The sequence below is a fragment of the Adiantum capillus-veneris genome, chromosome 12 (assembly GCF_014529385.1).
Source record: "Adiantum capillus-veneris isolate H3 chromosome 12, ASM1452938v2, whole genome shotgun sequence".
NCBI lineage: Eukaryota > Viridiplantae > Streptophyta > Polypodiopsida > Polypodiales > Pteridaceae > Adiantum > Adiantum capillus-veneris.
This window is the reverse complement of record NC_140942.1, coordinates 90,188,930-90,326,341: the sequence shown is the minus strand read 5'-3', so window position 1 is coordinate 90,326,341 and position 137,412 is coordinate 90,188,930. Positions and strand designations below refer to the sequence as shown.

Sequence of the window (137,412 nt, the reverse complement as noted above, 5' to 3'; positions counted from 1 at the left end):
ATATGCTTGGAGCCATTTGTGGCTCGCACGCAGTGTATCGGCAAGTTCCTTGCATTGACACATGCGACATACGCGCACATTTTTGGCGCCGTTGTCGGGGAATGCCATACACTAAGCTTGAATGGCACTCTGTGCTTCTTTAGTGGTGCAATTTCAATTGTAGGAAAGGTAAGGAAGGAGGGTGTGTGTGTTGAGAAGAAGGATTTTGTGTTATACTGTGTATTTTTTTGTTGATGGAGTTTTCAAAGGTACTGTGTTTATTCTCTGTGTATTAAGGTTGTTAGTTTTCTTTGTTAATGGAGTTTTCAAAGGTACTGGGTTTATTCTTTGTGTATTAAGGTTGTTAGTTTTCTGTGTACAGTAAGTAGGAAGTAGATCTGTGAGAGCTAATAGAGTGTGTTAGTGTGTAACAATAGGTGTATTAGTTAGAAGTAGGTAGATAGAGTGTGTGTGTGTGCTCTCGCCAAGGCTGCGGCGACCTTATCCTTATATATATATATATATATATAATTTATTTAAAAAAATAAAAGGTAGGACTGGGATCGGGAATATCTCCCAGACCCAAGCCCAAGCTCACGCTCAGGCATAGGCCTCAGTCGCCTTTTAAAAAAACAAATTTTAGCTTCACACGTAGCTAAAAATTGATTTTTTGAGGACCAACGGAACTTTAGATGCCTGAAAATTGTGTTGTAAAGCACACAGCGACCCTCTAAGTGATACACTTGTTTCGAGCTATCACACACTTTAATCAAAAAAATCAAACATTAAAAAACATTAAAAATGTAAAAAACACGAGTGAAAACGGACGCTTAAAAAAGATAAGCGGTTAACCTTCGAGGTTATTCGCCGACGCCTATAGGGTGCCAAAGGCACATGCATCTACGCTCTGGTCGTGTGCTAGAGATGGAGCAACTAGAGAGAATTTCGACATACGCGAGTTCTCAATATCCACCTACTTTAGGTTCTGGGCCCTCGGCGGGGACCCAAGGTAGTACAAACCAAGACCCGAACATAGCGGCTAGTGACTCTTCCTCTGACTACGACGTCATGGAGGGTTTCCCAATGCCTAATCCTGATAGCTCAAGCCAAGACATGCATGTCGTGGGCCCGTGGTCCGGGCCGAGCGTGCTTAGCCGCCTAAAGGAAACCTTTAGTAGAGCCACTCGCTCCGAACATGGAGCTAAAGATGTAAATGAGGAGGGTCGGAAAGTAAATTCTCCGTTCGTGACCAACGCAGACCCTATGCCCTTAGAGAATGTGCACGTGAATACTTCATTCACTGCACCTCATGACTCTTCAGAGTTATTTCCCTCCGAGGTCATATTACCCGATGATAGAAGCCTTGCCGAAGTGCAAGAGGTTGAGCGATATATCCTTGCAGCGAGGGAAAAGGAAGTCAAGAGCTTACGTTGTCAGGAGTTTTTTGGAGCAAGGGATTGCGCATATGTACATACACATGCATGGTGCATCAAATAAAGAATTTCCCATTTTCCAGAGCCAGGTGGTTACGTGGGGCCCACATGTGTACAGGTAGGGCAGCATGTACATAGTGCAACGATTTTCACTATTATCAGTACCAGTGTGTTTTTTCTACAATAAGTAGGAGTTAGTGGCGCGTAAAACTTCTCGAGGAAGCTATCCACAGGCCGACGACATGAGATAAGCAGGTGCGTCATATGGCATCTAGTGGCGTCAGGACGGCGAATGGGGTCAATACTTGCACGTGGAGAAGTACGGGCACACCGTGGATGTTTTCTTGTGATAATTATGCAGAAAGGTCATCATGAGGACCATCTTTTGGGGCCACTTCAAGTGGTTGCGGGACGCATTATTGGAAGAAGCTGAGTGCCAGGTGTGCGGATGATGCAAAAAGGTGACAACTATGCACTGCGAGGTTAGTTTTTGGCCTGTTCGGGGTCCGTTTAAGGTCATCTAAAAGGCCAAGGGTGTCCGACCAATAAAGCTAATTGTGGGAACTAAAAAAACAGAGAGAAGACCAGAAAAAACGTGGAGAAGAGAGGAGGAACAGCCGCAGGTGTGTTTTTGCTCATTTTGGAGCCTGTTTTGGCCCTAAACTGCTCATCCGAGGTCGGATTTGAGCACTTTGACATTGTAGACTGGGGTTTTGGGCCGTTCCGGACGCGATGGCGCTGTCCATTTTGCCAAATTCCTTAATCTTTTCCTGGTGTTTTTCTGTGTAATCTTCTTCGGTGAGTGAAGCCTCTGCTTAACTTTGTGATTGTATCTAGTATATTTTACCCATATTGTGTGAGTTGTTTGCCCCATTGGTGTTGGCCCAAGCTCATTTGTATCTAATTATCAGAAGTTATCCTCTTTTGAGCTGAGTTTTTTGGGTGTGTGTGTGTGTGTGTGTGTGTGTGTGTGTCTCTGTGTGGAGTGGGCAAGTGGATAGTCTCTCTCCTCTCACTCCATAGGTGTGTTCCCTGTCTCGGCCAGGTGTGTTGTGTAAGCCGAGTGGTGCCCCATAGTGTGTGTGTGTATCTTCCCGAGAGTGTGTGTCGGGTCGTTATAGAGGCGCTGTGTGTGTTTTCATCCCGCTCACATTCTTTTGGCGCCCCCACGGAGGATCTTCTTCGAGTACCTTCTGCTTCGAGCTTCAAGATTCGAGATTCGGGATTACAGGTTGCAGACTACAGGTTACAGGTTACAGGGACAAGGACAGGTACAGGTACAGGTGATTCACACAGGTACAGGTAGCTAGAGTACAGTGATATACTAGCATTGGTGTCACTTGCAGTTGTTGTGGATATGCATCACTTGGCGCCTATTTGAGTGCATTGTCTGTTGGATTGTACGTTACTTGTGGAAACTACCATTGTACGCATCTGTGGAGCCATACTTGGTTGTATTTGGCAGTCCCAGCCATTTTTGAGACTTGGTCTGGAAGATAGTCATTTCTGAGACTTGACTATACGCGATTTGCATTAGCCTTCGTGTGAGGGTCGATAGCGTGAGGTTTTTATTGAGCTGGGGGATTCTCAAATGTGGAGATCCTTTCGGTGATACAGGTAGCTGGAGCACCCTTTTCGTGACCTCGCCATAGGCTATGTACTAGTGAGTCCTATTTGATGCTCGGGTTCTATTGTTGTTGACAGTTTATGCATATATATACAGTCTATATTTTGGGTTCCTACTGCTCTACTTCTGGGGAAACTCTGTCAAAATTTTTCCACGTTATGATGGCTGGTTTCTTGGTGTTTTGAGCCATTTATGCTATTATGCTGCTGAAATTTTGGCAAAATCAGAGGTTAAGTCAGGTGTGCCTTCTTGGGAGCTTCATGGTTGGCTTTAATGGATGATCAAAATGGTCCTCAATTCACTCCTTTTCATTTAACTCAAAGAATCCAGATAAATGTTCATGTGTCCAGGAAGATTTTTTTCCAGCAGCGCATAGTCTTTATGTTCGGGCCAAGAAGATTATGAGAGATCCTCGAATGTCCTTTGCCTGTTGTCATTCCGATGATTAACTATGAAAACTCATTTGATGTGCATGTGTTTGTCCTTATCTAAAGTTGATCTCCATTGAAGTTTCTGGGGATTGGGTAGTGAGAAGTTTTGGGTTCTTGCACGTGTGTTCGAAGGGGTTCTCAAAGCATCGTAGCTTGGGTAGCCATGGCTTTCTCTTATCCGGAGTTTCATGGAAGAAGTGATGAAGATGTGGAAGACTTTTTGGAAAAGATGGAGGTTGCATGCATTAGCAACCAGATTCATGACCCTGCGCAGATGTTACGCCTTCTCCAAATTTGTTTGAAGAGTGATGCACGAGTTTGGTCTAAAGCATTTGAAGAGGAGTTGCATGTGGCTGATCCACCTGTAAGGTTGAGTTGGGACAATCTACGACATGGGTTGGAAGTGGAGTTTGTGAAGATAGAAGATCCTGACAAAGTGTGGCAAGAAGTACAGGCTTTGGTGCAAAAGGAAGGTGAGCCAGTAGATGCGTACATACGTAAGTTTTCATTGGCATGGGAGCGAATGTGCAAGGCTTTAGCACCACAGGTACCCCCGCCTGACATGATGAAGAAGGACAGGTTCTTGGCTGGTCTTTGGGAGAATATACGTTGGAGAGTGGAGCTAAAGAAGCCTAGGACATATGAGGATGCACTAGAGGTAGCAAGGAACAAAGAGTGGAAGCTGAGGAAAATGAGCCAGTTAGGGGTGGAGTCTTTGCCAATGAGGTCTGAATTTCAGCCTATAGAGTCTTTACAAGGGCGCATGTCAGGGGTTCATCATGAACCAGTAGTTCCTGTTACTACTCAGGTTATGCCAGCAGTGGTCACTACAGCAGTGCAAGATGATGGGCTAAGGCAAGAAATGAGGCAAATGGTAGATTTGATGAAGAATCTCAGCCTAAACATGCTAGGTCAAGTGGGAAATAATCGAGGTTGAGGGAGGTTTGAAAATCACCCAAGGGGTGAAGAAAGGCCTAGGAATGGTGTTGGACAAAGCAATGGTAGGTACTGGAGGCAGACGCCCACATGTTATAATTGTGGAGAGTTGGGTCACATCAGCCCGCAATGTGATAAGCCACCAAGGATGGGGGGAGACATGTATCCATTGCCAAGACAGGTGTTAACTAGGTCAAATGATTATGGCATCGAAATTAAGGGAGATGAAGGAACCAGTGGATTAACCCAAGAGGAAAAGGGAAAGACAAAAGTGCTAAGTGTAGTCACCTTGGAGAAGGCATCAAAGCTAGAGGATACATTAGTGATGCCTATTGGGAAGAGGACCACAGAGGATAAGGAAGGAAGAAGTGCCCCAGGTCCTAGTAAGAAGAAAGGAAAGAGCCATGAAGGCGAGGATGTCAAGGCCAAGAGGAAAAGGAGAGCTCGTCGAAAGTTTCATGTTTCAGATTTTCCACTAGGGGATGGGCAATTAAGCTATGACTTGAAGGAGGATCTGACGAGCAGGAAGGCAGATGTTACTTTTGGGCAGCTTATAGAGATGGTGCCTAAGCTAAAGCGACAGTGGAAGAGGATGGTTAACCCAATGGAGAAAGAGCCAGAGAGAGGTTCAGTAAAGGTGTTGGCAATGGATGAGCTACCAGACATTTGTCCAATAGTAGATGTGTGGCATAAAAGAAAAAATTTGGGACAAGGTTATGTGGATGGCGGAGCCCAAAGATGCGTCATAACACACTCATGTGTTGAGAAGATGGGTCTCACAGTGGCTGGGGTGTCAGGTTTTCGGATCAGATTGGCAAACCATCAAAAAGTAAAATGCTTGGGTGTTGTAAAGAGATTAGAAGTGGAGGCATATGATGCAAAGGCAGTGGTTGATTTTCATGTGATGCCAGCAGGGTTGGGAGCATATCCTATTATACTGGGCAGACCATGGTTACGTGCAGTGGGAGCTGTTCAAGATTGGCGACATGGTACGATTAGCCTCTATGGAAAGACAGGTACCAAGAAGCTTTATAATATGGACACAAGGAAACGATTAGAGGAGCTTTATGAAGATGAGGATGAGTCTAGTGATGAAGACTCTTCCACGGTGACAGATGAGGACAGTGATAGCACTACCAGCAGTGATGAGGATGCTGATGTTGCATTTCTTTTGATGGACAAAGAAATCCAGGAGTTTGGTTTAGTTGCATTTGCGAATGAGGTTGAAGATGAAAGTGAAGGGCCTTATGAAGTGATTGAAGGGCTGATGCAAACCAAGGTTGAGTTGTCAAAGAAGCAGGAATTGATGACACAAATGATCAGTGGAGACCTCTCAGCTATGGAGAAGGAGATATATTTGCACATGCTGGCTAGTTTTCCTTATTTGTTCATTACTTCATATGAAGAGATCAGAGGGTTCAAGGGCGAAGAGATGAATATAGAGCTGAAAGAAGGTGCTAAGCCAGTGCGGCAAAGGCTAAGAAGGATCGGTCAAGAGCAAATGGAAGCCTTGCGAGAATAGGTGGACAAGTTATTGAAGGCAAGGTTCATAGTCCCTGTGGAGACCACAGAATGGGTGAGTCCAGTTATAGTCAGTCCAAAGAAGGATGGGAAGTGGAGAATTTGTGTAGATTTTAAACCCTTAAACGCAGCCACTAAAAAGAACCCATATCCTCTTCCATTCATCGATCAGATCTTGGATTCGGTGGCAGGTTATGAGAGGTACAGTGTGTGTGATGGTTTTTCAGGCTATTTTCAATTGAAGATTGCTCTTAAAGACCGCACAAAGACCACTTTTATTACGCCATGGGGCTGATATTGCTACACAGTATTGCCATTTGGGTTGACAAATGGACCATCCTTTTATCAAGAGAGAGCAAATTGGGTATTGGCACCATTCATTGGTAGTTGTGTTAAAGCTTTTATGGATGACTTCTGTGTATACAGCAGTAGGGTTGAGCACCATGAGAAGCTGCAGATGGTATTGTCTCGATATGATGAATGTGGAGGACAACTAAATCCCAAGAAATGTCATCTAGCACAGCCAAGGGTGAAGTTATTGGGTCACATGGTGTCAGAAAATGGCATTGAGGCTGATCCAGACAAGGTTAAGTCTATTATTCTTCTTCCATCACCTACGAATACAAAGCAATTGGCAACCTTTATACACAAAGTGAAGTACATGGCACGGTTTATTCCATTGTCTTCGCAGCTTATTTATCCATTACAACAAGTGGCAAGCATGATCCATTGCAATGGGATGACAAGTGTGAAGAAGTGTTTCAAGAGGTGAAAGAGGTGTTAGGGGGGTTGTCAGCCATGCAGGCTCCTGATTGGGAGAAAGTTTTTTATGTAAATCCCTCAGTAGGGGATGATGCCATTGGATCCATGCTATTGCAAAAGGGGAAGGGCAGCCATTATATGAGGCCAGTGTATTGTGCAAGCCGAGTGAAGTTGGTAGCGGAGAGAAAGTTCTCGAAAGTAGAGCTAGTGATGGCTAGTGTAATATTTGCTTGTCGACGATTTCATCATTACTTGCTACCACGACCTTTTGTTTTCTTGACGAGTAATGCCTTTTTGCCACAGTTAATTAATGGCACTAACATGTCAAATGTGGTGAAGAAATGGGTAATTGAGCTGCAAGAGTTTGAGTTCTCTTTTCTAGTGGAAGATAGTACAAGGGCTACCCTAGCTGATTTGTTGACCTACAAGGAGAATCCCCTTATTGTTAAGGAAGAGGTGGTGAGAAAGGTAGTTTAAGAAGTGCCACAGATCAGCAATGCACATGTGTTGTTCTTTGATGGTTCATACAGAAAGAGCCATGATGCAGCTTCAGGGGGTATAGCACTTTATGATCCAGAGGGGAAGCTAGTATGCAAGAGAGGGTTCAAATTGGATGCTCATAGTAACAATGAGGCTGAATATGCTACTCTAGAAGCCGGATTACACATTTGTTTGAAGCAAGGGGTTCGAAGGTTGAGCATAAAAGGTGATGCCTCGTTAGTGGTGAAGCAAGTGCTGGGTGTGTGGAAGAGCAAGAACACCTCATTGAAGGAAATGTGCTTCAGAATTAAAGGCCTGCTAAAAAAGTTTGAAGCATGGAGCATCAGACACATTGAACGTGCTCTAAATGGAGAGGCACATGAAGCAGCTCAAGGCATGATTGGGGAGCTATTTGTGTTGAGGACCACTTTACCTCTTTATCATGGCCGGGAAAGTTTGGTTCAAGAAGAGGAGTTTTTGCTAACAGGAATCATTCCAAAGGAGATTCAGAAGTCTAAGAAGTATGGTTTTGTGCGTAGAGCATACAGGTACAAATTGATTGGTGATGTCTTATACATGAAAGGGGCTGATCTCGTGTTGAGACGTGTACCTTGGCAAGAGGAGCTTTATAGAGTGTTGGAAGAGAATCATGAAGGCGCATGTGGTGGCCATTTTGCTCTAAAGATCACCTTGCATAAGATTTTGCAAGAGGGGTATGTATGGCCTAGTTTGCACAAGGATGTTCACCATTGGTGTAGGTCTTGCAATAGGTGTCAAGCATTTGGGAAGAGAGTGTTGAAGCCAGAGCTACGAAAAACCATTATGGCGTTTGATGTGTTTGAAAACTGGGGGATTGATGCAATAGGCCCGTTACCTATCACAAGCAGGGGCAAAAGCTATATTTTGACTGCAGTGGACTATCTCTTTAGATGGGCAGAGGCTATAGCAGTAAAACAGATCACTGCAAAGGATGTGGAAAAATTTGTGTATGATGAAATATGTTGCAAGTTTGGGGTGCCACTGGATCTACTTTCAGATAAGGGGCCTGGCTTTAGAGCTAAACTGCTAGATTTTTTATATGCAAAGATGAAGATTAGGCACCAGCATACCACTCCTTATTACCCACAGTGTAATGGCTTAAATGAAAGATTCAATGGTGAGTTGGTACAAATTCTTTCGAAAGTGACAGAGCACCAAGGAAAGAATTGGGATTTGGAATTGCCTAGTGCATTATGGGCTTACCATACTTCGGTGAAGACAGGTACAGGGTTTACTCCATTTCATTTGGTGTATGGAAAAGAAGCACAATGGCCTGTGGAAGTAGAGTTGCCTGCGGTCAAGATGTTAGAGAAGTTGCTTGGGCCACCTAGTGATGCATTCGAAGAGAGGCTCTTACAGCTACAAGAGGTCCAGTTGGATAGGATGAGTGCATTGGAGCATTATGGGCAGATGCAGGATAAGGCTTTGGCAAAGATAAATGAAAAGGTCAAAAGTAAGGGTATCAATAAACATGACTTGGTTTTGCGCTACAACAGTAAGCTAGACAACACCTTCCAAAAGAAGTTTCAAATTAAGTGGGAAGGCCCTTTCAAGGTAGTGGAGTGTTTTCCAAATGGCACATATCAGCTGGCTAATCTGGATGGTGTTCTACATAAGTCAAGGATAAATGGATTGCGTCTTAAATTATATCATGCCAGGTTAATGATGGTGGAGCAAGATGAGCTGTCTGTGGAGCAAGCAATGTTGGTGAAGGATGAGGAGACCTGTGATGCGGCGAGTCTCATATCTCTCTTTGCTGCTGCTGATCATGAATGATCTAGCAGGCTAGGGGGTGGGCAAATTATGTCAGGAGTTTTTTGGAGCAAGGGATTGCGGATATGTACATACACATGCATGGTGCATCAAATAAAGAATTGCCCATTTTCCAGAGCCAGGTGGTTACGTGGGGCCCACATGTGTACAGGTAGGGCAGCATGTACATAGTGCAACGATTTTCACTATTATCAGTACGAGTGTGTTTTTTCTACAATAAGTAGGAGTTAGTGGCGCGTAAAACTTCTCGAGGAAGCTATCTGCGGGCCGACGACATGAGGTAAGCAGGTGCGTCATATGGCATCTAGTGGCGTCAGGAGGGCGAATGGGGTCAATACTTGCACGTGGAGAAGTACGGGCACACCGTGGATGTTTTCTTGTGATAATTATGCAAAAAAGTCATCATGAGGACCATCTTTTGGGGCCACTTCACGTGGTTGCGGGACACATTATTGGAAAAAGCTGAGTGCCAGGTGTGCGGATGATGCAAAAAGGTGACAACTATGCACTGCGAGGTTAGTTTTTGGCCTGTTCGGGGTCCGTTTAAGGTCATCTAAAAGGCCAAGGGTGTCCGACTAATAAATCTAAGTGTGGGAACTGAAAAAACAGAGAGAAGACCAGAAAAAACGTGGAGAAGAGAGGAGGAACAGCCGCAGGTGTGTTTTTGCTCATTTTGGAGCCTGTTTTGGCCCTAAACTGCTCATCCGAGGTTGGATTTAAGCACTTTGACATTGTAGACTGGGGTTTTGGGCCGTTCCGGACGCGATGGCGCTGTTCATTTTGCCAAATTCCTTACTCTTTTTCTGCTGTTTTTCTGTGTAATCTTCTCCGGTGAGTGAAGCCTCTGCTTAACTTTGTGATTGTATCTAGTATATTTTACCCATATTGTGTGAGCGGTTTGCCCCATTGGTGTTGGCCCAAGCTCATTTGTATCTAATTATCAGAAGCTCTCCTCTTTTAAGCTGAGTTTTTTTTGTGTGTGTGTGTGTGTGTGTGTGTGTGTCTGTGTCGAGTGGGCAAGTGGATAGTCTCTCTCCTCTCACTCCATAGGTGTGTTCCCTGTCTCGGCCAGGTGTGTTGTGTAAGCCGAGTGGTGCCCCATAGTGTGTGTGTGTGTGTGTATCTTCTCAAGAGTGTGTGTCGGGTCGTTATAGAGGCGCTTTGTGTGTTTTCATCCCGCTCACAACGTAAGGCGGAGCAACGAAGAGAGTTAAAAGCGAAAGCCCCTATGTCAATATCCTTGCTAAGAGAGCAATCCAATGCTCTTGACTTAGCAACCGCTAAGGGCCAACCCCTAGAAATCAACATTGCATCTTGCTCAAAGGACACCCCTAGCACCTCAATCCTAGATGGAGTGTTCCTAAATGAGAACTGGGAGTACGAACTACAAACGGAAACTCTGAGCGACCTATACATAGGTCACACCTATCACGAGGGTTGGTTAGATGTCCTACAATCCACAATGGGCGCTACTAGTGTGGAGGATCAACAACAAAGAGTTTGTGAGGTCATCCATAGGGTCATTGAGTTAGAGAGACAGAACAAGGGGATCAACATGCCTTCAACGGGTCTCATGAGATTCTTGGATACAGGAAAGGCTAAACAACCAACCTTATTGCAAATGGAGACTCCCTCGATAAGTCCAATGGATCCTCCATATGTTGTTTTGCCAGGGGTCTCAGTGCAATTTGAGCCCACCTTTCCAAGTTTAGCTCATCTTTCCCTTGATGACACCACGGCTACCATGCCTACCCCAATAATGGGCATGCCAAGAAACATGCCATGGACCTCATTTGTTAGTAAAGCACCGATACATGGTAGCTCAATGCCTGCAACAGTACCTACAAGTGTGTACCAATCGTATAAACCCATGGGTCCTCGTACTCATGTAGTCTCTGCCCCTCCCATTGTTTCAACTACCTATGCTCCACAACCACAACACCCAAGTTCTTATTTCCATGGGACCATACCGGCCACCCATATGAACTATGGACCACCACATGGCACAACATCGTACCCAACGTGGAACCCAAGGGCTTCCTATGCGCCAAGCCCAATGCCAATACCTACTCCACATGTAGTCTCTGGAGCGCCTCCACCCACGGTGCCTGCTCACTTAGGTGACTTGGCAACATTTTCTCAAGCTATCGGTCAATCTATTGTTGAGAATATGCGTAACACGCCTGATAGAGAGCCTAGAAGTAAGGCAGTACAGATAGCCAAGCTCACACAAAAATTTAGTGGAGACGAGGATGTGAGAAAGCATATCGAAGTGTTTGAACAAATATGCGATTCTCTAGGAGAACACAATGACCTACATAAGAGCAATGCTTTAAGCCTAACCTTAAGTGGAAAGGCTGGGGATTGGTATAGAACCCTAAGGGTGGAAGAAAAAACTATTTACCCTACTCTTAGGAGACTGTTCTTGAAAGAATACATACGAGAGGGACTACTTTGGGGTGTAACCTCTCAGCTCCAGAAATCCCAACAAGAGGAAGGAGAGTCGGTGAGAGACTTTATTAGTCGCTTGAAGCATTTGAATTCTCGATGTAATCCAAATGAGCGCTTCAACAATAACCGATTGCTTGATAGATTCGGTGTAGGGGATTACGACATGAGGATATCTACGATGGCTTAGTCATTAGAGGTATCACCACTTGGGAAGCAGTCACCACCAATGCGATCCAATTGGAGGATAATTTAATGATTCAAGGAGAAAGAGTGTATGTTGAGTCTAAATCTATTAGCTCACAAGCATCGGGGCATCAATCAATGACCCTAAAGCCTATTGCTAAGGAGCCAAAGATATCTGAGATGACTTTAGCAGATCTCACCAAGGCTATTCAAGAGAGTCTTAGAGACAATCGTGCTCCGCAAAACAATCACATGTATCCAAGAAGGGAGCAACAATGGTGCTCAGTATGCTATGGACCACATAGTACCAGTGAATGCCCTACTTTTAGAGTAAAATTCAATGGGAACTGCAATGCCTGTGGGAGGTATGGTCATCAAGCTAAGGATTGCATAATGTTTAAGCGCGCAATGGCTAATAGACCAACCTTAGCATGGACAGACACACCTCGAGTGCCTGCATTGATGCCGGCCCAACCTCTTGAACAAACATCACAACACATGGTCCCTAGGGCCCAAAATGTTGTTCAAACGACACCTTTACCACCTCCAGTGCTAGGACCGCAACCACCACATCCGAGAATCACTTCTGTGAATCAAGTGGGTTGTGAGTCATCTATTTCTTGTTTGGAAGGCTATGAGGAAGATATAGATCCTAATATTGCCTATGGGATGGATGTGCTTGAAGAAAGTCCACAATACTACATGGAGGACTATTGGGGACAAGTCAAACCTATATATCAAGTAGCTGCTCTTGCGGCAAGAGGCCAAAATATCAATTACACTACTAAGAGACCACCTCTTCAATGCTATGAGTGTGGAGGTCCACATCGTGTAGCCGGGTGTCCTATTAGGCTACAAAAGAACGCCACGCTACTGCAAACCAATCAAGCGAGCACGTCTACAATGCCGATACTCCTGTAATCGATGTGGCATAGATCATTTGATTGCCCAATGTCCAAATAATCCAAATGCACAGAAGATCACGCCATTAAACTTGATTGAAGTTATGGAGGAGCCATCACAAAGTACACATGTGGTACCAATAAACGTACTCACACGATCGATGCTCCAATAACAAAACTACATCCTTGAGGAAAGAGACACGCCATCAATTGCCCAATCTCAGAAAAAGAAGAAAACACGAAGAAAGAGATCGCAAAAAGCAGCGAAGTCGGACCCTAGTTCAAAGACCAACATAGGGACTGGTGACGACCCCGTATATATGAACGACACTGAAGAGGATTCTGATTCAGGAGAAACCATGGAGACCAAAACGACCACTAAGATAGAAACCAACAAGGAAGATCTTCATGAGCCACAATGGCCAGGATCCAAGAAGAAGATAGGAACTTATCCAAACCCTACAGAGGATATTGAGCGAGTTAAGCAATTAAGGAGTTTGGTAGAAGATACCCAAAGGGATCTAGAACCAGCACCTAGGAAGATCCAGATTACAGACACCGTGTTCCCTACGCAACAACAACCTCACCAAGACCATAGACCCTTAGCCATACCTAGTGTCATCCAAGAAGAAAGTGACTTAAAGTCATGGAAAAGTGGGCGTACTCACTTCTTGATGGAAATAATGTTTACAGAGGGACTACTTGATCCTATCGAAGAAATGGAGATCCCATCTTCCCCACGTCAAGGGACTGAAGCCCAAAAGGTGTCGTTAAACATTGCCAAATTGATGGATTTCATGTCTTCAGAAGTTAGAACCACCATCATGTCCAAACTATATAAAGATCCCGAGCTAGTCTCAGCTCTTTGAGCCTTCCTCAATGGAGAACTAAAGTTTGGGCTACCACAATTTGCACAGATGGATGGAGTTGGGGAGATGCCAACAGAGGAGGAACACTTAGATCCACAACCCAATCCAGATGAGAACCTTGTTATAGAAATACCTGTTAACAAGTTGGGACAATACTTTGAGGGTGATGAATCCAATGCGACCATACCAATCACTACTAAGGGATTAACTGTGAAGGGAATCCTTGATGGTGGCGCTAAGGTTAGCATTGTGACTAAAAATTGCTGGGAAACTATGGGAAGACCTCACCTTGCAACCACAACCATAGTAGTGAAGATGGCCAATGGGTCTATTGTTAAACCTATTGGGATGCTAGAAGATCTCAAGATCAAGGTCTTTGGACATAAAATAAGGATTACCTTCATTGTTATGGATTTCTCCAAACACACTATGGCATCGGAGATGATCTTAGGACGTCCTTTCATGAGGGAAGCAAAAATGGTGCATGACTGGTCTAGAAACCATGTCTACTTGCAGTTCCAAGATTCTGTCATTTCTCCAAACACACTATGGCATCGGAGATGATCTTAGGATGTCCTTTCATGAGGGAAGCAAAAATGGTGCATGATTGTTCTAGAAACCATGTCTACTTGCAGTTCCAAGATTCTGTCATTCGAGTGGATCTTGTAACTGGTCGAGCACATCCTCTAGGAAACAGGTTTATAATTGATCATAGATCTGACACCACATTTCACGCGGCCCCATTGCAGTATTGTTACACATGTAAAGTAGACACTGATGTTGGGGAAGATTCTCCTTATATGGATGTACTACCTGGAATGACTGAGTCTCACAATGTGGATTGGGTCCACCTAGCAGCAACCATAGACACTTGGGGAAATAGGGGGACGACTTGGGTAACACCTGAGGGGGATGAAATGCCCGTACCCTTAAATATGCTACAAGCAATGCATATAGATTTTGGCAAGACTCATCCTAATGTAATGAAGAAAACATACAAGTGGGTCCCTAAAGCATCTTTAGCGACCATAACTAGTGCTAAAAAACAGAAGCCTTGTAAGAAACGTCCCACTCGCTCCAAGAAATGTAAGAAAACATGGCATTGGATTCCTAAAAAACTATTGAAAGCCCAAGGCTACTATCAAGGAAATGATCAAATCTGGGTGCCAAAACGTAGATTGTGTTCTTACCTATCACCTGACCCATGTAAGCCCAATCCCGTAGCTCCAAAACAAATCGACAATCGCGGAAAGAAAAAAATCACAGAATGCTACACACTCGTTCCAGAGCTAGTTTGGGTACCGAAGAAAGAACGATTTGTTCCACCTAGCTCAGGAAGGGGGGAGTCCCATGAAGCTTCTAGCTCCTCATGTAATGCATCCATAGAGGTAAAAGCTTCTCCACAGTCTCCACCTACAATAGTGGACCTCCATAAAGCTACAAAGGAGTCCACACCTCCCAGTATTCAAGAATCACCTGATGAACCACTTCAAGTTCGATCCTGGGAGAGTACCTTACCACCCTTGCAACTCCACGAGGCACCTAAGGTAATAGAAAACTACTGGCAAAAATCCTCACCTATTACCAACTGGAACAATTGGTTTCAAAGGGTGACGAGCACATTTCAAACGGTATGATCTACCCAAGGAAGGGGGGAGTGTTTGCTGACAGTCATCATTCACTCACTCTCCTCTCAACCTTCCTCCCTGACCTCTCAATCTCCCAATCTTAGGGAATGTATATATAAAGCCTTATACTCACAGAAAACAAAAATAATAAAGAGCAAGAGCAATTAGCAAACGAGTGTGCACAATAAAAGTCAAAACATTGACCCATACCTACACATTCACATCCGGTACACTAAAACAGAAACCTATGTCATATAACACCTTTGATCCTCATCACTCGAGTGATGGAGGGTAGGTAGAATTAGTACAATAGGAGTGTTTCTGTTTTAGAGTTGAGTGATTAGCAAAGTTCCTTTTTTCCACTGATGTGCCTCCTAGAGGTATTCTTGTGTTTCATAGTGTGTACATGAACGTGTTGTTGTGGTTAGGATTTGGACCTTCATGGAATCTTTCTCTCATCCAATTTTCAAATCAAGCGCGATCATCAACACAGACATGTGTTTCTTGTCCATTAACATTGCCCCTTATCTTTTTTGCATCCATGTTTGTCTGCTTTGATTGTGATTGGTAACATAATATTCATCACATTTGCTTAGTATCAAACATTTAATTCAATGTAATTTTTTGTCATAATCACTTGTTTAGGTTTAAAAATTGAGCAGTCCGACTAAGCTAGTTTGACCAAGCTAGGCGTTAGAGATCTTCTCTTAATACCATGGGGAATGCCTTCCTAATAATCAATGGTTACTTAGGTTCTTAATCCGATTTAGGTAGAATTGTGTGAAATGTACTAGGGCTTTCTAGTGGGCTTAGTCCCTATTAACCTTTAGCTTAAGTATTATAAAGGGAGTTTACTAGTGTGATGAGCCTTGGGAGGTGTAACAGTGTCATCTGACCCCCCAAAGTTACAAAATTAAAATGCTGAAAACGAACAAACAAAAAATCAAAGTGCCACAATGTAAAATCTTAAACTGAAAGAGAAATCTCGGCTTGATTTGGTACTTCACTCACATGTATCGCCTATGGTACTAGAGCCCTAGAGGTTCCCAGTGTGGGCGCTTTTCCTTGAAAAGCAAAAAACCCAAGGCATACAAAATAAGCACACACATCAAAATTGAATCACTGTGAAAAGACTTTGGGGGGTCAAAGAAAAGGTAATCAGTCAGGCGATGATTTCATGAGAAATTCCTTTTATCGTAGATTAACTACAAAGTCTTCTAGGTATAGCCTCTAGTCAGTCCTCTAACATGAAATACTTGGCTCTCGCGAATTGACCAGAGAAAATTAAGAAGCTTACCCATGGTATTAATAGTCAATCTTTAGTGCCTTTCGATCGTTAAATTAGCGACCCCAGACTTGTTTAATTTTTTACCTTTACAGCTATTTATGCGTTTGATTATATTGCAATTTAATGTTTATTGTTGCTGACAAAAGGGTTAAAATTCTGTTACCAATCAAATTGTCTGCCTACAACTGCATATGCTGTTTAATTGCTTATGAGAATGCAACTACTGTGCCAATGTTGTTTGATTTTGCAGTGACTAAAGGAGGCTAAGGACATTCATCTTAGATGCTCTTCCACCTCGACGAACGAGCTTCAACTCAATAGGTTCCGAGGGCGGAATCTACATCAAGAAGGGGGGCATGTTAACCCTCATGGCTCACGGACACCCTATCACCTACGACGGACGTTGTATTATTTACTTGGTAGAGTCAGGTATCGGGCTTGTCGGTCCAATAGGAAAAGGGTAAGAGTGATTGCCGATGAGAGGCGCACTCTAACTGGAACATTCAAGGGATTAGTTGGCTAAGCATGGGCGCCCAAGTGTGAATGGGGAGAGCTCATATAAAATCCAACTAAACCTAAAATTCACTCATTCTCTCATTTGTGCAATTGAAGAGTTCTCTTGCTCCATCTCCATCTTCTTCTTCTTCATCTCCTTGTGTGTGTGTGTATGCGTGAGAGAGAGAGAGAGAGAGTGTGTGATCGAGCATTGCGGCGGCACGAGGGCGGCGAGGCAGTTGAGCGCGGCGTAGCAGCGTCTCCCTCTTCTTCGCGGCGAGGAATCCTCCACGAAGCAAGCGTAGAGCGGTGAGTGACACACCATCGTCATCTTTGAGCTTACTAGTTTAGGCTTGTTGTATGCTTGGAGCCATTTGTGGCTCGCACGCGGTGTATCGGCAAGTTCCTTGCATTGACACGTGCGACATACGCGCACACAAGTGAAATGATTCCTTGCACATAAGGAATGTAACCCTTAGAAAATGGGCTTTTGTCACATCAAATTGTTTTTTAAAGGTATAATACACCAATTAGTGTGTGTGTGTGTGTGTGTGTGAGAGAGAGAGAGAGAGAGAGAGAGAGAGAGAGAGAGAGAGAGAGAGAGAGAGAGAGATTAATTTGCCTTGACCTCATGATCCCAACTATGCATGAAAGTAGAGATCAAATAAGCCCTACTTTTACAATTGATTTATGAAAGGTACACTGATATGCAAGAGTAAGAAGATACAAGGAATATGAATTAGGTTGTAGCAGTTTCTTCCATGAGCTTGATGAGACTCTTGCACCCCAAGAAGCCCATCTTTAAACTATGGCCTACAATGTTTAGATGAGCTTGTAGCAGTAGAGACAAAAATTGGGGATGAGGATAGGTAATATTTGCACTTGATGGACTAGCCACTTGATTCAGATGCATAAGATCAACATCACAAGCAAATCTAGTTAGACATGTTTTTATTATGTTTTTTGGAGTAAACTAAGATTATACATTGACCATGTTCGCATTATGGTGATTTGAATGTGATTTTTTTTAATAAAGTTTTCTCTTTTTTAAGGGATCTCTTTGTAATTCAAGAAAGGGTAAATCTATGTTTTTTGAAGTGCACATGACATGACTTCATCACATATTTGAATGAAATGAGTATGTTTATAGACCATGGTGTTAGTCATGTGATCAAACTCCCCCTTTCTCCTAAGCAATGTATGTCTCTAAAACATGTGCTCTCTCAATCCACATTGTCCCTCTCTCATGTTATTTCTCTTTCTCTCTCTCTCTCTCTTAGACATAATGACTCATCTCTCAAGAATATAATGATGACTCGTGTGTGTGTGTGTGTGTGTAATTTTCCTTGCATGGGTCTATGTTAGCGAGCAAGCTGTTCAATTTTTGCCTCGCTCGAAAATATTAGCTCGCCATTTGGTAAGAGTCGTTATTGATGCATAGAAGAAATCTCCTAGGCTATTGTGGTTTCTCAGGTGAAATATTTGAAAAGGGCCCTCTTTGACTAGAAAACCATTTGATTAGAGGCATGTATTATTCCCAGCGCACCACAAGGACCATTCTAGCTCCAAGCCTTTGGAGGAGGGGTTTGGACTAAATAGTATCATTGGTGGGTGGCTAGACTTTTCCATCCTTTGAGGTATTGTATGTGGAACCTCTTCATTTTCTTGAAGAGAAGCAAGGCACTAACCAATGGTTTTGGGCAATAACATCGTTGGTATATACCTATTTTGAAACTGACATTAATACGGGCAGTCATTTTGACATTCTACTAGGGCAAAAGAATTTTGAAACCATGTTGTGAACTCATTTTGAGATTTTGGTGGCAAGAAGAAAAGACAAGAAGTGTGACTGTAGATCTACAACTAACCCTAGCAACAACCCCAAATCTTTCATCTTGAAAGTAGCATTCAAATCAGCCTTAAATTCAACAATATGTCTCTCATTTGGTCTAGTGATCGGCAAATCATCTACATAAAGAACCACAATGAAAAGTACATCACCCTCACGCTTTACATACAATGTGCTTTCTGTTGGACTGTTACGCAAGCATCGTTTGACCAAATGAGTGCTAGCCTTCTCATACCAAGCACGAGGAGATTGCTTCAACCCATACCTTTGTTACATTTGTACACCTTATCCTCTTGTCCTTTCTTGACAAAACCGCGAGGCTGCATTACATAAACTTCCTCAAATATGTCACCATTCAAGAAAGCAGTAACAATGTATGATTGATGTACATCCCAACCAAAATGAGCTGCCAATCCATGTAGAGAACGCACAGTAGTCATACGACAAGTGGGAGCAAAAGTCTCTTCATAATCTATGTCTTTTTGTTGTGCATAACCCTTTGCAACAAGTCGAGCCTTAAAAGCGATCAATCTCACCATCCAGCTTGCGTTTCAACTTGTAAACCCACTTCATACCAATGGCCTTTTTGCAAGGATCCAAATCACATAAAGTCCATGTGTCATTTCTATAAGTGCATCATATTTTGATTGCTTGGCAACCATCCAATTTTCTAAATTTTGTGCTTCATCAAAAGACAGAGGTTCCTCAACATCATGTAAGCTAGCCACAGTCAAAGCATAACAATCTGATGCATACGATGCATGTCGAGAGCCTGAACGAGTGTGACTAGACAAAGGTGCATCCACTTTACTATCACGCAATGTATGCACCAGCCATTTAGGCATACCTCTAGCCTGCTCATTTTCAGCGCTTTCCTCATCAAGTACATCATGTCCATCTACATCAGTAATAGGCTGATTTGTAACATTGGAATTTACATTCATTCTTCCACCACTGAAAAGAGGCAACAAAGTGTCATAAATGTCCTGTGAGCTTACATTACTGTCTCTAGTACAAGACAGACAGCAAGGGCTGAATAGAATCTTCCACAAACACAATATCCCATGAAACCATAATACGCTTTGTTTGTGGATGATACAACCTGTAACCTTTGCTTTCAGCACTATAACCAGCAAAAATACATTTGATAGCCTTATCATCCAATTTCTGCGTTGCGTTTGTGGCACCAAAGTATATGCCAAACAACAAAAAACACACATGTGCTCAATAGAAGGCTTTTTATCATGCCATGCATCATATGGAGGCATAGACTGCAAATCTTTAGTAGGACACCTATCAAGTACATAAGTGGCACACATGATGGCCTCAAGCCAAAAACAATGCAGCAAAGTTTGACTTTTGACCATACATCATGCCATTTTTGTAAGTGACCTATTTTCCTCTCAGTGACACCATTTTGTTGAGGCGTATAAGGCACTATACATTGGTATTTTATCCCACGACTAACCAAAAATGCATTAAATTCATGAGACATATACTCCCCCCCTCGTTCCGAACGGAGGGTGCCCATAGTACATTTTGAGACATTTTCAACCAGAGCCAGAAATTGTTTGAAGCACATAAATACTTCGGACTTCGCTTTAAGCGGAAACACCCATGCATGCATCAATGAAGGTCATGGAGTTTGCATGGGACCACAATGTCTGGAGTTTGCATGGGCCCACAAACATCACTATGCACAAGCTGTAACCTGCATGTGGCCCTTACTGAACCATCCTTTGGAAAATTAGAACGTTGCATCTTACCCAATATACAGCCTTCACAAACATGTTTGACAAGTGCTTCAAGAGGCGGCAAAGAAGCAACCATATCAGATTTTTACAAATGCAACAAATTAGCAAATTTCAAATGACCAAAACGTGCATGCCAAAGTTTTGCATCTGAGATATCCTTTGAATCCAAAACTGCATTTGCAAAATTTTGCCCACACTTGTCATATAAGGTGAGCTTATACAGCCCACGGCATAAAATGCCAGATGCAACAATTTCATCAACGAAACTAAGATCATGTACTGTACATCTATTATCGAGAAATTTGACTACAAGACCAAGTCTAGCAAGTGCAGATACAGACAACAGATTCTTCTTGATACCAGATACATAAAGTGCATCAACAAGTGTAAAAGAACTGACATTTGTAGCAGTAAGCACAATCTTTCCAACTCCATGAAGTGGATAAGAGGCATTGTTGGCATGAGTAATTGAATTTCCATGAGGGACAGACTCAAGAGAGGTGAACAAATCACAATGTGAGGTAATGTGCTTTGTAGCACCACTGTCAAAATACCACACATGTGAATCTGCAGCAAGCGACATGCATGCATCGTGGACAATAGGATTATAGGTACACTCTGCACTAAAAGCCCATTTTGCATCAACATGAGCATCACAGATGCCTTTCACAGAAGACTCAACAAAGCTGCATTTGTAGTGGAACCAACATTGCAGTGGAACCACCCTCTTTCTTCTTAGAATCTTTGGCCTTCAACTTAGGACACTGCTTGATCAAGTGATCATCAACTTTACAATAATGGGACGCATCTTATTTTTTACCTTATCACCAGAATTTCCATCAGAATTGCTGCCACAGAAGCATTAAGAACAGGTGATTTTCCACTCGCAGAAGAACCATAAGAAGTGGCTGCATTGCTGTTACCACGCTTTCTTTGAGCAGCAATAAAATCATGTTCAACTGCACGCTGTCTAGTCTTGTTTTTTATTTTTAGTGACTCTTGCAACATCAATGTGCATAATGCATCAAACTTGACAACTTCAGGATTTCCTTGGGTCATGAGTCTCCAAGTACTAGCAAAATTCTCGTAAGAGTCTGGCAAGGCATCAAGAACAGTTTGCACAAGGGAACTATAAAAAATGACTTCACCTGCAAAAATAAGTTTCTCATTGATATCCTTGACACTAGCAAGGAAAGTGTCCATATCATCTTCCTCATGCATAATCTTCGACTCCAACTCTTTACGCAGCAATGCAATTTTTGCCTTATTGCGGCTTGCATAAAGACCAGGCAGAATATCCCAAGCCTGTTTTGTAGATTTTGTTGAACAAATAGAGTAATGGTGTGATTCACAGACAACGCAATCAACGCATGAGCCTGCGCATCCTTTACATCCCAATGAGCTTGTTCTGTCGTAGGCAAAACAACTCTAACAACAGCAATCCTTGCAAGCAAGACCTGCAACATCCTCAACATTGCCTACATCCTCAGAACCAAGGTGTACATCAATACCCTGCACAATATTCCAGACGCCCTTTGATGCAAGAACATGTTGCATCATGTAAGACCACATAGAGTAATTGTCCCCATCCAACCTATCCTTAGCACAACAAACATCTTGAACACATATGTGTTGTTGTTAGCTATGTAAATGTTGCACCTAATGTGAAAATTGCCCAAAAAGAGCAGAAATGAACAGAGAACAACACGTGCTATATAGCACAAACCGTAGAAGAAAACGACACTGACAAAAATTCTACATAAAATGACAAAATAGCATGTGCAGTACTGCCTGTAGTAAAAACGGAGGCCGAAATGAGCTCGAATTAGAAATCTGAGTAGACTCAGCTCTACGAGCCAACCCGAAACTTTTGTCAACCTACGAAGGCTTACCAAAGCTCATAGAAATCAGAAAAAGTGAGCAGGCGTGTGCTGGAGCTGCTGGTGACTAAGCCCGGGAGGACGCAACCTGCTCTGGTACCAATTGTTGGAAGGCACACAGTTTGGAGAAGACGAAGGAAAATCAAGGCACACAACAGAGAGTATATTACTTAGTGTGCAATGGAAAGATGGATAGCCCTAGAATGATGGGCATAGATACAATGCATGGGAAAAAACACCTCCTAAAGAGGGAAAAAATGCCCCTGTGGTCCTAAGTGTATTCACACACATCACTACCACATGTATATGGTAACAACCCCCTCTCTTGATATTACTCTCCCTCTCCCAAGCACACAACTGGGTACACACATATACATTCATATGCACAAACAAAAGTAGGAATAAATATGCACATACAATGCCACGTACACACTTAAGTCATCTCTCTCTCTCTCTCTCTCTCTCTCTCTCTCTCTCTCTCTCTCTCTCTCTCTCTCTCTCTCTCTCTCTCTCTCTCTCACACACACACACACACACACACACACACACACACACATGCGCGCGCGCACACACACACACAAAAGGGAACATGCATAATTCAAGGAAACTCAACTTTTGTTTATTTATTATTGATTGTATTACAATATTTGTTAACTAGTGAGTTTTTTGCTAATTAGTTTATTACCTGAATCCTCTTGATTAATTAGGTTTTGTTAAGGGAACTTTGTATCTATATTTTTGCTAGTTATATTTTCTTAATTAGAATGTCTTGTTTGGTTTAGTTAATTTGTTGAGTAAAGTAGTCAATTTGGTTTATGTTCTATGAAATATAATTTAAGGGCAATTTAGGCTTTGATTAAGGTTCAAGGTTAGTTTAGTGCCATATTTTTTAGATTTAGTTTAGGGTTTTTATTGTGATTAGTTTATGGTAATGGGTGACCTGATTTATGATTATTTTAGGGTTTAGTAACACTTAATTTAAGATTTGTTGAAAATCATTTTAGAGTTTAGGGTGACTTAGTTGAGGGTTTTGGGTAACTACTTTAAGATTTAAGATTACTATCCATTGGTAAAAGAAAGGACTTGGACGAGGGGTATATAGCCATTGATGCCGCTCTGATGGTTTAGCCTGAATATGGGTAGGTTTTCGTCTCCTAATGAGGCATGGTAGCTTGCCGATGTAATATAATATCCATCAAGGCTCGACAGGAGCTTGAAGTCTTGTTGTACATTTATTTTGGGAGTACAATAATTGCACTCACTATTGTGAGTTTGGCAATATATATATATATATATATATATATATATATATATATATATATATATATATATATATATATATATATAAAAGATTATTTAAAGGTTTAGCCAAACTTAGTTTAGGGTTATAGAGAGTCTCATGGTTGGCAAGCCATTTTTAGATGTAGAAATTTATTATTTTTTGAAATTACTTGAGATTTTATCTACCACACTCTAATGATCTTGGTTGATTGGTTCTCCCCCTTGAACAAGCACTGGGGAAAGCAATGGTTGGAGTCAAGATGGTGTGATACCAAATAACATATGGGGTCCACAATTGCCACTATTGATGAAGATCTTTCTGTGGAAGGATTATGGGGGCTTTAGGGGTATTGGTTCAGATAGATACTTAGGATGCAAAATGGCTAGTGAGGACCTTCCTCACTTGTTCAAGGAGTGCCCGGCTATAGGTGGCATGGTAGGGAGATTAACAAATAGGTACAAAAGACCTAGAAAATGGGGTTCTTCAAGAATGACCTGTTCTTAGGAGGGAAGGTGATGAAAAGTCAATTACTACTTGTCTGCACACAAATTGTTACATTCTATTACTTCAAGAAAGTATGGAAAGTCAAGAACTATCGGGTGTTCAAGAATGTTCTCTCAACAACTAGCTTCATGGAGATTTTACAAGAAAGCAGAGAAGAGTGGAATATGGTCATTAGCATCTTTCTAACCAGAGTGGACTAACCAGAACATAGATAGCGGTTCGCCTCTTGCTAGGTCAAAGTAGCTTATCTATGTATTACGAGACCCCTCAAGGCTCAACAAAAGCTTGAGGTTTCTTTGTACATTTCTTTGGAAGGATTTAATACATCCACTCACAATTGCGAATTTGGTTTTTTTAGAAAAAAAGATTACTTGAGATTTTAGGGTGACATTGTTTAGGATTACTTAAGGGTATAGGGGGACCTAGTTTAGGGTGAAGGATGTGGGATGTCAGGCGTATGGTAGGACCAGGGAGGGCAAGGCCCTAATCTATGCATGCATGGTCAAGGGGACTCCTAAAATACGGACCATGGATTTATATAGGAGTAAGGTCGGGTGGAGATGAGCATGTGGTAGTATTCGAGTCCTTTCACTAGTATCAGAGCTCAGGGGAGGTCGTGGCCTTGCAAAAGTTGCATGGATTGCATGGAATCTCTCTCTCTCTCTCTCTCTCTCTCTCTCTCTCTCTCTCTCTCTCTCTCTCTCTCTCTCTCTCTCTCTCTCTCTCTCTCTCTGAGGATATGGTGCTCATAGGAAGCCACCCTTGTAGGGCCAAAGGGTGAAAGGGTGTCATGGGAGCACCTGCTTACACACACACACACACACACACACGCAAGATCAAACTCGGGCCTACACAAAATGTGGAGTTGATGGCCTTGACGAGGTTGCCTAGGGGTTGGGAGCAAAAGACGTCACTATCGCAGTCCACGAAGACCAACCAGGTGCTCTCTCTCTCTCTCTCTCTCTCTCTCTCTCTCTCTCTCTCTCTCTCTCTCTCTCTCTCTCTCTCTCTCTCTCTCTCTCTCTCTCTCTATGTGTGTGTGTGTGTGTATGTGTGCGCGCGCGCTCTAGCACAGTTGTTGCTTGCCACGACTTAGCTCAGATCTGGAGATAGGAACTACCAATTCCACTCTTCCTTTTCAAAAAAAAAAAACCTTGATGTCTTTTTCCAAGGAAAGAATAACTTTAAATGGGCAACCTACCAAAGGAAAATGCTTACAAAACTTTATCTAATGCCTGCTAACAAAGGATTAAAGGTCCTACTAGAGTACAATGTTTGCAGAAACATTGTCTAATACTGGCTCACAAGCCTTAAAAATCCTATTAGAGTACAATGCTCACATTATCCTTGCTAATTCTTGTATAATTTTTGAGAGAACCTAAGCAACAAATGACCACTAGCTAGTCTAACATCGGGCTTTACCTACATATCTTACTAATGAGGTAGTGGGTCCATATGTAATGGGTCTACTACCTCATTAAGTATGGTACTGGGAAAGGGTAGACACACCCACTTGAACATGTGATATGTAGTCTATGACTTTAACCAATACACACACATTGCTCTGCCAATTAGTTTTTGGCTTTATACATTGAGCTCTTAAAGTTTGTACTAAATAGGACAATAGATAATCTTGCTATGTTTAAGTGTTGACATATAAAACAATCGATAGGCTCTTTGACACTTGTAATGTGTATCCAAGGCTAGCAAAATATGTTGTCTTATTTATATGGATGCAGGTGAGAGTCCTATCATTGCTTAAAGATGTTTAGGCTTGCTACGGTCCTCGAAAATGAGGACCGAGTTTATCTATAGACATGCTTCTTGTCTTGATGTAGACAATAGTTGGAATGAATATTCAGGCTAGCTAAAATAAATGCACAAAAATGCTTTGAATACAAAAATATTTTTGTGCATACTACTTTGTTGTTGTGTGAAGCGAGTTTTTTTTTTGTTTTGGAGGACTGCCATCCCTACCTTGCCTTCCTCCTCTTCCCTTGCTCCTCCTCCTCAGCCTCCTCCTCCAGCATCCTCCCTCTCCTCGACCTCCTCTCTCCATCTACTCCTCTAACTACACTCCATTCCTCCATCTTCTCCTCTCGCAACCGCCCTCCCTTCCTCAAGGTCCTCCTCTCCCTTCTTCCTCTCTCTTTTCCTATCACTCTATACCCATTTCCTCTCTCTCTCTCTCTCTCTCTCTCTCTCTCTCTCTCTCTCTCTCTCTCTCTCTCTCTCAACCCTCTCTCCCCATGTCTTCCCCCCCCCCTCTCTCTCCCTGCCCCCACCTCTTCCCTCTATCTCTTTCCCTCGCTCCATATCTTCCCTCTCTCTATCTCTCTCTTTGTCTCCTCTCTCTCTCTCTCTCTCTCTCTCTCTCTCTCTCTCTCTCTCTCTCTCTCTCTCTCTCTCTCCCCTTCGACATGGATAGATTACCCCATTTCCAGTATTCGCTAGACGCACCCTCGTTGTCTCTCACATGGACCGAGATCACTCAGCTCATCAGACAGGACTTGATTTAGTTAGACACTAGGAGGACATGGATACACCCTATGCATGTGCTTGGCACAAAGATGGCTTTCTACAGAGAGCATATCCTTGAGCTTACAAAGGATGGTTTTGTGACCAGACTCGCCTACATGAACACTCATCTATCCCATGGATTACGATGTGTTGTTGGATAGATGCGCACATCATCACATCAGTTAGAGATTGAGGCTGACAGATTTAGAGGAGTACAAGCAAAGGCTAGGGTTGAGAGAGAGCAAGGTGTGGCGGAGAGACGGAGAGAGAGAGAGAGAGAGAGAGAGAGAGAGAGAGAGAGAGAGAGAGAGAGAGAGAGAGAGGCAATAGAGGGGATGAGTTAGAGGGATCATGAGAGGGAGAGGGGGGAAGGGGGTTTGATATAATAAAAAAGACAAAGCACTAGCAAAATCGATAGTGCCTTGGGGTTTTGAGAGAGAGAGAGAGAGAGAGAGAGAGAGAGAGAGAGAGAGAGAGAGAGAGAGAGGGGAGAGGGTAGGGTCTCACACACACACACACACACACACACATACACACACACACACACAAGGAGGAGGAGGAGGTTCTTGGCTACTCCACCGGAGGGAGGGGCGGCAATGGGTTGTGGTTGTAGGATTAGGGGCGGTACATGGTGGTAGTAAGTTAGCACCACTAACCACCAGTGGTAGGCTAAGATGGTGGTGTCAATGGGTGCTTAGGGGCGGCAATGGGAGGTAGTGCTGGTGGGATGAAAAAATAAAAAAAGCTTGCTCCAAAGCTCGCTCCATTCAACTCGCTCCATAACCGTCCCCAATGGGTAGGGACACTGGCTCTGAAGTACACTTTGTCTATAGTCTCCCGGTAATTCTTACTTAGGTTGTAGACAGCCTAGAAAAAACCCTAGACAGGGTTCCTATTCATAGCCAAAGTAGTCCTTTAACTTAGCTGGTTTTAGGAGACACAAACTACGAATTTCCTCAATCTTCCTTTTTAGAGGTTTTTATAACTTGATGTATTTTTCCAAGGAAAGACTACCTTTAAATGGACAACCTATGGAAGGACATTGTTTACAAACACTCTATCTAATACATGCTCACAAAGATAACTCCTATTGGACTACAATGTTCACATTATCCTTGCTAATCCTTGTTTAAGTTTTGAGAGAAACTAAGCAACACTCTAACTAAGTCTGTCTTATCAGAGATAACCACCTATCAGGCTTTACTTACATACTTATCTTACTGATGAGGTAGCGGCCCCATACTTAATGTGCCTACTACCTCATTGAGTATGGTGCCTAGGAAAGGATCAACACACGAACACACTTGTACATGTGATAGTTAGTCTTTAACCAATATACATACGCATTGCTTTGTCAATTACTTTTTGCTTTTATACATCGAACTCTTTGAGTTTGTAATAAATAGGACAATAGTTAATCTAATTATGTTTAAGAGGTTTGTATGAAATAGGACAATAGCTAATTTCATTATGTTTAAGTGTTGACATGGATAACAACTGATAGGCTCTTTGACAGCTATAATATGTATCCAAGGCTAATTAAATACATTTTCTTTTTTATATGGATGCAGGTGAGAGTCCTATCCTTTCTTAAATATATTTTGGATTGTTGTAGTATGACCTTGAAGATGAGGAGAAGAGGAGGACCTAGGTCATCTATAGACCTACTTCTTGTCTTGATGTAGAGGATAATTGGAATGGGTATTCATTTTGACTAAAGTGTTAAGAAATGTTGTTTTTGTGCATATAGTTTCTCGTTGTTTCGAGCTAGATGTCCTTTGAACATGGTGTTCTTTTGTGTCTAAGTAATCTATTTTAAATAGCAACAAACACAAACACCCCACTCAAGGAGTAACAAAGCCAAAGCACAAGTAGACATGAATACAAGGCATCCAAAGTGGATTCAAAATGCAAAACAAAGTCTTGGTGATGATTTTTGACAATGACAGAAACACAAAAAAGTCTTTCAGTAGTATCTTCGACAGCTCAAGGCAATAAACCAAGCAAGTACATGTAGTAACTATCCATTTTCAACTTTCTTTCCCCACTCTACCCACTATCCAATTGTCCATGTGATTTCTCTCGAAGTAAATTTATAGAATCCTTTCTCTCTAGAAAGTGGCTACACCTGGAAGCATCCATAGTATCCACCATTGCTTCTCTTGCCATAAGGAGCCATAATAGTGGGGTTGTGTTGAGTTGGCATCGCATGGCTACTATTGACTAGGATAACCCTTACTCCTATTAAGCTCATCCTTTCCTATAAAAGGAAGCCTTATGCACACTCTTTGGGGATCACAATGCACTATCATGAAGCCTCTTTGATCAGAAATGCATACATGGGCACTACACACTATCACTTCATGGGGAGCTAGAGATCACATTTATGCACATGGGATTATGGTAGAGCACATTGCCCCCCCCCCCCCGACAATACTAATTTGGTGCCCTTATCGAGGGGGCTCTCGCAACCCTTCAGTCTACAAGCTGACAATGTTTGCACTTAACCATCGACATTTGTCAATTGGATCACTAAAGTGGAATAGAGACTTGAAACTCTCAAGGTTCTCATCAAAGTGTTGCCGCTTGGCTACAATGTTGTCAACATAAAGAAAGTAAGCACCCAACCTCATGTAATGGTATTTAATATGATGCATTAAAAAATAATGGTGGTATGGCTGAACGGTAAAAAGGAGATTGGACCATTGGGCTATCTAATTGGTGGATATTTGTTGCTCACAGATTACATAAAGAAAGTAAGCACCCAACCTTATGGATTTAATATGATGCATTAACAAATATTGGTGGTATGGCTAGCCGGTAAGAAGGAAATTGGACCATTGAGTTATCTAATGGTGGAGATCTGTTTGTCAGGCCAAGGGCCAGGACGGACATGTGGTCAAGGGGCGCTATATTTAGGGGCTAGGAGTCTATATATGGCACGGTTGGGTGGAGAGTTGCATGGTCCAGTCCCCTGCGGTCTTACATTGGTATCAGAGCTCAGGAGGCATGGAGAAAGAGAAGGGACGTGGAGTCTCAAGGAGTGCATGCTCTCTCTCTCTCTCTCTCTCTCTCTCTCTCTCTCTCTCTCTCTCTCTCTCTCTCTCTCTCTCTCTCTCTCTCTCTCTCTCTCTCTCTCTCTCTCTCTCTCTCTCTCTCTCTCTCTCTCTCTCTCTCTCGTTCGTGCATATTGCCATGGTTGAGCATGGCTCTTGCCTTGCGGAAGGAGATGGGCGCCATGCATGAAGCATGCAAGAGCTAATTGCATGAATCTCAGGCATGGGAAGCAGTCCCTGCAGAGCCAAGGAAGATGAAGATTGGGGAATCGAGGACCACATGTGCAGCGTCTCTTAACCGGGAAAGCGGGGTCTGTCGACCACCTCAAAAACCTGCAAGTTCGATTTCGTTGGATGCGCACTGGGCAGGGGGTGAGTTTTCGACACTTGGGCACCGTCGTTGGAGCACCATAGCAAGAGCATCGTCATCATCCTCACCTGCGGCGGTAGCATCGGATTGCAAAACTTCTGGTTTTTTCACCTAGGTGTCCCAAAGCTTGGGCGCCCTAAAGATTTTAGGGCTCAAGGGTGGGTACACACCGGTTGAGCATGGCGATTTAAGAGACGAGCTTACTCTCGTTGGATGGGAAGGCCTCGGTATCATGAAAGTACCAAGGTAGTGCCTTAGACCTGCACGGTAGTTCCTAGCTACAGAATTTCAGGGAAGTTTTGAAAAAAGATCTGAAAGCTGCGGATTATCCAAGGTGCTCGCCTTTGGCTTTCCGAGGCATGTCACTACCATAACAGAAAACTTCAGATCTGCAGCACATCTGAAATCAAGGGAATGCAAAGGCCTGAAAGGTCGCCGAAGGCCATTTGCAAGGGCATCGACAAGGCACTGGCCATGGTTGCATGACATAGTCCAAAATCGAATTCCCAAACGGTACGTAGAGTTCCTTTAGCATTTTTGTTTGTCACAAAGTTGTAGAAATCTCAATGCTTGCACAAGTTTACATACCGAAAGCAAGAAGCTCGCAAGGCGAGTTGACGTCAGTATCTAATCATGCAAAGTGCAAGAAGCCGGCAAGGCGGGTCAGCATTCGTCATCAATAATACGATATGGAGTAGCTTTTGAATCTGCTTGGCTTTTTTTTTTGGAATATACTGTATAGTTATGGCATGCAACAAATGCGCATACACTTTCGGCACACAAAGCACAAGCACGGCTTGTGATAATTACCATAAGCAATAAAAATTTGATGCGTAAATTGTTGGCAAGGGTCCAATGATTGGTTTCAAGATTAGAATCAAGCATGGCTTGAGTACCGACCGCCTTGGTCCAGAGCACGGCTCCTCAGCGGTTCTATTTTGCTGCCAAAGCATAGCACATTGGCACTGTTTTAGTATCTCAAGGAGATCGACATGGCCTGCTATTAGATTTGACAAAAGGTGCAAACATGTTCAACATGGCCAGCGCTTTGAAGTTCAGGCAGATTGACAGGAGTCTTTCTTTCTCCATCTTTGAGTTTGCGGTTCCAAATTTGCTAGGGCATGGCTCTTCGGCAAATTATTTCCGCACGTCAGTCGATGGAGACAATCCAAAATGGTGAAGCATGGAGTTTATACTTATGCATCATCGCACACATCATGTACCTTGTCACGGGTAATGGCACTAACACCTAGCAGAAGCATCTGTTGGCTATGCGAACAAAAGTAATTATGTGAAGTACGGCTTCAATTTGGGCATCTGCCATTGAAGATTCCCACTTTTGGCATATGCTATGAGCATACACAATTGGGAAGGAATAGGCAATGTGTTTGCAGGTTATTTCCTATTGCAGGTTATTTCATTATGTACCAGATAGGTGTATACGCTATACGAGGGCGTCTGTGCAGATATGGCTATGAGCCGTTTTGGAATGAGTTTTTCCTTCCAAATTTCATGACAACTGGTTGCAGCAACAACGACCAGGTTAGCCAAGTTTAAGTTTTTTTTTTTTTTTTCCCCATGTTTACACTTTACTTGGCAATTACTGTCATTGTGCAAAGCAAAGTGCTTTGGCAATTTTATACGAAGCAAGGCCTCTCCCTTGTGCCGCGATACTGCCCATTGATTTGGAATCAAGGGCATTGGCACACAAGTTTGGGAAACTGGCAAAATAGGGAATATCAGCTCACAGAATCCCTACCAGTTTAAACTGTGCAAGGCACTTATGGTTTTGGTTCTCACGTTTGAGGCCATCACTCTCGGCAAGGGCTTACAATTCTGCATGCAAGGCATCCTAGCGAGGTGGATTCAATTCTACCACTTCATGCATTACGCTTCCGCTATCACACTCGCAACTTTGTCAAACTGATGGATTTTTTTACCATGATTGTTGGTTGCTATTAACACACAACAACACTAAAAGGAACCTAAATCTAGGACTTATTTCACAGGCAAAGTGTCAATGCTAAGTCGTCCTCATACAATCACGACCCCTGCAAGGTAGGTGGGTCGGAATGAGTTTTGTGTTTTTCTGTTACCTCTCTTGATGAGAGAGTCATACCGGAAAACTGTGGAATGCTTATACGATAAGCTGCAAGTTAGGCATAAGATGCGTAAAAGCAAACAGATTGGGCACACACTCTAGAAATTTAAGAAAAATTCCTCAGCCCAACATGTTCTTCTTCTTCTCTCTCCTTCTCTTTAAGGGAAAAATGAAAAATCTTCTAAGAAGCTTTTGATACGTGTTTTGCTCGTGAGTCAGCATGAGCCAAGGTGCTCTAACTCTCAGCTAGCACGTGGCTAAGATGCTACTCAAATTAGTCTTCATCGGTTCGTCCATTGAACACTAATTTGCATAAGGGCTATGAGCCACACCGGCTAAGTGCCATTACCAGGCCAAGGGTAAGACCCAACTATTGGCATTCTTTGGGGTGATTGTTTTCAAGATTGAACAGATCTACCCAGGGAAGTATACATCGACGGTAATGCACAAGCAAGAGTCTTGTCATTACGGATGTTTAGGGTGTCATTTTTGCACTACATGTTTTCAGTGCGACACTCAAGCTGAGTTTTTGATAATCTTCAACTCACAGCAGTTGATCTCTATAAGGAAGTATAGATGCAAGAATCAGTGGTGACAGCATGGCTGTCCACATGAGCTAGGCAGTTCACTTGTGTGGATTTCCTGCTCTCTCTATAGCCCTACGGAGTGTCTATGGACATACTATTTTGGGGTACGACCCGACGGGTGACTCCTACATCACCCCATAGGCATTCAGGATCATAGATGATCTGCATTGAGGATCACAGTTGCTCTGCATTGAGGATTCCCACTGTTTGATCTCTCTCAGTTAGACTTTCAAGGAAAGAATTCCGCAATCTACCACGCGGTAGCGGACAAACTCAACTTTTCAAGTTGATTTATTATGTACACGGTTACCTATGTTGGTTGCCGTTACTTGCTAGTTGAGCAGTTTCTACAAAGGGTCTTACCAAGGGGTTTGACTACATAGATTTTAACCAAAGGGGTTGGATTGCGAAGGCAACACCCACGGTTCCCAGTGCAATGTTGTTTGTTTTTCAGGTAGGAGATGTGCTCCTCTCCGTTTGAATACTGGTAAGTGAACATTCCGTTCAAACCTCCAGGTACGCATCTATTAATTTGGTGTTATTCCATTTTTTGTATACTTTGCTTGTTTTTTTTTTCAAGACGTATAAGTACGCTTGAATGTTACAGAGCCATGCCAAGGGCATGTCGGCATAAAGTATTTTGGGCCAAGTGTCCAATCTACCTTTTTGCCTTATGCTGTTACGAACCTACTTGTAGGGCTCGATTTGGCACATGTTGTCACATGGGATACAACATGGTCTAGGAACTCAAGGAGTTTGGTTTAGCCAGTGTGGAGCATGATAATGAGGGTCCCTCTCACTCGCATCGCAGAGTGTTCGTAGTTACCTCCACACACAAGTACAACTCGTACTTGATGGATGTCACTTTTCCTGGCATCCTTACTTGAGACATATTCCACATGTGGAGAATATGAGTCTCTGGGACTGACACTGGCGCCCAATTCGAAATGATGTGTCGCGACAAAGCCCCTAGGTGCTGGTCGCATCCGCTCATTAGACCAATTGACGCACACATTATCAGGAACAATTTCAGTGGCCAAAAATTGTCAGGTACTAAGTACAGACTTGTTGTGATTACAAGTGCTGTGAAACCATCTTAATGGAGGGTCGTTTCTACATATAGCAAAGTATGCTATATTCATGAGAATGTCTCATGGTTGGTTCCTAGGTGTGACCGGGTTGTCACAGTCTATTATGGTCCAACTTTTGCTGCAAAGTATGCTACGTTCATGAGAAGGTCTCATGGTTGGTTCCTAGGTGTGACCAGGTTGTCACATTCTATTATGGTCCAACTTTGTTGCAAGATTTTCACGTAAGTATCGTGGAAAGTCTCGTCATGGAATTGCGGCTTGGACCATAATAGAATGTGACCAGGTTGTCACATTCTATTATGGTCCAACTTTATTGCAAGATTTTCACGTAAGTATCGTGGAAAGTCTCGTCATGGAATTGCGGCTTGGATATGTTTGTGTTAAATGCATGCACACTAGGTGTTATGGGCCCTAGTGTTTAACACAAATTTATTTGGAGCGGCATGCAAATCCATGGACTTTATTCTTTCTGCACCCTTTTGCATTGCTAGTGCAATCTCTCTTGCAGATTGTGATTGGTTGCTGGAACCTCCAATCTACCTTCAACCTAGTTGGTTGTCTCCATTCCATATCGAGTATATGGCTGGATACTCAATGATTGAGTCATAGTTTGTTGTCAGTCGTGGAAGACTGTCTGTAAGTGGTTGGGGAAAGTACCTCACTCTTACCGCTGTTATTCATCCCACGTTGGATAGGCAGCTGACAAGTATTCTATTTAGTACTAAAGGATATCCTAAGTGCATACGTTAGTAAACCGTGCTAAAGGATCTGCTAAGAGCATACGTTAGCACAATGCATTCTGAATAGGTGATTCTCTCCTTATTCTAGAATTTGCTTAGGTTAGGTTTTCAACTTTGAACACCTGTTGTGGTGGGGTTGGATACCGATAGTTTCATAAGTCAAGGACTTAGTAGGTGTGCTGACAGAGTATGTTGGCATGTAACCTTTGTTAGGGGTGAACATGTGGTTCTGTGTGTTCCAAAAGGTTCAGAAGTCTGACATGAGGACACTCCCTATTCTATCTTTCAGTAGCTATGAACTTTTCAAGATACTCACATGAGTTATCACGAGTTACCATTTAGATACGGGTGGTTGCAAAAGGACAACAATGTTGAAAATCAAGATGTTGCTCTTGGTTTCATTGAACCTCCTCACTGCACCAGGTATCGGTCATATGGACAATTGGCCCGTGTAGAGGATGCCAATAAGGAAAACATCAGTGTTCTTACGAAGATACCACCACTTGTGTTTTCGAGGACAAAAACGCTTCTCCAAGGGGGAAGTAATGTCAGGCCAAGGGCAGGGCCAAGGGCCAGGACGGACATGCGGTCAAGGGGCGCTATATTTAGGGGCTAGGAGTCTATATATGGCACGGTTGGGTGGAGAGTTGCATGGTCCAATCCCCTGCGGTCTTACACTGTTGCTCGCAGATAACTCTCTCTCTCTCTCTCTCTCTCTCTCTATATATATATATATATATATATATATATATATATATATATATATATATATATATATATATATATATATATATTCTTATAATACATCAGGAATTGATAAATAGGCTCACATGGGTTCATTGAGGGACCCATGTGGGGGGAGTTAGACTTCGCCCCCATTTGGTGTTATTCTTCTTCTCTTCTATCTCGTGGTATGTGTAGCACTCTGCTCTAGGAGGTGTGATGCACACGCTCTCATGCTCTCTATCCCTCCCCAAGTATGTATCATGCTAGATCTTGTGTATGCATGATTCATAAGGTATGCACGATCATCGATTATGTTTCACGTATGCTATGCTATTTCATGTATTTGTAGAGACTATGTGCTATGCACATGAATTAGATTGGCCAAACTCTAATTAGAGAATTAATCACTCTAGTATGTGTCTTATTTCTAAGATTTGTATGTATGATTTTGAGTAGAGTTGAGTATGCATGTGTTTGCATTGATTAATTATTGTGTATGCTTGTTTTGTAAAATCAAGGTATATGTGCTTGTGTTTATAATAATGTATATATATGAAATTTGCTAAGAATTTACACCCTTGTCCCTATGTGTGTAGGATTGAGTTAGTAGGCGTGACGAGAAATTAGTTTAAAATTTACAGGCATTGGTTCTTCATTGCCTTTGAGCCACTCATAATGTTTCCTCATGTTCGTTTATCTATGGATTTGTTGACAAATATTATGGGTGCTTCAAAGTGATAACTAGATCAATGTTGCACAATTGACAAGGACATTGGATTGTTAGGTGTGTAGTCAGCTTCCATACTACAATGCAATAACCAACTCATGAAATGTATCCATGATCCACAAACAAACATTGACCAGCTTCAATGCAATAGCTGACAACATTAATATGAGTGGGCCACACATGCCTTTACAGAGAAAGAGAGAGAGAGAGAGAGAGGATTTTTTAATGTGCCGAGACAACGGAATATAAGAGACCTTGTGACATTGTGTATGATGCCAAAAGCTAATGGTGTGAGAGTTAAGACTACTTTTACCAACAAGATGTGTTGTCGCCACCCAATATTAATAGGAGCCTTTAGGGTTGCTTTTCGTTAGGCGTTTTACTCCCTTCAAAACAATCTACTAACATAATATGACGGAAGGGGGAGCCCTTTACACATGTCGTAATCTGTGACCTGAAGGTTAAAGTCCAAAACTAAAAAAAGCCCCTTTGCACACGATGAAAAGGGAGAGAGGGGGGATAGAGAGAGGCCGCCGAAGGCCACCTTTAAATTAAATGAAGAATATTACTTAAATAGATGGGAATTATGATTGGATGGCATTGGGAATGGCAAGAACTTGATATGATCTATCTTTCCATATCAATTTCATTAAAAATTGTGAATCCTATCATTTAATCCATATCTTTCAAATTGAATGTCCCTCTATTGGCCCCCATGTTTTAAATGGCCTTATAGTGGCCCCTTTACCCTATGGGCTTTTGCTTTAGAACCGAAAGACGATGTCGCGACCCCTGCAGACGAGTGGCATGCTTTCGAGGCAGCAGCTGCTTCAGCTCTTCGACGATTTCTCCCGCATTGTCTCGCGCCCCGGTGAGCCATCCTTTCATCCCTTTCAATGAATAGGAGGTATCTACACACCAAACCATGATAGCAACCTGCTGTAATTCCTCACTTCTGGTATAGGCGCATCAGTGTTCTTGCAGAGTATGTGATTGAAATCAATCGGCACATCCCTCACTGATGTAGGTACGAGGCACCGATATATGCAGAGAGTTCCAAGCAAGAATCGGCGCTATCTCTGAGCTCCAATGAGCTTGTACGTTATTGTATTCAAAAGTGTGGGATTATAGGGACTTGAGATCTGTTTCTTGATCTCCATCTTTGAAGTTCCATCATCTAGTGATACATAGGAGGGTTCCGAAAAATTATTGTTGCTATCTATGGAGGCAACTCTTAAAGCACGTATTTAGCACTTCAGTGACGTGCTGACTAATAACATATTTGGCTCTTGGTAAGGTATATTCATGGAATCAGGTTTCTTTATTGCATCTCTGTGGTTCAATGAATGTATATGTCAAATACTAGCTCATGGACTGGTTCTAGTTTAGGTGAACTAAGCTTTTGTGAGCCACAACAAGGATGATTGTCAATGTCCTTTGGCAGGTATCCTTTGATGTCCAAGAGATGAGGCTCAAGATAGCTTAGAAAGTGGCTAAGCAACCTGCATAGCTGTGCTCTCCAAGCGACTCCCTTGAGCCCTCGTTCCTAAATCCATAGGGTAGAGTCTAGCGAGTCCCAACCATCCCATAAATAGGCTCATCTATATGTAGCCCCTGAACTGTCCGCGCCCCTCAGGGCAGGACCCTACCCCAAGGTCCTACCCCTAAGGGGGCTGGCAGTTCAAAGGGTGGGAGCATCCCATGTCTTTGTTCAACATCCATGTTCTTCAGGTGTGGACTTTGGCTTTTTCAGTTCCCAATTTTTGTCACTTTTGACCATATGGTGCAAAGATAGTGGATAGTAATCTTGAATGACACACAGACAATTTCTTTGGTCCACTATTATACTTGAGTTTCTAGGATTGGACCAAAGGATTTGTGAAATGCCCATCACACATCTTTGGAGCTTAGTAAATTATAGATTAGTGTGAGAGGCTGTGATGTTAAAATTGTCGAGGCTCTATGTTGAAGTGTGTCCAGTTGCTTCCATAGAATATGGGCTAGTATATTCTTTCTGCAATAGAAAGGACCTCTGGTTTTATGTAGGTTCTAGGTTCAGGATGGATACAATGCTATTTGGGGCATGATCAGTTGAAGACATATAGATTAGTTTCTTAAAACAATTTTAGCAAAAAGGGCATTACAATAGTGTTTACTTAATGAGCAAACCTATTATTGCAGGTCAATTTCATTGTTTATGATTTGCCACGAAGTCAAATTGATTTTGTGTATTTACATGCTGATGAAGTCGATACAAGTTGGAAGAGTAACATAGGACTTGAGAATTTAAACCTCACCCAAGGTTCAAGGATTTGTAACTTACTTTAGCAGTTTTGAAAATTTACCAGTAAGCATTTAAGTTGTTTTAGATTTTCCATTGCATCAACTTTTTATATAAATATGTAATCTTTCTAATATTTTTTGTTTCTCTGGCTAGATGTGAAGAAAAGAATTGAAGATGCTGTAAAGCAAAAGCAGGTGTGGTGTTTGACCTTGTTCAGAAGGAGTTCCATTTTCTTTTACTTCCAACCCTAAAATTGTTTGCACTTCTTTTCTACTAGATGCATATTAGCAAGCCTTTAGTTGAAAAAATGCATGGGCTAATTGTTACAGGCTTTGACACTCCAAGCGAGAACTCAATAGCAACACGCAAACAATGTTCGTAAATAACTAAACTTGGAGAGAGAGAGAGAGAGAGAGAGAGAGAGAGAGAGAGAGAGAGAGAGAGAGAGTCCACATAGAATGGCATAATTCTGTCCCCAGATGCACTCGCCCCAAAGAGTGGTGCCTCTTTCGGTATTTCTTTATTATTATTGCTTTGCAATGGTACAACTCCTGAGGGTCCAACTTTCTATGAGATTGTGCGTGCAAATGCTCTTTGAGGAGTGGCCTTGGGGCACTTATAAATGTACAAGGGATGCCTAATGTAACATTTAATGGCCTAGTAACTTGTGTGTAGCGGAAAATAGCATAGACATAGTGAGCATTTCATTAGAATAGATTCCTAATGAGCATAGCAAGAGTGCTTGGATGGAGAGAGCAACAAAAAGCATAACACCTAGTTAGATAGGCATGAACGATACTTCAAAAGAGAGATATTTAGCTATTGGCAACAGTTGAGGACCGGATTTACATGGAGCCTGTCACGTGACACATCCCAACCCTATGTGTCCGTGGACAAGCTACACCACAGCAGGGTTCAGTCAGTCAAGCCAAGTCTAGATTAGCAGTGATCTGGCACTTTTGTGAGTCTATTCGTAGACCGTGCATGCCCAGTCACTTAGCATAGATGCATATCCTCCGGTTGCACACAGCATGATTATCGGAATTCCCATCAGAATCCATTAGCATCAGTTAGGGGAATTTTCCAATGCATTTAGCCTATTTTCCTATTTATTGGGATTTTCACTTATTATTTTTAAGTGACTTTCCAACAAAAGTAGGTAGGGCAATTTTGCTAAGTTAATATATAAGCAAACCCAAGTTAGCACTTTCTGGCAGAAGAGGCAGCAGGAGCACCTTGCTCAACGGGCAACTTCTCAGCAAGACCAACCCCCGCGACTACTCTGGCGTTTTCTCCACAGAAGACCTAGCGTTTTTGCATCAGATCAGCCTTGGCGATTTGTGCACAGCAGATCATCCCCGGCGTCATCACGACACAACAGATCAGCCTAGCGTTTTTGCATTTGCAGAACCCCGGCGACAGAAGGACCAATTTCAGCCCTTGGCGTTTTTGGATTTCAGCAGCAAATTAAGACCGGCATTATTCACATAAAGTGTAGCAGATTCAGGCCGTAAAGACCATCAGTTTTCAGCCCTGAGAAACCTCATTTTTCAGCCAAGAAAACGCAGCCAAAACAGTCATTTTCAGCCACCGAAACAGTCCCGAAATTCAGCGATTAGAAGATCTCAGACTTCAGCCATCGTCGTCGTCGTCGTCATCGTCATCGTCATCGTCGTCGTCGTCACCGTCGTCGTCGTCGGCATAGACCAAGTTGCATAGTCCATTGCATACGCATTGTACACCTTTGTGCAATCAAAGAATAGACCACTCTGGCTGACGAGAGTGGGGCCTTCGGAGGAGGGTTTTACAACCTCTCGGGTGTCGTATCTCTTCTCTCTCCTTCTCTGAGTCTCATTCACTTGCACGCACAATCCACTCATTTTGTTCGTGACCACAACACTCTACAAGACGGAAAGCTCTCTCTTTCCCTAAAGAACTAAAAGGAACCTTGAGCAATAAAGATCACTAATCTTGAGAAAATACAACATTCATTCCGCTGCACCTAACATTGGTATCATAGCTTTGTGAGTGTTCTGCATTACTCAAGGAAAGAACCACAAGAACCACAAGATTTTTTTTGCTTGTTGCGATCGCACGAACCCAAGTTTACTTGGGTGTGGCGATTTCTAATCGTGTTTTGTTGAAGAGTGACAGGAATCCCAAGAAAGAAGGGCTTGTCCAGCCTCCCCTTGTGTCTCTTTTCACTCATTGAGAGCGGACTGTGCACTTAGCGGCCGGCCAATCGACGTGAGGTCGGAAAAAGCAACCTTGGTGTGAGCGCAAGGCCGCCAAGGGGTGCGCCCGTAGAAAAGGGTAGAACTCGGGTGAAGAGAAGATCCTTCTCCAACGCGATATGCAAGCGAAAGAAAACCCCAAGAACCCAAGACCCCCAAGAACTCAAGAACCCTAGATTCTCACGAATCAAAGACCCCAAGAACTCAAGAACCCTAGATTCTCACGAATCAAAGACCCCAAGAACTCAAGAACCCTAGATTCTCATGAATCAAGGACCTCAAGAACCTCAAGAACCCAAGTTCCTCGTGAACTTAAGAACCCAAGATCCCCCAAGAACCCAAGTTCCTCGAGAACTTAAGAACCCAGACCACAAGAACCCACAAGAACCCACGACTTCAGAATGGTCATCGCTTGAAGCGGAATGGATACTTCGCTTGGAGGTGATGAGCATGAGAGAGGCGAAGAAGAATTTTCCCCACCAGGAGGTTTTTTTGACCCTTCGCCACCTACGACAAAGATTGCACCAACTCCTATGGAGGAGTTGAAGCAGTTGTTTCTGGAAAGGAAGTTAGAATGCGAAGCAAGAAATACAGAAAGAATGGCAGAATTTGATCGTGAATGCAAAGAAAGAAAAGCAGAAATGGAACGCAGACACGCAGAAAGAAAAGCAGAAATGGATCGCAGACACGCAGAAGACAAAGCAGAAAGAAAAGCAATACAAGAACAGAGCGACCGACAAAACAAAGAGTTCTGGCGACTCTATTCTCAAGTTCAGGCATAGATGCAAGAGATTTGGGGAAAGGAGACTGTCTCAGTCTCTTGTTCTCCAAAGCATGATACACAGGATTTGCATGATTGTGTGAAGCATGATGATGATTTGAATGACAAGCATGATGATTTGGATGACAATGATAAGCATGATGATTTGCATGATGATCAAGATGTGATTTCTCACAAGCATGATGAGTTGCATGAAGATTATGTGATTGTTCACAAGGATGATGAGTTAGTGGATGCTTTTCCTAGCGAAACTAACCTCGTCGTAGATTCGATCAATCACGAAGAACCGATCTTGACTTTCGAGTCGAGGTCCAAAGAACCCCCACAGGACGATTCGATCATTCAAGTAGAAGCGATCTTGGCTCTCAAGCCTAGGTCCACAGAACCCCTTCAGGAAGAAGCGATCTTGGCTATCGAGCCTAGGTCCAAAGAACAATCACAGGAAGTATTATGTGTTCGTATGATTGATACGCACGCATTGTTCGAGTGTTTCATTCGTGAAGGTTTCCTGTATTTTAGTCAACATCGTTATGTGATCCCTTTTGCTAGGCATGATATATTGTATGTTGAGCACGTTTCTCTCATGGATGAGCACGAATGTATGCGGATTGTTCATGAAAAGTTGAAAAGTTTGTATGTCAGGAAGTCACATTCCATGTCTCTTCCTTGGCATGACACAGTTTCCGAAAGAGCACATGATAGTATAAGCACCAAACAGGGGCATTTCCTTTGTGATTTGCCACAATTGATTGATTTCGATTAAACAGAAAAGATTCGATCTCATTGTTTGCATGTGTTTGATAAACGGGTTGTCACTCCGTATCTATGTTCATCTACATTGCATAAACAGTCTTTAGAGAAGACAAGATTTTTTTTCATTCACTTTACATGTTCATGGTTTTGTATTGGAGATTGTTTCAAGAATTTTCAGCCATGGAGATTCTTGAAGACGAACGAAGCAGATCTCTAGACGAAGTTGACGCAAGAAAGGAGATTTAAAAGACTTTGTGTTGCTGTCGGCGCGGCCCAAAGAAGCAAGCGTTGCAGACCTTTATGAAGTTCAAGTACTGCACGACCCACACATCAGAGTGGGCCGGCGAAGAGTCCCTTCCAGGATTCCGAATGCTGTTGGCAATCTCCCTCGACGCCATACAGTTCGTCGGTACCAGTACCTCACTTTGAAAAGGAGGGGATGTCACGTGACACATCCCAACCCTATGTGTCCGTGGACAAGCTACACCACAGCAGGGTTCAGTCTTTCTGGCAGAAGAGGCAGCAGGAGCACCTTGCTCAACAGGCAACTTCTCAGCAAGACCAACCCCCGCGACTACTCTGGTGTTTTCTCCACAGAAGACCTAGCGTTTTTGCATCAGATCAGCCTTGGCGATTTGTGCACAGCAGATCATCCCCGGCGTCATCACGACACAGCAGATCAGCCTAGCGTTTTTGCATTTGTAGAACCCCGGCGACAGAAGGACCAATTTCAGCCCCCGGCGTTTTTGGATTTCAGCAGCAAATTAAGACCGGCATTATTCACCTAAAGTGTAGCAGATTCAGGCGTAAAGACCATCAGTTTTCAGCCCTAAGAAACCTCATTTTTCAGCCAAGAAAACGCAGCCAAAACAGTCATTTTCAGCCACCGAACCAGTCCTGAAATTCAGCGATTAGAAGATCTCAGATTTCAGCCATCGTCGTCGTCGTCGTCATCGTCATCGTTGACGTCGTTGTCACCGTCGTCGTCGTCATTGTCACCGTCGTCGTCATCGGCATAGACCAAGTTGCATAGTCCATTGCATACGCATTGTACACCTTTGTGCAAACAAAGAATAGACCACTCTCACCGACGAGAGTGGGGCCTTCGGAGGAGGGTTTTACACCTCTCGGGTGTCGTATCTCTTCTCTCTCCTTCTCTCAGTCTCATTCACTTGCACGCACAATCCACTCACTTTGTTCGTGACCACAGCACTCTACAAGACGGAAAGCTCTCTCTTTCCCTAAAGAACTAAAAGGAACCTTGAGCAATAAAGATCACTAATCTAGAGAAAAAACAACATTCATTCCGCCGCACCTAACAGAGCCGCGCCCCCCCCCCCCCCCCCCCCCCCTTCCCCCCCCCCCCCCCCCCCCCCCCTTCTCCCCCTCCCCCTCCAAAAGGCTTTGTATTATAGGTTTCCCCATCAAGGGAGACATTTTACAAGACGATTCTTTGTGTTCCTTCAATAACTAGCTAGTGCAATGAAGATGGAAGCTTCAAGCACTAAGCAAACACTTATAAAACACAACATCAATTCCCTCACAATTCCAGACCCAAGACCTCACACACCTTCGAAGATGGTGAGAGCTAGCGGGGTATGAGGGTAGATTGAGAGGAAGGAGTAGTCTTACGAGAAAGAAGTATATCTCCTTACCTAATCACTCATAATAGCTTAGCATAGCTTAGTAATTAGCATGGTAGAGGAGATGAGCATGCATTGAAGCTTGGCTCTTGGTTGGATTTGCATCACAAAGCGAAGAGTTGTTGGTGTAGGCCTCCCTTCTCACAAGCTTGGAGTAGGTGATGAACTTTCCATTAAAGCTTGAGAAGAGGAGAGAGAGTCTTCTTGCTTCACACATGAGATTGTGTGAGTCTGTGTGTGTGTGTGATAATACCTTGCCAAAATCAGCCCCCTTTCTCTCTTGGTCGACCCCTCTTGCAAATTACTCGTGCTGGCATCCCATTGGACCCTGCAAAGTTAAGCCAATGAAAATTGAGAAGCATAGATGATAGCCTTGTGACATGTGTCCCCCTTTCCCCTTTTGCGAGAGCTTTAGGTAATTAAATAAATCAATTAAACTCTCATTGGACCCCTTTGTCTTCTGGCCGATAGGAATGAGGCAAGCCATTGGGCTGCTGAATGCTCAATGGACCCCTTCGGAGATTGTCCAATAGTCTTCTAGAGAGCTTAATTCTTATTGGTTCTTTTATCAAGTGTTTTTAAATGAATTAAACTAGATTTACTCTAGCCTAATTCTCATTGGTCCATCTCTATGGCCATCCAATAGGATCTCAGTGCACCTTGTGGGCAATTGGTCTAGGGAGCTGACATGTGTCTCTTATTCCCTTTGTGTAAAGGGAGCCTGTGAGTGTGTGTGTCTCTCTCATCCCCTACTTACAGGGTTCGCCCTCTCCTATGTAGGAGTCTTGAAGACTTTTTGGTACACTCACAAACCATCCAATTTCACTAAGCTTGACCATTGGACACAACCTTTGAATTTTGGAACCTTAGCATTTTGGAAGTTTTAATGGGCTGAACCTTAGGGTCTTTAGAGCCCATTGTTGCACATTGCTCTTTTGGAGATGGCTCCCCTTTTGGATCCCTACTGTGACCTGTTTGCCAGCTTAACTAATATTCTAGCTTTTTCTCCCTTGGTACATCCTTATATTAAATGATCAGTTTAACATGAGAAATCATTTAAGAGAATTAGATATTAGTTATTATGACATTACCTCTCTCTTGAAATCATAGTCGTCCTCGACTATGGAGTAGAGAAGATAAAGCCTATTCATTATTCCTTTTCCTAGCGGGTAGAGGATCCCTATCTTACCCTACAACATCGTTCTACAATGGATGACTAATCCATTTGGCGCTTGAGAGCTTAAGCTGCCACAAGCATGTCTGCACATTAGTCCTATCAATCTTCCATAGTAGAGTGACAAGCTCTACTTGGTGTTTGGGAGACGTTCTCTCCGCAAACTTGATTCTAAATTGCATACTACTTAACATTTGTGCACAGTAAAGAAAAAGAGAGTCTTATAAGTCAAAAACTTTGTTCATTTAAACATTTGTACATTTGCTTATTCTAGGGAATCATTGTAAGCATTGACAAGGTTTAGGTTATCCTTTAATTGTATGCCTTGTCTCCATCTAGCATCTTCAAAAGGATAATTCTTAAACTTAATAAGATATTGTCGGATAGTCTTACCGCCTCTTAATATCTTGTCTTCATGTCGGAGAATAGACTCGGCCTGCAGTACCTCTTCTTGGTTCTCAATCTCGGGTGGATCTTCAATAGTTGGTTCTTGAGGTGGCTCTCCTTTGTAAGGCTTTAGTAGGCTCACATGGAAAGCATTGTGTATGAGCCAATGGCTGGGTAACTTGAGTTGATAGGCCATCTCATTGATTGGTCTAAGAATCTGGAAGGGACTATAGTATCTTTTTGCTAACTTAGCATAGTACTTTTGGTGTCCAGTAGGATTCTTGCCTGTTGTGTGCCTTAATCGAGCCTTGGGAAATTTAAGTAAGACCCAATCATTTTCCTTAAGGCTTGGGCTCTTCTGTGCTTATCAGCAGCAGCCTTTTGCCTTTGTTGTGAGATAGAGATAGCATCCTTAATCTTTTGGAAAGATTCTTGTAGGTCTCGGCTATACTCATCTGCAGCGAAGATCTTCCCGTGTACTTTAAGTAGCAGGGGACTTTTAAATCTTCCCTCAATTACCTCGAAAGGTGCTTTTCCCGTGGAAGTATGTACAGTGTTATTGTAAGCATACTCCACTAAGAGTAAGTACTTCTCTCATTGGGACCTTTGATCTACTTCCGTTACATAGGCTTTTAGTAGATCAAGAATTGTTAGGTTAGCTATTTCACTTCGGCCATCCGTTTGCGGGTGATAGGCCGAAGAGAAGATTAGCCTTGTCCCTAAATTCTCAAAGAGACCCTTCCAGAAATTACTGGTCATTCTAGGATCTCTATCCGACACTATGGACATTGGCAAGCCGTGGTACTTGAAGATTTGTGATATGAAGAGGGTTGCCATTTGATGGGCTTTGATAGTCTTTTTGACATGTATAAAGTGAGTTTGTTTGTTGAACTTGTCTACTATCGTCCATATTCCCGTATTTCCATGGATAGACTTAGGCAATCCAAAGATAAAATCCATGGATATGCTCTCCCATGGTGAATTAGGGATTGGCAAAGGTTGAAGCAATTCAGGTTGCTTCCCTCTATCAAACTTCGTCTTGTGGCATACTACACATTTAGAAACATACTCTTGTATGTTTGCTGTAACAGACTCGGACACTCCAAGTCAAGAATCAATCACCACAGCTCCAAATAACCACTTCAAAACAATTTACAGATCACAATAGATTTGCACTGGCCCGACGGAGTTCTGTGCCTAGAGATATTGGCCCCAAAGACTGGCGCCCCTTTCGGTATTTCTGTATGTATTAAATCAATGTCAAAGTACACAGAGCGGTTAGGGTTTCACTCTCAGACTCTGCGTCTAGATGCTCTGCAGAGTGAGCCCTAAACCGTGTATTTAAAGGTTACAAGGGATGCCCAAAAAGCAGAGCCCCAAAAGCTTAAAAATCAAAAGTAGAGATTCTCTCTCTTAAACTCTTTCTCTGTGGCTTTTGTAAAATAAAGCAAATAAGCTCTCTCTCTCTCTCTCTCTCTCTCTCTCTCTCATTCAATTTTGCGTAGCCAAAAATCAAGAAAATAACGTCGCTTGCTGTTGCTTTTTTCAGTCCTGAAAAATCCGGAAGTCCGTACACTGTTGCCACGTGGCATTTGGCGCCTGATTTTAGGGTTTCCAATAAGGGTTAGGGTTTTCAAAAATTAGGGTTTTTGCAAAATTAGGGTTTCTGGTAGAAATTAGGGTTTGCAGGAATCTTAGGGTTTTTGGCAAAAATTAGGGTTTTTGCTATCGGTAGCAACGTCATCACTTTGTGACATTTGCTGTCATGGTAGGCCAATAGAAATATGTTTCAATCCCTTTTAGGGTAGATTGAATCCCTCTATGCCCCGCATAAGAAGGAGCATGAGATTCATACGTTACTTTCTCACGTAGTGAGTTAGTAACGCATAGTCTATTGTCATAGAGAAGATAACCATCTTGTAAAGTAAATGGTTCCTGTTTCTTCCCTAGTGCAAGGGCTGAAATCACATCTCTAAAATCGGGATCAATAGCATACTCATCTATCATAGAAGATAGATCCTTGTGAGTTGCTATGGAAACCGCATTCACTCTCGGCCGTCTTGAGAGTGCATCGGCTACTTGATTATGCTTGCCAGCAATGTGAGCACTGAGCAATATGAAAATGAAATTGTGAAAGGAAATTTGTCCACCTCATTTGTTTGTCGGAGAGCTTGGTTTGCGTCATGAAGTACTTAAGGCTTTGGTGATCCGTTCGCAGAATGAAAGGAGTCCCCAGTAAATAGTGCTTCCATGAGTCTAAGGCATGTAGAATTGCGAGGAGTTCCTTTTCATATATGCCTAGAGTTTGCTCAACAGGGTCGAGCCTTCGACTTTCATAGGCTATAGCGTGCCCTTCTTGGAGCAAAACAGCTCCAAGGCAATCACCACAAGCGTCACATTTGGACCTCAAATGGCTTTGAGAGATCCGGCAATGTAAGCACAAGTTGAGAGATAAGCTTTTCGAAAGCATTGTTCTCCTTGGAAGACCATGTATACCTAACGTTTTTCTTTTTTAGGTCATGTAATGGTCCCGCGATTTGTGAGAACTTTTCTATGAAGCGTCTATAGTATGCACACATACTTATAAAGCTTCTTAGTTCATGAAGATTCCTTGGTTTAGGCCATCCTTTTATTACCTCTAACTTTGATGGATCCATTTGGATGCCATCTTGAGAGATAATGTGAGCTAAATACTGAATATCTTGTAAGAAAAACTCACTTTTCTTTCGATTACTATAAAGTTTTTTCTCTCTTAAGACTTGAACTATTACTTGGAGATGTAGCTTGTGTTCGTCTAGTGAATTAGAGTAGATAATAATATCATCAAAGAACACTCCAATAAAGGTTCGGTGAGGCTTGAATAGCTTCTCCATCAAGCGGTTGAATGTGGATGGTGCATTGGTCAAGCCAAAAGGCATGACAATGTATTCAGTAAAGACCAAACGTAGTGCGAAATGCGGTCTTTACAATGTCTTGATCAATTATCCTTATTTGATGGTAGCCACTTTTTAGGTCAATCCTACTGAAGTAGGTCGACCCTTGTAGCTTATCAAATAGGTCTTCTACCCGTGGAACGGGAAACCTATTCTTGATATGTCATGTGACTCATCCAACCCTATGTGTCCGTGGACAAACTACACCATCACAGTGTTCAGTTAGTCCAGTCAAGTCTAGATTAGCAGTGATCTGGCACTTTTGTGAGTCTATTCGTAGATCGTGCATGCCCAGTCACTTAGCATAGATGCATATCCTCCGGTTGCACACAGCATGATCATCAGTATTCCCTTCAGAATCCATCAGATTCAGTCAGGGGAATTTTCCAGTGCATTTAGCCTATTTTCCCTATTTTTGGTATTTTCACTTATTATTTTTAAGTGACTTTCCAACAAAAGTAGGTAGGGCAATTTTGCTAAGTTAATATATAAGCAATCCAAAGCTAGCTCTCTTTGGTAGATGAGCAAGGAGCACAGCAGGCTTTCCAAGCAACAGGTGTTCCCTCCCTCTCTCAGCAAGATCCAAGACCTAGCGCCAGCAAGCCTCCCCCTTCCCTGGCGTTTTTCCTCACATGTAGCCATCGCTAGAAGTCAGCATCCTTAGCGTTTTTGTACACCTACAGCAGCCCAATCCTCAGCGTTTTGGTCGCCAGCAAGGTCAGCCCATTAGCGTTTTTTGACCCCAGCGTTTTCAGCCATAACACGCAGCAGCAGATCTGCAACTTCAGCGTTTTTGTGTAGCGTTTTCAGCATGGAAAACAACAGCCATGGCAGCGTTTTCAGCAGGTACAATGGCAGGTACAATCAGTCCTAAAAATGCAGCCAGATAGAGCAGGTACATCAGTGTTTTTAATCACCATAGGAATCCCGACAAAACCAGTCATTTTCAGCCATAAAAACAGCAGTAGATCAGTCATTTTCAGCCTCACAAAGTGGTGCAGATTCTCAGCCAATACCCCTTTGTGGACAGCAGATAGAAGAAAGCCGAATTCAGCCCTAAAGTCATCATCGACGTCATCGACATAGTCCTCGTTTGCATCAGTCCATGCATCATCATTGTACACCTTTGTGCAATCAAAGTTAGACCACTCTCGCCGACGAGAGTGGGGTCTTCGGAGGTGGGTTTTACAACCTCTCGGGTGTTGTATCTCTTTTCTCTCCTTCTCTTAGTCTCATACACTTGCACGCACAATATCCACTCACTTTGTTCGTGATCATAGCACTCTCCATAAAGACGGAAGGCTCTCTCCTTCCCTAAGAAGTGAAAGGAACCTTGAGCAAATAAAGATCACTAATCTTGAGAAAATACAACATTCATTCCGCTACGCCTTACATGATAGTGATCCTATTTAGTGCTCTATAGTCGACATACATACAATATGTGCCGTCTTTCTTTTGCACTGATAGCACGGGTGAGCAAAATGGAGATGAGCTAGGCCTAACCATGCCCTTCTCAACTAACTCATGCACTTGCTGAAACCGGCCCGTAGGGCGGTAGGCGTTGGCTTTCACCCGAAATTCTTTACTTTATACACACACACAGAGCACTTTGCAAAGAGAACCTGCGACGGGAGTTAACACTTGAATACACACATGGCTCGGAAGCTAGAATGCTCCGAGCAGACGCCGACAACCTGTAGGCCCCAAAATTGGCGCACCTTTCGGTATTTCTTCATTCTTTAGGAGGGTGATTTACAAGGTAAGGTCCTGGGAATCCTTCACGTGTATCCACCTAGATACCATTTGATTTGGCCAAATTTCGGCAGCATAACAGTCCCAAAACTTGCGCGAAACCAATTCCCCTGCTGGAACTCGCTTGCACTGTCGTATACCCTCTGATTCCTGTCCAAAAACAGTAAATTCAGCACGCTGTATTTACTGGTTTTTGCCCTGTTTTCAGCCCCAAACAGTCCCCTAACTGTCCTCTGCCAGTGGGGCACGATTCCCAAGGGTCCTGGCGTCCGTATGGCTGAAAAACAGTGAATTTACAGCGCATACACAACGCTGATTTTGCACCTGTACGGTGAGGTTATGACCCTCACCAGTGCCTGCTTTGGAGCAGCAGTTAGCTACCCCTGTTCCTGCTCAAGGAGGCTCTTGCCTCAGCACAAAAGCATGAACCCACACAACTGTACATCAGTCAAATGAGTAGCCCTCTTGTGGGGCATCACATAACTGCACGTAGGGGAGAGAGAGAGCAGTGTGTAGTGTGCAGGGCATCACTCCTAGCACCACACTGTACATGAGAGGGAAAGGAAGCACTCCATAGCTCTTAACCTGTGACAAAAGCTGAAATGAGGCCTCTCCCAGCATAAAATTCAGCGCCACTTCTTCTGCAAGAGGAAAGTGCATGAAAAGTTGACACTTGGCGCATTTACAAGCATTTGCTCGTTTCGGGCTCACCGCTTAAAAATATCCTGACCGGTTGCCCAGTTGACTTCGCGGCAGAGTTGTAAAATGTTCCCCTAGTCATACCGGAGGTAATGATGCGAACACATTTCACGGCCCAAAATAGCAGTTCCCTAAATTTTAGGAGATGCTTCCGTTGGGCTCCCACTGGTCTTCTGACCATCTATCCTCATTGGGGCCGCATCCAAAAATGCAATGTGGCCCAACTGTCGGATACTTTTTGTTGGTAGTCCCACCTTGACTTTACGCCTTAATTGAGTTCACTTCCTAGTATCCACCAACTTGCTAAGTGCGACGGGGGGACCTATATGATCTTGCTCTGAGCTTAGACATCCTCTTACCATACGAATTCCAGTGCCGACCACTTCCCGTCTGCGGGTGAATCTACCGTTCACATTGGCCATACAATGTCCGACCGTTTGCTACTTCAAAAAGAGGGTCTCAAAACAAATAAAATAAACCCCATTGGAAAGAAACCAACACCCAAGGTTAGCAGTTGCCACATCTCTGTGACATGGTTAATAACTGCCACGTCCTCGTGACACTTGCTGCATAATCTCCTCTTGTTGAGCTTGAGAAACTCTATAAGGAGGCTTATTAGGCGGTGAACTTCGTGGAAGAAGTTCAATTGCATGATCATGCATCGTTTAGGAGGTAGTTTACAAGGGATGTCGTCAATAAAAACATCTTGAAATTTCTTGAGAAAATTGGATAACTCTAGTTCCTTGTGGTTGTTTATATTTTCTTTTGCTAAAGCATTAGGTTCATTTTGAGAATCTTTAACAAAAATCATGTATATGGAAATAGAGCTCTTCATTGACTTATTGAAAGCTTGCGTATGTACAATGGGTATGGTGTTACCCATCTCTTTGGCATCTATGTACATATCTTTTTCCCTGAACCTGAAGTAGATTTTCCTTTCAGGGAATTTAACATTGGCATCCATACGATCAAACCATGGTGCCCCTAGGATTACATCCTCGTGTTTGAGAGGAGAGATAAAGAAGTCCTCTTTGTCCATATAGCTTTGGACATGGAGCCTCAATTTCCCGATTAAGGAAGCGACTGAAGCTTCTTGCCCCTTGAAAGCACGAGGATTACATCCTCGTGCTTGAGAGGAGAGATAAAGAAGTCCTCTTTGTCCACATAGCTTTGGACATGGAGCCTCAATTTCCCGATTAAGGAAGCGAGTGAAGCTTCTTGCCCCTTGAAAGCACCATCTGCGGGTAGGACATCTCCCATCTCATAGGCTTGGATGCCTAGCTTGGTGGCCAACTCTGTGGATATGAAATTGTGAGTAGACCCAGGGTCAAATAGAATAAAAGCATCATATTCTCTTACCTTCCCCAAGCATGGCATAGAGGAGATCCTTTGTGGTGAGCTTCCTCTTCTTGGATTTCGACGAAGGTAGCTCTAGGAGGCTCATGGTGGGTGTTCTTTTGGAGCAAGCACGGTATGCATGCCCTTGCTCACCGCATTTGAAACAACGGTTATCCTTACGATAACACTCGAGCTCTTCATGAGAGAGTTTGTTTTTACCTTTGTAAACTCCCTTCTCCTTAGCTTTGTTATTATTGGAATTGCCCTTAGGAGACTTTTGGACATTGTCCTTCCTCTTAGGCTCATTGGAACCCTTGTTTTCCGTGGGCTTAAGATTTCTCTTAGCCCCTGTTTGGAAATTGATTCGTGAAGCCACCATGGTATGGTGTATAACCGCAGATATAGTGCGTGGCCTTTGGGAGTTGACATACTCCGTTGAAAGCCAAGACTTTGTACGTAGCACCAAAGGTGCCATCGTAGGCAAGGAAAGAGACGCTTTTTCCTCCCTCTTTGAACTTCTTGAGCTTGGACGATCTCTTCCATGCGGCATAGGATTTCCTATGGCCTCTTCTTTTTTATGGTTCAAAAGTTGCACCATCGCTTTCTTCAGAAGATGAAGAATTTGAGGAAGATGGAGAAGAGGGTGACCTCTTTCTCGCCTTTTTCTTGCCTTGGTCCTCTTTGTCCGCACCATCACTTTCTTCATAAGAGGAAGAGGATGAAGAAGATGGAGAAGAGGGTGATCTCTTTCTCGTATTTTTCTTCTCTTGTTTTCTATCATCCCTCTTTGAATTATGGTGTGGAGAAATGTGCGACGGTTTTCTCCATTTAGGAGGTGATGGAGAGCATTTTGCCCGCCGTCTTTGTGGAGCCATCTCCGCCGAGGTGACAGGAGACTCATTGCTTTCTCGTTCCTTTGGTGGGGGCTCTTGAGTTCTCCTTTGGGAAGGAGATGCGTCATCAAGAAGTAAATTTTTGAGCCCTTCGTGTGGATCCTCTTCTTCTTCCCGAATTGGAGAGAGGCCTCTTTTGGAAGTCTCACAAGGAGGCTTCCTAGGTACTCTCTCTTCATGGTGTGGAGCTTGGAGAATCCCGTGAGCACGAAGTTGCTGTTTGCACTTCACTTTGGAGGGATGGATTGCCCATGGCTTGTTGAAGCCTAGAAACAAGGTAGTTAACAAGCATAGGGGCATCATTAGTAGCCTGCTCATTAGCAAAATCAAAGCTATCAACATTGATTTCACTCTCTTTACTATTGTCAGCCATTCTAACAATTTTTAGGTGTACTTTGGTGGCACTTCAAGCCCTAGTTGCTACTCCTCTTTACCCCTTTAGAAAAGCACTCAAGCTACTGTACCCGTGGCTCGAATATTATTAATTGCAAAGAGTAGAAGAGAGGGTCTTTCAACACCAAAACAGCACCGGCTCCTATCAAGCTTCTAATAGCTCAATAGTGGTTAAGCCGTAGGCAAGCCTTGTAGGACTCCACTATTAAGACCATAGCTCTCGACGGTGATACCCCGTTATCTGCATGAAGGCAAGCAGTGCGCACTGCAAGGCTGAAAAATCCCTATTCTACTTACTCAACTGCAATTAATAATATCAACCATTTATAGCTAGCTTGAGGAACTCCCTTCTTGAGCAAGAAAAGAGAAACCTTGTGCTTTGATACCAATGTAACATTTAATGGCCTAGTAAGTAGCGGAAAATAGCATAGACATAGTGAGCATTTCATTAGAATAGATTCCTAATGAGCATGGCAAGAGTGCTTGGACGGAGAGAGCAACAAAAAGCATAACACCTAGTTAGATAGGCATGAACAATACTTCAAAAGAGAGAGAAATTAAGCTATTAACAACAGTTGAGGACCGGATTTACATGGAGCTGGCCCCCCCTTCCAAAAGGCTTTGTATTATAGGTTTCTCCCCATCAAGGGAGACATTTTACAATACAATTCTTTGTGTTCCTTCAATAACTAGCTAGTGCAATGAAGATGGAAGCTTCAAGCACTAAGCAAACACTTATAAAACACAACATCAATTCCCTCACAGTCTCAGACCCAAGACCTCACACACCTTCGAAGATGGTGAGAGCTAGCGGGGTATGAGAGTAGATTGAGAGGAAGGAGTAGTCTTACGAGAAAGGTATATATCTCCTCACCTAATCACTCATAATAGCTTAGCATAGCTTAGTAATTAGCATGGTAGAGGAGATGAGCGTGCATTAAAGCTTGGCTCTTGGTTGGATTTGCATCACAAAGCCAAGAGTTGTTGGTGTAGGCCTCCCTTCTCACAAGCTTGGAGTAGGTGATGAGCTTTCCATTAAAGCTTGAGAAGAAGAGACAGAGTCTCCTTGCTTCACACATGAGATTGTGTGAGTGTGTGTGTGATAATACCTTGCCAAAATCAGCCCCCTTTCTCTCTTGGTCGACCCCTCTTGCAAGTTACTCATGCTGGCACCCCATTGGACCCTGCAAAGCTTAGCAAATGAAAATTGAGAATCATAAGTGAAAGCCTTGTGACATGTGTCCCCCTTTCCCCTTTTGTGAAAGCTTTAGGTAATTAAATAAATCAATTAAACTCTCATTGGACCCCTTTGTCTTCTGGCCAATAGGAATCAAGCAAGCCATTGGGCTGTTGAATGCTCATTGGACCCCTTGGGAGACTGTCCAATAGTCTTCTAGAGAGCTTAATTCTTATTGGTTCTTTTATCAAGTGTTTTTAAATGAATTAAACTAGATTTACTCTAGCTTAGTTCTCATTGGTCCACCTCTATGGCCATCCAATAGGATTTAAGTGCACCTCATGGGCAATGGCCCAAGGAGCTGACATGTGTCCCTTATTCCCTTTGTGTAAAGGGAGCCTGTGAGTGTGTGTGTGTGTGTTTCTCTCTCATCCCCTACTTACAGGGTTCGCTCTCTCCTATGTAGGAGTCTTGAAGACTCTTTGGTACACTCACAAAGCATCCAATTTCACTAAGCTTGACCATTGGACACAATCTTTGAATTTTGGAACCTTAGCATTTTGGAAGTCTTAATGAGCTAAACCTTAAGGTCTTTAAAGCCCATTGTTGCACATTGCTCTTTTGTAGATGGCTCTCCCTATTTTCCTTTTTTGGATCCCTACTATGACCGGTGTGCCAGCTTAACTAATATTCTAGCTTTTTCTCCCTTGGTACTTCCCCATATTAAATGATCAATTTAACATGAGAAAATTATTAGGAGAATTAGATATTAGTTATTATGACATTACCTCTCTCTTGAAATCATAGTCGTCCTCGACTATGGAGTAGAGAAGATAAAGCCTATTCCTTAGTCCTTTTTCTAGCGGGTAGAGGATCCCTATCTTACCCTACGACATCGTTCCAGAATGGATGACTAATCCATTTGGCGCTTGAGAGCCTAAGCTGCCGCAAGCATGTCTGCACATTAGTCCTATCAATCTTCTATAGTAGAGTGACAAGCTCTACTTGGTGTTTGGGAGACGTTCTCTCCGCAAACTTGATTCTAAGCATGCATCCTACTTAACATTTGTGCACAATAAAGAAAAAGAGTCTTATAAGACAAACTTTTTCATTTTAAACATTTGTACATTTGCTTATTCTAGGGAAGCATTGTAAGCATTGACAAGGTTTAGGTTATGCTTTAATTGTATGCCTTGCATCCATCTAGCATCTTCAAGAGGATAATTCGTAAACTTAATAAGATACCGTCAGATAGTCTTACCGCCTCTTAATACCTTGTCTTCATGTCGGAGAATGGACTCGGGCTACAACACCTCTTCTTGGTCCTCAATCTCCGGTGGGTCTTCAATGGTTGGTTCTTGGAGGTGGCTCTCCTTTGTAAGGCTTTAGTAGGCTCACCTTTGTAAGGCTTTAGTAGGCTCTCCTTTGTGCTGCTTTAGGTGGCACTCCTACCCAAAATCATCTGCTCTCAAAAGCCCATGTTAAAAGCTGCTAAAGAAATGAATCTAGGTATCTGTGCTTACGTTGGTAGTCTGCCGAAGTTGGGTAAAGGTTATCAAGAATTTTCACCTCGCAAGCATCAATGACGGCTTGGAAAATCATAGGCAGATAACATTCTATCCATAACATTTTTTGAATGGATGTTCGAACTTGGTTTACAGAAGAGTGAATCCGCTGTGAATCTCAAGATATTCTCCCATACGTGGTCAAGGTTGTTCTTTCCGTTTTGCAACGGTTGGTGGGTCATGCACTCACGAACATAATAGCTCATACCAATATTAATCGACCTGCTTATGGAGAAGCATATGCTGCAACCATAACTTGCTCTACTCTAGTGGTCGAACCACGTAGCAAACTCGATGATTAACGACCATCCAAAAACCCCTTCTCAGTAGAGAAACTCGGAGCTACCGAACACATCTCAATGAGAGATTCTTGTGTCGAAATATTATTGCACAAAAAAGGGCTCAAAAGAGTATGGAAAACTCTTTGCCTCTTCCTAGAAAGGAAAGTTGGTGCATCTCATTTTGTTGAGCAAAAAAAATTTTGACTGTTAGTCGACTCACCTTGGTAACAAGGTCTGCATCTTCAAACGCTATCCATGTACCCAAATGTGTACATAATACTCATGTTCTGTTAGAGCTTCAATGAACTCAGGAGATTTGCCTCCTTTAGAAGATCCTTAGAGCGAAAATGCTCAACCTGATGATTGGATCTTAGAGCAAACCGGCTCATCAAGTAAACCAGGATTTCAATCTTGGAATTTTTCGAGCACAAGCCGTAGCCTTCTCGTCCTTTTTCCCTCATAAAGAGAGTGTCAAACACGCCGAGATCAAAACATGAAAAGCGTTACATGTGAAGTCTCAAAAGTCGCAACTCGGTTCTCGAAAAGCAACTCCCGGAAGATATCTCTGCACAGAGATACCTCTCTTTCAATCCTACACACAGAAGAGGCGTGCTCTTGGGTTCCTTCTCGTAAATCAGCCCAATCTACGACGTTTGTAAGCTGAAAACAGAGAAAAACAGCAACTTGTCGTGCTAGAAACAATCTCCGTAGGCTCTTCTTCACGATGGAACTCGCCTTCTTGGTCCTCGCGACATTTGGTGCACTTGGGGCAGCCATGGGAGTCACCGGCGGCATCATCTTGGCGGTTGAATTCCGCAGCAGCATGGGTTGATCTTTAGCGCTGCCTTTTCCGGATGCCTGAGAGTGAGAGACGGACCGCTTTTATAGCTTCTGGCAGCTTGCAGGAATAGTGGGGGGGCTTTTCGGCAAAAATAGGACAGAGAAGGGGGCTGCCCACTTATTAAGTGGGCGGCTGGACACTTTTAAAAATGGTCTGAACCTGCTAAAAATTGAGTGAAGCTGAAAACAATGCCTACACACTCACAACCCATGCATCTCTGGATGCAGTCTCATGCACAAATGCAATGTGAACATAGACTCTTTTATGGGAAAGCGTTTGCTTTCCCGAAAAGCAACTTGTTTTTTCAGAAAGTGGCTTCTTTTCCTCAAAGTTTCTTTCGAAACCATCTTCATTCAAGTGCTTGCCTGATTTCTTGTGCACAATCCCAACTCCGTTCGGAATACCTTCTCACCATGGATTATTCCCTTTCCGACGTTCCCGTCACCCACCATGTTTTTTGGCGAGGAATTGGGCCAAAAATACCAAGATACTGGCTGCTGGGCTGATTCCTGCGATACGGAGCAAAAATGCTAGGAGCACTGCAAGAGGCAAAAAACGCTGGCTGATCTACAACTTGTGCCGGAAAGCTTACAAAAAAAACGCTAGGCTGGGTGCTCCTCTTTTACTGACTTTTTGGGTGACGAGATGGGAAAATGTGCAAATGTGCGTTGACGTGAGTTTCAGGGGGTCAAATGGTCATAACTCACTGATCTGTGAACCATTTGACGAAAGAGCTAGACCGACATGCTAGACCTACATGCACGTCATGTCAAATGCCCACCGAAGTGTAATAACAGCTGTCAAAAAGCGTGTATAAACCATTTATACAATAGGGTTCCAAAACTGGAAAACCTAATCTAATGGACTCGTCTGGACATGCAGGTCCTACAAGTAGGCCCACAAAATTGCCCACACTAATCCTCCGAGGATTCTAGACACTCCTATTTGGAGATATGTACAGGATTGGCTTTGGAAGTCGATGAAGCATGTCCACGTGGCACACAGAGCCATGTTCATGTGACAAAAGCTTACTCAGAACCCAACTTCATTCAAGTGCTTGTCTCTTGTGCACAACTCTTAACTCAATTCGGAATCTCCTCAAACTACGGAATATTCTCTACTCGATGCTCCCATCACCCACCATGTGATGCATCAAGAATACTCATCACTTAGCCTCTCACTGCGAACTTATGGAAAAACTCCTTCGCGATGCTCTATGTCACCTATCCCATGACGCATCAGAGATGACCGTTCCAGATGATCGAATACTCCTCCTCGATGCTCTATGTCATCCATCCGATGTGACGCATGAGAAGTATCCGTTCTTGATGATCTAACAAATATTTCCATTCAGCGTTTTCGCGATTCCTCTGAATGACACATTAGGATTATTAGTATGTCTCAAGCGAGAAAACCCTCTTACTTATGGATCAATCATTCCCAGTAATTCATTTAGAATTATATTTCTTCAAGATAAAGCTAATTTAGCAACAACAACTCTCTTTTACAGTCTTCCCTTGCTCCCTTGTCTCGAGCTCTTGATGTATTTCCGAGTTTTATTCCGTGTATCATTGGTAGTTTTCCCCTTTCGGTTTGTGATCCTGTTTTATCCCACGGGTTTCTTACTACTAGCCGGGTTATTTGTGAAACCTACGGGCTTTTGTATTGTCTTCAGACTCTTCGTTATTTTGCAAGTAAAACTAAGGGCTCAAGCCCAGTTTGTGTGTGTGTGTGTGTGTGTGAGAGAGAGAGAGAGAGAGAGAGAGAGAGAGAGAGAGAGAGAGAGGTGGGTGTGCTTGGTCTTTCTTCCAGGAAGCTGTTGCTGTGACAACGGAAATTCAAGAAGAGTTGCTGGAACAAATGGGTGTTGGTAATAATGATGTAGTTACTAATCAGCAAATGTAGTTTATAAAATGGGCAAAACATGAACAGTAAAAAGAGAAAGCATACCACATGAAATATCTAAGAAAAAGGTAAGCTTTGAGGAAGCAGTGTAATGGATACTGATGGTACAGTATTATATCAAAAAGCAATTTGTTGTTAGTATAAAGTAATCCATCCTGGAGCCTCTGATACCTCTTTGCTGGGCATCGAGATCTATAGAGTTTGCTTGTCGTATACTTACAGCAAAGAGAGGCACTGCACACACCCCACACCCTTTTCTTCCATGATGCATAGGCGTCTTTTAGGCCACTTTGGCTTTTGTGCACGTTTAATCTAGCCTAATTTTTCTCTCTTTCTTTCTCATGTATCGATAGTTTTTCTATTCAGGTAATATATTTCCATGCTATTTTGCAAGCTATGCTCAATGTCTGGCACGAACTTACTTCATGAGCTATAGTTATTGTTCTTTCATATTGTGAGTTGATTTGCATGTTTGTTAATGTTGCAGCATCCAAGTTTGGAATTGCTTGTCTTGGCAAAGTTAATGCCATCTACAAGGATGACAGAGAATTGATGCTACGATTTTATGCCTTTGTCACCAAGTATGCTATGAAGTGTACCTTGTTAATCTGTGATGTCATTAATCTCTTTTCGATGACATGTACATACCTTTTTTGCATCTAGGTTATATGCAATGAAGCCTTTGGTTCAAGTATTTTTCATTGGAGTTAACTCTTTTCAGAGAGGAATTGGCTTGTGATGAAGCTGAGTTAGGGTCTCAGGCTTTTCAAGTAAAGATGCAGCAATTTGAGAAGATTCAAGATCAGGTTTGTTTCTTGTTACAGCATTCAAAGATTTTTGTTTTGTATGAAATCCTCAGGATGTGCTGACTCTAGCTATACTGCAGCAATTGCAAGTATTGCGCAAATTACGAACCATGCCAATCAAAGAGCAACAAGCGTTTTTGGAAAAGGTTAGAGTATCATGTTATGCTCTTGTCCAATCAGGATTTAGGTGTTTGTGCAATTTATCCTCAATGTACTGGCATGCATCATCTAAATTACTCCCTGTGAAGTAATGTATGGACATAACATTGTCATTTTGTATGCAGTTGCATGATCATATGCAGCAGTCTCAGTATGACAATGGTGGCTCCATGATGGAATCTTTAGAGATTCAGGAGTTTTTTCAAAAGCAACAATTGTCATATAGTTTGTAAAGAGAGACTCAGCTGAACTAAATGTTGTGAACCTTATCTTTGCTATTTATTCATATATGGGGTTCTTCTTAAAACAGTTACTTTCCTTCACTGTTAAATGTGGGTGGGACGATGGGGGCTGTGTGGGGGAGTACTACCAAGTAGCGAGCAAATAGCTAGTCTTGTCAAAGATAAAGTTGCTCAGAGAGTCTAGTTTTAAGTGCAAGCCTAACAGAGGAAAATGGAAGACTACCTATGCGAATAACTGTAAATTGTGCCCATAAGCAGTAGGATCATTTGCATGTATGCACATTGTCGTGGCACGTTCCATCTATGTCATGTCATGTTGCATCCATGATGCAAAAAGTCAGAAATTTAGTTTATCTTGGCAATGTTTTACTCAAGATGTATGCCTCACGCTGTGTTTGCACGGAAGTATATCATGGGTGACAAAGATCCAAGTTTAGGATCACTCTGTCGAGTTTGATGTCCAAAGTATCTGATCTGTGAACTTGGTGGAGGGGGTTAATGACAAGCTGCCACTTGGTAGACTATAAAACCCACATACAGGAATATGCAGTGTGTATAATGAAGGGGCACCCTTACTAGGCATAACAAAGGGAGAGCGGGCACTTGAGCCCATGGCTATGATGTGGCTTCGTGGTCGGGTGTGAACAGGGGGGCATGCACTAGTGGGTGGCTGATGATGGTGCCATTGGTGGTTGGTGGTGATGATCGGCATTGCCATGTGCTGCAGATTACACACTTGGGGTCCCCATTGGGCCACCCACTTGATGGGCCCTCCTCGTAGGTGGCTTTACACATGCCATCATGATTGCTTATGAACCTATAAAGACCTACTTTAACATTCGAACCCTAATTTTTCCTTTCTTTGCAATTTCAATCTACTTCTTCACTTCGTCTGCCTTCTTCTGCATTTGGAAGAGCCTATCTACCCACGAGGAAGCTTCCTGTGTCTTTTTATTTGCCTTAGCCTCAAACCTAATCTCCTCCCTACAATTAGTGAGAGTTCTATCACAATAGTAAGGAAGAGATAATGATAACCGTTTTGACTTGCTCTTAAAACATATTACGTTTCATTTTTCACTAGAAGAACCATAAGACATGAGCTTGTCGAAAATAAGTAGTTTATGTTCGAGATTTTACATCCCTTATATCTTTGTGCATTGAAAGCTTTCATTTAGTGAATTTGTGAAGTTATCAAATGAAACATGTTCCTGTTCCTCAACGAAATTTTACGTTTAGTGAAATGGCTTCCTTGTTGAATGAAAAGTCTATATGTTGGTGAAACTAAAGTATTGTACTTTTTCATCCTATTAAAAGCATGTGCAAACTTTTTTTTAGAACAGAATTGTCTTTAAGAGTTTGTTAGCATATACTCAATGCCCACCTCTAAGCATGTATTTCACTCGTTACACGATGAAAGTCTATGAGACTCCATTATGCGGAGAAGTTATGGTGGGATTTTAACTTTAACCTTGAAATAGTCAAGATCATTGATGATATTGAGCTAGTTTTTGATAAATTTTGGGGGAGAATATATCCTTGGTTGGTGGCTAGTGGCCATTGGTCATGGCTGATGGTTGCAAGCTATGTGTAATCAATGTCGTCTACACCGCCCATGTTGTTATACATTAACATACTACCCTTGCTCAACACTAGATATAGAGGTCATTGCAATGAGCCCAAGCAACTAGTAATGTGAATATCTAGCCCATGCTACTTATATGCGTTATTGCCTCGAGTTCTTTAATTTGCCATTTAAGCTCCACCTTGAGAGGGCATGGGTGGACAATGACATCACATCTTATCAAGTTTGTAAACAATTTTTTTTGCTTTCTCCAATGGTGAGAGTGAAGGTGCTCATAGTTAAGATTGTGCCAGAAGACTTACTATTGCTTACGAATTTACCTTTATTGTTAAGTAATAGTGTTTTCTTTAACTACGGTTGTCAATGCTACATCACACGATATACATTCACCATCTTTCTATCTGAGTGAAAGAAAGGAAATGAGGATGCTCTTGCACCATTGTCATGTGTGTGTAAGTGATTATGTCATCACTTTGGTTTAACACACCACCAAACAAAGGACCAGAAGCTTGAATCCTTTTGATGCACCAATGTGAGGCTCTCAATATTGCCAAAATGCATAATCTGAAAAATCAACTTGTTACCTAAAATCTTGATGAAAGGAAGAAAGTGGAAGCCTTTATCAAGCACATAAAGTGACTCCCAAGAATTTGGCATGGCGCTATATTTATATACTTTTGGCCAAGTGATGGCTTTGTTACAACAATCAACCTTCAGATTGTTTGACACCTGTTACTTTTGAAAAAGTAATTGCAATGTTGCTCAAGAAAGAGTTGCGATTTAACAATAGTTAAGGTGGGGGCAGTGTGGTATTCACAACAACTACAAAAGAAAAGAGGTCATTGTCTTTGAAAATGTAATTATCTTTTTGTAGCAACAAGAACATTCCGGCTTGTAATAATACAAAGGATTGTGAGTGTTACTAGGGTCGCTTGGCCACACTTGAACCCATGACCTGGGTCACAAAGGACAATTGCTCAACCAACCAAGCTAGCTCCTTTGGACAAAATGAAATGTAATCTCTCTTACCGAAATTGTCATATAACAACTTACTTATGGAAAAGTATTATTGGAAAGTTTAGGTACCCATTTGAGTTTCTTCTTTGTCGTTCATCAACTAAAGTACAATTATCAAGTACACTAATAGAGATCTACTCAAGAATTACATCACTGAGGTAGATTGACATGATTTACTTGAGCGATGCTTCCACTAAGCATATTAAGACTACAACAATATTGCACATTTATTTAAAAAGTTTCCATTTGAGATTATGGAAGGAGGAGGTAAGGTTTTTACCATTTTGAGGATATTTGAAGAGAACTTTGCTCTGTATGAATGTATATGATCTTCAAAGTTACTTTCCAAAAAGTCAAGAAGCCATACATATTTTGCACAAATAATAAAAGGAAATTTCTTACAAGTATACATGGGCAGTTGATATAAAAAAATGAATGCTTAGGTGTTGCTAAAGTTTCCAAATGCTCAACAAACGATGGGCAAGAAGTAGCATGGTGAGAAAATTGATTATTAAAGGACTTAAGTAGGTTAAGACAAAGATATTGCTAATTGTCTAAAGTTTGGAGAAAGATTTATGAAACGGCTTATAAGCTTCCGTTTCTTGCTCATCGGCATATTCATAGAAATTCCATGTAATGTTATCAAATCAATATCAAATTTCAAGAAAATTAGTGAAATTTCTCATAAGCTCAAGTTTCTTACTAAATGACATATCCATAATGGTTTGGACCTTGTATCTTTATTATGTCATTTGAATGGTATTCCTACTACCTCCATAAGAAGCTCATTTGATTGATATTCCTACTACCTCCATAAAAAGCTACCTAAATTTGATGAACTTGAGGTTATTCTCTAACATGAAAGGATCCTTAAGCATGAGGATAGCCTATTGTGTAATGCTAAGGTATTTGTGTAAATTATTCTTTTGAAGATGCAAAATGAATGAAACCACAAATTCAGGATCACTCTCATTATTAGAGAAAGATAGATGTACACTTTCCTACTTTGTTGACTTGCAACATATTATAATTTGGTTTTAAGCATGAGACTGCTTAAAACCAAAGTTTCAGGCTAGAAACATGATTCTCTCTCTCTCTCTCTCTCTCTCTCTCTGTGGGTTCCTACTTTGTTGACTTGAATGAGAATGGCAATGCAAACTTTTAGACATTGCACGTTGCTCTCTCAAAACGTTAAAAAAAACTTTATGAAATTCTCTAGTGACCTTGGACAAGATTTTTACGAGATCAAATGGCTAAGAAATGACCTCAAAAGTGTTGATTTTAATTAGCAGAGTGTGTGAGGGGGGGGAAATAGATCCGAAGTAGAGGATAAGGAGGGGAAATATCCCACAAGCACACAAATTTCTCAGAAGAAAAATGGGAAAAGTGGGAGTGTTTGCATGGAAAGAGGGTACATGCACCCACTTACCTACATAGGCTATTAAAAGAACGTCTCTAGGTCCTCTCTCTCCCTCTCTCTCTCTCTCGCTCTCTTAAGCTCATAATAAAAGCACTAAAGTCTTGATGATCACAAAACTATTCTTTTTTTTTTCCCCATGATCCCACTTTCTCTACAGAGTTATTGATCTTCACAAAGCAAGGAGTAAGCTTTTACATGATGTCTAACTTCATCCCAAAAATATTTATATTACCACAAGATTTTTCTTTAAAAAAATTGCGACTACACTTGCCTCCACATAGTCAGTAGTAAAGCATAAGATCCACCTCTACATGATTGCGGCATACCAATCTTTAGAGACAAGATTAACGAATCAACATGCTAGTAAAATATCCCATTGTACCTTATGTTTTGAAACTCATTTGTAGTAGTGCCAACTAACAAAGGAAAATTTCTTTAAAGAAAAAGATCATAGAAGTCGTCCGTAATCACCAACCGGAGGATGACCCATTGAATTAGGTAAAATTGCGATTAAAAGATGAATAATATTGAGATCACATGTGCATTTTGTAGAGGATATGGGAGGAGCGCAATCCCCCTAGAGTGTTGGCCCTCAAGTTGAGTGCCCCTAGTGGTGTTTCTTTAATGTTATTAATGGGACTTTACTATGTGTGACCACAACTAATGCCTTGCCTCCAATTTATGAGCACTTGACCCCTCACAAAAGCATTTTATCAAAAGCAATGACACATATTTCCATCTTGATTGAAAGGCTCGCTAAGGTGGCCGGCTCCATGTTTGAGAAAGAAAGAAAAAAAAACATTATGCTTACCAAGTAAAAATCCTGTGGGTGAGAGAGAGACTTCCAAGGGTGTGGATTCCAAGTTGGAGCATGGTAGACTCCTCAAGAAATGGAGTAAAATGCTTGCAAGTGTTACAGAATTAGCAAGCTCTCGGATACAAGAATAATAATCTTGCAGCTTTGACAATCTTAAATTCATTCTGGTCAAATTATGAGTTTCAAAAAGGGAAAAAATTAAACTCACACAGTTTGAATACCTTGTATTGTTATCAGAGAGTAAAAAACTAGAATCAATGATAGGAGGCACCAAATCCAATTAAGACAATATAACTTTCAAATTGCAGTTACATTGAGGCTGTACACTTCACAAAGAGCCCAACTATCTAAAAAAGGCTTTACATGCTGACGGGGTGGAAACCTAGTGCTTAAGTGGATGTGCAATTGCAGAAAGGCCCACGTTCGATACCCAGCAGCATCTTTCAAGTTTCACTTCAACCTCCCAAAAAAAAAAGGGGGGGGGGCTTCACATGTAATGCCTTCCATAAAATTGTTTTAATTGTAAGTAGGTTATACTCATCATCCAATACAAGGGACCCCATGACAACTACGTTGGCCAGAAATAAACAGACGTCCTTGTAATAATACTGCTATCTCTTCTCTGTGAGAAATCGAAACACCACAATGTTTCAATCAAGTGTTCGGATACATATGATACAGCTTTAGCATATACAAGGACTCCTTCACGGGACTTCTTCTCTTTACGGCAACCAAGTAAGTATCATACGACTTTAATGGTAAGCTTATTTACAAGAACTCCCTTCACAAGCCTTGTCCATATCAACATATATGATTGTTGCTTGATGGTTTGTTCTAACTTTTGTTTGAGGTTGTCAAGGGATTTGTTCCCACCCAATTCTTGGGGCAAGAAGGGCAAGAGGAGCATTTTGTGAAACAATCTTGGTGAAAGGGGGCATTGCATACCTTACATTTCACAACATTGACCTCCTGTACAAATGTGAGAAAAACTTGTTAACCACTCATCATCAAGAGCCTAGCAATCATTCCGAGTTTTACTAGAAAAAAAAAAAGAGGAAAAATTACCAAATGCCCCTGAAATTTGTTAACATTCCTAAACATCCCTCATATTTAGCAAATTTTGCCCAAAAAACCCTATATGCCCTTACATTTTTCCAAAATTCCCAAGATACCCCTTGTCAACTTCACAATTATCACTTAAAACTTTATTTTTTGCAATTCACAAGAAAGTGGTTCTTGGTTCTCCCTAGATAGCAGATGATAGAACTAGGATATCTAGATGGTATTGTGCGCTCTCATCATGAAAGTATTTGTAGACACAAACACCACAATTTGTGAGCTCATTTGTGAATATTTTTGTCTAAGACTCTTGTAATATTCTTAAAAAATAATCAACTATGTGGAGGTTGGAGCAATTCCTCCAAAAATTGGTGCAAGGTTATTTTGGGTCATTGGAGGGGTATTTGGGAATTTCCACAAATTTCAGGGGTATTTTGGTAATTTTCACAAACATGTTGTCATACCCCATTGAATGCAAAAATACTTTCGAAATTTTGGTGCAAGAAATTTGAGGGGTATTTTGGGAATTTTCACAAGAAAAAATAACATCCTTTCGAACTATAAAGCATGTTTTGTCATCACCTCATTGAATGGGAAAATATTTTGGTAATTTTCACAAGAAAAAGATAACATCCTTTCAAATTATAAAAGCATGTTTTGTCATCACCTCATTGAATGGGAAAATGGGTTGAAAAGGATCTTCACATAGAATGCCCGCACCGCACCATTCTCCAGAGTCTTGGCAAACTGAGCATTGCTTTGTCACATGTAGCATCGATGTCTTCAGCACCGCGGTCAGCAACCCGGGAAGGACTGATGTAATGTACACAACAAAACTTATAAGCCTTCCTCTTTTCACAACTAGTCAATCTACAAAAGAAGGAGACTGACAAATACCTGCAAATGCACCTTTTGAGAGGTCTTCAAGATCACGAAGGGCAAAAAAATCATTGCTCTCTAGAAGATATCTCCGGGACCCCATAATATTCAGGATTTTAGAATGAAAAGGGCAGCGCATACATGAAAGTACGCTGCTCAATTTTGCTCTAGTTTCTTTAACATTCGATAGATAAAGGACGCGTTGATATAGGTAGGGATTTGCAGTAGTGAGACAAAGCAATGGCTGCAATATATATCAAGGCACAGAATTAGAAGCTTGCCTCATAGAGCCAAAGATAATCCTACCCATCTGGCAAATGGAAAAAATACTTTTGAAGGCTAAATTTTCCAACAATGAGTTGTCACTATTCAGACATTTTGACTAGCAACTCTTGAGCATATCGTGCACCACCAAAAGCGATTCAACCATGGCTAAGTGCAACATGGACAACACACACAATCTGATTCATCATGTGTCAATGAAGTACCCAATCAGGGAAATCCTCTTTCGATTGAAGAAAAAGAGACATTTTAGCAGAAAAGTCAGGACTCCAGCTCTGACAAGGCTAGTAACCCTCCTCTCTGAACTCCCTGCTGTTCTGTCGTTGAAGCTAAATCCGAGGTTTGCACACAACCTAACCTCCCTCTGCCAACAGCTCCTGCAAACCCCCCCCCCAAACCCACCCGTGCAGTTTACACTTCGGCTCAATGTGGCAACTGTCCACTTCTAATGATGCTTCTCTAAGCGGTTTGGCACCACACAATATAAGGCTTTGGGTACCCTAAAGCTGGCTCAAGCATCCCACTGGCTAAGATGGGTATGTATAGGCAGTAGGAGTGGTGGCCATGCTCTCGTGAGTGCAAATTGAACTAGCGGGGAGCATGTTCAAAGTGCCACATCTGTAACCCAAGGATGTCAGCATGAAAACAGGGTCGGCATCTGTCCCCACACATCAGATCCGAACAAGGCAACTGTAAAAGCCACACGACTGCGGCTCAAGTCACGAAATCATGGTGTAGTTCCACTTAACACAGAGAGCACACATTACCCTATGAGCGTGGGGGCAGACCCAAAATGAACAAAAAAGACACTATGACTTGCATGCTCTTCTCTAATGCCAACAGGCAATCACTCAAGCAAGCATCCACATACTTATGTCCAAAACTGTGATAAAATTGCATGTGAAAGCTTATGAAAAAGCAGTGGTGAATTGTCGTGGCTGGGTGAAAGATCCAAAGAGGAGATAATATGTCAGAAGTGTGGAGAGTGGGGAAATAATCGGAGGAAGTTCACAAAAAGTTGGATTCGGATTCGGAGTCTAACGAGGCGACTATTGTTGCACCTGTTCTGGCCTTTATACACTTGGTTCACCTACCTTCATCTTCATTAGGGACTTATGACTCCCAGAATGATAGCACTCTCGTCAAATTTCTCAGCACCAAGCTTAGGCAGTGGCTCTCACTTCCTTGGCAGAGTCCAAAGTTTCTGTTCAGCCTTTGGAGAATGGTGTGGCATATGAGTCAAAGGTTGTACATCTTTGTGATACTAGGTCACAAGACACATGTATGTTGGGTTCTGACATTGTGAGCCGAGTTTTCAAGCAAGATGGCTCGACTAGTTCTCGGAGGAGGCACAGTTGATCTCCGACTTTTGCTATAACCTATAGCTATTGATGGCATGTCCACACAGTATAATGCATAGGCGGAAGAGCTCTAGTTTGTATGGTTAACACAAGCTTCTAGAGCTTGGCGGATGTCACAAGTTTGGTGACGTGTCAACCCCAAGGGGTTTAGGGCCACAAAAGGCCCCCAATTTATGGACAACTGGCTGAAAGTACAAACCTAAAAAAATTGCTGGCATGGACAGTTGTACGGGCGCCCACGATGCATAGAACTGCATGCTGACGTGGCAGTGTACAAATGGCAGCCCAAAACATGGAAGTTCCAGCTGGTGCTAGCTTTTGAGACCAGAGACCTTCTAGGCGCAAGAGCTTTTCATTCCAAATGCTTTTGAGCCAACTTCAAATATGTAACTTGGGGACTCACTCCGGCAATCCTCTTGTGGAAGCAGAGCTCGAGCCCCCGCAGTTGTATCTTTGTGAAGCAATACAAAAGAAATGCTGAAAGGGACGCCATAATTTTGGAGCCAGTGCTTAAAGTCTATTCCCATCTGTTCTTTGCAACTGGCACATTGTGCTCTCCCATTACACTGGTATCTGAGCTTCAAGCATCTGCTCTTCTAACAAGCACACCAATCTTTCCCAAAATAGACAGGACAAGATGGCGCTTCTTGGATTTTGAGGGCTCCCCCGTGCTGCTCTCCCTTCTTCTCCAAAATAGTAGCAGTGCCTTTATCCGCCATCCGACCCACATCCTTCACTTTCTATCAAATAGAGTTTGAGACTTCCCAGATGGCATCCAAGGTCATTGCGATGAGCCCCCTAGCCATCCGAGTAGCCAAAGCTCATTTTCGATGGGGGCTACGATGCTCTTGTCGACGAGGTTGACTGCCAACGTCGGTCTGTTTCCCTGGCTTAAGGAGAGAGTACCTCCCGCTACTTTCCAAGATAGGTTCTGTTGCTGCCAGGGCAGTAGGCATACCTTCGGTACATGTTCTGGTTTGAGACAATCACGCCTCCCGAAGGTCAATCTACTACCTCGGGTGAGTGGTGGTTGGCTCCGTCAGAACGTGGAGTATTCGGGGCCCCCGAATCAATGCTTCATTTGCAGACAGATGGGCCATCTTGCGAAGGCTTGTCCATGGAGGAGGCCCCGACCCGCGACACGGACCCAAAAATACTGAGGCTGGCCAGGCTCAGCATGCAGAGACACAACCTCTTCTGAGACAGATGCACAGGCAGAGAAGGGCTAGCAGAGGTTCGTGGTCGACATCGCCAAGGACTGCCACGCCAGTTTGGCGTCCTTGGTGGTCAACCTGCACCAGGCCAGCAGCAATGGTTTCCCACATGGAAGCGTTTCGACCCTCTAGAGCACGTTGAGATGGCGGATACCCCTTCCACCTCAGCTTCACCACCGATAGCCCCTCCTCCCCCTCCGCCTACCACCCCCACCCCTCCGCTACCACCACCACCTCCTCCACCCGTCCCTTCCGGCTCTCCCATCCCTCCCGCTAGTCCCTCGCTCCACCTCTGTTGGTACAGGCGTCGCCTCTTGCGGCAATCCCTTGTGGGCTGACCAGTTTTGACATCCATCGCAGTTGGGACTTATTCAACTACGACTTCACGATTACTCGGTGACTCTTCTCGAGACCTTGAGGTGGCTTGCTTCAAAGTACATGTACTATTTCTAGTAGCTAGAGGGGCAAAGGCCCTGAACATAGCGTTTGGTTTCTCTTTCCCACTGTGTGGTAGTGTAAGGTGCAGCGGAAGTGAATGTTGAATTTTGCTCAAGATGAGTGCTCTGAACTGTGCTCAAGGTTCCTTTTACTTAGGGAAGGGAGAGCCTTCCGTTCTTTAATGAGAGAGTGCAAGTGATCACAAATAAAGTGAATGAACACTGTGAATGAAGGTGCATGAGATTGAGAGAGAGAGAGAAGAGAATACGACACTAGGAAGTTGTCAAACCCTCCTCCAAGGGCCCCACTCTCTATGGTGAGAGCGGTCTACTTATGATTGCACAAATCTCTACAATGCTTGGACTTGCCGACGATGTCGACAGACGGGCTGAAATCCGCAAATCTTTATTTGCTGAATTCTGACTCTTATGTCGATGCGACGACGACGCGTTGAAAACGCAGATGCTGAAATCTGCGTTTTCCGGGCTGAATCTGCAAACTTCGCGGGATCTGACCGTGCGGCGAGGATCTGCTGCGGGAAGGTGAGATCTGCGAGGTTTGGGGTCCTACGGAATCTGATTGCTGAAAACTGAAAACAGTAGTGCTTATGAGTGTCTTGTCGCGATGAATCTGCAAAACGTTGGGAGGTTCTGCAAATCCAAAAACGCTAGGCTGCTGAAATTTCAGCCACCTGTAAAATCTCCCTTTCTTCTGTGATTGATTTTGCCTGCTACTCCCTGCTATATCGCAAAACGAGACCCTCACAGTCTCAAAGCTTCATCAAGAAGTGGTGGGATGTAGTGAGAGGTGAGAGACAGCTGTTCGTGCTATATAGCATGTGTTGTTCCCGCTTCATTTCTCCTCTTTTCAAGCAGTTTTCATAACAAGTGCAGCATTTGCCATGGCTGACAGCAACACAAATGTGTTCAAGATGTTTGCTGCTGAGGATAGATTGGATGGGAACAATTACCCTATGTGGGCTTATATGATGCAACATGTCACTGTGTCAAAGGGTGTCTGGAATATTATGCAGGGCATTGATATACGTCCTGGTTCTGAGGATGTAGGTGATGTTGAGGATGTTGCAGGTTTTAGTGGCAGGATTGTTGATGCCAGAGCTGTGTAAGCTCGTTGGGATGTAAAAGATGCGCACGCTCATGCATTGATTGCGTTGTCTGTGAAGCGCACTATTACTCCTCACATTCATTCAATGAAATCTGCAAAACACGCTTGGGATATTTTGGCTGGTCTTTATGAAAGTCGCAATGAGGCAAAAATTGCATTGCTACGTAAAGAGCTGGATTCGAAGATTATGCATGAGGAAGATGATAACATAGTGACAAGAGGTTTCTCCATCCCTCTCCACCCGTCAGAGGTTTCTCCAGACCGCTTGCAGTGATCAAGACTCGGTCCCCAAATCTGAACTGCATACAATAGGGTGGATGTCACCAGCGTATCAAACAACCACAGCTTAGTACGGGGCTCTTGGAACTGTACTAGTGAACACATCTGCTCCAAGCGTGCTAGAGCTGCATATCCTTGTGTAAGTCTAGAGGTTGCTGCCTCTCTCATGGAGAAGGAGGGTCCAGTGAAAACAACCCCCAAGTAAGTGTAATTCTCAACCAGCTGCACCTCTTCCTCGCCGAAGAGAAACGTTGGTGCTGATGCCCTCACTTTCCCTTGCTGGTGCCAAGGATATCAATGAGCAACTTATTTCTGCAGGCGAAGTCATTTCTGATAGTTCCCTTGTGCAGACTGTTCTTGATGCTTTGCCAAATTCTTACCAGACTTTTGCTAGTACTTGGAGACTTATGACCCAACGAAATCCAGAAGTCGTCAAGTTTGATGCATTACGCACATTGCTGCTACAAGAGTCACTTTCCAGAAAAAACAGAACTAGACAATGTGCAGTTGAACAAGCCTTTATTGATGCTCAAAGAAAAGGTGGTAACAACAATGTAGCCACTTCTCATGGTACTTCTATCTCGGAATTATGGTGAAAAGGGCAAAAAGAAGATACGTTGCCATTATTGTAAAGCTAACGATCACTTGATCAAGCAATGTTTTAAGTTGAAGGCCAAAGAAGCTAAGAAGAAAGAGGCTAGTTCCACTACAAATGCAGCTATTGTTGAGTCTCCTGTGAAAGGAGACAATGATGCTGATTTTGATGCAGAATGGGCTTTTAGTGCAGAGTGCACTTATGATCCTTCAATCCATGATGCATGCATGTCAGTTGCTACAGATTCACATGTGTGGTATTTTTGACAGTGGTGCTATAAAGCACATTACCTCACATCGCGATTTGTTTACCTCTCTTGAGTTTGTCCCTCATGGGAATTCAGACACTTGTGCCAACAATGTCTCTTAGCCGGCTCAGGGAGTTGGAAAGATTGTGCTTACTGCTGCAAATGGGAATTCTTTCACAATTGTTGATGCATTGTATGTACCCGGGATGAAGAAGTATCTTTTGTCTGTATCTACACTTGGTAGACTTGGTCTTGTAGTCAAATTTGTGGATAACATATGTACAGTACATGATCTCAGTTTTGGTGATGAAATTGTTGCATCTGGCATTTTATGTCGTGGGTTGTATAAGCTCACTTTGTACGACAAGTGTGGGAAAATTTTTGCAAATGCAACTGTGAATTCTAAGATGCAAAACACGTTTTGGACATCTGATATGGTTGCTTCTTTGCCGCCTCTTGAAGCACCTGTCAAACATGTTTGTGAAGGCTGAATTTTGGGTAAGATGCAGCATTCGAAGTTTCCAAAGGATGATTCAGTTAGGGCCACATGCAGGTTGCAACTTGTGCATAGTGATGTTTGTGGACCCATGCAAACTCCGTCCTTGGGCAATTACCTTTACTTCGTGACTTTCATTGATGATTACTCCAGGCATGCATGAGTGTATCCGCTTAAAGGGAAGTCCGAAGTGTTTATGTGCTTCAAACAATTTCTGGCTATGGCTGAAAATGTCTCGAAATGTCCTATGGGCACCCTCCATTCAATCGAGGTAGGGAGTATATGTCTTATGAATTTAATGCATTTCTCGCTAGTCGTGGGATTAAACACCAATGTACAGTGCCGTATACACCTCAGCAAAATGGTGTTGCTAAGAGAAAAAACAAGTCACTGACTGAAATGGCACAATGTATGGTCAAAAGTCAAGCTTTGCCGCATTCGTTTTGTCTCGAGGCCATCATGTGTGCCACTTATCTACTAAACAGGTGTCTTACGAAAGCTTTGCAGTCTATGACTCCATATGAAGCATGGCATGATAGAAAGCCTCCTATTGAGCACATACGTGTTTTTGGTTGTTTGGCATATGCTTTGGTGCCACAAACACAGCACAGAAAATTGGATAATAAGGCTGTCAAACGTATTTTTGTTGGTTATAGTGTTGAAAGTAAAGGTTATAGGTTGTATTATCCGCAAACAAAGTGTATCTTGGTCTCATGGGATGTTGTGTTTGTGGAAGATTCAGTTCAGCCATTGTTGTCATGTACTAGAGACAATAATGTAAGCTCACAGGACATTTATGACACTTTGTTGTCTCTTTTCAATGGTGGAAACTCAAATGTAAATTCCAACGAGGCAAATGTACAGCCTATGGAGGTTTCTGAAAGTGTTACAGATCAAACTATATTATTGATGCACATGTACATGATGTACTTGATAAGGAAAGGGCTGAGAATGAGCAGGCTAGAGGTATGCCTAAATGGCTGGTGCATATCTTACGCGACAGTAAACTAGATGCACCTTTGTCTAGTTGTATTCGTTCAGGTTCTCGCCATGCATCTTATGCATCAGATTGTTATGCTTTGGTTGTGTCTAGCTTATGTGATGTTGAGGAACCTTTGTCTTTTGATAAAGCACAAAATTAAGAAAATTGGATGGCTTCCATGCAATCAGAATATGATGCACTTATAGAAAATGACACATGGACTTTATGTGATGTGCCTCCTGGCAAAAAGGCCATTGGTACGAAGTTGATTTACAAGTTACAACGCAAGCCGGATGGTGAGATTGATCACTATAAGGCTTGACTTGTTGCAAGGGGTTATGCACAGCAAAAAGGCATCGATTATGAAGAGACTTTTGCTCCCACTTGTCATATGACTACTTTGTGTTTCCATGTGCATTGGCAGCTCATTTTGGTTGGGATGTACATCAGTCAAACATTAATACTACTTTGTTGAATGGTGACATATTTGAGGAAGTTTATGTAACGCAACCTTGCGGTTTTGTCATTAAAGGGAAGGAAGATAAAGTGTGCAAAAGTAAGAAAGCTATATATGGGTTGAAGCAATCTCCTTGTGCATGGTATGAGAAGGCTGACACTCATTCGGTCAAACGAGGCTTTCATAATAGTCCAACAGAAAGCACATTGTATGTAAAGCGTGAGGGTGATGTACTTCTCATTGTCGTTCTCTATGTGGATGATTTGCTAATCATTGGACCAAATGAGAGACATATTGCTGAATTTAAGGCTGATTTGAATGCTACTTTCAAGATCAAAGATTTGGGGCTATTGCATCATTACTTGCGTATACAGTTTAAGCAGTGTGATGGTGGTATTGCCTTGTGTCAAACAAGTTACATAGAGACATTGCTATGTAAGTTTGGACTTGAGGATTGCAAACATATTGCCACTCCCATGGAAACAGGTTTGAAATTAAGCATTCATGATGCTAGTGATCCTGCCGATGTCACTCTTAAACAAACTGCTGTTGGTTGACTTATTTATATATATGCAACACGAGGCCGGATATTCAGTTTGCAGTCTCACAGGTTAGCAGATTTATGCATAGCCCAGGGTCTCAGCATTGGTAGGCTGTCAAGAGGATCTTTCGCTACTTGAATGGAACTTTACATCTTGGTTTGTTTTATCCTAAGGAGACATCATTGCCAATAGATTTACATGCTTTTTCAGACTCGGATTGGGCTGGTTGTTTTCACACGCGAGTGTCCACGAGTGGTTTTTGTTTCATGCTCGACGGTTCATGCATCTCATGGTTGAGCAAGAAGTAACCTACTGTGGCAGTTGTGAGGTTGAGTACAGGGCGGTTGTCATGTGACACATCCAACCCTATGTGTCCGTGGATAAGCTACAGCATGACCAGGGTTCAATTCAGTCTAGTCACTCTAGAATAGGAAGTGTTCTGGCACTTTTGTGAGTCTGTTCGCAGACAGTGCATGCCCAGACACTTAGAGTAGATGCATTGTAAGGTGCAGCGGAATGAATGTTGTATTTTCTCAAGATTAGTGATCTTTATTGCTCAAGGTTCCTTTTAGTTCTTAGGGAAGGAGAGAGCCCTCCATCTTATGGAGAGTGCTATGATCACGAACAAAGTGAGTGGATATTGTGCGTGCAAGTGAATGAGACTGAGAGAAGGAGAGAGAAGAGATACGACACCGAGAGGTTGTAAAACCCTCCTCCGAAGGCCCTACTCTCGTCGGCGAGAGTGGTCTACTTTGATTGCACAAAGGTGTACAATGCGAATGCAATGGACTGATGCAATGGGACTATGCCGATGACGACGACGGTGATGACGACAGCGACTTGATGGCTGAAATCTGAGATCTTCTATCGCTGAATTTCGGGACTGTTTCGGTGGCTGAAAATGACTGTTTTGGCTGTGTTTTCTTGGGCTAAAGATGGGGGAACTTCTGCAACCAATCTGGGATGTATCTGCTACCTTGCTAAAGGCTGAAAATGCTGTGTATCTGCGGCGGCAGGTTGGGGCTGAAAGTCAAAACGCTGCAGCAATGCAAAAACGCCAGCAAAAACACTAGCTTGGCTGAAATTGCTGATGTCAAAACGCTGATTCTGCTGATGCTTTGCAATCCCAAAAACGTTGGGCTTTGGGGGCTGCCTGAAGGGGGAACAAACGCTAGAAAGGGTTGGACTTGATGGCGATGGCTGATGCTGAGAAAACGCTGAGGATGGGAACTTGCCCCCCGAGGATGGGGATCCAAAACGCGGGGGGTGCTGGGTACTGCTGAGAAGTTGCCTGTTGAGCGGGAAGCTCCTGCTGCCTCTTCTGCCAGAAAGTGCTAACTTGGGTTTGCTTATATATTAACCTAGCAAAATTGCCCTACCTACTTTTGTAGGAAAGTCACTTAAAAATAATAAGTGAAAATCCCAATAAATAGGAAAATAGGCTGAATGCACTGAAAAATTCCCCTAACTGATGCCAATGGATTCTGATGGGAATTCCGATGATCATGCTGTGTGCAACCGGAGGATATGCATCTATGCTAAGTGACTGGGCATGCACGGTCTACGAATAGACTCACAAAAGTGCCAGATCACTGCTAATCTAGACTTGACTGAACTGACTGAACCCTGCTGTGGTGTAGCTTGTCCACGGACACATAGGGTTGGGATGTGTCACGTGACATGCATATCCTCTGGTTGCACACAGCATGATCATCAGATTTTCATCAGAACCCATCAGGAGCATTTTTACAGTGCATAGACCTATTTTCCCTATTTTTGACATTTTTCACTTGTTATTTTTAAGTGACTTTTGTTGGGAACTAGGTAGGGCAATTTTGCTACGCAAGTATATAAAGAAACCTAGTGCTAGCACTTTCTGGCAGAAGAGGCAGCACGAACAACTTGTTCAACAGGCACCTTCTCAACAAGACTCCCCACCAGCGGTAAACCTGCATTTTCAGCCAAGGACCAAAGATAAGCCATAGCGTTTTCATTTGCAAGTAGATCAGCCAACGTTTTGCTTTTGCAGATCCAAACCGGCGGTAGCAGAACCAGCAGAAGACAGATCAGCCCTAGCGTTAGCAGATTGCACAGCAAGGGACTTAGCGTTTTTGCAGCAAGATCCCAAATCAACCTAGTGTTTTTGCATCTGCAAGAGACCTAGCGTTTTTGCAGATCTTCACGACAAAACCATAGTAGACTTAGCATTCAGACTCCGCAACAGCAACCCAGAGCCTCACAAATCTCACCTTCCCGCAGCAGATCCTCGCCGCACGGTCAGATCCAATGCAGTTTGCAGATTCAGCCCGGAAAACGCAGATTTCAGCATCTGCGTTTTCAGCGCGTAGTCGTTGCATCGTGGCCATCGACATCGTCATCGACATAGAGTCAGAATTCAGCAGATAAAGATTTGCAGATTTCAGCCATTAGCATTTTCAGATTTCAGCCCGTCTCGTCATCGACATCGTCGGCAAGTCCAAGCATTGTTGAGATTTGTGCAATCAATAGTAGACCACTCTCGCCATAGAGAGGGGGCCCTTCGGAGGAGGGTTTTGACAACATTATGGTGTCGTATTCTTCTCTCTCTATCTCTCAGTCTCAACACCTTCATTCAGAGTGTTCATCACTTTGTTTGTGATCACTTGCACTCTCTCATTAAAGAGCGGAAGGCTCTCCCTTCCGTAAGTAAAAGGAACCCTTGAGCTCAATTCGGAGCACTCATCTTGAGCAAAGTTCAACATTCATTTCCATTGCACCTTACATTGGTATTAGAGCTTTGGCAGTGTTCTGTATCACTCAAGGAAAGAACCACATAATTTTTTTTTTGCTTGTTGCAGTCGCATGTAACTCAAGTCCTCTTGGGCGTGTCGATTCCTAATCGTGTTTTTGAAGAGTGACAGGAAACCCAAGAAAGAAGGGCTTGTCCAACCTCCCCTTGTGCCTCTTTTCACTCATTGAGAGCGGACCGTGCACTTAGCGGCCAGCCAATTGACATGAGGTGGGAAAAAGCAACCTTGGTGTGAGCGCAAGGCCGCCAAGGGGTGCGCCCGCGGAAAAGAGCAAAACTCGGGTGAAGAGAAGATCCTTCTCTAACACAGATTGCAAGCAAAAGAAGAACCACAAGAACCTCAAGACCCACAAGAACCCAAGTTCCTCGTGAACTTAAGAACCCAAGACTTGAGTGGATGGTCATCACCCGAAGCGGAATGGATACTTTGCATGGAGGTGATGAGCATGGAGGTGGCGAAGAAGAATTTTCCCCACCAAGAGGTTTTTCCGACCCTCCCCCTTCCCCATCTACGCCAAGGATTGCACTAACTCCTATGGAGGCGTTTGACAAGATGATGATGGACAGGAAGATAGAACGCGAAGCAAGAGAAGCAGAAAGAAAGGCAGAACACACAGAAAGAATGGCAACCATAGAGCATACTGTCACGAGTCTATGGCAACTTTACTTGTTGATTTCTTTTTGGGGGAATTTTATTTGACCTGTTTTAAAGCACCCCTCTGGAAATGCCAATGCCCGAGTTGCATGGTGTGAGGCGGACAGTGAGAGTCTAGGCCGGACAGCCGGTGAGCACTAAAGTTGGACAAATGGCTTAGGGTTAGTCGCGGTGGGGCTACGAATGTAAATCACTTGATAGCTGGCCGACATTGCATTTTTCGATGTGGTTCCAGTGGTGATTGATGGTCAAATGACCAGTGTGAATGCCATGGAAGTATCTCCTAAAATTTAGGGAATTGCTATTTTGGACCTGAAAATGTGTTCGCGTCATTACCTCCGGTATGACAAGGGGAACATTTTACAACTCTGCCGCGAAAGAACCTGGGCAACCAGTCGGGAGATTTTTAGGCGGCAACCCCGAAACGGGAAATGGCTTGTAAACGCGCAACGTGGCACATTTCTTGCACTTTCCTCATGCAAGAAGAAGTGGCGCTGAATTTATAGCTGGGAGGCTCATTTGCAAGTTTCTTGTCACAGGTTAAGAGCTATGGAGTGCTTTCTTTCCCTCTTATGTACAGTGCGGTGCAAGGAGTGATGCCCTACACGCTACGCACTGCTCTCTCTCCCCCCTACAAGCAGTTGAGTTATGCCCCTCAAGTGGGCTTCTCATTTGACCAATGTACAGTTGTGTGGGTTCATGCGCGATTGCCGAGGCAAGAGCCTCTTGCACATGTACTAGATTAGCTAGTGGCTAATCCCCCGCAGGTACAGGTGAATTCGGAGAGGTTTCACGTGAGAAATCTCGTCCGATTCAAAGGGCAAGTAGCCCTACAAGTGCGGGAGCTCGAGGACTTGCTACGGATGTGACCGGCACGCGAAACGGAGCCTGAAATAGGGAATTACAGCCTGCTGTGTATTTTTGCAGGTTTAGGGTTTCAGACCTAAACGGTCCCTAATACCCCCAGGAGGTTCGGGGACATGAGGGGACCACTGTAGAGATGGTCTGGCGCATTTTCGGGGCAGAAAACAGAGAATTCAGCGTGCTGCAGATTCTCGCCAGGTTTTGCAAAATGTCCGTATGTGTCGGGAAAGTCATCTATTGCGTGGGGATACTGACTCTGAAGAAATCTGGCCAGAACAAATGGATTTCAGCCCAGATTGTGCGGGACAGCTTGTAGGAAATCTCAGGTTTTATTCCCTCTGTTAAAGAATAAAGAAATACCGAAAGGGACGCCAACCTTTGGGGCCTACAGGTGTCACTGTCTGCTTGGGAGCATTCTAGCTTCCTAGTCGTGCTTTTGTTTTGAAGTGTAATTACAGTCTCAATTACAGGTTCCTTTTAAGTCATTGCTTTGTGTCGTAAAGTCAAGTGTTAAAGAATCGGGTGAAAGCTAACACGTCTACCGCCCTAGGGACCGGTTTCACGTACATACAATGAAAGAATGGTAGCCATAGCACGTGACCGCGAAGAGTTGTTGCGACTCTTTTCTAATGTGCAGGCACAAATTGCAAAGGATCAAGAGAAGGAGACTATCTCAATCTCTTCTTTTCCAAGGCATGATGATAAGCATGATGAATTGCATGATAATGATGAGCATGATGATTTAGATGATAAGGACAAGCATGATGATTTGCATGATGATCAAGATGCGGTTTCTCACAAGCATGATGATTTGCATAAAGATGATGTGATTGTTCACAAGGATGATGTGTTAGTTGATACTTTCTCTAGTGAAGCTAACCTCATTGCACATTCGATCAATCACGAAGAACCGATCTTAGCTCTCGAGTCGAGGTCCACAGAACCCCCACAGGAAGATTCGATCAATCATGAAGAACTGATCTTGGCTTTCGAGTCGAGGTCCACAACACCCCCACAGGCAGATTCGATTGATCACGAAGAACCGATCTTGGCTCTCGAGCCTAGGTCTAGCAAACCCTCACAGGAAGTATTATGTGTATGAATGATTAGTCAGCACGCATTGTACGAGTGTTTCATTCGTGATCGTTTCCTGTATTTTAGTCGGCTGATTGATTTAGATAAAAAAAGATGAGTTTATTTCCATGTTTTGCATGTGTTTGATGAACGGTTTGGCACTCCGTCTCTTGTTTCATCTACATTGCATGCACAGTCTTTTAGAAAGATTAGATTTTTTCCAGTCACATTACATGGAATAGGTATGTTCATGTTTTTGTATTGGAAGTGGTTTCGGGAATTTTCAGCCTTGGAGATTCTTGACGAAGGTGGACCTACGTCCATAGACAAAGTTGAAGCATTGAAGGAGCTACATAATACTTTATCGCTTTCGGCGCGGCCCAAAGAAGCAAGCGTTGCAGACCTTTATGAAGTTCAAGTATCGCACGACCCACACATCAGAGTGGGCCGGCGAAGAGTCCTTTCCACGATTCCGGATGCTATTGGCAATCTCCCTCGACGCCATACAGTTCGGTATCAGTACCTCACTTTGAAAAGGAGGGGATGTCAAGTGACACATCCAACCCTATGTGTACGTGGACAAGCTACAGTATGACAAGGGTTCAGTTCAATCTAGAATAGGAAGTGTTCTGGCACTTTTGTGACTCTGTTCGCAGATCGAGCATGCCCAGGCACTTAGAGTAGATGCATATCCTCTGGTTGCACACAGCATGATCATCAGATTTACATCAGAACCCATCAGGAGCATTTTTACAGTGCATAGACCTTTTTTCCCTATTTTTGACATTTTTCACTTAATATTTTTAAGTAACTTTTGTTGGGAACTAGGTAGGGCAATTTTCCTAAGCAAGTATATATAGAAACCTGGCGCTAGCACTTTCTGGCAGAAGAGGCAGCACGAACAACTTGTTCAACAGGCACCTTCTCAACAAGACCCCCCACCGGCGGTAAACCTAGCATTTTCAACCAAGGACCAAAGATCAGCCAACGTTTTACTTTTGTAGATCCAAACCGGCAGTAGCAAAACCAGCAAAAGACAGATCAGCCCTAGCGTTAGCAGATTGCACAGCAAGGGACTTAGCGTTTTTGCAACAGGATCCCAAATCAGCCTAGCGTTTTTGCATCTGCAAGAGACCTAGCGTTTTTGCAGATCTTCGCGATAGAACCACAGTAAACTCAGTGTTTTCAGTTTTCAGCATTCAGACTCCGCAGTAGCACCCCCGAACCTTGCAGATCTCACCTTCCCGCAGCAAATCCTCGCCGCACGGTCAGATCCAGCGCAGTTTGCAGATTCAGCCAGGAAAACGCAGATTTCAGCATCTGCGTTTTCAGCGCGTCGTCGTTGCATCGTCGCCATCGACATTGTCATTGACATAGAGTCAGAATTCAACAGATAAAGATTTGCAGATTACAGCCATTAGCATTTTCAAATTTCAGCCCGTCTCGTCGTCATCGACATCGTCAGCAAGTCCAAGCATTGTACAGATTTGTACAATCAATAGTAGACCACTCTCACCTAGAGAGTGGGGCCTTCGGAGGAGGGTTTTAACATTCTAGTGTCATATTCTTCTCTCTCTATCTCTCAGTCTCAGCACCTTCATTCACAGTGTTCATCACTTTGTTTGTGATCACTTGCACTCTCTCATTAAAGAAAGGAAGGCTCTCCCTTCCATAAGTAAAAGGAACCCTTGAGCATAGTTCGGAGCACTCATCTTGAGCAAAGTTCAACATTCATTTCCGCTGCACCTTACAACGGTCTTCACAGCTACGGTTGAGTGTGTATGGCTTAGACGCCTTATGGCTGATTTGGGTGTTGGACAGGACACTACGAACACTATCTACACTGACAGTCAGAGCACATGGCAGTTGCGAGGAACCCAATTTTTCATGCTCGCACAAAGCACATTGAGGTGCATTACCACTATGTTAGAGAGAGGCACTCAACAAGAGAGATCAACTTCGCTTATGTGCCAACACAGGACAACCTTACAGATATTTTCACAAAGGCATTGTCTTGTGAGAAGTTCGAAGCTTTCCGCAAAGCTTTGGGCTTACTCCCCTTTGTGGATTGATCATGTCCTCACAGGGCATGGCACTTCCCTATACTCTATCTGCCAGCTCTCGTTCACTGCATCACTCCCAGGGGGGATTTGGTACCATATACATGTGGTAGTGATGTGTGTGAACACACATAGGACCGCCGAGGCATTTTTCCTCACTAGGAGGTTTTTTCCCTCGTGCATTGTATATACGCCCATCACTCTAGGGCTATCTATCTTTCTATTGCACACTAAGTAATACACATAGTTGTGTGCCTTGAGCTTCATTCGTCTTCTCCAAGCTGTGTGTGTTTTCCAGCAACCCTAATTCCAACAGGTTCGTTCTTCAAAACTTAACCATCCTCCTATTTCTTTAGCAGATTTTTCATGGTGTGTCAGTTGAGGGGTATCCTGAGTTTTAGCCTTTCCCTTATTAGCATTGTGAGAGTTCAGTGCTTTAGGTGCAGAGGAAGACTGAGAAGAGGAAGAATTACCGTTGTTCTTACCATTCTGTTCGTTCTGAGGGTTTTGCAGGGTGCTTTGAGAGGACTTATTCTCTTTATGCTTACCTTTGTTGTGCTTCATTTCTTGCTCAAGAGCGATTCTCACATCATCATTGTAGTCAGTGAGTCATAAGACTTTCACGTTGTATTTGACGTACCAAAGAGAAAAGCCTCTTTACGATCCACATCCGAATTACGCAAATGCACAAATATCTGCAAAATACGGTTAGAAAAAGACATAACGGGAGTGCGATTTTGCTTGAGGCCTCTTCAATCTTCGTTCAACCCATCAAGGTACTGCGGTGACATAAATTGGACCATGAGCTTGTCTTGGAAGTCAACCAAACTAAAAGAGAGGGGTACGCTATCCGCGGTATGCTCAAGATGCTCCGCCAAATGTGCCTTTTGCCAGGCTTGATACCAATTAATGTCATCGCCCGAGAGATACATGGCAGCAATCAAAACTTTATTGTTATTGTTTTTCTTGTTAGTCGCAAAATAAGCATTAAATTGATGTAACCAAGAATGAATCACAAAAGCATCCATCTTACCATTAGACTTACTAAAAGTCAACTAGTCAGTGACTGGATTGTTGGAGCCGTCGTCTCGACTCTCTACCTATACTGGTCAACCTCCTTGAGTGGTACCTGTAGGATCAACTCTTTCATGCGTTGGTCCTGCTGCGCCTCTTGCTCCAGCTCCATAGCCGCCCACTTTTCTTCAGCTGCTATGCGTTGAGCTTCGCTTGCTTGCTTACGCTCTCGTTCTTCACGTTCTCTATCCATGCGATGCGCTGAGCCTCTTTTTGTAGCATCATCTCCATCATAGACTTGACCAAGGTCTCCATAGGATTTGTTGCAATACGCGGCGTAGATGGGGATGGAGGATGATCTGGAAACAATCCTCCTAATGTAGACTCTTCTTCTTCTCCAATTCCACTCTCATCATCTTCATGCGAAGTATCCATTCTGTTTCTGGTGATGACCATGCACTGAGTACCTAGGTACTTGGGGTACTTAGGGTACCTGGGGTACTTGGGGGTACTCGGGGTAATTGGGGTCTTGGGGTACATGGGATACTTGGGTACTTGGGGTTCTTGGTACTTGGTACCGCTTGCGATCTACATTTAAGAAGGCTTTTCTTTTACCCAAGCTCAACTCCTTCCTGCGGGTGCAGCCCTTGGCGGCCTTGCGCTCACACCAAGGTTGCTTTTTGCCACCTCACGTCGATTGGACTGCCACAATGTGTAAGGTCCGCTCTCAATGAGTGAAGAAAAGGGGAACGAGGGGAGGCTGGACAAGCCCTTCTTTTATGGGTTACGTGTCACTCTGGTTAGAGAGATCGACACGACCAAGTGGACCAGGGTTACGTCCAATCTTAAACAAGCAAAAAAAAAAATGTGGTTCTTTATGGCTTAATTACCCTTAAGACATATCGATAAAGATGGGAGCGCACCCGATGCACGATGGACTAAGGGTGGGAGTGGCTAATAAGTCTGGAGTCAGGACACAAAGATTCTTTGAGGAAAAAAATCTAAGAGAGATTCTTTAGGTTCTATTCTTGAGTGAAGATACCGAACACTGCCAAAGAGCTCGAATACCAATATTACGTACATCGGAACTGATTTAGGGTGTGTGCTCAGGATGCGTGCTCAGTGCATACTCAAGGTTCCTTTTACTTAAATGAGAGTTGTGCAATAGACTAGATAGAGAAAAAAAAATGATACTGTGAGTGAAGGTGTTATGAGTGTGTGTGTGTATCTATATATATATATATATATATATATATATATATATATATATATATATATATATATATATATATATATATATATATATATATATATATATATATAGAGAGAGAGAGAGAGAGAGAGAGAGAGAGAGAGAGAGAGAGAGAAGATTGACACCAGATGGGGTCCTAAACCCCCCTCCGAGGGCCCCCCTCTATTGCTAGAGAGGTATTTGCTTTAGGTTGCACAAATGTTGTTACAATGGGTCTAGATGCTGAGATGCTGGTGGGTATTGCGGTAGATGCTTGGAACTTGAGAGGCTAAAAGCTGAATGCTGAAAACACTGATGGTTCATAGGGTTAAAATTTGCAAATTGACGGCTGAAATCGATGGTATTGATGCTGAAAAACGTTGGTCTTGTACAGGGCTAAAAACACTGGCTGAATGGGTGGAACCACTGGCAATGATGAGGCTTTCCAAAACGCTGGATGGTTGATGATGGAAACGCTGAAGGGCAACGCTAGGTATTGTTGGTACTTGTGCTGCGGTCCTGCTGTTAATACTTGTACTTCTTTTGCTTTCTTCCTTGCTTGCCTTAGGAGGTGACCCCCTAGGTCCTTGTCAAAGTGTGCAACGGAAGGTGAGAGAGAGAAAGAGAGAGAGAGAGAGAGAGAGAGAGAGAGAGAGAGAGAGAGAGAGAGGAGACATGAGAGGAGACAGATGGTGGAAAGGCTGGCAACCCAATAACTCCAGATGGCTACATGGTATGAGACAATACAATACAATGAGGGTGCCCCCCCTCCTATATATAGGAGAATAGGGGCTAGTCGGGCAATAATCCTCAATATAGCCCAATGACCTAAAAATATGACCCTCCAATATAAATGGGGGAATATGTGATCAAAACAGGTCTAAAGTGGGAAATGTGTTGAACAACCCTAAGTGTGCCTGAGATCCCTGTCCAACAGGTGTACGGATGGCCAACCCACAACCAAGGGCCAGTGCGCGTGAGTGGTGAGGAGCCTGTAGACAATGTGTGAAGCATCTCGAGATGAAGAATCTAACCCCCCCCCCCCCCCCGAACAATAGATGCGGAGAAGCTGTCGAGGAGAATGCGACACGCCTGGTAAATCTTGAGAAGATGTAAATCCCGAGAGAAAAGGATGAGGAGCGCCATCAAACAACACAACAATCCGTACAGCACCAATGTGATGATGGCCAAGGGTGAGGAAACTCCGATCAAGTCGCACAAGGAAGCTGATGGAGTGGCAAGCTACGGAATAAGTCGCTAAAGAGGATTTATATGAGGAAGTAACCTAAGATGAGCGTCCAATAGCCCATCGGTGATGATCACCACTGAGATGGAGGAACCCAGTGTAGCAACAGGAGACAAGACATGGGGACCCCCACTAAAGAGGAGCATGGTGACCAAGAGGAGAGGAAAACTGCCGAGGTGGAAAACCGGTAGCATATCCAAGTCAAATAAGGTCGGGCAAAAGAGGGAGGAAGAGCAGGAAGAAGAGGCTCAATAGGGAAGGCATCGTCCACCATAGTAGACAAGATGACAAGATAAGCAATCCGTCCATGTAGAGACCGCAGTATCTGCAATCTTCCGAGAGAAGAGTCGTCTCAAGGTATAAGCTGCGATATGATCTTTCGTTCCATGGCAGACACACTATGGGACAAAAGAGTCGGAGGGGATCTTGAGGAAAGTCAACGTGTGGGAGCACATGACAAGATAAGCAATCCGTCCATGTAGAGACCGCAGTATCTGCAATCTTCCGAGAGAAGAGTCGTCTCAAGGTATAAGCTGCGATATGATCTTTCGTTCCATGGCAGACACACTATGGGACAAAAGAGTCGGAGGGGATCTTGAGGAAAGTCAACGTGTGGGAGCACATCCACCATCGGGGTCTGGACAAAATATCCAAGAGAGAGTCTGCAAGTGCAAGTTGTGAAGACATGCGACATAGGAGAACTCCCCCCGGGAAGGTAATGGAATGTGATGAGGTTAAGGACGGCTGAGAGGATGCATTAGGAAGAATGACCGGTGTTGTAGCAGTCATAGCCTCGGAGTAGACCAGCAAAGCAAGGAACATACATGAGGTCTTCACCGTGTACGTAGTGCATAGGTACATCCAAACTGCAAGTGGAGGAGCCACACAACCAAGCAGAAGCAAGCCAAGTAGAGGCAAGGCAAAAGAGCCACCATGGAGCAGTGTGTCGGAAGAGACCCTGCAGGCATCCAAATGCGAAAGGATACATCTGGTAGAACATGTCTAAAAGAAGTGTCTGACGCGCCAAAAGACACAGGTTTATCGTACAAAAAACCAATGAAGGAGGTGGATAGGGCAATCCCAAATAGAGAGACAACAGTCGAGGGAGAGGGAGGAAGGGTTACTGAGGGAGAAGTAGCAGTCGAAAATACAAGCCATGTCCACATAAGTACCAGTACCAATCCAATCCCCTGCATCTTCCCGAGGGCAAAAGAACCTTGAGGAGGGAAGATCTATAATGTCGAGGGGGATCCGTCCGTTGTGCCAGAACCTATATCTGAGTCCGCGTCTCAATGTCGAAGGAAAGGAGCAAAGGTGAAATGCGATCTGAAAACACGTCGTGTAAGCGCCACACCGGTTCGGGTAGGGGGTAAAGACCTGTGAATCAGGAAGGGAATCCGAGAAGTCACTGACAAGGCTAAGGTAAGGTGCTGTCTATGCCAAAAAACGCAGCAAAAGAGGCTGAAAAAACGCTGCTGTAAACAGAAAATTCAGCAATCCAATCAGTGTTGGGAGACACCGGATGCCGGAGGTTGAGGCAAGAGGACAGGTGGGGCACCAAGTAGCCCGATAGAAACAGCCAATAATAGTCCCAAATCTGAATGGGGAAGGTCCAAGGAGAGCGGTATCGTGCAGCAATGGATGATCTTCAAGTGGCCAAGAGGTTAAGATCCGGCAAGGAAGAAGACGATCGCTGATGATAACCCAATGGCTGAAAACCTGAAATGGCTTGTGTATGAAGAACCCTTCTGCAAAACGCTGGGCAGCAAGCAAGAAAACGTTGGCTGCATCAAAAAACGCAAGGCAAAGAAGATGTCCTCTGCTGAAAATGATGACCTGCAGCAAAAACGCAAGTGTTGAAAACGCTGTAGCAGTGGTGTGGAGAAGAAGGCGCTATGAAGAGGAGAACGATGGTAATGAAGAGAGAGCCGCAAAAACGCCAACAAGCCACAAAAACGCAGCCCTTGCTGAAAAACGCAGGTAGGTTGAAAACGTTGGTGGCATGAAGGATTTCTTCGCGATGAAACCCTCCGAAATGGCCTCCTTACTGATGGCAACCAAGGGCCAGTGCACGAGAGTGGTGAGGAGCCTGTAGATAGTGTGCGAAGCTTTTTGGAGATGAAGAATCTAACACCTTATATAGCCAGCGGTCGAGCAGAGCCATTTAGAGCCCACCACGACCTTGGAAAATTATGTTGAAATGCTACTTATTAATAAGATGGAGAACTATTAATAAGAGGTGCTTCGTATGCGATTCTTGCCCATGCTTGGTACTAACGGTGCTATATGGAATGTGCAATTAGAGGGTGTATGCAGCTATTCTAAAGTGTCTCATCCTACGTACAAGCTCCCAAGGATGCCAGAACACTTCCTAGGCCAACCTAAACCGTATAAGTAGGAGTTATAGCTCGTCCACATGCACATAGGGTTAGATGTGCACGTGACAAAATGTGTATATTAGGTCACTTTTAGTGAGTTTACACATTTATAAGCATTTCTTCGACCATTTTATGGGATCGTGGGTTTTGCAGTAGATAGGGCAAATTAGGGATTTGCCTGTATATGAAGCCCCCCCTCCTTTGTACTTTTTGGCATCTGTTCAATGTAAAGCTTCCGACATTTTGGCTATTATCTCTAGCATTTTCTCTCTCTAATGAGTGTTGTAGCATTTTCTCTCTCCTCTCTGAGCTCTAGCGTTTTCTTGCACAAGCAATCTCTATCTCTCCAACGCTTTGCCGTGGATATCTCTCCCTCTCTCTAGCGCTCTCCTTCCCCTCCGTGTTGAGCCCGAACTTGTAGGTACTACACTTGTATTTTAGTCCCGAGCTTGTTTGGTGGGCAGTATGCGGTAGGAATTCGAGATCGATCACGATAGATCCGAGATCCATTGGCTGCCCCATCCCGTATGGAGGTTTGCTCACTATTACAGACACGATCACCACCCGATTCACCCTTTTCCGTTGCACCTTTGACATCCTCCACATACACCTCCTCCTCTAAGTCCTCGTTGAGAAAGTTCTCCAAATCAGTCATAAACACCACTAATCAGCCTCAAGAGGGTGAAAACAGCAGCAACCAGCCATACGATCCTCTTTGTCGTAGAACATCAAAACCACAAACTTGCACAAATCAATAGTCCGACCGACAATACGCCTTGCCTCTAAAACCAAGTCAAAGATACAGCACAATAGGTGAAGTGCATGATAAGTCTAGAATTGCAAGCAGACCTCCTCTTCAAGACAGTGTCACGTGACACATCCAACCCTATGTGTCCGTGGACAAGCTACAACATGACCAGGGTTCAGTTCAGTCCAGTCAGTCTAAAATAGGAAGTGATTTCGCACTTTTGTGAGTCTCTTCGCAGACCGTGCATGTCCAGACAATTAGATTAGATGCATATCCTCTGGTTGCACACAGCATGACCATCAAATTCCCATCAGATCCCATCAGTAGCATTTTTATAGTGCATAGACCTATTTTCCCTATTTTTGACATTTTTCACTTATTATTTTTAAGTGACTTTCGTTGGAAAGTAGGTAGGGCAATTTTGCTAAGTTAATATATAAGCAAACCACAATTAACACTTTCTGGCAGAAGAGGCAGCAGGAACTCAGTTCAACAGGCACCTTCTCAACACGACCCCAGCAGGCTAGCCTTTTCAGCATCAGCAGAAGACCCTAGCGTTTTCAGTTCCAGATCAGCCTTGGCGTTTTTGCATTGCAGAGCAACCTCGGCGACCACAAGGCACAAGATCCCCTAGCGTTAGCAGTTGCACCAGCAGATCCATAGCAGATTTCACAAGACAGTAGAATTCAGCCCTAGGGTTTTTGGTTTGCAGATCAGCCCCGACATTTTGCAGATTCATCGCGACAAAATCAGCCATAGGACCAGCGTTTTCAGTTTTCAGCCCTTAGACACAACAGAACAACCCCCAAACCTCGCAGATCTCACCTTCCCACAGCAGTTCCTCGCCGCACGGTGGAATCCATCGAAGTTTGCAGTTTCAGCCCGGAAAACGCAGATTTCAGCATCTGCGTTTTCAGCGCGTCGTCGTCGCATAGTCGTCATCGACATCATCACCGACATAAGAGTCAAAATTCAGCAGATAAAGATTTGCAGATTTCAGCCCTTAGCATTTTCAGTTTTCAGCCTGTCTTGCCATCGTCCTCATCGTCGTCGACATCGTCGGCAAGTCCAAGCATTGTAGAGATTTGTGCAATCATAAGTAGACCGCTCTCGCCATAGAGAGTGGGGCCTTCGGAGGAGGGTTTTACAACGTCTCTGGTGTCGTATTCTCTTCTCTCTCTCTCAATCTCATGCACCTTCACGCACAGTGTCCATTCACCTTGTTTGTGTCCATTGCACTCTCTCATTAAGAACGGAAGGCTCTCCCTTCCATAAGTATAAGGAACCTTGAGCACAGTTCGAAGCACTCATCTTCAGAAAAGTTCAAACAATCGCTCCGCTGCACCTTACATTGGTATCAGAGCTTTGGCAGTGTTCTGTATCACTCAAGGAAAGAACCACACGAACCACATAATTTTTTTTGCTTGTTGCGGTCGCACGAACCCAAGTTCGCTTGGGCGTGTCGATTGCTAGTCATGTTTTGAAGAGTGACAGGAATCCCAGGAAAGAAGAGCTTGTCCAGCCTCCCCTTGTGCCTCTTTTCACTCATTGAGAGCGGACCGTGCACTTAGCGGCCGGCCAATCGACGTGAGGTGGGAAAAAGCAACCTTGCTGTGAGCGCAAGGCCGCCAAGGGGTGCGGCCCACGAAAAAGAGCAGAACTCAGGTGAAGAGAAGATCCTTCTCGAACACAGATTGCAACCGAAAGAAGAACCTCAAAGAACTCAAGAACCCCAAGAATCAAGAACCCCAAGAACCCAAGTTCCTCATGAACTTAAGAACCTAAGACCCGCAAGAACCCAAGTTCCTCGTGAACTTAAGACCCAAGACCACAAGAACCCAAGACTTCAGTGGATGGTCATCACTCGAAGCGGAATGGATACTTCGCTTGGAGGTGATGAGCATGAGAGAGGGGAAGAAGAATTTTTCCCACCATGAGGTTTTTTCGACCCTCCCCCTTCCCTATCTACGACAAGGATTGCACTAACTCCTATGGAGGCTTTCGACAAAAGGATGATGGACAAGGAGTTCGCAGAAAGAATGGCAACCATAGAGCGTATGTACGACTTGGAAGCCAAAGAAAGTCAAGCCAAATTGGATCGCGAGAACAAAGAAAGTCAAGCCAAATTGAATCGCGAGAACAAAGAAAAAGAAGCAGAATTTGATCGCGAGAACAAAGCAAGACAAGAACAGAGCGACCAACACATGAAAGAGTTCTTGCGACTCTTTTCTATTGTGCAGGCACAATTTGCACAGAATCGGGAAAAAGAGACTCTCTCAGTCTCTTCTTCTCCCAAGCATGACACACATGATTTGCATGATGATGATTTGAATGACAATGATAAGCATGATGATTTGGATGATAATGACAAGCATGGTGATTTGCATGATAATGATGAGCATGATGATTTGCATGATGATCAAGATCTGATTTCTCACAAGCATGATTATTTGCATGAAGAAGATGTGATTGTTCACAAGAAGGATGAGTTAGTGGATATTTTTTCTAGCAAAGCTAACCTCATTGCAGATTCGATCAATCACGAAGAACCGATCTTGGCTCTCGAGCCTAGGTCCAAAGAACCCTTACAGGAAGTACTGTGTTTGAATGATTCGTCGGCACGCATTGTTCGAGTGTTTCATTCGATCATGTATTTTCGTCAGCGTCTCTATGTGAGCCCTTTTCCTGGGCATGACATATTGTACGTTGAGCACGTGTCACTCATGAATGAGCACAAATGTATGCGGGTTTTATGAAAAGCTGAAAAGTATGCATTCACGAAAGTCACATTCCATGTCTCTTCGTTGGCATGACACATTTGTAGAAAGAGCACAAGAAAGAATGAGCACCAAGCATGAGCATTTCCGTTGTGAATTGCCACAGTTGACTGATTTAGATCAGAAGAGAAAGATTCGATCTCATTGTTTGCGTGTGTGTGGTGAACGGTTTGACACTCCGTCTATTTGTTCATCTACATTGCATGCACAGTCTTTTAGGAAGACGAGATTTTTTCCAGTCACCTTACATGGAATAGGTATGTTCATGTTTTTGTGTTGGAAGTGGTTTCAGAAATTTTCAACCTCGGAGATTCTTGAAGAAGGTGGACCTACGTCCATAGAAAAAGTGGAAGCATTGAAGGAGACTCAGAAGACTTTGTGTCGCTTTCGGCGCGGCCCAGAGAAGGAAGCGTTGCAGACCTTTATGAAGTTCAAGTACCGCACGACCCACCATCAAAGTGGGCTGGCGAAGAGTCCCTTCCAAGATTCCGGATGTTATTGGCGATCTCCCTCGACGCCATCCAGTTCGGTACCAGTACCTCACTTTGAAAAGGAGGGGATGTCACGTGACACATCCAACCCTATGTGTCCGTGGACAAGCTACAACATGACCAAGGTTCAATTCAGTTAAGTCAGTCTAGAATAGGAAGCGATCTGGCAAATTTGTGAGTGTTCGCAGACCGTGCATGTCCAGACACTTAGATTAGATGCATATCCTCTGGTTGCACACAGCATGACCATCAGATTCCCATCAAATCCCATCAGTAGCATTTTTACAGTGCACAGACCTATTTTCCCTATTTTTGATATTTTTCACTTATTATTTTTAAGTGACTTTTGTTGGAAAGTAGGTAGGGCAAATTTGCTAGGTTAATATATAAGCAAACCAGAATTAGCACTTTCTGGCAGAAGAGGCAGCAGGAACTCAGTTCAACAGGCACCTTCTCAGCAGGACCCCCACCAGGCTAGCGTTTTCAGCATCAGCAAGAGACCCTAGCATTTTCAGTTCCAAATCAACCTTGGCGTTTTTGCATTGCAGAGCAACCTCGGCGACCACAAGGCAACAAATCCCCTAGTGTTAGCAGTTGCACCAGCAGATCCATGGCAGATTTCACAAGACAACAGAATTCAGCCCTAGCGTTTTTGGTTTGCAAATCAGCCGCAGCGTTTTGCAGATTCATCACGACAAAATCAGCCATAGGACCAGCGTTTTCAGTTTTCAGCCCTTAAGACACAGCAGAACAACCCCCAAACCTCGCAGATCTCACCTTCCTGCAGCAGTTCCTCACCGCACGGTGGAATCCATTGAAGTTTACAATTTCAGCCCGGAAAACGCAGATTTCAGCTGTTAGGTGCAGAGGGAGGAATGTTTGTGCTTTGCTCAAGATGAGTGCTCCGAACTGTGCTCAAGGTTCCTTTTCGTTCTTATGGAAAGGAGAGCCTTCCGTTCTTAATGAGAGAATGCTATGATCACATACAAAGTGAATGGACACTGTGCGTGCAAGTGTATGAGACTGAGAGATAGAGAGAGAAGAGAGATACGACACCAGAGACGTAAAACCCTTCTCCGAAGGCCCCACTCTCGTCGGCGAGAGTGGTCTACTTATGATTGCACAATTTGGTACAAACTGAATGCATGTGCTGATGCAAGTCTAGGCTATGTCGACGATGACGACGGGGATGACGACACCGATCTAAGGGCTGAAATCTGAAGGTCTTTATCTGATGTCCAAAAACGCTATGGACTGAAATCTGCAAATCTTTATCTGTTGAATTCTGACTCTATGTCGGTGACGATGTCGATGGCGACGATGCGACGACGACGCGCTGAAAACGCAGATGCTGAAATCTGCATTTTCCGGGCTGAAGCTGTAAACCTTGCGGAAACTGACCGTGCGGCAAGGAACTGCTGCGGGAAGGTGAGATCTGCGAGGTTCAGGGGTTCTTCTACGATGTCTAAAGGCTGAAAACTGAAAACGCTGGTGTTGCTTGAGGTTCCGTCGCGGTAATCTGCAAAACGCTGAGGTTGGTCTGCAAATAAAAAACGCTAGGGCTGAATTCTGTGCTTCTGCAAAAACGCTAGGCTTCTGTTGTGTCTTGCTGTCGTCGGGTTGGTCTGCAATGCAAAACGCTGGGGCTGATCTGCAATGGAGAAAAACGCTAAGTCTCCTGCCGGGGGGTTCTTGCTGAGAAGTTGCTTGTTGAGCAAGGTGCTCCTGCTGCCTCTTCTGCCATTTAGTGTTAGCTCTAGTTTACTTATATACAAACTTAGCAAAATTGCCCTACCTACTTTTGTTGGAAAGTCACTTAAATTAATAAGTGAAAAATGCCAAAAATAGGTAAAATAGGCTTAATGCACTCGAAAATTCCCCTGAAGGATTCTGATGGAAATTCTTATGATCATGCTGTGTGCAACCAGAGGATATGCATCTACACTAAGTGTTTGGGCATGCACGGTCTGCGACAAACAGACTCACAAAAGTGCCAGAACACTTCTAATCTAGACTAACTGGATTGACTGAACCCTTGTCATGTTGTAGCTTGTCCACGGACACATAGGGTTCGATGTGTCATGTGACATCCCCTCCTTTTCAAAGTGAGGTACTGGTACCGAACTGTATGGCATCGAGGGAGATCGCCAATAGCATCCGGAATCCTGGAAGGGACTCTTCGTCGGCCCACTCTGATGTGTGGGTCATGCGGTACTTCAACTTCATGAAGGTTTGCAACGCTTGCTTCTTTGGGCCGCGCCGAAAGCGACACAAAGTCTTTTGTGGCTCCTTCGATGCTTCAACTTCGTCTAGAGTCCTGCTTCTTTCTTCTTTAAGAATCTTCATGGCTGAAAATTCCTGAAACCACTTCCAACACAAAAACATAAACAAACCTATTCCATGTAAAGTGAGTGGAAAAATCTTGTCTTCCTCAAAGACTGTGCATGCAATGTAGATGAACAAAGAGACAGAGTGCCAAACCGTTCCATCACACACGCACAAACAATGACATCGAATCTTTCTCTTATGATCTAGAGCAATTAATTGTGGCAATTCACAACGGACATGCCCATGCTTGGTGCTCATACTTTCATGTGCTCTTTCTACGAATGTGTCATGCCAAGGAAGAGACATGAAATGTGACTTCCGTGAATGCATACTTTTCAGCTTTTCATGAACAATCCGCATACATTCGTGCTCATTCATGAGTGAAACGTGCTCAACGTACAGTATGTCATGCCTAGTAAAAGGGATCACATAAAGACACTAACTAAAATACAGGAAACGATCACGAATGAAACACTTGAACAATGCGTCCTTATCAATCATGCGAACACATAATACTTCCTGTGATGGTTCTTTCGACCTAGGCTCAAGAGCCAAGATCGGTTCTTCCTGAATGATCGGATCGTCCTGTGGGGGTTCTTTGGACCTTGACTCCAAAGCCAAGATCGGTTCTTCGTGATTGATCGAATCTACAACGAGGTTAGCTTCGCTAGAAAAAGCATCCACTAACACATCATCCTTGTGAACAATCACATCATCTTCATGCAATTCATCATGCTTGTGAGAAATCACATCTTGACCATGCAAATCATCATGCTTATCATCATCATTCAAATCATCATGCAAATCATTGTCATTCAAATCATCATGCAAATCATGTGTGTCTTGCTTTGGAGAAGAGACTGAGAGAGTCTCCGTCTCCTGAATCTCTTGCATATGTGCCTGCACTTGAGAAAAGAGTCGCAAGAACTCTTGCATGTGTCGGTTTCTCTATTCGGCCGCCAAGCGCACTTGCTCACGCTCACAAAGGCTACCATTCTTTCTTGGTGTTTGCTGCTCTTTTCTTTGATGGCTTTGTTCTCGCGGACAAATTTGGCTTGACTTTCTTTTTCTTCCAAGTCATACTAACGGTCTATGGCTTCCATTCTTGCATCGTATGCACGATCTATGGCTGCCCTTCTTTCTTCGTAGTCACGATCTATGGCTACCCTTCTTTCTTCGTAGTCTAACTTCTTGTCCATAAACAACTGCGGCAACTCCTTCATAGGAGTTAGTGCAATCCTTGTCGTAGATGGGGAAGGGGGAGGGTCGGAAAAACCTCATGGTGGGGAAAATTCTTCTTCGCCTCTCTCATGCTCATCACCTCCAAGCGAAGTATCCATTCCGCTTCGAGTGATGACCATCCACTGAAGTCGTGGGTTCTTGTGGTCTTGGGTTCTTAAGTTCGCGAGGAACTTGGGTTCTTAGGGGTCTTGGGTTCTTAAGTTCACGAGGAACTTGGGTTCTTTAGGGTCTTGGTTCTTGAGGTTCTTGAGGTTTTCTTTCGCTTGCAAACCGCGTTTGAGAAGGATCTTCTCTTCACTTGAGTTCTGCTCTTTTCCGCGGGCGCACCCCTTGGCGGCCTTGCGCTCACACCAAGGTTGCTTTTTCCCACCTCACGTCGATTGGCCGGCCGCTAAGTGCACGATCCGCTCTCAATGAGTGAAAAGAGGCACAAGGGGAGGCTGGACAAGCCCTTCTTTCTTGGGATTCCTGTCACTCTTCAAAAACACGATTAGGAATCGACACGCCCAAGCAAACTTGCGTTCATGCGACCGTAACAAGCAACAAAAAATCTTGTGATTCTTGTGGTTCTTTCCTTGAGTGATACAGAACACTGCCAAAGCTCTGATACCAATGTTAGGTGCAGCGGAATGAATGTTTGCGCTTTGCTCAAGATGAGTGCTCCGAACTGTGCTCAAGGTTCCTTTTCGTTCTTATGGAAGGGAGAGCCTTCCGTTCTTAATGAGAGAATGCTATGATCACATACAAAGTGAATGGACATTGTGCGTGCAAGTGTATGAGACTGAGAGATAGAGAGAGAAGAGAGATACGACACCAAAGACGTAAAACCCCCCTCCGAAGGCCCCACTCTCGTCGGCGAGAGTGGTCTACTTATGATTGCACAATCTGGTACAAACTGAATGCACGTGCTGATGCAAGTCTAGCCTTTGTCGACGATGACGACGGGGATGACGACACCGATCTAAGGGCTGAAATCTGAAGGTCTTTATCTGATGTCCAAAAACGCTATGGACTGAAATCTGCAAATCTTTATCTGCTGAATTTTGACTCTATGTCGGTGACGATGTCGATGGCAACGATGACGCGCTGAAAACGCAGATACTGAAATCTGCGTTTTCCGGGCTTAAACTGTAAACCTTGCGGAAACTGACCGTGCGGGGAGGAACTGCTGCGGGAAGGTGAGATCTGCGAGGTTCGGGGGTTCTTTTGCGATGTCTAAAGGCTGAAAACTGAAGTAGCACTCATCTTGAGCAAAGTTCAAACAATCACTCCGTTGCACCTTACAGACAGGCAGCCACCGGATCTCCAATCCATCGCAATAGAATTCCACCGAACAAGCCTCCGATCACATGCAACCCACTGCACGCAGTCTCGGGCACAAGGCTATAGAGGAGGAGAGTCAAAGATACAGCGCAAAAGGTAAAGTGCATGATAAGTCTAGAATTGCAAGCAGACCTCATCTTCAAGACAGGCAGCCACCGGATCTCCAATCCATCGCAATAGAATTCCACCGAACAAGCCTCCGATCACATGCAACCCACCACACGCAGTCTCGGGCACAAGGCTATAGAGGAGGAGAGAGATCTCTTAGAGAGAGGGAGGGGGTGATTGAAACCTAGAAAACGCACAGAGAGAGAGAGAGAGAGAGAGAGCTAACTCATAAAATACTAGAGAGATAATCCCCGAACGCTGGCAATTGCAAATACCAAATGTGAAAATACAAGGGGCAAAGGTCCCTTTATAGGGAATCCCCACAACTTGCCTTATTCAAAGGTAAAAAACCCATAACCCAATAATGGTGGGGGCATCCTCAAAAATATGGCACATCAGCATGAACTACAATCTGCTAATAAATTGGCCAAGAGATCAAATTTGGTCCCATGCTAGAGACACACTAAGAGAAATGCCGAAAACTAAGACTCTAACCCCGGGAAACCCTAGGAACAAGAGTCATACCTCATGCCAACCTACTAGGTGGGCACAAACATGGCTCGTACCATCGGAAAAGGTACATCTACCACAAATATAGCCGGGCACATCCACAAAACAGCCCTCACTCCATAATCTGTTCTAGGAGATACTGGAGCCACCACAGGACATCTCTAACAGGAGGGAGAATGAGCAAAAGAAAAAGTTCCTCTCTCTCTAACTAAAGAGAAAAAAGGTTTGGGGGGAGAAATTTCAATCTATTTCATAGAGAAAACCTGGCAGAATTTCTAGAGGGATATGACAGTAAATTCCAAAGGCTGCTAATTCTGCCAGAGAGAGAAAACAGTACCCACTTTTTTGAAAAAGAGAAAATAGTATAATTAGGTAAAGGAGGAGATCGGCACTCTTTTGAGAGAGCAATTTAGAGAGAGAAAGTCAGTGCGCAGCTAAGAGAACTCATGGGCTCCGATCGGGCACAGTGGATCGAGGTGCGCTCCGAGCAATTGTCCATTGCCTTGGTGTGCATTCACCTATGAAGGAGAGAGCTTGTAAGTTCTTCCAAAACCACAATATAGCCATCAAGCCCACCATGCACACTAGTATCTCCACACACGTCATAAATGTTGAATACTATATTACATGCTCCAGCACACATACCCCACACAACTCTTCTCATGTCAATACCTAGCTTGCAATGACAACTTGCTGTGTCTCACTCCCCAAGGCCTTGCACTGAACGGTGAACCACCAACATGGGCTTTTACACCAACATAGTGGGAAGCCTAGCCTTTATGGAACAAAACCGTATTTGAAATTTCTCAACCCTGCCTTATTTACTACCATTGACCGAGACAATGAGGGCAAACAGATATAGCCCACAACAGAGAAAGGTAGGATAAAAGAAAGTATATACCTAGATGAATCCAGGATAAGCCCAGATTCACCCTTGAAGGAAAGTGCAAGGTATAGTCCCATGGTAGCCACCCACAAGACAATATAACCATCAACTCCATCATGGATAGTATTGACTAAATACTACGACATCCCCACTAACGTCGTCAGTGCCCAATAGTGGGTGTAGAACTAGGTACTAACATATGCTCCCCAACACAACACACACTGAGCATACATCAACACAAAGTTCAGCGTACTGAGTTTCTGTCATGACTCCGGAGATCAAGGGCAGACTCAGCCATAATGAAGCCTAGCACTAAAAGAAGCATTAAATCGGAAAAATTAGCACAAAAATGAGGTAGTTGATAGGGCATACGCACCACAAAAGATAGAAAGAATTAGCACAATATCAACTGGTCGCAACTCGGACGAAAACTTCACAATGTGAAGTCTGCATGTCCGCTATACAACTAAAAAATATACCTAGATGAATCCAGGATAAGCCCAGATTCACCCTTGAAGGAAAGTGCAAGGTATAGTCCCATGGTATGATAAAAGAAAGTCTTTACAAGTTTTTGTGTAGAAATGTTATGTTCTCAAGAATCGGTGAGAAAAATGCGAAGTCGAGACACTTCTCTTATGTAAATTGAAAATGAAAATAGTACCTGATCATATATTGAATCAAGATATGCCTTTGCAAACTGACAAACTCGCTTTTGTGTGAAATCCCAGTGCCACAGGACATAAGCAGGCACAACAGCTACGTCATTCAAATGGCAGGAGGAACAGAAAAGCTGCCCAGTATATTCACAGAATCTTGGTTTTCCCCTTCCAAAAGCTTGCGCAAACCCGTGGATCAAGCCCTTTTCATAATCTAGATGCCTATAGCACCCAGCACAGGAATGATGCTGGGCATGTAGAACTTGCCTTAGGGAATCGTTCTGGTGAATTGTCAAAACAAGCTTGATGGTTTTGCCTAGGGTAAAAGAAAGTCCATTCTCGTCTTGCTCTTTCTTGCTGCTTCCCGGGATCGATAAAGGAGATTGCAAAGGTGGAGTGTTGAGTGTGCCCAACTGAACATCTAAACTGTGTAAGGTGGAACCTTGTACCATAAGCTGCTCCTCAAACCCAGTTTTTTCAAAAGCACCTTGGGGCGGAAGTAAAAACCAAAAAAGAGGTGTTGCTGTGCTGTAAGGTGGACCCACTTGAAGCAGGGACTGTAGAAACTTCTCGATGCAGACAACCCTTGCCTCTACAACTGTGGGTGACGTGTTGCCAAGTACTCTGCGTGAATCATTTTCAACCTCCTGTGAAAATGATGGTAAAGAAGTACCAGCACCACCAACACTAAAAATTTGCTTCAACTGCCGGTAAAAATTAATGAAATCTCGGTATCTTCTTTGCACCTCCCACTCATGTTTTCCACTTACAACTCTTATGCAGTAAACAGTATGATCCTTTACACCAACCATTCTTTGCCACATTGATGAACCTCCCCTGCGCTGCCTTGCCCCAACCACTTGAACACAGCTCACAGGGAAGGGAACTTCATTAGCAGAGAGGACACAATGTGTATGAAGCATCGGTGTTCCAGAAATGGAAGACCTCTGACGATCATCTGTGTTTACATCTGACCCAGCATGAAAACTCTCTTCGTCAAGATTGCTCCTTTTATTCTTCATAGCATCCAAATAACTCTCATGTACATCTAAAGACTCTAAATACCTGCCAACCTATCAAATCAAAAGCAAGAATATGTTTTGAAGGACTCAAGATGCTCTTCGCATACTGTGGGATTTATTTGCCAGCAATCAAACCATTTCAAAAGCATTATTCAGTGAAAAACATAAAAAGTTAATACAAGAGACGAACCTCATCCGGACCCAAATCTTCATTGTCTGAGCTGGTCAACTCTCCAGATCTTTTCTCCACTCGAGAGTTCGACCAGATTGTTTTGACCTCAGGCTCATCTTGTTTTAGCTCACCGTATAAAACAAGATGGCCACTCTTTTCTCTGTCACTCGGTGCTTGTGCTGATGATGCCACCTTCCAATCAGGTGAAGAACTACTAGATCCTGTTGTTTCACTTACATCATCAAAATGCATTGCAAGAATCCTATTCTTGTGAGCTGCACCTTGAAAATCCACTTTTTCAACTTTGCACCTTGATTTTTTCTTTCTATTGCCCTCGTAATTGAGCCAAGGAAGTAAACCAGCAGATTCAAGCTTTTCCTGAGGTGTATTTGCCAAGGTCCTACCCTTTTTCATTAAGCCATAAGAAAAGGACCGCCTATGTCTCTGCTCATTCTCAGCTGTGTCATCCTGTTCAACCACATTAAGGTCAGCAGCGCTGACCCGACTGCTCATAGAACGTAGTGGGTGAGGAAGTGGAGTGCTTTTATGGTAGAGATCAAAAAACTTAATTGAGTTTTCAAGTTGTTGGAGATCAAAGTCTGATTCTAGACCTGACGATACCATGCGCCCAGTGTCTCCGCCAACCCCTGATTTACTTGCGCGCTTGTGTTTTGTCTCATGCTTAATCATGTCAGCACCAAATTCTGCTGCATGAGCCTCTAAAGAATGAACCTTGACACCTACTGTGGCTTGTTCACCTTCACAATGGTTTGTTTGTATGCCGTTGCCTTCCTGATCCATTTCTTCCATCAATTTTCCATCCTGGATCGACATGAGACTATGGGTATCGATTCGGGTTTTTGCATCTATCATCATGCAGGAGCTTCCCAGCAGTGTGTCAATAAGTGTTTCATGATGCACTTCTCTAGCAACAGCCAGATAATAGGCAGAATTGTCCAAGCCCAGCTGATGCGGTGAGTTGTTCAAGAGGCTCACCAGATCAGAGCAGCTGTCGAAAGAACTTGAGAGACTGTCGTGCCCACCGAGCCCCATACCGAGAAAACGAAGAATCGATAGCAGCGAGTAGGGACATTCGGCGACATTACTGGAGCAGATCCAGGCCAATGGCTAAGGCGTACTGGAGAATGCATACGAGTCTGCGCATTCCTCGTGTAGCTGATGAAACGTACGAGACGTAGCATACTCTGAACGCAAACGACGACGGCACTAATAAGTATTGAGCCCGCTATACGAAATCTGGAGTAGGTGAGGCCTTGGTCAATGCTGATGCGTCCCCTTTTTGCTGATGAAAAAGGAGTTTACTCTTTTAAAAATGCACAATTTTTTATTGGTTGGAAAAATGGAAGGTACTCATTACAAAGAGAAGCAAAATATATACCTCCACGAAGTCAGGCAGTGGGATATATTTTCAAAATTATTGCTTGTTAAACTTTTGAAAAAACTCATGGACAAGACATATGTAATCCATTATCGGAATATCACCTAAACAGGGGGATACGAATGTAACGAGAGAAGAGGTGGGATAGAGTGCGTGGAGTTGAAGCTTCTCTAGTCTCTCTGTCTCACTCTCTCACCTAACAAGAGCACTCTCTTAGCTTGCCGATGCACATTAAGGCGGCCCTCGGCTATTAGGAGGGTGGTCTCTCTCTCTCTCTCTCTCTCTCTCTCTCTCTCTCTCTCTCTCTCTCTTTCTTCACACAAGCTTTGGGCATAGTCCGTTCTTGCGATTGAGTTTAGCAAGTAGCCTCCTTGGTTGTGATACCAAAGGGGAGAGAGGGAGCAATATGGGGGGCGTCTATGTGGGAATAAGATGCTCGTTAGGGAGGGGAGCAGGTTCGAGAGTGTTGCTCTGGGGGGATCCCGTGGGATTTATTTTAGCTATAGCCAGCAAGGTGGGGCACAAAGTTCTAGAAGATGGAAGAAAAGTAAAGTTCCTTCTAAAGACGAGAGCATGCACAGATGGAATGCAGTGATTGATGCCAATGCAAGTTGGCACGGTGTTGGAAGTTCCTCTTTGTAAATCTGTGCTAGAATTGCTTTCTAATGCTTAGACTGTGGATAGACCTGGGTTCGGCTAGCCAGTCGGCAAGAAGCTCGAAGGAGGATAACCTACCAAGGAAGTGTGTTTTGATACATTGTCTCAAGTTGTCAAAGGATTGCAGGAGGAGAATATGCCAACGTGGAAAGAGAGAGGCGAGAGCTAAGGGGCCAGGTGAAGGTGCTTATCCACTGTGCATAGTGTGCATTTTGAAAAGGGTGAGTGTTGAGCTACACTGGCCTGCTAACCATCAGGCACATGTGTGCACCACATCAGCACATTAGTGTGTGGTAGACCATTACTACTGCTAGTCGGAATCCCTGTGCTCAATATAAGAGCCAAGCATTCTCTGAGGAGGCCAAGGTAACCCACCCTCACATTACACAAACATATGATGCCTTGGAGACAACAGCCTTGCTCGGGACTTATAAGACTACTAAAAATTTGAATGATTTGCGAAGTGAATTCAGAACCATCACCCAGATGTGTTGCCATAGCCGCTTATGCTCGGCACAACTGAGCCTTGAGACTATCTCAAAATGTGATAGGGTTAGAGTCGCCTACATAGTGCATAGAAGGAAATTTTGCCTTACCACCTTGCATGGTGCAAGAGCATCTGCCATTAGGCCTAGCCAGGGTTGACCATGATTGCCACAAAATTTGGAGCCACATTCTCGATGACACCGTCTTGTCAATGGCTACAAACTATGATTATTACATAGTCTATTGGAAATCCTAAAGAGAGAGAGAGAGAGAGAGAGAGAGAGAGAGAGAGAGCTTGGTCTATTTACGAGGGGGTGTGTGTCATTCTAAGGATGTAGAGAATAGCTGATGTCATGGGCGGTTAGTGATGTGTTGGCTTGACTACTCGAGTCCGTCGACTTCTTTCGTGGACAAGTATGCGGCCCACTTGGCCTTTCCTACCATCAGTAGTAGGTTTGACAATGCCACCATGCTACACTTTGTCGCTCAGCTCCGAGTGTCCAATGCGTGGTGCTAGGGAGTATCGCTGGGCGTCAACTTCTCAAAATTGTTTCGACTGTGAGTACACGACCACATGTTGTTGCATGTTGTTCAATAGCTATGCACTCTATCTATTGTATATATTGTCGTTGTACTGCTTCTGCTCGCACAATGACAAGGAGATAGAAATCCAATATGGGTTAGTGAGGGTTTGTGTCTTGCATGGGAGAAGTCGAGCCTCATGCCAAGAGGTGGTACATTTGTGCCCTTCGCGAAACCACTAAGATCATACTCTCCTTTTGAATAAAAGCCTGGCATCTCTTACCACCAAGGAGGAAACAATCTGATTGCTTACACCCTTCCACAATACACTTGATTACCCGTTCTTCCAGGTCAACATCAAGTTGACTTGTTGCAAAATAGTCCAAGAAAAAAAACCCGGCTTTGCACCAGATTTCACAATGTCATTGACACTCATAGCAACCAAATCGATCCCTATGGTATCATGTTTTCCCATCTCAAAAACAAGCTTTATCTTGGTTTCCACTCCATTTGTACAGGCACAAGATTAGAATCACCAAGCAGAAAAAGCCCACCAAAGCCGCCAATGCCAGGAGCAATGGCAGCTATTCTACGAACTAGCTTAGTGCCAGCATCGATGTCAACACCTGCATCATATGCTGGAGGGCAAGAAGGGACATTATGCAAACCATCGGAAGATCATGGTCTTGCTTTGGAGAGGTACTCAAAATAATGAGGTCTTTCCAGAAGCTTGGCAATCTGATTTTGGAGGACATCCTTCTGCAAAGTCAAAGGTCTACTTGTCCCCTCGGTATGGTATCTTCAAATAAATGCCATTGAAGTGCAGGATCGCCTTCTTTCTAGTGACAAAAACCGGATTCTTGATGGCTTCGTCAAAGGCCGTTATTGTACATAGTCCTCCTGGGGGAGAGAGACAGAGAGAAAAAAAAGAGACCAGGGCTCTAGTCGCTGAAGTGCTGCATCAATTTCCGCCTCTGTAGGTAGTGTATTGGGAAGGGGATGTGGAGGCGGTGCAATACGGGCTGATGGTGTGAGGAGAGTGTGATGGAGGGACTACAGCACAGCCAAAAGTTCCTACGACATCATGAGTTTGTTGAGGGACTAGTGAGCTACTGCAACACACCTACAGAAGGACTCACATCGAGGTGATGACCTTGGAGCGCATCCAGCCAGCGGACATTACCAGAGGCAGGCATGCAAGCAGTTACCTGAGTTAGTTTAAGGAGCCAGATTAAAGTGAGGGGGGGGGGGGGGGGGGGGGGGGGGGGGGGGATGAAAGAACCACTGCATGGGAGTGGTTGGCGGCCGAAGAGAGAGAGAGAGAGAGAGAGAGAGAGAGAGAGAGAGAGAGAGAGAGAGAGAGAGAGAGAGAGAGAGAGAGAGAGAGAGAGAGAGAGAAAGCAAACCTCTGCAGGGGTGTCAGTTTTGATGAGAGGGAGACAGAGAGGTCGTTGGAGTGTGAGCGCCACATGTAGACAGGGAAGGGAGAGAGATTGTTTGGCAGCAGGAGTCGAGAGAAACTGGTTGTGGGTGGGTGTGCCACCATTTGGCTAGAGAGAGAGAGAAAAAACTAGGCTGTGTGTGGGAAGCTAGGGGACTTGTAGTGGTTGGAGACAGAACAAACCACGACAATATTTGATGTGCATGACAAGATGGTAGGCATTGGAGTGGGAGTGGATGTCGGCAACACTCATGCATGCAATACATATGCATGTTATTGACTTTGTGGGAGCCGACACTAATCGAGAGATCTCATCGACGGTCAGGGGCCATCATCGCCATTCTGTGTGCTTATCTTTGCCATTGGTGTATCCGAGGAGCCCTGCCTTCACACACACTTCATCTGAATCAGCGATCTCCATCTAGTGATGCCCACGTTATTGTTCTAAGCTGCTCTCCCCGCTAAATTCTTATAATTCTCCATGCCATTATTTTGGGTTGCACTCCATGGTTGGTCGGTCTGCAAGACGACAACCAGAGTTTTATTTGTTTTCTATTGTTTTTTCTTAAGCCTCTTGAGATTGTTTCCATGTTCGATTAAACCTCAATGACAACTTCTCCCAAAATTTTGCAAGAACACTTAGGATATGTCATGCTCAATTTTCTCTAATTTCTAATTCTGCTACTTCTATTGATTCATCGATTGATCCCCCATGCTCTCACGCTTTGAAGAGGGGATCTTGTCGGCCTCTTGCACAATTTTGATGACATTAAAACTACTATGAGCATTCTCCTTCCTTTTCTTACAGTCTCAGTGAAGCCCCCTAATTGTTGTGGTCTTGATTTTAGGTCATCAAAGCTTACTAGGAAAAACAATATGAACTTCATTCTACCCTTCAATTACTTCTCAGGCTATGTGCTCTATAGCAATCCAAATTAATCATACAATTAGGCTTGTTAATAAATTAATTAAAAAAGTTAGTTTGTATGTGCTCATCTGACAATTCAAGGTTGACGCATTCTAATGATCCTTTCAAAAAAATTTAATAAAAAAATATACATGTAAATTCCTATATATAAAAGAAATAGTCAAGATAGCTTAGCTTAGCTCTATTAATTGTAGCTCTCTTTCTCATGAAGTCCATGCTTCCTTAGTCTTAGTTGCGATTCCAAGATCATTTCCAAAGCTCTGATACCACTACTACAATCGGAGGAGCAAAAGGCCTTGCAAACTAGCAAAAACAACATACTACAAGACATAAACAAACAAACCTACATACTTGGCGAATCCTGTGAGCATAAAATCAAATCATACATAAACAAAGAGAAATAGCGAGCGAGATACATCACAAGAGCACGTGCGGATGCACCTCCCAGAGAGGAGTGCTACACCGGCATCGCGAGAGAGAAGAGAGTAGAAGAGAGAAGAAATACACGGACACTGGGTGCAATCTCCCCCCGTGCAAGAGTGACCATTTCCCTCTTGCACGTATTTACCTTATAGATTTCTTGAATGGTCAAAGTGAGTACAAACTTGCCGGCCAATCATAAATGGCCAAAGCTTATAAAAGAGCACTTGAATAATGTACATAAAATATATATCCGTTCGCATAGGCCTAGATCGGTCAAGCCTTTTCCACCTATCAGTTGCAATAAATAATATCAATTCCATAACAGGAACCACTATAAGAGAAAAAATTGAGAGTCGATGTTATTACCGTGGATTAACAAATGAAAATGGAGAGAGAAAACATTTCATTTGCAGTTATAGGCACGACAATAGACACTGCAATGGTTTGCCAACAATAGACGTAGTAATAGTCACAGATATATATATCTGCAACTATTACTGTGTCTATTGTCGTGTCTATTATCTCGGATATTACCGCTATATGGCTTTTCAAGAATAAAGGTGTTCATTTGGGCCACCAATTCTGGGTGGCCCAAATGATCATGAGCACCTTTATTTTTGGCTTACTTAAAACATATGAAACATCAATTGCATTTTGAAATCTACAGAAACAAATAAACAATAGACTTTGAATATAACTTACCTTGAAAATTTAAAGTACAAAAGAGCAATAATTTAAAAAACTTACAAATAAGATCCCAAATGATCATGAGCACCTTTATTTTTGGCTTACTTTAAACATATGAAACATCAATTGCATTTTGAAATCTATAGAAACAAATAAACAATAGACTTTGAATATAACTTACCTTGAAATTTTAAAGTACAAAAGAGCAATAATTTAAAAAACTTACAAATAAGATCAAAATTAGGTGAATTGTATATACATGTGTTCATAGAGTTTTTTTTATAAATTACATTTTCACTTTAAAAGAGGACTATAAAAAACTATCTATATGTCCAAGTGTTCGTCCTCCTCCTCGTCGTCCACACGTACATACATTTCATCACCTTGACTCTACATTAACCAAAACCAAATTAAACAAATTAGTAATTTAAAACAATTAATACAATATGATTTGTCCACACTTACCACTTGGAGACATCTGACTGTTTCAAAATTTATCGCAAGAGATGTGATGGTTCTTGAACAACCATCGTCAAGTATCAAATTCTGTGTGTTGCTCTTTATACTTGACCATTTTTCTAGCCGGGTGACTCAGAGTGAGTTTTTCTAAGCTAGAAATAAAAAAAGAAATTCATAAACTAAAATATTTTTTTAACCGGTGTAGGCTCCAATTCAAAAAAACTAATATGTTTGTCCTTTCAACCTGCTTTGCCTCCCAAACCATAGTGTGTGGGAGTTTGTATGGCCCAAGAATCGCGTTTTTGACTATAGGATGGTCCTGTTGTAGGTTGTTTTGCCCTTTTTCTCCATTACCCACTCCCACTCTGCATCCTCCATGTTGCCACCATGATAGCTCATATCTGGATTTACGACCTGGTTGGCCGCTGTGCGCCATATACTTGATTGTTTGTTTTTCCAAAAATATATATGATATAGCCCTCCAAACATTGTGATGAAAAATGATCATCGGGGGCATTTGGAAATCGAGCATGCAACACTTCCTCGATGTAGCGTGCATGATCAAGCTTTTGGTCTCTGAATTTTACAAAACAGTTCTTATACATCGAGTGTATAAGAATTTGAAGATGGCGTTGAAACGTCTTGCCCTATGCTGTACCAAAATCCATTTCGCCACTATACTTTACTCTCTAGTAGCACCCATGTGTGTGGCATAGGTGCATTAGTGTCCTTGTTCTCTACGTTTGGAGCGGCATGCTCTAAAATAGGGGACTCCTCTCCACTACCGAAAGAAGCAAAGCCACATGATCCCCCACCGCTCCACCTCTCACGGAGCTCGCTTCCCTAAGACAAACGTCGGTGCGCACTGCTAGAAGAAGTTCGTTGATCGGCTGTGGACTGTCGATGATGCTCATGTGAAGCAAGAGTTAAATGGAATGGCATGGGACCCTGTGATGGAAGGGGAGTAGAATCCTGAGTTGGAAGGAGAGTAGATCAATAAAGAGGGACCGTCGAAGGAGGTCTCGTCGATGCAAGGCTCTGGATGTAGGGAGTCCCTCCATGGATCCCCAATTGTGTGGTCTTCTAAGAACGACCATAGGCCGCAAGCTATTGTGGAGTGTAGTAGCCAAAAAATCCCTTCGTCCAATAGAGGTATTCCTCCCACAAAGAGAGTGTATGTTGGAGGTATGGATCTACCATTGGTGGAGGAACCTGGGCGGCGAGCACCTCCGTAGGTGTAAGAGGGGCATGCTTGCTCAAGACTCGGGTCCACATGAGGTGATGTCCACCCTGGATGAGAGCCCAGCTGGACGTGAACTAACCAAAGAAAGAATGACTGGGTTTCTCCCTAGTAGGTGGTCTCTCATCAGACATCTACATTAAAGGTAGGTAAGTATTATGACATCTTACACATATATTTACTATTACACCTAAGTAGGGGTTAGTAGTGCATACCTTTAAGTAGTACATATCTCTATCTAATGTATAGAGAGGGTAGATATAGATAGAGATCAAAGCTTCGGCTACTACTTCTCTTAGCCTTCAAAAAAATGCACCCAAATAACTACATTCGTGGTTTAGAATATTGTTTATTGCAAAGAGTAGTGGAGTTGGTTTAAGCGTGCTAAGTTGTCACCGATTCCTATCAAGATTGCTAATAGCTCAATAATGGTTAAGTTGTAGGCAAGTCTTAAAAAACTCCATTATTAAGACCATAGTATCCAATGGTGTCCCCTGAACCCTGTAAACAGGAATGCCAACCGAGATAATAAATCCTAATCACACTTACCCTATTGCAATGAACAAGTACAACCTTTCATAGATTAGAGGGGTGCATCTCCTATTAGGTAGAGAAAAAAGATACCTAGGCTCTAATCACTATCTCTGCACTCTTTTTATAGAGAGGTAGAGAGGGGTAGGATGAGGTCAATAGAGTAGAGAGAGAGCAATATGAGATTTATCTACTTCTATTGTCCTCTATCTATCCAATATAATAGAGAGAGAGAGAGGGTATAGACTAGAGAGATAGGATAGAGAGAGCAATAGGAGATTTATCTACTATTACTCTCTCTATCCTCTCTCTACTCTCTACCCTCTCTCCCTATCTTCTATCTCTACATTCTATTTAATTTTAAACCCTAAACATAACCCTAAATCTAAACCCTAGATTTAAACCCTAATCCTAAAGCTATAACTCTCTGTTTTCCTCTCCCTCTCTTTCTCTTTTTATCTCTCTCTTTCTCTCTATCTCCCTCCCTCTCTCTTTCTCTTAATTCTCTTCCCCCCCCCCCTCCCTCTCCCTCTCTCTCTCTCTCTCTCTCTCTCTCTCTACGTATGGGAGATGGAATTTCAGAATTTTTTGCAAGCACTATTGGTGTCAAACAAGGATGCCCACTTTCCCCAACCCTCTTTGGGCTACTCATTGATGAATTGGAATGCATGGTTCTTGACTTTCTGCAACAAGAAGGCATAGAAGAGGTTAAGATTGGAAATGCGGTGATCATGCTTTTGCTTTATGCCGATGATGTAGTGCTCTTGGCACATACCTTAGAAGATGCACAAAAGCTTATGAGTGTCTTGGAACGCTTTTGCCTACATAGCGGGCTGATCGTGAATGGATCCAAAACCAAGGTTATGCTTGTAAAGACCCTCAATGATGAAAATCCATGCATTGTATATAACAATGAGAAACTTGAAGTGGTAGATCACTTCAAGTACCTTGGCCTTGAGGTTCCATCCAATCATAAATGGAAGGATTGTGCAATGCGTCGCTTGGAATCCAGAAAGAGGGCCTATTATGCATTTGAGAACATGTGCAATGCACGAGAGATCAAGCGTTGGGCTCTCAAAACGTACCTCTTTGACACATTGGTGACACCGGTGCTTCTTTATGGAGTGGAGGTGTGGGGTGGAAGCATCGGGAAGTCTACTTGGAAAGAGTTTGAGAATGTCCAAAAGCGTTTTCTCACCAACTTTCTCCAAGTCAAGACACAAACACCCTACATGCTCTTACTTCTTGAGTCCGGATTGCTTCCCATTGAGGTCTTGGGCATGCAAAGGGTTGTGGAGTACATGCGTAAGACACAACGTAGCCCTTTGCATCGACTTCCTAGAATCGCATATGAAGCAAGTCAAATGGTTCAAAGAGCAAAATACTAAGTTCGGGGTGGATGCTTGATATCAAGAAATGGTTTGGAAGATGGGATGCATGTCACTTGGTCAAGGATGCGTCGATCGACTCCCAAGTTAATGAGGCCTTCTTACAACGCCAATGTATCACGACTTGGGAGAAATCCGGAGGTTCTCGCTGCAGCCATTACACCACACACGTTGCCCCAAACTACAAATCTCTCTTCTTCTCGGAACGAGGTAACCGAACCCATTCCTACATCCTTGAGCCCATCCCGTTGAGTGCGATCCGCACCATTGCCTCCATTCGTCTTAGCTCCCATTCTCTACGCTGCGAGACAGGACGTTGGGGCACTGGCGAGGAGTGTCATCAACTTTGCACCTTATGCCCTCGTCAAGTGCGAGAGAGTGAGTACCACACACTACTTGAGTGCTCAACTTTTGACCACATTAGGTCCTCTTTTCCCCATATATTCAGCCATGATCTCTCCGTACATACCTTCCTCTCCCAACCACGATGTGGACTCTCTGTTGCAATGCTCATTTCAGCCATTTTTGAGCATCGAGAGTCACTTATGAACTCCACTCACACCACGTGACATGTTCATTTGGTCCCATAGGTCATATTTGACCTCCCAGGACGATAATAGAACTATCTATATATCTACCTATCTCTATTCTCCCTCCCTCTCTCTCTCTCTCTATTCTCCCTCTCTCTCTCTACCTCTCTATCTTTCTTTTTCTCTATTCCCTCCCTCCCTCCCTCCATCTCTTTCTTTCTCTCTATCTCTCTCTCTCTCTCTCTCTTTCTCTATTCTCTCCCTCTCTTTCATTTTTTCTCTCTCTTCCTCTTTCTCTCTTACTATCTCTCCCTCTCTCTCTCTTTCTCTCTATCTCTGCCTCATTCTCTCTATCTCTATCTCTCCCTGTATTCTCTATTCTCTACATATTCTCTCTATCTCTATCTCTCCCTGTATTCTCTATTCTCTACATATTCTCTCTATCTCTCCCTCTTTCTCTCTTTCTCTATTCTCCCCCCCCCTCTCTCTCTCTCTCTCTCTCTCTCTCTCTCTCTCTCTATATATATATATATATAATATTCTCTCTCTCTCTCTCTCTCTCTCTCTCTCTCTCTCTCTCTCTCTCTCTCCTTCTCTCTATTCTCTCCCTCTTTCTCTCTATCTCTATCTCTCTCTAATCTCTCTCTATATTTATCCATCCCTCGCTGGAAGCAAGGGATGGTGGTACAAAATTGGTTGTCCTTGATAGTACCTTTGACAGATCTTTGCAGTGCAAGTTATCAAAGTCCCAAAATTAATCACGTATCATATTGTATCTAATTGGATACATCTTGGAAAGAAGAACATAAAAAAACAAACTCCAACAAGTTTTGACACAAACTAATTTTTTTTAATCGATCTCCACTTTTTCATTAGTACCAATCAGGTGGAAAAGAATCGGTCCTTCTTTTGTGCCATCAAACCTTTCTTTCAGCCCCCTCTCTCTATCGCTATCCCTCTCTCTCCCACTATCTCTCTAATCTCTTTATCTCTTCCTGTTCTCTCTCTCATATCTCTCTAACCTATCTTTATCTCCCTCTCTCTCTCTCTCCCCCTTTATTTCTCTATCTCTCTCTACCTCTGTATCCCCCTCCCGCTGCCCCCCCCCCCCTCCCTCTCTCTCCCTCTCTTTCTCTATTTCTCTCTCTCTCTCTCTCCCCACCAAAAAACGCAGTCGTTTTTTGACCTAGGAGATAGCAGTTCACTCTTTTGATCATAACTTCTTCATCCAAACTCCGATTTGGGTGATCTATAACCTTAATCGAAGAGCACGAAAGCCTCTAGGCATTGATGTAAAGACCAAAAAAATTAGAGTTATGGAAGGCATTTTTGTAGCAGCATTTTTGAAGTGAATAAATTCAAGAAAGTTGATTCTCATCTCTTATTTTACATACAATGTCTTCCGGCACTCGCAAGGGTTCTTCCTCTTCAACAAGGTCCACAACCATTGTGGAAAATGATCCAAAATCTCCTGATAGCAACACAACCACCCAACCAACGACATCGAAAACCATGATCATGGCATACTTGGTATCGTTGCAAAGATCGTAAACAAACAAGGCGAAGACTTATGGGCACTTGCAATGGAGAATGACACACTAAGGATACTTGTGGTTGAGAATGAGAATCTCAAGAGGAAACTTGAGATGCAAACAACACGTTTGATGCAACTTGAAGAGGAAGTCAAGCAATGTAATCGCTCTCTTGTGGACTTGAATGCTTTGAAGGAGCACATAAGCAAAGTAGAGCATGACCATGTAATGAAAGAGTAGAAATTTGACACCATGAGCCGGGATGTATGTGACATGAAAAATGTATCCACAAACAAGTTTTGGGTTGATGTATGTGGTAACAATGTGGTTTCTAATTCCTCACTCATGCAAACTATGGTTCAAACAAAGAGTGTTGAGAATGTGGATGTGGAGGAGTTGAATGAACCGGAGCGACATTCCAAGAACATCGTTATTTGTTGAGAGATACCCCTCCCCGGGGGTCTATGCACAAAATATAAAATTTACACTTTTATACAATTTTCAATATAAAACAGCTCCGACCTTTAGGTCAACCATAAACCATAACTTCACACATATGCAAAAAACAAATTTTTGACATTTTTGGGAACATGCATAACATGCAAATGAAAGTATTTGACCTCAAATCAATGCATCAAGTTCAACTCCATAATATAGACTAGCAATCTATCACATCACTTCACCCATATGGTACTCACACAACAAACGGTAACCCCAAAAGAAAGCCACTTTAATCATATCTGCCTATACGGTTCGGGATGTCTAACCATATACCTTCACATAAGTTCAGCTCAAGTTCAGATCCATAATATAGACTAGCACTCTATCACATCATTTCACCCATATGGTACTCACACAACAAACGATAACCCCATAAGAAAGCCACTTTAATCATATATGCCTATACGGTTCGGGATGTCTAACCATATACCTTGACATAAGTTTATGGGCATCTAATAACTGAAATCAACTCACCAAAACAAACCATGAATCATACATAAATAGCTCGATTAACTAACGACGTCATATGGTACCTCTCCTAGGAAGCTCCCCTACACGTGTAGGTAAAACCGGTATAGAACGATTAATAACTCGCATTTCTGAGGTGATAACGGAGACCTAAATACATTTATCATCAAGTTTCATCAAGATTATTAATTGGTTAAGTGGGTTTGTCCATCCGTGAATCTATATAGTGGTTCTCCAAGGAGCCCGGAGTCAAAAAATTTGGTTGTGCACTGGGCAACAAGTTGTTTTTTGACCATATCTCTTAGCTCGTGAGTGTTTTTCACATGAAACCTAAGAGAGAAAATGTTCTAAATGATGCGTTTCATCTCTGGTACAAAGGGTTCGGGATGATTCATAAAGGTTTGTGATTTATGACCAAAATAGCTGACGTGAAACGAAAAGCGCTTTTTATACACTCACGTGATCATAAATGTCATAATAACTAATATCTAATTCTCCTAAATGATTTTCTCATGTTAAATTGATCATTTAATATGGGGAAGTACCAGGGGAGAAAAAGCTAGATTATTGGTAAGGCTAGCAGACTGGTCATAGTAGGGATCCAAAGAAGGAAAAATAGGGATCCAAAGGGGGACCATCTGCAGAAAAGCAATGTGCAAGCAATGGGCTTCAAAGACCTAAGGTTCAGCCCATTAAGACTTTCCAAAATGCTAAGGTTCCAAATTTCAAAGGGTAAGTCCAAATGGTCAAGCTTAAGGAAATTGGATGCTTTGTAATTGTACACAAAGTCTTCCTAGATCTCTACATGGGAGGGGGCGAGCCCTAAATGTAGGGGAAGAGAGAGAAAGAGGTGAGATAATACACACACACACACACACACACACACACACTCAAAGGCTCCCCTTTAGACAAAGGGAATAGTGGACACATGTCAGGTTTCTAGCTGAGTTGCCCCCAAAGTGTATTTAAATCCTATTGGATGACCATAAAGGTGGACCAATGAAAATTAGGTTAGAGTAAATTTAGTCTAATTAATTTAAAAACACTTTATAAAAAGAACCAATGAAAATTAAGTCTCCATGATTATTGGACAGCCTGCCAAGGGGTCCAATAGGAATTAAGCAACCCAATGGCTTGCTTAATTCCTATTGGCCAGAAGGGGAAAAGGTTCAATGGGGATTTAAATGAATTAAGTTATTTACCTAATCTCTCTCTAAAGGGGAAAGAGGGACACTTGTCAGAAGGCTCTTCATTTGACCACTTAATTCCTATTGGCTAAGCTTGGAAAGGTCCAATGGGAAGCCAACGAGAGGAATTAGCAAGAGGGGTCGACCAAGATGAGAGGGGGGGCTGATTTGTGAAGGCACTTAGTCCACACACACTCACACTAGCTCATGTGTGAAGTCAAGAAAGTCTATCTCCTTCTCAAGCTGTAATGGAAAGCTCATCATCTACTCCAAGCTTGTGAGAAGGGAGGGCTACACCAACAACTCCTGGCCTTGTGATGAAAATCCAACCAAGAGCCAAGCTTCAATGCATGCTCATCTCCTCTACCATGCTAATTACTAAGCTATGCTAAGCATTTATGAGTGATCATGTGAGGAGATATACTTCTTTCTCGTAAGACTACTCCTTCTTCCTCTCAATCTACTCTCATACCCCGCTAGCTCTTACCATCTTCGAAGGTGTGTGAGGTCTTGGGTCTGAGACCGTGAGGGAATTGATGTTGTGTTTTATAAGTTTGTGCATGGGGCTTGAAGCTTCCATCTTCATTGCACCAGCAAGTTATTGAAGGAACACAAAGTATTGTATTGTAAAATGTCTCCCTTGATGGGGGAAATCTATAACACAAAGCCTTTTGGAGGGGGGACTGGATCCATGTAAATCCGGTCCTCAAATGTTGTCAATAGCTTAATTTCTCTCTCTTTTGAAGTATTGTTCATGACTATCTAGCTAGGTGTTATGTTTTTTGTTGCTCTCTCCATCCAAGCACTCTTGCTATGCTCATTAGGAATCTATTTTAATGAAATGCTCACTATGTTTCTGCTATTTTCTGCTACACACGAGTTACTAGGCCATTAAATGTTACATTGGTATTAGAGCACAAGGTTTCTCTTTTCTTGCTCAACAAGGGAGGTCATCAAGCTAGCTATAAGTGGTTGGTATTATTTATTGCAATTGAGTAAGTAGAATAGGGGATTTTCAGCCTTGCAGTGTGCCTGCTTTGTGCAGATAACGAGGCATCACCATCGAGAGCTATGGTATTAATAGTGGAGTCCTACGGGGCTTGCCTACGGCTTAACCACTATTGAGCTATTAGAAGCTTGACAGGAGCCGGTAAGTTAGTTGAGAAGGGCATGGTTAGGCCTAGCTCATCTCCATTTTGTTCACCCGTGTTATTATGCAAAAGAAAGACGGCACATATCGTATGTGTGTCAACTATAGAGCACTAAATAGAATCACTATCAAAAATAGGTTTTCCGTTCCACGGATAGAAGACCTATTTGATAAGCTGCAAGGGTCAACCTACTTCAATAGGATTGACCTAAAAAGTGGCTACCATCAAATAAGGATAGTTGATCAAGACATTGTAAAGACCGCATTTTGCACTATGTTTGGTCTTTACAAATACATTGTCATGCCTTTTGGCTTGACCAATGACCAACCACATTTAACCGTTTGATGGAGAAGCTATTCAGGCCTCACCGAACCTTTACTAGAGTGTCCTTCGATGATATTATTATCTACTCTAATTCATTAGACAAACACAAGCAACACCTCCAGGTAATATTTCAAGTCTTACGAGAGAATAAACTTTATATTAATCAAAAGAAAAGTGAGTTTTTCTTACAAGAGATTCAATATTTAGGTCATATTAACTCTCAAGATGGCATCCAAATGGATCCATTAAAGCTAGAGGTAATAAAAGGACCGCCTAATCCAAGGAATCTTCATGAACCAACAAGCTTGATAGGAATGTGTGGATGCTATAAACGCTTCATAGAAAAGTTCTCACAAATCGCGGAACCATTACATGACCTAACAAAGAAAAACGTTAGGTATACATGGTCTGCCAAGGAATACAATGCTTTCAAAAAGCTTATCTCTCAACCTGTGCTTGCACTACCAAATCTCTCAAAGCCATTTGAGGTCCAATGTGACGCTTGTGGTGATTGCCTTGGAGCTGTTTTACTCCAAGAAGGGCATGCCATAGCCTATGAAAGTCAAATGCTCGACCTTTTTGAGCAAGCTCTAGGCATATATGAAAAGGAACTCCTCGCAGTTTTACATGCCTTAGACTCGTGGAAGCACTATTTACTGGGGATACCTTTCATTCTGTGGACGGATCAGCAAAGCCTTAAGTACTTCATGACGCAGACCAAGCTCTCTGAATTTCCTTTCGCAATTTCATTTTTATATTGCTCACATTGCTGGCAAGCATAATCAAGTAGCCGATGTACTCTCACGACGGCCGAGAGTGAATGCATTTTCCATAGCAACTCACAATGATCTATCTTCTATGATAGAGAGTACGTTGATAGGATATTTTTGGTTCGAATCCAAGTTTACGAGCCCATGTATATATGGTGTGCATGATTTTTCCACTTTTGAGGGTGTTATGGTTGCTTGTACAGTGCTGAGCAATGCCAATCTTTGATGTATGCTCATGCCGATGCAAGTATTAAAGCTGCTTTGAGGTGCATCTAGGTGGAGCCTTAAAAACTTGAGCTCATCGGCACCGGTGTGATCGAAGATCAATGCATTTCAAAGCTTGAATTTGGTCATCGTGTAAGGCAAACGCGGACACCGAGTAGTCAAAATAAGTGTGTCAAATGTAAGCTAAAAAGAAGCTGCCATGAGAGATCGGATGTTATCAATGCAAGAGAGTGGTGGAGCAACAAGGAGAGGCAGCTCATGGAAGCTTGAGTCTTGAACACTCAGAGGGGGTACTATTTGTTGGAATTAGGGTTGCAGAGAAATGCACACAGCTTGGAGAAGACGAAGGAAGCTCAAGGCACACAATAGAGAGTGTGTTACTTAGTGTGCAATGAAAAGATAGATAGCCCTAGAGTGATGGGCGTATATAGAATGCTTGGGGGAAAAAACCTCCTAAAGAGGGAAAAAATGCCCCTGCGGTCCTAGTGTGTTCACACACATCACTACTGTTAAGTATGGAGCCTGATTTACCCTTGTAATTTTCTGTGGTAAAAGCACACATTTGTAAGGCCCCCATTACGAGGAGAAGCCATCGTGCGTGAAGGAAAATCACTCACCGGAAACCAAAATTTTCACGGACAAGAATCAGGGGCAACTTTAAAGGCCTCGGGGGCGGAGGCCCCCGAGACTTTTATTTCGCCGGAATATTCTTTTTCGTCGGAATATTATGGCCGGACGGCGGTCGGAAAGTGGTCGGAAAACAACCGGTCGGTTGGCCGGTGGCCGGTGGTCGGAAGTCAATGGCCGGTGGACGGTGGCCGAATTCAATGGCCGGTGGCCGAATTCAAAAGCGGACTTGTCTTCTCAAGGGTGGCCACACATGGGCGGATTGGAGGGTCCGATTTGGACTTATTCGCACAAGGGCGGCTACACATGGCTGTCTCTCATAAGAGAGGGCAGCCCTTTTGGCCTATAAAAGGAGGCCATTTCTACACACATTTCATAGTGTGAAGTTGATGCAACAAGGTGAGTGTGAGGTGGTGAGAGTGAAACAAGGCGGGAGCTCCATTAAGGGTATAATCCCTTTGTAAACTACTTCTTGTTTTGAAGTACTAAGGCCATTGAGTGGCTGCTTTCCCGTGGACGTAGCCCACATTGGGTGAACCACGTATATCGTGTGTACTCTCTCTCTCTCTCTACTCTATAATCTCGTGTATATAGATCTATCTCTCTCCATTAAGTAATCTACTCAATTATCTATTTAGCTACGTCTTATTTCCTAACAACTGGTATCAGAGCAAGGTTTGCTCGTAGCTAAATTATCTCAAGGAAAGGATTCCTTGAATTGAGTGGGAGTTATGGCGGAGGAAGGGAAGCTCAAGATTGAGAAGTTCAACGGCAAAAACTACCAACATTGGAAGATGCAGATTGAAGACTATCTCTACCAGAAGGACCTCTATTTGCCACTAGGCGGTCTTGCGAAGAAGCCCGCAACAATGGCAGATGAAGCATGGATTGTCCTTGATCGAAAGGCACTGGGAACAATCCGGTTAAGCTTGGCGTCAACGGTGGCCTTCAATGTTTTGGAGATGAAGACCACGGAGGACTTGATGAAGTCACTTGACGACTTCTACGAGAAACCATCGGCATCCAATAAGGTATTTCTTATGAAGCGCTTGTTCAATCTAAAGATGGCAGAGAATGGTTCAGTTGCAGAACACCTAAATGACTTTAACACAAACATAAGTCAACTTCGATCAGTGAAAATCAATTTCGATGACGAAGTGCGAGCTCTCCTTATACTATCATCTCTACCGGATAGTTGAGACAGCCTTGTGATGGCTGTAAGTAATTCTATCTCTGGCACAAATACTCTTAAGTTTGTTGATGTTGTGGGTGTTCTCCTAAGCGAGGAAATGCGAAGGAGAAGCACAAGAGAATCATCAAGTGCTGCACTATCAGTGGAAACAAGAGGAAGTCCTAAGGAGAGGTTCAAAAACCAAAAGGGTCGTGATCGCTCAAGGCGGAGCAAATCACGCACAAAGTCAGTTCTTGAATGTTGGAACTGCGGCAAGAAGGGCCACGTCAAGAAGGATTGCTGGTCGAAGAAGAAGAAGGAGACAGAGTCTCAAGACAACAAGCCAACATCGGAGGCCAATGTGGCAGGTAAAGTAGAGCAAGATGCTCTAATTCTCTCATTAGACAATGTGTCTAATTCTTGGATAGTAGATTCCGGGGCTTCATTCCATGCGACACCACACAAGCAACATTTCCAAGACTACACCAAAGGTAATTTTGGGTATGTATACTTGGGAGATGATGAATCTTGTGAGATTGTCGGCAAAGGTACAGTTTCTGTCGAAACTGCTAACGGAAATGAATGGAAGCTTAAAGATGTTAGGCATGTTCCTTCTCTTCGCAAAAATTTGATCTCTACAGGACAATTGGACGATGAAGGTCACAACATTGCATTCGGAAACAAACGGTGGAAGATCTCAAAGGGATCTTTGGTGGTTGCCAAGGGTGAAAAAGTCGGTACACTTTACTTGTGTACTGTTAGCACGCAACCTTCAGCTTGTGCAGCAACTACAGAAGTTGATAGTGCGGTGTGGCACTACCGACTTGGGCATATGAGTGCCAAAGGAATGCAAATCCTTCAAACAAAGAAGCTTCTACCAGGTTTGAAAGAAGTGGAATTAGAGTTCTGTGAAGATTGTGTTTATGGGAAACAAAAGAGGGTAAAATTTCAAAAATCAGGAAATGAAAGAAAAAATAAAAAACTTGAGTTGGTTCATTCTGATGTTTGGGGTCCTGCAAGTACACCATCACTTGGTGGCTCATTGTACTATGTAACATTCATAGATGATGCGACTAGAAAAACATGGGTTTATGTCATGAAGAATAAATCCGATGTATTTTCCATATTTCAAAGGTGGAAAGCCTTTGTGGAGAATGAAACAGGTACCAAGGTTAAATGCCTCAGATCCGACAATGGAGGCGAATATTGCAGCCAAGCTTTTGAAAGCTTTTGTGCTAGCAATGGCATTCGGAGGCAAAGGACAACCCCAAGGACACCTCAACAAAATGGGATTTCGAAAAGGATGAACAGGACAATCATGGAACGAGCACGAAGCATGCGGCTACATGCAGGCCTATCGCTTGAGCTTTGGGCGGAAGCTGTAAGTACGTCTGTGTACTTAATCAATCGGTCACCCTCAACGGCATTGGATGGGGGAGTTCCAGAAGAGGCATGGACAGGTAAACCGGTGAATTATGCATTTCTCAAAGTGTTTGGGTGTGAGGCTTTCATGCACATAGATAGAAGCCTAAGATCAAAGTTAGATGCAAAGTCCAAAAAGTGTTTCTTCATTGGCTATGGAGAAGGAGACTTTGGGTATCGCCTATGGAATCCTGAAGATGGTAAAATCTTAAGGAGTAGGGATGTAATTTTTAACGAACAAAATATGTACAAAGATTACTTGGAAAGAAAACAAACAAAAGAAACATGTGATGAGTACATGGAGCTTGAGGACGGTGAAGACTCAAGGATTGCAAACGGTGACAATGTGCAACAACGTCAACCAAATGAGGAGCCTCAACCTATTCCCCGAAGATCTACAAGAGCAAGTAGACCTCCAGAAAGGTTTGTTCCTTCCTTCAACCATCTCTTGATCTCAGATTCTGGAGAGCCGGAATCATATGAAGAAGCTATGCAACATGAATCCAAAGAAGAATGGACGAAGAGCATGCAAGTGGAGATGGACTCACTACATCACAACCAAACATGGGAGTTGGTTGAGTTGCCTAAAGGTAAGCGGGCACTTCAAAAAAAATGGGTGTACAAGCTAAAGGAAGAAGAAGGTGGGAAGAAAAGGTACAAGTCTACGCTTGTGGTAAAAGGTTTTTCTCAAAAGAAAGGTATTGACTTCAATGAAATATTTTCTCCTGTTGTAAAAATGAACTCAATTAGGCTTGTCTTAAGCCTTGTGGCTGCTCATGATCTAAATCTCGAGCAAATGGATGTAAATACGGCATTCCCTCACGGTGACTTAGAGGAGGAAATCTACATGCTTCAACCAAAGGGGTATGAAGTAAAAGGTAAGGAGAAAATGGTTTGCAGATTAAAGAAGAGCTTGTATGGTTTACAGCAAGCATCAAGACAATGGTCCTTGAAGTTTGATCGATGGATGTTGGATCATGGATTCACAAGATGCAACTCGGATCACTGCGTCTACACGGAGAATTTGGGAGATGGGAAATTCATCATCCTAATGTTGTATGTTGATGACATGTTGATTGCAAGTGCTAACATGCAGGACATCAAAGACCTAAAAGAGGAGCTGTCCAAATCTTTTTCAATGAAAGATTTAGGTGCTGCAAAGAGGATACTTGGTATGAAAATATCAAGGGACAGGACGAAGAAGACAATAAAGCTATCTCAAGAAGATTACATCAAGAAGGTACTAGAAAGGTTTGCAATGCAAAATGCAAAACCAGTTTCTACACCTTTGGCTGGTCATTTTAAACTAACGAAGGATATGTGTCCAAAGACACAAGAGGAGATAGCCTATATGTCTAAAGTTCCATATGTTGCAGCGGTAGGTTCTCTAATGTATGCTATGGTCTGGACAAGGCCAGACATTGCACATGCAGTGGGAGTTGTGAGTAGGTTCATGGACAACCCAGGTAAAGAGCATTGGCAAGCTGTGAAGTGGATACTTAGGTATCTAAAAGGGACAACAACAAATGCTTTGTATTTTGGAGGAACTGATATTTTTCTAGAAGGGTATGCTGATGCAGATATGGCAGGTGACAAATATACTCGAAGGAGCACTACTGGCTATGTGTTCACGGTTGGAGGCACAGTAGTAAGTTGGGCTTCAAAGCTGCAGAAAGTGGTTTCACTTTCTACCACGGAAGCAGAGTATGTAGCAATGACGGAGGCAAGCAAAGAAATTCTGTGGCTTCACAGATTCTTAGAAGAGCTTGGATTCAAACAAGACAATTGTGTCTTGTACAGTGATAGCCAAAGCGCTATCCATCTTGCGAAGAACTCAGCCTTTCATTCAAGGACAAAGCACATTGAGGTGAGATATCACTTCATACGCACTCTTTTGGAAGAGGGACAACTAAAGCTAGGAAAGGTGCATACAAGTGAAAATCCTGCAGACATGTTTACAAAGGTGGTCAACAAGGAGAAGTTGAGCTTTTGCTCATCTTCAATCGGCATTCAAGGATAAGAAGCCAGAATGGAAAGCAGTCACAGTTTTGGTTTGGAGATAAGTCTCCAAGTGGGAGATTGTTAAGTAAGGAGCCTGATTTACCCTTGTAATTTTCTGTGGTAAAAGCGCACATTTGTAAGGCCCCCATTATGAGGAGAAGCCATCGTGCGTGAAGGAAAATCACTCACCGGAAACCAAAATTTTCACGGACAAGAATCAGGGGCAACTTTAAAGGCCTCGGGGGCGAAGGTCTCCGAGACTTTTATTTCGCCGGAATATTCTTTTTCGTCGGAATATTATGGCCGGCCGGCGGCCATAAAGTGGTCGGAAAACAACCGGTCGGTTGGCCGGTGGCCGGTAGTCAATGGCCGATGGCCGGTGGTCGGAAGTCAATGGCCGGTGGCCGGTGGCCGAATTCAAAAGCGGACTTGTCTTCTCAAGGGCGGCCACACATGGGCGGATTGGAGGGTCCGATTTGGACTTATTCGCACAAGGGCGGCTACACATGGCTGTCTCTCATAAGAGAGGGCAGCCCTTTTGGCCTATAAAAGGAGGCCATTTCTACACACATTTCATAGTGTGAAGTTGATGCAACAAGGTGAGTGTGAGCTGGTGAGAGTGAAGCAAGGCGGGAGCTCCATTAAGGGTATAATCCCTTTGTAAACTACTTCTTCTTTTGAAGTACTAAGGCCATTGAGTGGCTGCTTTCCCGTGGACGTAGCCCACATTGGGTGAACCACGTATATCGTGTGTACTCTCTCTCTCTCTCTACTCTATAATCTCATGTATATAAATCTGTCTCTCTCCATTAAGTAATCTACTCAATTATCTATTTAGCTACGTCTTATTTCCTAACAACTACCACATGTATATGGTAACAAATCCCCCCTGAATTGATGCAGTGAACGAGAGTTGGCACATGAGTAAAGGGAAGTGCCATGCCCTGAGGACATGATCAGTCCACAAAGGGGAGTAAGCCCAAAGCTTTGCGGAAAGCTTTAAGCTTCTCACATGACAATGCCTTTGTGGAAAGATCTGCAAGGTTGTCCTGTGTTGGCACATAAGCCAAGCTGATCTCTCCTGCTGAGAGCCTCTCCCTAACATAGTGGTAACCTCAATGTGCTTTGTGCGACGTGAAAAACTGGGTTCCTCGCAACTGCCAATGCGCTCTGACTGTCAGTGTAGATAGTGTTGGCAGTGTCCTGTCCAACACCCAAATCAGCAATAAGGCGTCTGAGCCATACACACTCAACCATAGCTGCGAAGACTGCCCTGTACTCAGCCTCACAACTCGAAGTGTCCACAATAGGTTGCTTCTTGCTCAACCATGATATACATGAACTGCCAAGCATGAAACAAAAACCACTTGTGGACACTCGTGTGTCAAAACAACCAGCCCAATCTAAGTCCAAAAAAGCATGTAAGTCTGGCGGCAATGATCCCCCCTTGGGATAAAACAAGCCAAGATGTAAAGTGCCACAAAGGTAGCGGAAAATCCTCTTGACAGCCTGCCAATGCTTAGACCCTAGGCTATGCATAAATCTGCTGACCTATGAGACTGCAAACTAAATATCCGGCCTCGTGTTGCATACATAAATGAGGCAGCCAACAGCAGTTTGGTAAAGAGTGACATCAACAGGATCGTCAGCATCACGTAGACTCAATTTCAAACCTATTTCCATGGGAGTGGTAATAGGTTTGCAATACTCAAGTCCAAACTTACATAGAAGTGTTTCTATGTAACTTTTTTGAAACAAGGCAATACCACCATCACACTGCTTACACTGTATACCCAAGTAATGATGCAACAGCCCCAAATCTTTCATCTTGAAAGTAGTATTCAAATCAGCCTTAAATTCAGCAATATAACTCTCATTTGGTCCAGTGATCAGCAAATCATCGACATAAAGAACCACAATGAGAAGTACATCACCACCACGCTTTACATACAATGTGCTTTCACTTGGACTGTTACAAAAGCCTCGTTTCACCAAATGAGTTTCACCTTTCTCATAAGCACGAGGAGATTGCTTCAACCCATACAAAGCCTTCTTACATCTGCACACTTTGTCCTTTTGTCCTTTTATGACAAAACCGCGACGCTGCGCTACATAAACTCCCTCAAATATGTCACCATTCAAGAAAGCAGTAACAATGTCTGATTGATGTACATCCCAACCAAAATGAGCTGCCAATGCACATAGAAAACGCACGATAGTCATACGACAAGTGGGAGCAAAAGTCTCTTCATAATCTATGCCTTTTTGCTCTGCATAACCTTTTGCAACAAGTCGAGCCTTATGGCGATCGATCTCACCATCCGGCTTGCGTTTCAACTTGTCAACCCACTTCGTACCAATGGCCTTCTTGCCAGGAGGCAAATCGCATAAAGTCCATGTGTCATTTTCTATAAGTGCATCATATTCTGATTGCACGGCAACCATCCAATTTTTTGAATTCTGTGCTTCATAAAAAAACAGAGGATCCTCAACATCATGTAAGCTAGACACAGCCAAAGCATAACAATCTGATGCATAAGATGCATGGCGAGAGCCTGAACGAGTACGACTAGACAAACGTGCATCCAATTTATTGTCACGCAAAGTGTGCACCAGCCATTTTGGCATACCTATAGCCTGCTCATTTTCAGCCCTTTCCTCATCAAGTACATCATGTACATTTGCATTAGTAATAGGCTGATCTGTAACATTTTCAGAAACCCCCATAGGCTGTACATTTGCCTCATTGGAAGTAACATTCGTATTTCCACCACTGAAAAGAGGCAACAAAGTGTCATAAATGTCCTGTGAGCTTACATTACCATCTCTAGTACACGACAGCAAGGGCTGAACAGAATCTTCCACAAACATTACATCCCGTTGTGGGCGGGATGGAAACACACGGAATGCCTCTATAACGACCCAACACACACTCTTGGAATGATACACACACACACTATGGGGCACCACTCGGCTTACACAACCCACCTGGCCGAGACAGGGCACACTCCGATGGAGTGAGAGGAGAGAGACTACCCATTTACCCACTCCACACAGAGAGACACACACACACACACACCCAAAAAACTCAGCTCAAAAGAGGAGAATTTCTGATGTTTAGATACAACTGTGCTTGGGCCAACCAACACCAATGGGGAAAATAGCTCACACAATATGGGTAAAATAAGCCAGATACAATCACAAATTGGAGCAGAAGCTTATTGGAGAAACTTACACAACCAAAACAACAGAAAAACAATGAGGAATTTGGCAAAATGGACAGCGCCATCATGTCCGTAACGGTCCAAAACCCCAATCTACAATGTCAAAGTGCTCAAATCCAACCTCAGATGAGCAGTTTAGGGCCAAAACATGCTCCAAAATAGCAAAACACACAGTTGCGGCTGTTCCTCCTCTCTTCTCCATGTTTTTTCTGGTCTTCTCTCTTTTTTTTCAGTTCTCACACTTAGCTTTATTAGTTGGGCACCCTTGGCCTTTTAGATGACCTCAAACGGACCCCGATCAGGCCAAAAACTAACCTTGCAATGCATAATTGTCACCCTGCTGCATCCATCCGCAAACCTGGCACTCAACTTTTTTCAATAATTCATCGCACCACCACGTGAAGTGGACCCAAAAGATGGTCCTCATGATGACCTTACTGCATGATTATCACAAGAAAACACCCACGTTGTGTCCGTACTCATCCACGTGCAAGTATTGACCCCATTCCACCTCTTGACACCACTAGATGCCATCTGGCGCACCTGCTTACCTCATGTTGTCGGCCCGCGGATAGCTTCCTCGAGAATTTTTACATGCTACCAACTCCTCATTATTATAGAAAAACCACACTGGTACTGGTGATAGTGAAAATCGATGCACTATGTAAATGCTGTCCTACCTATACACATGTGGGCCCCACGTAACCACCTGGCTTTGGAAAATGGGAAATCCTTTATTCGATGCACCATGCATGTGTATATACATATGTGCTATCCCTTGCTCCAAAAAACTCCTGTCATAGTTTGCCCATCCCCTAGCCTGCTAGATCATTCATGATCAGTAGCAGCAAAAAGAGATATGAGACTTGCCGCGTCACAGGTCTCTTCATCCTTCATAGACATTACTTGTTCTGCAGACAGCTCATCTTGCTCCACCATCATCAACCTGGCATGATATAATTTAAGATGCAATCCATTTACCCTTGACTTATGTAAAATCCCATCTAGGTTCGCCAACTGATATGTGCCATTCGGAAAACACTCCACTACCTTGAAAAGGCCTTCCCACTTAATTTGAAACTTCTTTTGGAAGGTGTTGTCGAGCTTACTGTTGTACCACAAAACCAAATCATGCTTCTTGATACCCTTACTTTTGACCTTTTCATTTATCTTGCCAAAGCCCTATCTTGCATCTGCCCATAATGTTCCAATGCACTCATCCTATCCAGTTGAACCTCTTGTAACTGTAAGAGCCTCTCTTTGAACGCATCACTAGGCGGCCCAAGCAACTTCTCTAGCATCTTTACTGCATGCAACTCTACCTCCACAAGCAATAGTGCTTCCTTTCCATATACCAGATGAAATGGAGTAAACCCTGTACCTGTCTTCACCGAAGTACGGTAAGCCCATAATGCACTAGGCAATTCCAAATCCCAATTCTTTCCTTGGTGCTCTGTCACTTTCGAAAGAATTTGTACCAACTCACCATTGAATCTTTCATTTAAGCCATTACACTGTGGGTAATAAGGAGTGGTATGCTGGTGCCTAATCTTCATCTTCATGCATAAGAAGTCTAGCAGTTTAGCTCTAAATCCTGGCACCTTATCTGAAAGTAGCTCTAGTGGCACCCCAAACTTGCAGCATATTTCATCATACACAAATTTTGCCACATCCTTTACAGTGATCTGTTTTACTGCTATAGCCTCTGCCCATCTAGAGAGATAGGCCACTGAAGTCAAAATATAGCTTTTGCCCCTGCTTGTGATAGGTAATGGGCCTATTGCATCAATTCCCCACTTGTCAAACACATCAAACGCCATGATGGTTTTTTGTAGCTCTGGCTTCAACATTCTCTTCCCAAATGCTTGACACCTATTGCAAGACCTACACCAATGATGAACATCCTTGTGCAAACTAGGCCATACGTACCCCTCTTGCAAGATCTTATGCAAGGTGATCTTTAGAGCAAAATGGCCGCCACATGCGCCTTCATGATTCTCTTCCAACACTCTATAAAGCTCCTCCCGCCAAGGTACATGTCTCAACACGAGATCAACCCCTTTCATGTACAAGACATCACCAATCAATTTGTACTTGTATGCTCTACGCACAAAACCATACTTCTTAGACTTCTGAATGTCCTTCGGAATGATTCCTATTAGCAAAAACTCCTCCTCTTGAGCCAAACTTTCCCGGCCATGATAAAGAGGTAAATTGGTCCTCAACACAAATAGCTCCCCAATCATGCTTTGAGCTGCTTCATGTGCCTTGCCATTTAGAGAACGTTCAATGTGTCTGATGCTCCATGCTTCAAACTTTTTTAGCAGACCTTTAATTCTGAAACACATTTCCTTCAATGAGGTGTTTTTGCTCTTCCACACACCTAGCACTTGCTTCACAACTAGCAAGGCATCACGTTTTATGCTCAACCTTCTAACCCCCTGCTTCAAACAAATGTGTAATCCGGCTTCCAACGTAGCATATTCAGCCTCATTGTTACTATGAGCATCCAATTTGAACCCTCTCTTGCATACTAGCTTCCCCTCTGGATCATAAAGTGCTATACCCCCTGAAGCCGCATAATGGCTCTTTCCGTATGAGCCATCAAAGAACAAAACATGTGCATTGCTGATCTGTGGCACTTCTTCAACTACCTTCCTCACCACCTCTTCCTTAACAATAAGGGGATTCTCCTTGTAGGTCAACAAATCGGCTAGGGTAGCCCTTGTACTGTCTTCCACTAGGAAAGAGAACTCAAACTCTTGCAGCTCAATTACCCATTTCTTCACCACATTTGACATGTTAGTGCCATTAATTAACTGTGGAAAAAAAGAATAACTCGTCAAGAAAACAAAAGGTTGTGGTAGCAAGTAATGACGAAATCGTCGACAAGCAAATATTACACTGGCCATCACTAGCTCTACTTCCGAGATTTTTCTCTCTGCTACCAGCTTCACTCGGCTTGCACAATACACTGGCCTCATATAATGGCTGCCCTTCCCCTTTTTCAATAGCATGGCTCCAATGGCATCATCCCCTACTGATGGATTTACATAAAACACTTGCCCCCAATCAGGAGCCTGCATGGATGAAAGCCCCCTAACACCTCTTTCACCTCTTGAAACACTTCTTCACACTTGTCATCCCATTGCAATGGATCATGCTTTGCCACTTGTTGTAATGGATAAATAAGCTGTGAAGACAATGTAATAAACCTTGCCATGTACTTCACTTTGTGTATAAAGGTTGCCAATTGCTTTGTACTCGTAGGTGATGGAAGAAGAATAATAGACTTAACCTTGTCTGGATCAGCTTCAATGCCATTTTCTGACACCATGTGGCCCAGTAACTTCACCCTTGGATGTGCTATATGACATTTCTTTGGATTTAGTTGTCCTCCACATTCATCATATCGAGTCAATACCATTTGCAACTTCTCATGGTGCTCAGCCCTGCTGCTGTAGACACAAAAGTCATCCATAAAAGCTTTAACACAATTGCCAATGAATGGTTCCAATACCCAATTTGCTCTCTCTTGATAGAAAGATGGTCCATTTGTCAACCCAAATGGCAATACTGTGTAGCAATAACAGCCCCATGGCGTAATAAAAGTTGTCTTTGTGCGGTCTATAAGAGCAATCTTCAATTGAAAATAGCCTGAAAAACCATCACACACACTGTACCTCTCATAGCCAGCTCACTGAATCCAAGATCTGATCAATGAATGGAAGAGGATATGGATTCTTCTTAGTGGCTGCATTTAAGGGCTTAAAATCTACACAAATCCTCCACTTCCCATCCTTCTTTGGACTGACTACTACTGGACTTACCCATTCTGTGGTCTCCATAGGGACTATGAACCCTGCCTTTAATAACTTGTCCACCTCTTCCCTCAAGGCTTCCATTTGCTCTTGACCCATCCTTCTTAGCCTTTGTCGCACAGGCTTAGCACCTTCTTTCAGCTCTATATGCATCTCTTCGCCCTTGAATCCTATGATCTCTTCATATGAAGTAATGAACAAATCAGGAAAACTAGCCAACATGTGCAAATATATCTCCTTCTCCATAGTTGAGAGGTCTCCACTGATCATTTGTGTTATCAATTCCTGCTTCTTTGACAATTCAACCTCGGTTTCCATCAACCCTTCAATCACTTCATAAGGCCCTTCACTTTCATCTTCAACCTCATTTGCAAATGCGACTAAACCAGACTCTTGGATTCCTTTGTCCATCAAAAGAAATGCAACATCAACATCTTCATCACTGCTGGTAGTGCTATCACTGTCCTCATTAGACACTGTGGAATAGTCTTCATCACTAGACTCATCCTCATCTTCATAAAGATCTTCTAATCGTTTCCTTGTGTCCATATTATAAAGCTTCTTGGCACCTGTCTTTCCATAAAGGCTAATCGTACCACGCCTCCAATCTTGAACAGCTCCCACTGCACGTAACCATGGTCTACCCAATATGATAGGATATGCTCCCAACCCTGCTGGCATCACATGGAAATCAACCACCGCCTTTGCATCATACGCCTCCACTTCTAAGCTCTTTACAACACCCAAGCATTTTACTTTTTGATGGTTTGCTAATCTGATCCGGAAGCCTGACACCCCACTCACTGTAAGACCCATCTTCTCAATGCATGAGTGTGTTATGACACATATTTGAGCTCCACCATCCACATAACCTTGTCCTAGATTTTTTCTTTTGTGCCACACATCTACTATTGGACAAATGTCTGGTAGCTCATCCATCTCCAACACCTTCACTGAACCTCTCTTTGGTTCTTTCTCCATTGGGTTAACCATCCTCTTCCACTGTCGCTTTAGCTTAGGCACCATCTCTATAAGCTGCCCAAAAGTAACATCTGCTTTCTTGCTTGTCAGATCCTCCTTCAAGTCATAGCTTAATTGCCCATCCCCTTCTTGCGACGAGCTCTCCTTTTGAAAATCTGAAACATGAAACTTGCGACGAGCTCTCCTTTTCCTCTTGGCCTTGACATCCTCGCCTTCATGACTCTTTCCCTTCTTCTTACTAGGACCTGGGGCACTTCTTCCTTGTCCTCCGTGGTCCTCTTCCCAATAGGCATCACTAATGTATCCTCTAGCTTTGATGCCTTCTCCAAGGTGACTACACTTATCACTTTTGTCTTTCCTTTTTCCTCCTGGGTCAATCCACTGGTTCCTTCCTCTCCCTTAATTTCGATGCCATAATCATTTGACCTAGTTAGCACTTGTCTTGGCAATGGATACGTGTCTCCCCCCATCCTTGGTAGCTTATCACATTGTGGGCTGATGTGTCCCAACTCTCCACAATGATAACATGTGGGCGTCTGCCTCCAGAACCTACCATTGCTTTGTCCAGCACCATTCCTAGGTCTTTCTTCACCTCCTGGCTGATTTGCAAACCTCTCTCGACCTCGATTATTTCCCACTTGACCTAGCATGTTTAGGCTGAGATTCTTCATTAAATCTACCACTTCCCTCATGTCTTGCCTTAGCCCATCATCTTGCATTGTTGTAGTGACCACTGTTGGCATAACCTGAGGAGTAACAACAACCACTGGTTCATGATGAACCCCTGGCATGCGACCTTGTGAAGAATCCATAGGCTGAAATTCAGACCTCATGGGCAAAGACTCCACCCCTAACTGGCTCTCAGCTTCCACTCTTTGTTCCTTGCTACCTCTAGTGCGTCTTCATATATCCTAGGCTTCTTTAGCTCCACTCTCCAACGTATATTCTCCCAAAGACTAGCCAAGAACTTGTCCTTCTTCATCATGTCAGGTGGGGGTACTTGTGGTGCTAAGGCCTTGCACATCCGCTCCCATGCCAATGAAAACTTACGTATGTACGCATATACTGGCTCACCTTCCTTTTGCACCAAACCCTGTACTTCTTGCCACACTTTGTCAGGATCTTCTGTCTTCACAAACTCCACTTCCAATCTATGCCTTAGATTGTCCCAACTCAATCTTACGGGTGGATCAGCCACACGCAACTCCTCTTCAAATGCTTTGGACCAAACTCGTGCATCACTCTTCAAACATATTTGGAGAAGACGTAACATCTGCGCAGGGTCATGAATCTGGTTGCTAATGCAAGCAACCTCCATCTTTTCCAAAAAGTCTTCCACATCTTCATCACTTCTTCCATGAAACTCCGGATAAGAGAAAGCCATGTCTACCCAAGTTACGATGATTCGAGAACCCCTTCGAACACACGTGCAAGAACCCAAAACTTTTACTGACTCAATCCCTAGAAACCTCAATGACGCTCAAGCTTTAGATAAGGACAAACACGTGCACATAAAATAAGTTTTAATAGTTAATCATTGGAATTACAACAGTAAAAGGACATTCCAGTATCTCTCTTAATCTTCTTGGCCCGAACATAAAGACTATGCGCTGGTGGAAAAAAATCTTCCTGGACACATGAATGTTTATCTGGATTCTTTGAGTTAAATGAAAAGGAGTGAATTGAGGGCCATTTTGATCATCCATTAAAGTCAACCATGGCGCTCCCAAGAAACCACACCTGTCTTATCCTCTGATTTTGCCAAAATTTCAGCAGCATAACAGCATAAATGGATTAAAAGACCAAAAAACCAGCCATCATAACTTGGAAAAATTTTGGCAGAGTTTCCCTAGAAGTAGAGCAGTAAGAACCCAAAATATAAACTGTATATGTATGCATAAACTGCCAACAATAGAACCCGAGCATCAAGTAGGAATCACTAGTACATAGCCTATGGCAAGGTCACGAAAAGGGTGCTCAGCTACCTGTATCACCGAAAGGATCTCCACATTTGAGAATCCCCCAGCTCAATAAAACCTCACGCTATCGACCCTCACACGAAGGCTTATGCAAATCTCGTATAGTCAAGTCTCAGAAATGACTATCTTCCAGACCAAGTCTCAGAAATGGTTGGGACTGCCAAATAAAACCAAATATGGCTCCACAAAGGCGTACACTGGCAGTTTCCACAAGTAACGTACAATTCAGCAGACAATGCACTCAAACAGGCGCCAAATGATGCGTACCCACAATAACTGCAAGTGACACCACTGCTAGTATATCACTGTACTCCAGCTACATGTACCTGTGTGAATCACCTGCACGTGTACCTGTCCCTATAACTTGTAACTTGTAATCTGCAACCTGTAATCCCGAATCTCGAAGCAGAAGGTACTCGAAGAAGTTCCTCCGTGGGGGCGCCTAAAGAATGTGGGCGGGATGGAAACACACGGAACGCCTCTATAATGACCCAAAACACACTCTTGGAATGATACACACACACACACACACACACACACACACACACACACACACACACACACACACACACATACACAATGAGGCACCACTCGTCTTACACAACCCACCTGGCCGAGACAGGGCACACACCGATGGAGTGAGAGGAGAGAGACTACCCATTTACCCACTCCACACACAGAAACACACACACACACACATACACACACACACACACACACACACACACACACACACACACACACACACACACACACACACACACCCAAAAAACTCAGCTCAACAGAGGAGAATTTCTGATGTTTAAATACAACTGAGCTTGGGCCAACACCAATGGGGAAAATAGCTCACACAAGATGGGTAAAATAAGCCAGATACAATCATAAATTGGAGCAGAAGCTTCGCTCATAGGAGAAACTTACATAGCCAAAACAACAGAAAATCAGTGAGGAATTTGGCAAAATGGACAGTGCCATCGCATCCGGAACGACCCAAAACCCCAATCTACAATGTCAAAGTGCTCAAATCCAACCTCAAATGAGCAGTTTAGGGCCAAAACAGGCCCCAAAATAGCAAAAAAAAACACAGTTGCGGTTGTTCCTCCTCTCTTCTCCACGTTTTTTCTGGTCTTCTCTCTGTTTTTTCAGTTCCCACACTTAGCTTTATTAGTTGGGCACCCTTGGCCTTTTAGATGACCTCAAACAGACCCCAATCATGCCAAAAACTGACCTTGCAATGCATAGTTGTCACCCTGCTGCATCCATCCGCACACCTGGCACTCAACTTTTTTTCGATCATTCATCCTGCCATCACGTAAAATGGACCCAAAAGATGGTCCTCATGATGACCTTTCTGCATAATTATCACAAGAAAACTCCCACATTGTGTCCGTACTCATCCACGTGCAAGTATTGACCCCATTCGACCTCCTGACGCCACTAGATGCCATCTGACGCACCTGCTTACCTCATGTCGTCGGCCCACGGATAGATTCCTCGAGAAGTTTTACGCGCTACCAACTCCTCATTATTATAGAAAAACCACACTGGTACTGGTGATAGTGAAAATCGATGCACTATGTACATGCTATCCTACCTGTACACATGTGGGCCCCACGTAACCACCTGGCTCTGGAAAATGGGCAATCCTTTATTCGATGAACCATGCATGTGTATATACATATGCGCTATCCATTGCTCCAAAAACTCCTGACACCGTGAAACCAAAATACGTTTTGTTTGCGGATGATTGTTAACCCTCACGGCTCACGCACACCCTATCACCTACGACGGATGTTGTATTATTTACTTGTAGAGTCAGGTACCGGGCTTGTCGGTCCAATAGGAAAAGGGTAAGAGTGATCGCCGATGAGAGGCACACTCTAACTGGAATATTCAAGGGATTAGTTGGCTAAGCATGGGCGCCCAAGTGTGAATGGGGTGAGCTCATATAAAAGTCAACCAAACCTAAAATTCACTCATTCTCTCATTTGTGCAATTGAAGAGTGCTCTTGCTCCATCTCCATCTTCTTCTTCTTCATCTCCTTGTGTGTGTGTGTGTGTATGTGTGTGTGTGTGTGTGTGTGTGTGTGTGTGTGTGTGAGAGAGAGAGAGAGAGAGAGAGAGAGAGAGAGAGAGAGAGAGCATTGCGGCGGCACGATGGCGGCGAGGCGGTTGAGTGCGGCATAGCGGCGTCTCCCTCTTCTTTGCGGCGAGGAATCCTCCACGTAGCAAGCGTAGAGCGGTGAGTGACACACCAACGCCATCTTTGAGCTTACTAGTTTAGGATTGTTGCGTGCCTGGAGCCATTTGTGGCTCGCACGTGGTGTATCGGCAAGTTCCTTGCATTGACACGTGCGACATACGCGCACATTTTGGGTGCCGTTGCCGGGGATTGCCATACACTAAGCTTGAATGGCACTCTGTGCTTCTTTTGTGGTGCAATTTCAATTGTAGGAAAGGTAAGGAAGGAGGGTGTGTGTGTTGAGAAGAGGGATTTGTTGTTATACTGTGTGTTTTTTTGTTAATGGAGTTTTCAAAGGTACTGTGTTTATTCTCTGTGTATTAAGGTTGTTAGTTTTCTTTGTTAATGGAGTTTTCAAAGGTACTGTGTTTATTTGTATGTGTACTAAGGTTGTTAGTTTTCTGTGTACAGTAAGTAGGAAGTAGATATGTGAGAGCTAATAGAGTGTGTTAGTGTGTAACAGTAGGTGTATTAGTTAGAAGTTGGTAGATAGAGTGTGTGTGCTCTCGCGTAGGCCGCGATGACCTTATTCTTAAAAAAATAAAAATAAAAAAAATTAAAATCTTTAAAGGTAGGACCGGGATCGGGAATATCTCCTAGACCCAAGCCCAGACCCAAGCCCAAGCTCACGCTCACGCTCAGGCCTAGGCCTCAGTCGCCTTTTAAAAAGACGAATTTTAGCTTGACACGTTGCTAAAAATCGATTTTTTGAGGACCAACGGAACTTCAGATGCCCGAACATTGTGCTGTAGTGCACACAGCAACCCTTTAAGTGATACGCTCGTTTTGAGCTATCACACACTTTAATAAAAAAAATCAAACATTAAAAAACATTAAAATAACATTAAAAACGTAAAAAACACGAGTGAAAACGGACGTTTAAAAAAGGTAAGCGGTTAACCTTCGAGGTTATTCGTCGACGCTTGTAGGGTGTCAAACGCACATGCATCTGCGCTCTGGTCGTGTGCTAGAGAGAGAGAAACTAGAGAGAATTTCGACTTACGCGAGTTCTCAATATCCACCTACTTTAGGTTCCGGGCCCTCGGCGGGGACCCAAGGTAGTACAAACCAAGACCTGAATATAGCGGCTAGTGACTCTTCCTCTGACTACGACGTCATGGAGGGTTTCCCAATGCCTAATCCCGATAGCTCAAGCCAAGACATGCATGCCATGGGCCCGCGGTTCGGGCCGAGCGTGCTTAGCCGCCTGAAGGAAACCTTTAGTAGAGCCACTTGCTCCGAACATGGAGCTAATGATGTAAATGAGGGGGGTGGGAAAGTAAATTCTCCATTCGTGACCAACGTAGACCCTATACCGTTAGAGAATGTGCACGTGAATACTTCATTCACTGCACCTCCTGACTCTTCAGAGTTATTTCCCTTCGAGATCATATTACCCGATGGTAGAAGCCTTGCCGAAGTGCAAGAGGTTGAGCGATATATCCTTGCAGCGAGGGAAAAGGAAGTCGAGAGCTTACGCAAGGCGGAGCAACGAAGAGAGTTAAAAGCGAAAGCCCCTATGTCAATATCCTTGCTAAGAGAGCAATCAAGTGCTTCTGACTTAGCAACCGCTAAGGGCCAACTCCTAGAAAGCAACATTGCATCTAGCTCAAAGGACACGCCTAGCACCTCAATCCTAGATGGAGTGTTCTTAAATGAGAACTCGGAGTACGAACTACAAACGGAAACTCTGATCGACCAATACACAGGTCACACCTATCACGTGGGGTGGTTAGATGTCCTACAATCCACAATGGGCGCTACTAGTGTGGAGGATCAACAACAAAGAGTTAGTGAGGTCATCAGTAGGGTCATTGAGTTAGAGAGACAGAATAAGGGGATCAACGTGCCTTCAACGGGTCTCATGAGATTCTTGGATACAGGGAAGGCTAAACAACCGACCTTATCGCAAATGGAGACTCCCTCGGTAAGTCCGATGGATCCTCCATATGTTGTTTCGCCAGGGGTCTCAGTGCAATCTGAGCCCACAAGTGATAGCTTCACCTTTCCATGTCTAGCTCATCTTTCCCTTGATGACACCATAGCTACCATGCCTACCCCAATGATGGGCATGCCGAGACACACGCCATCGACCTCATTTGTTAGTAAAGCACCGCTACATGGTAGCTCAATGCCTGCAACAATACCTACAAGTGTGTACCAATCGTATGCACCTATGGGTCATCGTACTCATGTAGTCTCTACTCCTCCCATTGTTTCAGCAACCTATGCTCCACAACCACAACACCCAAGCTCTTATTGCCATGGGGCTATACCGGCTAGCATTAGCATGTCACATCCGACGTCTGCTATGCCTAGGGCCACACATATGAACTTAGGACCACCACATGGCACAACATCGTACCCAACGTAGAACCCAAGGGCTTCCTATGCGCCAAGCCAATGCCAATACCTACTCCACATGTAGTCTCTGGAGCACCTCCACCCACGATGCCTGCTCAGTTAGGTGACTTGGCAACATTTGCTCAAGCTATCAGTCGATCTA

General features: G+C 43.4%; 2 protein-coding genes across 3 annotated transcripts; one reads left to right on the top strand and one right to left on the bottom strand.

Moving 5' to 3' along the window:
- The first annotated feature begins 36,722 nt into the window (after nucleotides 1–36,722).
- Nucleotides 36,723–60,289, top strand: LOC147446111 (plant/protein). Its single transcript, XM_086525420.1, has 7 exons — nucleotides 36,723–36,855; nucleotides 38,422–38,462; nucleotides 58,925–58,982; nucleotides 59,505–59,598; nucleotides 59,739–59,823; nucleotides 59,904–59,969; nucleotides 60,108–60,289. The coding sequence occupies exons 1-7, from the start codon at nucleotides 36,765–36,767 to the stop codon at nucleotides 60,213–60,215; spliced, it is 543 nt and encodes a 180-aa protein (XP_086381546.1). The 5' UTR covers nucleotides 36,723–36,764; the 3' UTR covers nucleotides 60,216–60,289.
- A 5,268-nt stretch (nucleotides 60,290–65,557) lies between these two features.
- LOC147446110 (uncharacterized) lies at nucleotides 65,558–101,834 on the bottom strand. 2 transcript variants are annotated; one of them, XM_086525419.1, is made up of 6 exons: nucleotides 100,608–101,834; nucleotides 99,401–100,468; nucleotides 67,017–67,242; nucleotides 66,787–66,932; nucleotides 66,006–66,029; nucleotides 65,558–65,682 (listed from the first exon to the last, which is right to left on the bottom strand). In XM_086525419.1, exons 1-6 carry the CDS (start codon nucleotides 101,640–101,642, stop codon nucleotides 65,629–65,631), a joined length of 2,553 nt encoding a protein of 850 aa, XP_086381545.1. In that variant the 5' UTR covers nucleotides 101,643–101,834; the 3' UTR covers nucleotides 65,558–65,628. The 2 variants fall into 2 exon arrangements, with proteins under 2 accessions (XP_086381545.1, XP_086381544.1); XM_086525418.1 differs by having other exon boundaries at nucleotides 65,558–66,029; nucleotides 100,608–101,833.
- Nucleotides 101,835–137,412: the final 35,578 nt, after the last annotated feature.

What these genes read in the sequence shown, in the direction of transcription:
- LOC147446111 (XM_086525420.1), top strand. Translation starts at nt 36,765, where the DNA reads ATGTCGCGACCCCTGCAGACGAGTGGCATGCTTTCGAGGCAGCAGCTG. An exon ending in TTTTATGCCTTTGTCACCAA is followed by an intron (nt 59,599 to 59,738) that starts GTATGCTATGAA and finishes AACTCTTTTCAG; the next exon opens with AGAGGAATTGGCTTGTGATG. An exon ending in AACAAGCGTTTTTGGAAAAG is followed by an intron (nt 59,970 to 60,107) that starts GTTAGAGTATCA and finishes TTTTGTATGCAG; the next exon opens with TTGCATGATCATATGCAGCA.
- LOC147446110 (XM_086525418.1), bottom strand. Translation starts at nt 101,642, where the DNA reads ATGGGGCTCGGTGGGCACGACAGTCTCTCAAGTTCTTTCGACAGCTGC. An exon ending in TTGATTCAATATATGATCAG is followed by an intron (nt 67,243 to 99,400) that starts GTACTATTTTCA and finishes TATATATTGCAG; the next exon opens with CCATTGCTTTGTCTCACTAC. An exon ending in CCATTTTCCCATTCAATGAG is followed by an intron (nt 66,030 to 66,786) that starts GTGATGACAAAA and finishes ACATTTGTACAG; the next exon opens with GAGGTCAATGTTGTGAAATG.